General features: G+C 39.9%; 9 protein-coding genes and 2 long non-coding RNA genes across 19 annotated transcripts in view; 5 read left to right on the plus strand and 6 right to left on the minus strand.

The window, feature by feature from the left end:
• The first annotated feature begins 5075 nt into the window (after positions 1–5075).
• Positions 5076–14437, plus strand: ube3a (ubiquitin protein ligase E3A). 2 transcript variants are annotated; one of them, XM_071487118.1, is made up of 11 exons: positions 5076–5353; positions 6205–6249; positions 6560–6858; positions 6946–8156; positions 8256–8400; positions 9107–9312; positions 9462–9626; positions 10878–11033; positions 11134–11207; positions 11356–11499; positions 12839–14437. In XM_071487118.1, coding segments are annotated over exons 2-11 (2523 nt in total). In that variant the 5' UTR covers positions 5076–5353; positions 6205–6247; the 3' UTR covers positions 12960–14437. The 2 variants fall into 2 exon arrangements, with proteins under 2 accessions (XP_071343219.1, XP_071343218.1); XM_071487117.1 differs by having other exon boundaries at positions 5076–5349; positions 6203–6249.
• A 460-nt stretch (positions 14438–14897) lies between these two features.
• Positions 14898–22329, minus strand: cnga3a (cyclic nucleotide gated channel subunit alpha 3a). 4 transcript variants are annotated; one of them, XM_071487119.1, is made up of 9 exons: positions 21975–22328; positions 20081–20193; positions 19725–19814; positions 18872–19045; positions 18094–18153; positions 17344–17544; positions 17109–17210; positions 16905–17011; positions 14898–16804 (listed from the first exon to the last, which is right to left on the minus strand). In XM_071487119.1, the coding sequence occupies exons 2-9, from the start codon at positions 20167–20169 to the stop codon at positions 15408–15410; spliced, it is 2220 nt and encodes a 739-aa protein (XP_071343220.1). In that variant the 5' UTR covers positions 20170–20193; positions 21975–22328; the 3' UTR covers positions 14898–15407. The 4 variants fall into 4 exon arrangements, with proteins under 4 accessions (XP_071343220.1, XP_071343221.1, XP_071343222.1 ...); XM_071487120.1 differs by having other exon boundaries at positions 18872–19000; positions 21975–22327; XM_071487121.1 differs by lacking the exons at positions 17344–17544; positions 18094–18153 and having other exon boundaries at positions 21975–22329.
• Positions 22330–25943: 3614 nt separating this feature from the next.
• LOC139626692 (uncharacterized) lies at positions 25944–30400 on the minus strand. The gene is made up of 3 exons (XR_011692382.1): positions 30262–30400; positions 26528–26605; positions 25944–26069 (listed from the first exon to the last, which is right to left on the minus strand). It is a non-coding gene; the product is annotated as an uncharacterized lncRNA (long non-coding RNA).
• tmem131 (transmembrane protein 131) lies at positions 30292–61003 on the plus strand. Of its 4 annotated transcripts, none has more exons than XM_071487125.1 (41): positions 30292–30654; positions 33130–33191; positions 33339–33379; positions 36064–36132; positions 37534–37654; positions 41726–41842; positions 41940–42062; positions 42184–42264; positions 42349–42499; positions 43131–43187; positions 43303–43364; positions 43454–43562; positions 44042–44150; positions 44239–44392; positions 44538–44708; positions 45673–45783; positions 46187–46321; positions 47590–47694; positions 47778–47864; positions 48019–48171; positions 48258–48333; positions 49387–49501; positions 49624–49762; positions 49885–49994; positions 50085–50157; positions 50305–50456; positions 50552–50694; positions 51969–52155; positions 55652–55837; positions 55965–56120; positions 56930–57354; positions 57815–57999; positions 58090–58220; positions 58303–58415; positions 58493–58624; positions 58721–58874; positions 59240–59355; positions 59450–59531; positions 59617–59720; positions 59826–59977; positions 60064–61003. In XM_071487125.1, exons 1-41 carry the CDS (start codon positions 30483–30485, stop codon positions 60328–60330), a joined length of 5388 nt encoding a protein of 1795 aa, XP_071343226.1. In that variant the 5' UTR covers positions 30292–30482; the 3' UTR covers positions 60331–61003. The 4 variants fall into 4 exon arrangements, with proteins under 4 accessions (XP_071343226.1, XP_071343227.1, XP_071343225.1 ...); XM_071487126.1 differs by having other exon boundaries at positions 58496–58624; positions 58724–58874; XM_071487124.1 differs by having other exon boundaries at positions 30337–30654; positions 58724–58874.
• Positions 61004–62242: 1239 nt separating this feature from the next.
• On the minus strand, positions 62243–67434 carry LOC139626691 (inosine-uridine preferring nucleoside hydrolase). 2 transcript variants are annotated; one of them, XM_071487128.1, is made up of 6 exons: positions 67410–67434; positions 66131–66319; positions 63531–63713; positions 63326–63437; positions 63115–63251; positions 62243–63036 (listed from the first exon to the last, which is right to left on the minus strand). In XM_071487128.1, the coding sequence occupies exons 2-6, from the start codon at positions 66311–66313 to the stop codon at positions 62671–62673; spliced, it is 981 nt and encodes a 326-aa protein (XP_071343229.1). In that variant the 5' UTR covers positions 66314–66319; positions 67410–67434; the 3' UTR covers positions 62243–62670. The 2 variants fall into 2 exon arrangements, with proteins under 2 accessions (XP_071343229.1, XP_071343228.1); XM_071487127.1 differs by lacking the exon at positions 67410–67434 and adding an exon at positions 67173–67205 and having other exon boundaries at positions 62532–63036.
• Positions 67435–67738: 304 nt separating this feature from the next.
• Positions 67739–74321, plus strand: LOC139626693 (basic immunoglobulin-like variable motif-containing protein). The gene is made up of 10 exons (XM_071487129.1): positions 67739–67972; positions 68239–68799; positions 69008–69137; positions 69456–69551; positions 70331–70435; positions 70527–70621; positions 70706–70838; positions 71842–71925; positions 72007–72103; positions 72191–74321. The coding sequence occupies exons 2-10, from the start codon at positions 68313–68315 to the stop codon at positions 72491–72493; spliced, it is 1530 nt and encodes a 509-aa protein (XP_071343230.1). The 5' UTR covers positions 67739–67972; positions 68239–68312; the 3' UTR covers positions 72494–74321.
• On the minus strand, positions 74319–78291 carry LOC139626696 (homocysteine S-methyltransferase YbgG). Its single transcript, XM_071487131.1, has 8 exons — positions 78027–78291; positions 76754–76821; positions 76460–76632; positions 76258–76361; positions 75919–76080; positions 75610–75815; positions 74541–74620; positions 74319–74460 (listed from the first exon to the last, which is right to left on the minus strand). Exons 1-8 carry the CDS (start codon positions 78123–78125, stop codon positions 74372–74374), a joined length of 981 nt encoding a protein of 326 aa, XP_071343232.1. The 5' UTR covers positions 78126–78291; the 3' UTR covers positions 74319–74371.
• A 400-nt stretch (positions 78292–78691) lies between these two features.
• Positions 78692–94595, plus strand: nme7 (NME/NM23 family member 7). The gene is made up of 12 exons (XM_071487130.1): positions 78692–78831; positions 80872–80973; positions 81316–81482; positions 82340–82450; positions 83255–83305; positions 83499–83706; positions 83821–83926; positions 87136–87200; positions 87788–87856; positions 88065–88166; positions 93727–93834; positions 94455–94595. Exons 1-12 carry the CDS (start codon positions 78829–78831, stop codon positions 94485–94487), a joined length of 1125 nt encoding a protein of 374 aa, XP_071343231.1. The 5' UTR covers positions 78692–78828; the 3' UTR covers positions 94488–94595.
• atp1b1a (ATPase Na+/K+ transporting subunit beta 1a) lies at positions 94526–103622 on the minus strand. The gene is made up of 6 exons (XM_071487132.1): positions 103337–103622; positions 99060–99188; positions 97480–97635; positions 97059–97243; positions 96013–96096; positions 94526–95885 (listed from the first exon to the last, which is right to left on the minus strand). Exons 1-6 carry the CDS (start codon positions 103428–103430, stop codon positions 95628–95630), a joined length of 906 nt encoding a protein of 301 aa, XP_071343233.1. The 5' UTR covers positions 103431–103622; the 3' UTR covers positions 94526–95627.
• A 17247-nt stretch (positions 103623–120869) lies between these two features.
• Positions 120870–125697, plus strand: dpt (dermatopontin). The gene is made up of 4 exons (XM_071487145.1): positions 120870–121242; positions 124166–124291; positions 124998–125105; positions 125351–125697. Exons 1-4 carry the CDS (start codon positions 120968–120970, stop codon positions 125415–125417), a joined length of 576 nt encoding a protein of 191 aa, XP_071343246.1. The 5' UTR covers positions 120870–120967; the 3' UTR covers positions 125418–125697.
• Positions 125698–127627: 1930 nt separating this feature from the next.
• LOC139626702 (uncharacterized) overlaps positions 127628–137590 on the minus strand; it is an 11306-nt gene continuing 1343 nt past the window's right edge. Inside the window, exons 2-3 of the long non-coding RNA XR_011692385.1 lie at positions 135928–136043; positions 127628–127742 (exon numbers count right to left, since the gene is read on the minus strand). This is a non-coding gene — a long non-coding RNA (uncharacterized lncRNA). The remainder of the gene's footprint in view (positions 127743–135927; positions 136044–137590) is intronic.

Consider the following 137590-nt stretch of genomic DNA (forward strand, 5'->3'; position numbering starts at 1 on the left):
TAGTATTTGACACTAAATTTAATCCTTCTGATGGCATTAGGTGGGTCAAGGGGTCAAAAGTTAGAGTTATTAGAATTTATCCTGTGGTACATGAATATCTGTACCAGATTTAATGGCAATCCATCCCATAGTTGTCAAGAAATTTAACTCAAAATCATAATTGTGGACCTCATGGCGGCAGTGGATAAAAAGTCAATGGATCACCATAGTCAGATTCATCCTCAGGAGACCATGAATGTCTGTACAACATTGAAACTTTGACAAGCTGGTGAAAAGTCATGGGATTCATTAGGGTTCATCGTCTGATTACCAGAGACACCTGTACAAAATTTCATGGCAATCCATTCAATACTTGTCAAGACATTTCACTAATTAGGCTCCTGGAGGTGTTAACCTTGTGGCAGCGCTAGAGGAAAGTCAGGGAATCACCAAAGTCAATAGGATACATCCTCTGGGGACAACAAATATCCACAAATACAAAATACCATAATCCATTACACAATTGTTGAGATATTTTAGTCTGGTCAACATCTCTGGAGCCACAGAGCTTGGACAGCAACAGAGAAAAAGAGCATGTAGGTCCTTGTTTCTAAACAAGGACCTACATGCTGTAAAAACTGTGTGAGGCATAAACTGAGCTATAAGCAAATTCCATGTTTTTGCTTCATAAACATTTCAGTCGACCGTTTGCCCCCCTGTTGTGATGACATCAACACTCACGTTCTGCTGAAATGATGAAAATCTCCCGGGTGTATGAGTTTGGATTATGAGCCAGAAACGAGAAGGCTGACCAGAGGTGTGGCCTTCATGTCTCCATCAGACATGTGTCCGGATCACAGAAGACATCAGCTCTGTCTTGATTGCCTCAGTGACCCCGGTCTCTGTCCCTTGCATGGCACATTTCCAGGAAACGCTTAACAACCATGATGAAATAATCCCCCCACTACAGACTGTCCTACATGCAACCTTCAGTGTCCGCCTCTGAACTCCGTACCACCCTGCAGTCACATTCCCAAACTGCCACCAGTACAATTAAGGTAAATTGATATGTTCCAGGAAAAGAGACGTGCCTTGATGAGGTCACTTTTAATCCCTATCAAATGGCTGGGAGGACAATGATTTAACCACAGATTATCACACATCAGTAGAAAGCAATGACCACTAGTATGAGCTAATGTTCAGTGTTAGAGCTTTACCGGAATCAGTGGCTAATAAACCTTTAATTCCATTTGAAACATTAAACATAACATAATCAGAAAGGTTAGAAAAGCTCAAGTTTCTGGGTGTGCTGCAGTGTAACGTTCAGGCTACAGTGTAGATTAATGGAGGCGCTTCCCTTTACTTTACCTGCACGCAGCTGTAATGGTGGAATACGGACGTCTCCTTAGTTGTTTTTCACATCTCGTAAAGACTAAGATGAGAATAAAAAAGATCAAAGAGAATCATGTATATGTAAAGATATCCATAATCCTCGTGAACAGAGGCATCATGTGTTTCACTACTGGCATATTTTAAATTGTGCTGAATATGTGTCTCTAGTCTTTTTCTTTGTAAATGAGCATACAAGCAGAATTATGTATTCTACATAAAATAAAATATTTCAAAATACACATCTTGTGATATTCCTCACCAGAGAAAGGTTTCATGGGCACAGGAAGTACTCTAGACTAGATCAGTGGGTCCCAACCTGAGGCTCAGGACCTTCTAAGTTGTCACAAGGTAAATTTAAGGAGTCACAAGATGACTGTTAAAGCAACTATAACATGACTGATCCTTACTGGTGGAGGGGGTACTCGTATCTTTTACTTAAGTAAAAGTGTGCTAACAATTATATTACTTTATATATCATATAATTATAATATTTCCAATGCATAGACTAAACGCAAACAGTACATTACTTCATATTTTGGACTCTTCTTGTCTCTGTTTTGCTTTTTCATGAAATATTGGATAATTTCACATCTGGGCATCAAACACTCTGAAATGAAACCATCTGAGAAGTTTTGAGGTTTAGTGTCTCTTTGGTGGAGCTGATCACATGCAGACATCTGAAATGTAGCCCCAAAAATGAGAGTCACAACTACAGAACGGCTGGGAACAACTGCTTTAATCCTTATCAAAGAATTATATTTTATAGGGCTATTATGTTTTTATGTACATGTATAATCTGAGAAGTAACCAGTAACTGTAGCTGTTAGTTAAATGTTGGCCAAACACAATATGCTGTTTACTTTTGCAGGCTTTTTTCTAACCTTTGGTTTTTGTTTGTGAATTACCAGATAGGTTTAGCTCACGATCAATAAAATGAATCAATTAAAAGAGTCCAAGGTTAAACCAGTCAGAATCTGTGGACATGATACGACCTGTGATAAAGGGCCATGAGACAAAAAACCCACTGTTCAATCACCGTTCTCTCCAAACCATGTGAAGCTGGTTGTTTTAACTCCATTATCATTGCTGTTGGGTTTTTTTGTTTTTTTTTTCTTCTTCATTTGCTCCTACAGAATAAAGGGCCAAACCCCCTGAACCTAAGGAAGGAAAAAAGAAATCACCTAGTGAGAACTGTCTATGAGCTGTAAGCCTGATGCTTTGTGTGCTTACAGTGTCTCCCAGTGTTCATGTGCATTACTGCACGGACACACTGAGACAAAAGGATTTTAATTAATGCTGTGGATCATATCCTTTTCTTCAACGTGACATATTTATTTGGACTCGCTTTCACTCAACAAGGGGGCTAATTTTAGTGAACGTCTAATTATAGGTTGGATGAGTTGCTTGATAGCCTCCAGGAACAGGCTCCTGATAACATATGAACGCACTCGGTTATTATAAGGATATGAATTTATTTCTATTTGAGGCTCTGCTGTATTCTCATACCTCTCCTGGATTTACTCTGCTGCACCTTGTGGTTTCAGATGAAATCTCCTCAGTATGCAGTGACACACTGGTTGGTACAGAAACTAAACGTCACACTGAGTGTAACACTCCATGTCGAGCTTGAATGCTGACAGCACTGTGAGAGTTATGCACGTGGATTGGATAATGCATTATTTACAAGGCCCTATTGCAGAATGAGATGGCAGAGGTTTGACTGCCTGCTACATCTGCCAGTTTTGATTTATGCTTTGTGAATATGATTCAGAGCTTCTGAATGAGACTGCACTTTGTGTTGACCTCCATCAACAGCCAGCAAACATAATTTGTTGTTTTCCAACATGCTGTACTGTGGCTTCTATGACTTACTGTGTGTGTGTGTGTGTATGTGTGTGTGTGTGTGTGTGTGTGTGTGTGTGTGTGTGTGTGTGTGTGTGTATCTTTCAGTTAAATGTGGGGAACTTTAATTTCATCCAAATCATATTGAATATATATAATAATGTTATAAAAATTATATAGTAAAGCAATTCATTGCATTAATTTATGCTTTAGCCAATAGGAGGCCTTTGACAAAATTATGATAATATACTTTTTTCACCTATTTCCAAAGACGTCATCCAATTTAAAAATAGAATAACGTTTGTATGAACGTCTGCTACACACATAGTAAGTGGTGCAATGCAGCTAAACACAGTAGTTCAGTTCACAGATTAACATTTTACACACATATCATCATATCGTAATATATGATGCATTGTTGTAGATTCAACCACCTAGCAATGTATAAAGTACACAAAACGAGCTCCATCCTGACCAACTACAGACTAAAAATTCAAAAATGCATCAGCAACATATTTTTGTTGTTTTTTTACAATTGTTAATCCACACAGTTCTCAACATGCTGCTCAGCACAGCAGTTAATCTCACATCCAAAATGCATTAATGCAAATAAAACACTTCACTAAGGATTAACCACAACACTGATAACATTTGTCACAGCTTCTGTCTTCTTCAATACACCCGGGAAAGACTACAACATGTCCATGTCCATCCAACATTCATTGTGTCCAAACGTCTGATCATGGAAGTAAGGTGGAAGGAAAAGTGACACCATCCTGGACGGCCTGTAAACCACTCTGTGACTCTGTGAATGCCATGTTGTCCCATACAATAACAAATCTTTGATAGAGGTCATCAAAGAATGAAAAGAAGTGCTCAGTGTTGTATGTCCCAGTCAGGAGTTTATGCATGTTTTTTTTTCTTTTCTTTTAGATGTAGATGTAGCAGAATGTGGTGAATGTCTAATTTATCCTAATTGTTTTTATGGTTTTAGGTTTTCATAACAGAATTTGCAAATGGAGAATAAATATACTGAGGTTTGGTGGTGGTTGAGTGTGAGTGAGAAAACCTTTCATCATCATGCGTTCACTGAATACATTTTGTGTCGGTGCAGCTGAGAGTGATCCACAGGTTAGTCCACACTGACTGCTGCTGTGCTGACTGTGAACAGTTTTGAACTCAGTACTGACGCATGCTTGTTAGCAATTTTAAACTTTGCTAATAATTCTTTAGTAATTTACTGAATTATACTTATGTAAGATTTAGAAAGCAGGACTTGGATCATTGATGGGTTTATGACTTTGGATCTTTTTTTTTTACACTGTGTAATCAACACTTTTACTTACAGTAAAGAATCTGCATAGGAAAGACATGAGAGTAAACCTAGTTATTTTTAAAATCAGTAAACATTTGTGCAACTTGTAATGATCTTTATTTTTTCATGTTATATTTGTACTTCAATACCAGGCTTAGCATACTGCATAACGTGCATATGTGTACATCCAGACATGTAATTTTATTTATTCTCTTGAATTTTTTTATATATAGTTTTATGTGTTTTCTAAGTGTATGTGTATACAACAGTCTAATGCAGCAGCCCTGCAGTAGATTCTCCCTGAATGAAGGTTAGAAAGTTCAGTGTCTACTGAAACTGTAGACTTGTGCTTCCTGCAGGTTGTGATACTAGTTGATGTTTTGTGTTATTTATCCTGCTCTCTCTGATATGAATCTGGGTGTGAACTTCAACCTCCTGTTAAACAAATTCAACTCACTGTTACCACAGGGATTTTTGTTCAGTTTTTTCACTCCCGGTGTGTCGTGTCATTTTCCTGTGGGCAGTGCAAGGGGCGGCATGATGTTGGCCAATATCGCGCTGCATGCCGGGATACATGGCGCTCTTGTTTACAAGATGGTAGAGGAGGAAATTTCGCTCTGATTTAAAAAACAAGTCCTGTGACTTCCTGTCGTTGTCGAAACAGAGGTTATTATTTACGCGTGGTGAACAAAGCGAGGCAGTTTCACACGGAGCTACGGAGGCTCGGAGGGCTGAATGTCGCTGAAACGGCCGCTCTCACAATAAGGGACGAGGGTTTTTTGCACAGTCACTGACAGAGACAGGACCATCCTTCAGATCAGGTCGGTGCAGAGCCGAGGCGGTGACGGTGGGGAAACACCGTGTGGCTCAAACCACTAAAAGCAGCTCTGTCTGACAGCTCGTCCTCAGTCGGCAGGTTTCTGCAATGTCTTGTTGAAATGTGGTTAATTAATGTAATTTAACAGCTCCTCTGCAGCTTGAACGTTTTGTTTTGTTTGTTTGATTTTCCGTGTTTCTGAATTTAACCCCCTCCCATTTGGCTTTTGATATTTTCAGGCAGATGTGTTTCTTGGACTAAAAGATTATGTGGTTGTCACTGACACACCTGTCAAATAGTTTCACCTGGGCCACTGTCCCTGTGCAGGTCAATGTGCTCCTGAAAGAGGATAGAGCATAATGAAATGATAAACTGGTCATGCTGATATTATAGCATGCTACAAATGTATTTTGCCACTCAATAAATCAATCACAAATGTGAAAAGAATTGCTAAAAGTATGTTTCAGGTTCACAGCCACAGTGTCACACTTACACAGTTTGTCCACTAGAGAGCACAGATTTTTTTTTTTCTCTTGGCCAGAGGTCAAATTTAAGTGTTTTAAATAATCTTTGTTTTTGTGGTGTTTATTTAAAAATATTGTCCAATATATTGTTGCAGATATCAAATTCTCAAATATTACTGTAGAAATAAATGCAGTACAATATAACTGAGGTGTGACACCCATTTTCCAGTTTTGATCAATACTGTAGTTCATCAATAATGTTGCTCTAAAAATGTTTTTGTTCACTGAGAACATAAAAACCAATCATTTGACTAATTAAAGGTGACAGCTCTCCTTTATTATAGGCTGTACTGTTTATTTACAGTTAACATTATTGTTCAACTTTTCTTTCAGAGGACCGTCCTTTGGGCCTACAGGTGGACACCTGAATCCAGCCGAATGTAAGACACTAAGACACTCAAGTATTAAACTAGTAGCTAAACTAATTTACATGCAGTTAGTTAAACTAATACTTCTGTCTGAAGAGTGGCACCCTTTGATATTCTCTATCTGTGACTCCAATCTATGTGTCATTATGTTTTAGCCTTTTGAAATAAGAATATGTGCTCGTTCAGTACTCAGCTCTGTAAGGTTGCAAAACATATTAGACTTTTTTTATTACTTGCATTTCAAATATCTGTTCATGCTTCTTGCTAACCATTGATGACTCTGAATCATCGGTCTGACTTCCTGTTTGAATGTCTTACGCAGGAACAGAGCGACTGCAAAGCATCTAATTGAGCGCTACTTTCAGCAGTTAACTGAAGGCTGTGGAAATGGCAACTGCACGAATGAGTTTTGCGCATCATGTTGTGATTTTCAACCGATGGATAAAAATTCAGCCGCTGCCAAAGCGCTCGAGCTGTTTAAGATTAATGCCAAACTCTGTCCTCACCCCTCCAAGAAAGAATCTGACACCTCCCATCCAGGCTGCAGTGCTGACGAAAGCACTCAACTGGACAGTAAGATGAGCGATATGGACCTCAGTCCCAACAAGGAGGACTTCTCAGGTACTGTAAAACTGACTGGTTCTCATGGACACTGGCTTTGATTTAATCCACTCTCTTACTTCAGTTTTTCAATTTGTTTTGTTGCAGATGTTCACCACCTGACAGAGAACACTGTGTGTATGATCCTCAGTTTCTGCGAGGAGGAAGGGGACTACTCTGCTCTCATCCGCGTCATCGGCCGGGTTTTCTCCAATTCAGAAGCCCTGGTGAAGAGTTTTAGGAAGGATGAACCAAATGGTACTGAAAACCTGGACTCCTGTACACCCACAGATGTGGACAAACATGAGAAGCAGAGTGAGCAACCCTTGGAGAAGATGGGTGCTTCCTCTGCAGCTGCTTTACCGGATGAGTCTCCTAATGAAATGTTCAACCCCTGTGATGTCACAGTGGACATCGACAGCGTGAGGAGAGTCTACGACAAACTTCTAAGCATCGACCAGGTGGAGGCAGCTCTTGTGAACGCGCTCATTTACCTCACCCCAAATATTGAACTTGACCTCGATTACCTTGATGTGTACGAAACAAACCCAGATTACCTGAACATTTTCATCATCGTGATGGAGAACAGTAACCTTCACAGTCCAGAGTACCTTGAAGTGGCGATGCCACAGTTCTGCAAGGCAATGAGCAAACTGCCGGTGACGGCGCTCGCCAGACTGTCAAAGCTCTGGTCAACATACGGTCTCCAACACATACGCCGTATGATGGAGACCTTCCAGCAGCTCATCACTTTCACAGTCGTCAGCAATGAGTATGATGCTGAAAATCTGGTAAATGATGACGAGACTGTGGTGGCTGCAACCCAGTGTTTAAAGGTCGTCTTCTATGCAAGTGTCCTGGGTGGCGACGTGGACGTGGAGCACAATGACGAGGATGAGGATGACTCTGAGTCCGATGAGCTCACCCTGCACGAGCTGCTAGGTGAGGAGCGGCTCTATAAGAAGGGTCCTCGGACCGATCCTCTGGAGAAAGAACTGGGAGTTCGGCCTTTGGATTGCATAAAACCCCTCATCCCCTTTGAGGATTTTATTAACGAGTCACTGAACGACGTCGTGGAGATGGACAAAGATTTCACCTTCTTCAAGGTCAACGCTGAAACTAAGTTTTCTTTTCAGAGCTGCCCCTTCATCCTCAATGTCATCACCAAGAACCAAGGACTTTACTATGACAACAGGATCAGGATGTACAGCGAGCGGCGCCTCACCGCCCTCTACAGCATGGTTCAGGGCCAGCAGCCCAACCCCTACCTGAAGCTCAAAGTTCGCAGAGATCACATCATTGATGACGCCCTCGTCAGGGTGAGTCGCAGCATGCTACATTATGTTACTGTCGTATTGAATTGAGGTGACTTATTCTCTCTACATTCGTCAGTTAATTGAGTCCCCTCTGTGTTACAGCTGGAGATGATCTCCATGGAGAACCCATCTGACCTGAAGAAGCAGCTGTTTGTTGAGTTTGAGGGGGAGCAAGGTGTCGACGAAGGAGGGGTTTCAAAAGAGTTTTTTCAGTTGGTCTTGGAGGAAATTTTCAATCTCGACATAGGTGAGATAACTTAAATGTTTACATTTGCTTCCTATGTATCCCTGATTTACACCATATTCAAGTGCTAGTTCCACATTTTGGAAAAGATGATGAGATGAGATAAGATGAAGAAGATTAATACCACTCGCTCTGTTAGATATGAAGCTACAGCCTGGAGACAGTTAGCTTAGCTTAGCACAAAGACTGGAAATGGTGGAGACAGCTAGCCTGGCTCTGTCCAAAAAATCCACCTGCCATCACCTCAAAAGTTCACTGATTAACACGTTCAAATCAAATCAAGTTTTATTTATATAGTGCCAAATCACAACAAAAGTTATCTCAAGAAACTTTCCAATTGGAAGTGGTCAAGACCTTCAGTACAGGAGAGGAAGAGACCAAACAATTCCCACCGAGAGCAAGGAAAAACTTCCATGAAGAGGCAGAAACCCCAGGCAGAACTGGGCTCAGGGTGGGCGGCCATCTGCCTCGGCCAGTTGGGTTTGGTTGGGTTGTGTCTCAATCGCTCGATCTGTACAGAAAACAAAGGGAATATTTGCTGGACTTTTTCTTGGCAAGTAGCAGTGACTTCCTGGAGTCTCTGCTGGTTGCCTGGGAAGAAACAAGACATAATATGTTAGTCAATGAGCTTTAGATTTGTGGATTTAAGTGCATTTTACAAAACGTCTAACTGTTCTGTTTTTCTCTCACTCTTTGATTTTTTGAACAGGAATGTTCACATACGACAATGACACAAAACTGTTCTGGTTTAATTCATCCTCACTTGAAAATGAAGCCCAGTACACTCTTATTGGAATCGTCCTCGGCCTCGCCATTTACAACAACTGCATCCTGGACGTGCATTTCCCCATGGTTGTCTACAGGAAACTCATGGGCAAGAAGGGGACCTACCTGGACCTGTCAGATTCACATCCAGTATAGTAACTTTCTCCAAAGTTAATACACATTGAAAGACTATACATCAGTCTTGTATGTTGTGCATGTCATATATTTTACTGGTAAAATAATCATGCAGCAGTTTTTAGAGTGGCTGGAAGGAAACCACAATGTTTCTTCCATTGCAGACTCTCTACCAAAGTCTGAAGAGATTGCTTGAATACACTGGCAACGTGGAGGAAGACATGGCGCTCACCTTCCAGATATCACACACAGACCTGTTCGGAAACCCAATATTATATGACCTGAAGGAGCAGGGAGACCAGTTCCCTGTTACTAAGGAGAATAGACAGGTGAATCTGTTGTTGTGGTTAAAGTGAGTCTCTGAATCTTTCAGCGGCTGGTTTGGCCAAAAGTGACAATTTAAAGATAATGGTTTAAATGCTAAAATGTAGTGTAAGGCTGGAACATACTGGCTGTGTGCTGTGTGTGTGTGATGGCTGCAGAACGTCTTGGTTTTCATTTTGGCGCCGATGTTAGCAGGTTAGAGCAGACACACTGCCTGAGATTCAGCAGCTCGCCTATTTTTCCCATGTTCCCAAAAATAGACAGGGAAAAGACCTGTTGATAGTCATATTGACATCATACCAGCAACATTACATAAAATAAAATGACACCTTTCACTATAGTTTCAATGTCTGGACTGAACTTAAATATGACACAGATACGAAAAAATATCTAAATATTATATTTGAAACCATTTTATCAGCTGCACATGGAGACAGTGGTGTTTTAGTGTCATTTTCTGTCAAAAATAAATCAGAAATGGATTTATAATGAGAAGAAATACAACATTTGAGTGGCCTGCTGATGACGATTTGCCAAGGCAAACTCTATGCAGACAGACAGAGCTGGCAGCAGCTCAGCGACGCAGCCGCCACACACTCTCAGTGCAGACAGTGTGTTCCCAGCGTATCAGAGGAGTAGTAAAGTAAGCAGACAGGCTCAGTAAAGTACATAACAGAGAAATGTCTACTTAAATGTAACAGCCCAGCATTTACCACAAGCTACTGGTCATACTGAGGCTGAGCAGCAAAACCCCCAAGTTTACTGATTTGAACGAAGTTGTGTTTTTTTGCTGATGTAACAACTTTTCATCTTTAAGAGGAAGAATGTGGTTACCTTCTTTCAGAAGTGGCATAATCTTGCTTTAAAGCACAACAGTTCTCTTTGTGAGAGCTGATTTTGACAGTTTTTTGTTTTTTTACTTCAGCTTCTACAGAGAATCTACCACTGTGGTAGGAGGTTGTCTGAAGTTACTGCACAACTTGTCTTGATATCAAGTTCATCTTAATTTTCCAGGCCACATTTTATAAGAAGCAGTGAAGGAATAACTGACACATTTTCCTCTTTTGAAACGATTTCACATCTCAATATATATGAAATAGCTGAAAATCATGTAATACAACTGTCTTTTCTTTGGTAGGACCTTTTTCAAATCTTCTTTCCTCACCCACAAACACCCAGGAACAGAACAGAATTCATAACAAGCAAATGCTTCACTGTGTAAAAATGTTTTTTCTTTTAACATCTATAATTCACAGGAGTTCGTGGATCTTTATGCCGAGTACATACTGAACAAGGGCGTGGAGAGACAATTCAGAGCCTTCAAAAAAGGTTTCCTGATGGTCACAAATGAGTCCCCACTGAAATACTTGTTCAGACCAGAGGAAGTAGAGCTGCTTATTTGTGGAAGCAGGGTGAGGAAGTTATAGTATAGTAAATAGTAATTTTGATTTTTGCTGCCTTACTGTAGCCAGTGTTTTATGACTCACAGAGAAATCTCTTGTGATTTCACAGAAACTTGACTTTGAAGCACTTGAAAAGTCCACAGAATACGATGGAGGTTATAGCAAAGATAGTCAAATTATCAAGTAAGTCTGGTTTTTCCTGTTCTCCACACCCACAGCTCTTTGCTTTAATTATAAACTGACAGCATGTTTTAAGCAGCAGGTCATATTTGAAAATTGACACAGATTTTATCAGTGCTGTTAAAAGTTTCTCTTGGTTTTCCTCCTACAGAGACTTCTGGGAAACAATTCACTCGTTTGGAGAGGAGCAGAAGAGGTTGTTTCTTCAGTTTACCACCGGCACGGACAGAGCACCAGTTGGTGGGCTCGGCAAATTAAAAATGATCATTGCCAAGAACGGCTCAGACACAGACAGGTACCAAACAGTTATTTTATTCCTTTGGCTCTAAAAAGACAAAGTAGAGTCAGCTTCAGTATGAGGCTTTATTTTTACATTCTCAGCCACATTAGATGAAGCAGATTCAAACGGGGTTTTATGGCTGTATTGTATCATCTAACATAGCTGAAAATATACTTGTAAATTAGTTTGCTACATCTTTGTTTTTCTGTCAGTGTGTCGGTCAAAAGAGGAAAGATTCAGATCATGTAGTTTATGCTGGAACTCTCTTGATAATCATCTCACTATAGATTTGTCTAAAGGGACGTTTACACTGTGTGATTTTTGGGCTGTTTGAGATGTAGGTTGATAATCATGAGAGAAATGTGATAAAATCAGTGGTCATCAATACAAACTCACACTGTGAGACACATCCAATGATGACGGGTCTGAGGTGTCCGACATTTAGAGCCAAATTCTCACAATGTGACGCTTGCTGTGACACATAACTGCAAACCAGCGAAGTAGAATATGACATGAAATGAGCGGAGGACACTGCTTGGCACTACATTTCATAAGTGGTATTTTGGAGAACACTTAAGGGGTAAAAGCACACACACAAACCAAAATGTTGGGGGCAAAATGAAAAAGACACTTGTGGTGCTCTGGTGAAGAACAAAACGTAAGAACGGCACAGATGGATGACCCGAGCTGATGACACGCCCCTCATCTACTGTGGCTCTCATCTATTGTTTTCTATTTACATTACTGTGCTACAATTCACCACAGATTCATCGCACAATCTGACAGATCATAACACAAGACTTCATAAGGTGCAATAAACTTACAAAATTGTTGGTGTTGCATAATGTAAAGGTGGTTGAGGGTAAAGCAGGTTGTCATCTGTCTCATCATCATCACAGACTTGGTGGATCACCCCCCAACTCATCCTGTCCACATGGCAAAGTGTGCTTGGGCAAAACACTGAACCCCACATTGCTGCCACTGGTTAGGCTAGTACCTTGCATTTAATATCACAATACAGTCCAGCCCAATATCATGATATACAATAGCAGTTTGTAGTTTTATTTGTGACATGCCAAGTACACTAAGAAAAGCAGTGAAATGAGGGTCAGCCCCGACAGCAGGGTGGACTGTGCAAAACTGCAAAAACAAAAGAAAAATCTCGATATTTGGAAAAATATCATACATGGTGGGAAATATCACGATATTCAATATAATCAAAGCTTAATGTCTGTGTGAATCAGTGTATGAGAGGCTAACTGTAAAGCATTTGGATAAAATCATGTTATAAATGCAGCCATTCACCATTTAGTGCCAAGCACAGCAGTGTTTTTACCTTCATTCTTTCTTTCAGGTTACCGACCTCTCACACCTGCTTTAACGCTCTGCTGCTCCCTGAATACTCCTCAAAAGAAAAACTGAAAGAGAGACTCCTCAAGGCCATCACTTACGCCAAAGGATTTGGGATGCTGTGACAGATCCACAAGGGAAAGTTTTGTGACTGCATTTTTAACAAAAAAAAGGGAGTATCACAAAATTGCGGAGGGAAATGCCATGAAACAAAATGCTGCAGTAACCCGGTGCCTAACCAACCTCTACCAGTCAGACTCCACTGTCAGCCTTTCACTCTGAGGCCTCACTTCCTCCAAGAGTCAGCTTCATATACATTAGTTTTCCCAAAGAGTTTAACATGACACTTCAATAAGTTTTACGTTTTGTTTTTTTTTTCACGTGTGTTTTGTTTTCTGAGCAAACATGAAAAATATTTAATTTGTGAAACTGTGAAAGTGCACTGACACACAGGATTTTAGTGAATGCCAGCACATGCATTATATTTGTTGATTTAGTTTGACTTGTCTCATACTTTTGCAGTTCTTCATAAAGTAGCAGTAATCAGTCCACAGTCCATCTTTCTCCATCTGACTGGACTGGACATAATGGTGCTTACTGGTTATGATTGTAAAACCTTCTACTAATCCAAATAGCCTCGCTGACGAGCTTATATTCAAATGATTTCCTGTTGGTGCGAGAACAAACTCACCTCTAACCTAAAGGTTATTTTTTAAGTATTTCTGTGTTGTGCCTCTTGTGTTTCATTTAAAATGAATACCGTGTGTTGTGAACCCCAGCAGATGGCGTGGTTTCAATAGCTTGTGTGGTTTCAGAATGTGTTTATTTACTGGTCGGTTCAGATTTTCACATCCTGATAAAGGTTTTTTTTTTTCTTCTCTTGGTTTGTTTGCTGTAAAGTGTTGCTGATTGCACATCAGTAAGTGTAGTTGCCAAATGTGCAATGCCTGTATGAGGAAAAGAGTCACATGAAATGTTTTATTTGGCCAAATATCTCAGGTACATTTAAGAATGTGCAGATAATGTGAAACTCTTATGTAAAGCAACAATTATGCAAAGTGAATAAAGGTGAAATCTAAGAATCTATCTTTTAATTTCTCCAGCAAGATATAATAACTTAAAGCTGCTGTAGTCAGTATTTCTATATTAGATATGCATCACGACATGACTTCTTGACAAGCAGCAGAGAATTATCACTGGGCTCTGCAGTTTCCCTCCACTCTTCAGAGCTGTCAAATCATTGTCACATATGATTTTCTGGCTCAAAGCTTCATTGTTTGGATTCATTCACACCCACTGTACGCTTCCTGCTCCGCAGCAAAGAGCATACAAGCAAGATTATTGACTAGCTGGTGAACTTAGTGGAGCATTTAGCAGCTCGAGAGCCAGATTTTTCCCTCAGGAGCTGCCAGAGACCGAGACAGAGCGAAAAGAAGAAGAATATTGGACTTATTAGGTGGCCTGAAACAAGCCTCTAGGTGAATGCTAATGTTTCATATCTGCTGGATGTGTAAAAAGGCAACTGTTTTCTAACAAATTTACCATTATCAACTAATTATCAACTTCTGTTGATCTCTAATGGCCAATAAAATCAATGATTGTATTTTCATAGGCCCTGAAATGCTTTCTCAGTTACATTCTTACTTTGTCAAAAGCGGTCTTAATTAAAAACAAAACTTTCTGCTAAAGTTAAAAGTTTTTTTTTCAGTTGAGCAGAACTTGGGCAGAGCTCAGTTGGATAACAATGAGGCCAATTACAGTATTAACATGCATCAATCTGAATGTGATGTCAGTTGGTTTGGTCGCTGTCAAATCTGATCAAGACACACACACACACACACACACACACACACAAGCAGGTGTGGTTTTATCAGTATTCATAATTAACCGTTGCTGCTTATTTCATCATGTATAAAGATACTTCACATCTGAAGCCAGTTTTCGGGGGCTTTTCACTAAACCTTGCTGGAAAGAAAATGTCTTTATGCTCACACTGCAGCAGAATCTTAAAACTTAATCTTCTTTACCTGCAAAATGACAACATAAACACCTACTCTACAGCATATGATACATGAATATTTTAATGTTTATTCACATTTAACATTGCAGATTTACAACTGATAGTGTATGCTGACAAAAACGTATTAACATCTGGCATTTGGGTTTATCTTGTACATTCATATACAGTATCAAAGGACATTTAAATTGTAGTATTGCAATATTGCAATAAGATTTTGGTATATACTTTAGAATTAGAAGATAGTTTTTGGGGAAAATGTCAATACTGATCAGGTAAAGAAAACATTCCTCATAATTCTAAGGCTATGAAAAGCCATTTTTGCATACACGAGTGATCAACATACAACATACATGACAACATGAAATTAGCTGTCAAGCAAAGCATGCACACAAAAATATATATCTGCTGCATACACTGTACACAATTTGACACAAGAATGATCATAAACATGATGTATAAATAGATATAAACATGGGCCTTTAAAAAGAGTCACTGCACTGTTCTAAATGAAAAATCCCTTCATTTACAGTAAAGTCCTTGGCTGTCTCTCACATTACTGGACCTTTTTGTCTTTGTCGGCCACCACTTCAGACAAGTCCTCTGGTCGTACGGATTTCACTTTGGACTCCATGTCAGTGATCCTCATCTTCATCCTTGTTTGACTGGAGCTGAACTGCACCATCATCTGGGCAAACTTGGTCTGCATTACGTCCAGGTTGCTCTGCAGTTTGATGATCTTTTCCTCCAGGTCTTTGGGGTCGGCACCGGCGTTGGCGACTGCCTCATCAATCAGGTTGTCTTTCATCAGAATGGCTTTCCCCTTCTCCTCAAGAGCTTTCTTGGCTTCTGGATACTCAGTTAGCGCTTCCATCAAGTCATCTTTGGATAGGGCAAAGAGATCAGAATAACCTACACTTCTAATGTTGGCGGTTCTCCTGTTGCCTGCCTTACTGCCCTTGATTCCCAAGATACTAATTTCCCCAAAGTACGCGCCATCACTGAGCACTACAAACTGAGTGACTCCATCATCTGCCACCACAGCTAGCTTCCCTTCCTTGATGATGTACATCTCCCTGCCAATATCCCCCTTCTTACAGATGTAATCTCCAGGGCTGAACACCTGTGGCTGCAGCTTAAGCACCAATTCAATCAGGAGACCGGCTTCACAATCCTGGAAAATACGCACTTTTTTCAGCGTATCCAAATGGACATTGATGGCAATCTCAGCCTTGAGCTTGTCAGGGAGGTTCTTCAACACTTCCTTCTCATCACAGGTCTTTTTCTCAGTCCAGAGGTAGTCAAACCACTTGATGACCCTGGCCTCCAGGTCTTTTGTAACCTTTCGAAACTGCATATACTGCTTTATAGAGTCAATCTTTGCCTGGAACTCAGCACGTGAGGCGTTCATGTTGGAGATCATGGCACCAACGTTACCAACAATACTAGCGAAGATCAGGACACCGGTGAGGAAGTCAGCAATGACAAAGAGGTATTCAATATCTTTGACTGGTGGAGGGGTCTCTCCAATGGTGGTGAGGGTCAGTGTGGACCAGTACAGGGAATAGATGTACTTTCTGGCCAAGCGGCCGTGCTCTGGGTGGCTGATATTGGGATACACCCAAGTGTCAGATCCAAAACCAATGGTTTTTGAAATGGCAAAGAATACACAAGCATTCCAGTGGATAATAATGAGGATATAAAGTACGAGATTGCTGATTCGAAACATGTTGGGGAAGCTGGTTCTGGTTTCAGTCCGCTCAAAGAACTCAAAAAGCCTTGACATTTTGCAGAGACGGTTGAATCTTAACTCTGGGTTGTTGAATCCAAATTTCAGAAACAGCAGATCAGTAGGTATCATTGAAATCATATCATACTTGAACTGAGGTGTTTTTCTGTAATTGTCTCTCAGTTTCTTGGCATCTTTTACCAGCAGGCCTTGTTCCAAGTAACCTGAGGGATAAACATGAAATTATGAGCCAAATTTACAAACTACAATCAACACTAATTTGTGCATATAATTTCTGTTTTGAAACATTTTTAGGAATCCAACCTGTTCTTGCTCTGACAAAAGTGTCTGTGTAGTAGATGAAGTCTGACGTATAGTCCAAGAATATCCAGAGGTATGTGTATGTGTCCTGGAGTTCATTAAAACAGGCTCTAGAAGATGAGGAGAATGCTTTTCAAATTCAGTGAACATCCCACTGAGTGAGGAATACATTTTAATGCACATTAAATATCTTATCTTATTAAATACCTTGTTACAATCATCATCAGGTTATAAAATACTGGGCCTGCAATGACAGTCAGCCATTTGTAGTATTGGTCTGCAGCTGGATCCATAATCCAGATTTCTTTCCTAAAAAAACAACTCAAAATTAATTGATGTTGCAGGACTTAACATTTTTACACAAATATGAAACAACAGACGTGTTTTTTGTAATTAATTTTCCCAGTCTTAAAAGGCTTATTCTATCTACCGGTCTACTTACGGGGGCTCCTCTTTCTTTTTATCATCCTTTTTATCATCCTTCTTCTCATCTTTCTTCTCATCTTTTTTCTCATCCTTCTTCTCGTCCTTCTTTTCCTCTTCCTTCTTGTCCCCATCTTTCTTCTCGTCTTTTTTCTCATCTTTTTTCTCCTCCTCCTTTTTCTCATCTTTTTTAATCTCCTCTTTTTTGTCCTCCTTTTTGCTATGGATCACAAGTTTACTTTTTATAGTGGTGAAAAAGGACAGAGGTGGTCTATGAGGGGACTGTGTACCAGACTACATGACGGGAGTCTACTGGAGGCTTCACAGTTTTGGACTCAAGACATTGTTGGAAGATCTGGTGCAGGTCATACATTTTTCCAGCAGATGGCATCATAACACTGTCAAGTTTCCATCTTCGTTTGCACAGTTAACAACTTTAAAACTCCTGTTAGCTAAATATTAGAATATGCCTCTACATTTCATATCTTATTTTCCTAAGGTTAAATCAGTATAACCCACATCATAACTTGCAACAACAAAAAAAATCTTTCAAGCAAGAAAAGGGAAAGGGTTTTTTCTGTCTAATGCAGGAGAAAAATAAATGTAGAATTGGAAGACATGGTTTCAAGGATTTCTGTTCTATTAGTTATGCTATTTACTGCAGGATACAGTGCTACAACACAAGACACTAATACTGTCCACTATAATCCATGACTCATTTTTCTAAGGTTCTACCTCTATTTTAAGACAGAGATGTGCAAACACTTACTCGTCTGTGTTGTTGCAGTTATTCATGTTGTAAGTAGCTAGTGGCCACTTACTGGCAAGACTTTGGAAAGAAATAAAGGACACAATTTTTTGCACGGTGAACCTTCAGTGTCAGGATGAAAGCTTTTGGCTGGGTCTTTTTTCTTTTCTTTTTTTTTTTTTAATGCATTTCCAAGTTGTAATCCTGTGTGCTTGTGTGGAATATTCCTCTATCTTTTGTTATTGTTTGTTTTGTTAGCATTTTTATTCCCTCTCTTTTCTCACCCTGTAAAAAAATATTTTTGATTATTCATCTTTGGGACGTATAGAGTATAGAGTGCTCCCTAACGCCACCATTTATATGTAACTGCACTTGAAAGTTAGCTTGCAGTTAGCTAACAGAGAAATATCACAGGAGGTGTGATGCAGATTTAGCTAGCAAAAACTTGCAATTGGCATCTAATTTATTCATTTCATCCTTATCCTCCTTCTCATGTTCTAATCATGCAAATGAGGGATGTTTTTTATGTGGAGGCCAAATGGAAATACAGTGGGGTCCACTAGGTCTCAGACCTTTGGACCCTACTGTACGTCACGTTACTCAAGCTAAAGATGCTAACTTCTGTTTCATTGACACTTTTAACATCAATTTCTAACTCCATTTTGATCAAACTGTTCCATCAAAGCCTCGGGGGATTGATTGTTCCTCATGTAGTGTATCTTAAATGTCCTTTTTTGTGTCCATTTTTAACTTTTAGGCACCGACCATCACCAGTGTTGCTGCACAGTTCAGTACTTACTTTCTCTTACAGAGTGTGTTGTTGTGACCCGCAGACTGGGCATTGCTGTCTTGACTGGGAACGTCTTTGAGCTCAGGGCCTCTGAAGCGCTCCAGGAAAGAGTCATGCCTCTCCGCTTCAGGGTTCATTCTGTGAGATGCCCAGTTTCGCAGCATGAAGAAGAAGTAAGAGAGCCTAGAGGGTCAGCGGGAGGAAGAGAATACTACGTGACTAGGCTAGGAATTAGCTGTCATCCCTTCTCCCAGAATATGTAAATACAGGTGGTGGACAAGGTATTCAGATTCTATACTTCAGTAAAAGTATCAGTGCAATGATGTAAAAAGACTATGTAAAAACTAAAATATACTGTAAAATGTTTATTCTGCAGACAAATGCCTCCTGCGACTGATACAGTGTATTGTCATTACATTATTAAATTGTTAATCGTGTTGCATTATTTTACTTTTGTTCCTGCTAAAGGTGGTGCAAGTTTTAACTGCATTATATATATTGTTCGATAGCTTAGTCAAGTGGTTCCCACCTTAGAGGTTGGTCCCCTCCAAAGGGTCAAAAAATAAATGTGAAGCGGTCTGGACTTTGGACTGAATCTTTTGTCTTGTGTGGAATATTGTAAATTTTAACTCTTGAGGCCTTGAGCAGTTATTTAAATGAAACAAACTTAGAAGACATTTCAAGTTTCTTCTAAGGGTCTACAAGCCAAAAAGGTTTGTAACCTTAATCTTTACCAGTTTAATGTATATGTAACTAGAAACCAGAGCTGCTAAATGGAGTAAAAAGTAGGAAGGTGGAAGTGGAATCCCTGGGTTAACTACTTCAACTACTAGGGCTTTAAAGTATTACTACAGAAGTTTACCTGGCCATTGCCCCGGCACCTGTAAAGGAGTCCCTGTGGGACTGTGAAGACAGCGCTGTCTCTGAGTTGTCTTCATGGAGAGAGTGAGCTCTGGAAGACAGCAGGTGGGACAGTGACAGTGACATGTTTCAGCTCATGCTACACAAACAACTGCATGAAGCAACTTCCAAGCGACTAATTCTAGTCTGTCAAACACACATGAAATGTGTTGTCGGTTGTCAGAAAGGTTAAAGAGCGTGGACAACAATGCAAGCTATGGTAGAAATGCAGTCGAGTTAATTCCCAAAAATCCCTCCAGCAAATGAGTACATAATAAGTGTTAACTGAATCTTGAGAACTTAGTGGTGATATCAGACCTGCTGTCTCCATTTTCAATGACTGCAAGCTCGTCATCGGGTGTGTTGGTGGACAACCGCTGTCTGGCTGAAAAGGAGTTTTTCGCCATGTTGTCGCGTCTGGCTGCGTTGACCTGCAGCACACAGGTACAGAGAGAAACACACTGTGAGACTGACACATTATGGCACACATATCAGACTGTACATGCTAGAAACGGTACATCTCAACCACGAATGTGACTCATGACAGTTGTTGTTGATGTGTTTACTGAATAGCACTTTTCACTGTCTGTCTGAGACTAGCACCTAAAAATACACGCTCATTATGTCCTTAACACTAAACAGGATCAGTCTCCCTCTCTGTGAACGATCAGCTGTTTTTTAAAATAACTAAGCTATGGCTTACAGGTAGACTGTAGTTGCTATGTTCGGTCGTGTATACGGCAGGTTAAGTCCATTAGAGCCCCACTTAAAGAACAGGTACAACTGTACGTGGCCGAGGGCAGTGACTGTCTTCAGTTCTGGGTACAGTCTGGAGAAACATCCAGATCAGCTATGTGAGCTCCTGTAAAGTCCCCAAAAACTGCATGAAAAAAAATATTATTTTTATATTTTGATAGAGTTCAGCTGGATTTTAGGCTCCTGTGGAAATTTCTGCCTAATTAAAACTCTAAAAATGAAACACATTGAGTCAAGTCTAATTGTTTTTTGCTTCAAATAATAGATTTTTTTGTTTGCTGGTAAATAATGACTCACTGATCTCTGGGGAACACCAATTGTTGTAACACGTGCACACATGTAGATTAGTGGTAATACCAGGGAGTTAACCAACCCCCACTAAATTAAATCACACTGACAGTCACCAAGAAGCTGAGTGCTTGAAGGCTGATAAAAGGTAAAGCCCACAGTGTGTCCACACACTGAGTGTGAGTTACATAATCACCATCATCACTGAACCACACAGCAGCTCTGCTGTTTTTGAGAATACACATCTATAATACACTGCGCAAAGAATTATACTTAGTAGAAATCAGTGTGATTGTAATGTGAGTTGTGTTTTTCTACGTTTTACCTTCACTGTCTTGCCCTAAATCATGGTAACAACATCTGAACACAGACGCAGACCGGAGGACGACGGTGCAGTTGTTCTGAGTGTGGAAATGCATACCTGCTCATTCATACTGTGGTGGAAATATCTGCTGTTTCAGAGTTGTTTGCTGTTTTTTGATCCCACCAAGACTCAGGCTTATATAGAATTGTTAGCATTTTGGTACAAAAAGATAAAGATAAAAGTCAGATGCCAATATTTCCAAGCAAAATTAATCAGTCTCTGTATAGTTTCCTGCTGATGAGATGAGATGAGCAGAAATGATGCTCTGGAGTCTGTGAAGTCATTTGTAATTGTTTAACTGTGTTCCCTCTGTGTGTTTGCATTAAAGGTCTCTTTCACATCAAGTTAAATGTTGAACTCTTTCACTGTTTTTCTTCCTAGAGATTAGTTGTCCTGCAGCACCCATGGGCCAAGACCCGCTAAGAAGCTTTTGACCTGTGGTAAGGTTGTGTATTCAGTCCCTTCCCTGATATACATGTGTTTTCATCAGGAACGCATCGTCCACGAACCTAATGATTCCCCTCACATTGTAATATCTTGTTACCTGTCAGTAGGAGCCTCTGTGTATCAATATGTGTTCGTGTTGTGTTTGCTGTCAATCCACACTTTGGACATTTTATAAGTTATGAGATAATTAAAATGAAATATATTAAAGCCTTAAGACCTTCAGCATCTTCTTTTGAGCATCTCCGACTGTTAACTTGTTGTGGCGACATGTTTTCACTGAAACAACAGGAAAGCAAACAAACTACTGTTTTCTCCTTCAACTTGTAAAGGGAGTGAAGGCAGAGATCAAGCACTCACCTGTCCGAAACCTTTTCACACTGAGTTTTCTGAGCCGACCGCACAAGCAGCTCCTCTCTGGTTGTCTCCTGATATTTCCATCTTCAAAACAAACAGGTCAAATGTCTTCTCCAGGGAATTTTTTTTTTTTTTTTCCGATCGCTTCGTCTGAGCTCAATGTCAGCAAAAATATCGACACCGGCTGTCCATAGTCGGTAGCACCGGCTCTGCAGGATGAGGAGAGAGGAGACTGAGCTGACAGGTCCCAGATCAGACAAGGGGAGGAGTCCTGTCCATCACTGTGGCTGCCATCACTGTCCACGACTCACAACTGACACACAAACCAATGGAGTCATGGTGAAATAAATGTCATATCCATAATCATGAAATCAAATGTCTAACACATGAAATATGTAGAAATGTTACATTAAAAACTGTTAAGGGTTGGAAACGTACTCTAGGGACTATACATACACTATACATCTAGATCTGGATCATAAATCTCTTTCTCTGTGGGAATATTGTATGAATGCTGCTCCTCTGGAGAAACCAGAGACACAACAAGGTGAGCCACCTGTGCAGTTAAAAGCTACACATACATACTGTTTGTATCATAATCTGATTAAAGTGGGATGATTAAAAAAATCCATTTATTCAGAGGCATTTCATACCATGGCAAAATAAATATGCAAACATGTTCTGTTATTTCAGTTATTTCACATTTCAGTTCAGTTTTATTTCAGCTCAGGTAAATTCTTGTCTTAAATCTGCAGAATCAAGTAAAAAAGTAAAAAAGTAGCCTAGTAGCTAGCTAACTAATTCCATTTACTCAAGCACTGTACTTGAGTACAACTTTGGGGTACATTACTTGATTATATTACTCCACTACATTTCAAAATAAAACATACTGTTTTCTACCTTCCTTGTAGATTCAGATTTGACTTCCAAAATGTGATTTCATAAAATATGATGTGTGTTTACAGAATCGACTCCAACAATATAAAGCTGTTAAAATAAATTCACCTCCACCAGCTACAATATTCAAATGCTGCTTACATGTTAATAATCAATAATTATAACCCAATAATAACTGGTCTGGTGTACTGTAAGTCTCTAATATCCTTTGCTGAACTGATTTTTCATGATTAGATTTGGGCCCCAAATCTAATGCTGATGCATCACAAAATATATCACGACAAATTCATATATCACGACAGTTCAGCATAATAAACAGGCCAAATAAAATGACATATCCTCACATAATGGTGCTTTGGAATGGACTGTGTGAAGTGCAGAATGAATTGGAAGCAAAGGACTCGACGAGCACTAATGAAGGTGATTAGGGCAGAGTGAGAGAGGCATCGTTAGGCTGAGGTCCTTCATCACAGTGTTTCTCCTGTCACCACACCAGCTCACTACAACAGCATCGCCCCGCCCCCCCACTCCCTCCCTCGACATCACCCTGTGGCATAAGGTTAACAGAGAAATCCCTTGGCAGTATATGGAGCTGCACCGCTAATCCCAGCTTTGACTTGAGTACCTATTTTAGCCACTTAATGGCCCCTCACTCAAAGCAATATGTCACTTTTGCACATTTCAACTTTTGTGTCAATATTTCCATAAAGTCATGGACAGTCAAACATCAGCTGCTCTCAGTTCTCCATGCTCATTGCTCTGGGATATGGTTTTGAATTGACTATATATCAACTGAGATAGTTTATCAATGTGATGCAGAAATTGTTCTTGTGATTCATATGAAAACAACACAGCTGTGAAACATGGATATGTTTGTTTTTCTGTTTGGTCCTCTCAAACAGAAGGGAATTAGCAGTATAATAGACTTTAGGATTGTCCTCACTGAGAATGGCTTTAGGGCAATCCATTAATAGAAGCAGTGTAGTGGATATACAGAAAAGGTGCCTCTCCTGTATACAGACTCAATGGACACTAACAGCCAGAAATAACATTTCTTTATGCTTCTCTAAATACTGCATCTGATTTCAATATAATATATAAGTTGTGTGATTATTATTCAAACTAGTTGTCACAGACTTAACATGCAGTCATTTAACATAAGGCATGAAAAACTCTGCACAGATTATTCTATTTCAGGATGTTTTGTTTTATCGAATGCTGTTGCGCTCAGAGAAAATCAAGCAGCGGTTGGCCAATCACTCTCCCTTTCGCCAAACCTCATTAGCTTTAGGATTGTCTCCAGGTGCACAGAGATCTATTGAAAGCCTCTTTACATCTCTGCCAGAAGGCACAGGGTAATTACTGCATCCTAAACCCTGGCTTTTCCCAGAGCGCACCATGACACAGTGCAACATTGTCTCCTGCCTGTTGGCTCTGCTGTGCTTTTCCAAGTCACTCAGACTCTGCATCCTTCGTTTATGACCCTCAGCCATGCAGAGAAGAGTCCGATCTAAACTGATGTGATGAGTCTGATCAGCATCTGGCAGCACAGAGGAGACAACAGTCGCAGAAGATGTATACAGTATATTGTGATATGTTTGAGCAGTGTGGACTTTAATATAATAAAATCTTCTCTTCCATTTGTGAAATTTTTATTTCTACAATGGAAATCAAAGTTGGCCCCAACATTGTTGCAGAAGTTCCCGTGAATATTTTGGACTTGCAGGGTTTCTTCCTTCTGGCCAGTTCATCCCAAACCTGCTCCATGTGGTTTAAGTCTGAGGCTGTGCTGGTCCTCATCACGTGAAGCCACCATCTGTTTTTTTCTTCTAATGATTTGGCTCATTATGTTGCCACAGGATGAACCTCTGACCGACCAGGCTGTCCTCCTTTGTTACTCATCATTTCTCACCGTTCTGAGCCTGCAGTATACAGTACTGTCCTAATACTGCATCAGAGGGTGTAGTAACACAGTTTGTACAGACACAGGGTTTGTCAGTCATTAACTGTAGGAATTGTTTGCATTAACTTTCAAGTCTTCATTTACATCCACTGCTGCAGGAAAAGATGTGAGTGAAGCAGTTACTTCATCGCTGAAAAACGTGTTTTCTATTAAATATATATAATTTTTCTGGGTTTTTGGGGTTTTTTTTACCTTAGGTTATTTACCACTTAACCTTTGTACCATTAAAGTTATTCACTGGACTTGAACGACTTAAATTTCAATTTAAAAAAAATGGAAAAACAGGAATGTCTTTTGACAGGTAGGAACATGTCACCAAGTGCAACGGTGTGCTAAGTTTTTGCTTTATGGCATGGGCTTTTTATGGTATTTGTCAACACTAACAAAAGAAAGACTGTCTGATGTGTGTCCCATGATGTGGAGAGCAAACATATTACTTCCCTCTGTTGCTGTGCAGATTAGCACATCCTTGAAATGTGCTGGGAGATGCAGAGTGGCTGGGAGTGCTGGTCTCTTGTTACAGACCTTGTCAATGTTGTGTCAGGGCAACAAACTGACAGAAAACTGCTTCAGAAATTGAATCAAATCTATTGTACACAGTAGTTTCAATAACCTAATCTAGAAAAACCACAAGATTAGTTGATTCTTTAATAAAATAAATCAACAAACATGTCAGCAATGTGAAGTGAAGGCACAAGCTGCATAATAAACAGGCCCTCAGATGTGTCTTGGCAGCCAGTGTCAGTCTAAGTGGCCGCAGCAGTGCTGTGAGTCCTCTTGTGCTGATGATTGTGCCCTGTTCAGATGCTGAGGATGATTAGCTGTACCTTGTCATTGTTTTATTCCAGACAGAGAGAATGATTTATCCCCCGCCAAACACTTACACAGGGTTGCTATAACAACCTCAAGGACGATTATGTAGTTACAACATACCAGACATAACAGAAATCTGAAACTCTTGTCGAAAGTCACTGCATGTGTGAGGCTTCGTGAGGCTTTGAATTTTGTTTCATAATCCTCTAATAGTGCCGTCATTTCAGCTGTAATCAGCCCCACTTATGCTGTTCCCACTTACAATCAGTCAACAGCTTAAGTGTTTGTGTGTGTGTGCGTACCTTTAAATTTCTTCTTCTCCTTTACAATCACATGTGTATTATTTGATTTCAGCAGTGTGTGAATGGCTGATTGGCTCTTCTGTTGAGTGTCCCGGCTCACAATTCATTCACATTTACCTGCAGCTTCATGTGAAGAATTAACACAGGGTTCAGGCAGTGAATGGAGGAGTGACCTTGCAATGATTAAGGTCACAGAAAACATAACATTCACAAAGAAATGTTTTTCTCTGGGCCTCTTTTACAGGTGACGTGGTTTGTCGTGTCACCTGGTTTGTCGTCAAAAAGTTGATATGAATATCATTAAATACAACAAAACTCTCAAACCTTGAAACAAAGACGAATGAAAAGTCTTGAGTTCTTCACCTGAACATAAAATGCTTTTTAGCCCTTTTTACAATACAAAAGCGCTCCCACATCTTACATTTGATCAGATTCATAATTATGACTTTTATTATGTTTTAGTATTCCAGAAAAAGAATGAGCAAGCGTTCATGTCCCAACTCCTTGGACCTACTGTGTGAGCAGGGATGCACATTGTTACATCTCTGCCCTCTGCAGGGAGCTGAAGAAATTACACTCACCAGTTCAGCAATGTGAACCTTGGTGTGGTCCAGTGATGGTCAACAGACCTTTTTCACTGCAGACATTTGTACTTCTCACTGCAGGAAAAGAAAAGTGTTATTAAAACATTATAAATGTCTCAGTTTCATATTAATGTGTCAGTGACCCAGTATGTAAAATAGCATGTGCTTGGAACTGGCACAACTAATGGAGTTGTAAATGTTTCCAATGACACCGTAGTGACAGGTTAAAGTGTCAGTCATGAGATCAGCCACTTAAGAATATTTTTGTCGCTTTGATTAATGTTTCTGTCACTAAATCTGGTTTGACCTGTTGACACTCTCTTTGCCGAAACTTGAAAGTGAACATTTCTGTAAGTGCTGTAAAATGATACGTGCTGCCTTGAATGTAAACCTCAAAGTTAGTAGATGGTGGTTTTGACTGGTTTCTCTCTGGGTTACAGCCCTCTAGCAAAGAGTTCCTGTCCTTCAGTTTCCTCATCTGTCAGTTCACACGCTACAGGGCACAGCAACAACCAAATAAACAGCCCTAAACCCTGACACTCATATAACTGTGGCTGGGCTTAGCTTGTATGAGGTCACTGGGCAAACATTTGTTGACATGTCTCTATCAACTTTCACTGTACATGTCAGTTTCATTATTCCCAGGTACCCGAAAACCAGTTCAGTTCCTCAGAGGCAAAATGATTAGTTGATTAATCAATTAGTTGATTGAAAGAAAATGTGTTGGCAACAGCTTTTGAGCAAATAGAAAAGAAAGAGTAAGAAATTCTCTGGTAACAGCTTCACATACGCAAATGCTAGTTAACCTAAATTTCTTTGATAGTTAGCTAAAAAAGCAAAAAGCAATTACAATATAACATGTTAACCTGGACTTCAGGCTGTAGAGACGGGCCTTCTTCTCTATCATCTGACATTTTACTGAACAATCTGGCTCAAATCATAGTGATTCTCATTTCCTAAACGGGCCTAAATACTGTATATAGTAGAGTAGGAGGAAATGGCCTGATGTTATACAGCTTTTTAAAAATTTTATTTTAAAGCCATAGTGATCCTCTGCCACTGCATTATTCCTTTAAAATGTTTAACAAAATGTAGTCATGCAAACAAAACAGACTATCGTCATCATCATTTACTTCCTAAAACTCCCTCCAGACTTTAACTTAAGCCAATTATCTACACACTAATACAGCCATGTCAATATTTGACATAGATATCAACTACTTTGTCAACTAATGGGTCATGACTAACAGCTGGGCTGATCCTTTTAAGTGATTCATTTTTACAATTTGGATATATTATTATGTGATTAAGACACTAACAACATATTTTCTTCTAGTTTTTTCATGACTTACTTGTCTATATTTTGACTGGCCTTGGTCTGAAACCCATTTATATATTTCACTATTTAAGATGAATTTGTAAGTGAACATTGAAAGCTGCCATTGTATGATACAACAAGGAAAGTTCTATTGTTATCATTTGATGCTAAAAAAAAAAAGGGCTTGCAGTTTGTCAGTGACGTTATATATGTCTATTTGACACACCCAAAATTCACCACAAGTTTGACAAATAAACCCAAAAATAATTCTTAGTCTTAGTCGAAAACCCTATAGGCTATTTAATAATAAAATAATATATATTATTTTTTAAGAGTGCATACAGTTGCCAAAACATGTTAGTGACATGTTAATGCATAAAGGCTTTAATGATGTATTATTTATTTAGCTCTACACACACTGACAAACTGATGTGCATCTAGAGTGAGCAGAACAACATGATTTTAAATACTGTGCCATAAATACAAATCAAAATCTGTGATCATCCATTGGGGCTTTCACTGTACCACAGCTCAAAACCACAGCAAATGATTAGGAATCACTAATCTAACAGCGTACTGAAGGTGATGTACTAATAATGAGAGGCAGTGTTGCACCCAGCAGAAAATAGCCAACCTTTGTTACTCTTGTAATTATCAAACAAGTCATACATTTATTAGTGTTATCTTGCTACGTGTGCTCTTTGGTGATAGTGGATATAAAAAAATAGTCCTTCTCCCTGACCCAAAAAGAGGGTGTCCCTTCGTAGCTCTGAGGGGCACCTAACTTATGTTTCAACACAAAACATGAAAACTTAAACTTGCAGAAATTTCACCTCACAGCACAGGTCAACTTTGTTTTAGGCCCAAGAGCAAGAACTGTAGAGAACTGGGCCAAAGAGAGGGTCCATAGAAAGAAATAAGTGACCAAACTAGACCAGACAATCACCTACCATCAGCATCAAGACACCACTTCACATATCCTGTGGAACAGCATGGCTTATCATGTTCTATAGTCTCCCTGCTCCTGTTATCTGAGTTTATCCTCAAGTTTGTCCCTAAACTTCACTTGTCAACAATCATCAGGCCTTATCACTGTCAACCTTTAACCATCACTTCACTGTCCTACAGCAGTCACGTGTTGTATCATTTATCTTGAATATTATGTCTCTGTCTTGTCTATTATGTCTCTGTCTTTCTATCTAAATACATTCTACATACTTCATGCCAACATTGATATATATTGGTTCCTTGTTATCTTACTATCTGGATCAGAGTCATGGAGATCCATCAGTGAACAAATAAAACAGTGATAGCTAATGGTTGATGACATATTTAAAGCTTTCACTTAAAAGTAGCTATGCTATCATGTAAACAAGCCACACACAAAGTCAAAATCCTGCTTTTAGATTTTAGTAAAAGTATTTAAGTATTGTCTGGAAAAAGTATTGAAGTATTAAAGTCCCCCTCTCAGATTGTTAATTCCTAAATATGATTTATGTTATAATATTGTATATACCAGTATCATACTTTATAAGATGATCATATGTTTACTTTATGTGATCACTAACTATGGCTGTCTAATCAGTGTATTTCCCTCTCTGTAGTTGAGCAGAAGTAGGCCTATAAACTAGCAGTGAAATGGTAAAACTCATGCACAGCACATGTGCTTAAGTGCATAGTACTTGAGGAAATGTGCTTATAGAGGTTACCTTCTGCAACTGAAAAAAAAAAAAAATCTTATCAAAAGATGATATCTGAAATGTTTTAGTAGCAAACCACTTTAATCAAATGAATTATCTATTTGAATTTACTATGGAATTGTGGAGCTCCAAATCTGGGAAATGGCACGAAAGGATTATCCATACTGTTATTATACTGTTAATTAGCACGTAAGAAAATTGATAGAAGAGTAAAATAAATAAACGTTTAGTTTCTTTTGTCACCTGATTGGTGGTAAATAAAAACACAAAAGCTTTTGTCTTTTATTTAAAATTATTGGAAGTTAGAGGAAAATATATCTTAATATTTTAACTCATTTTTAACTGTGTAATCAACAATATTTATTTATAAGTATTTTGGTTATTTTTATTTATTTTTTTTACCTAAATTATAACTTAATACTGCTACTTTTGTCAGTTTCAGGACTCCGTACATTACACTATAGGTTGTGGGATATGTGTTACTGGTTTAAACTTAGAACAACCCCACTGCTCCTGTTGTGGACATTTCAGCAGTTCAAGTGCAGTGAAAACCGTGCTGCATATGTACAGGGTGTGGAGCACTCTGCAGATATGCAGTGTGTAGGCTACAACTGCTTTTCAGAGACAGTGATAAAACGTCCCACTTCAGGAAGAAGCAGTCTCTGTTTTAAACAGGACGAGAAGACAAATCGTTAATCTTTAGCCGTACATACCGAGCCGTTTGCCCGGTCAGCAGAGTCAGCAGGGCCGGTGAGGAGCCCCGCTCACTCCGCTGCAGCAGGCAGCAGTAGCCTCCGCTGCGCTGGGCGGAAGAGGAGGAGAAGAAGAAGCAGGCCAGCCAGCCTCCTGCTGAGGAGTCAGCCGCCGCCGCTCGGTGCACTTCCAGTTTTTCTAACGGCTATGATTGACAGAGTCAGCAGAGGTTTACACGGGCATGTCCGCAAACTCGCTCGGTTGTTATCGTAACAGGAAGATTTGCAGCATGGCGAGTCAAGAAAGAGCCAAGAGTTGTCGCCACTCTCACACAAGAACAAGAACACCGTGTATCGGATTACTGAGGATGTTATTTATTGCTTTTATTCACGCGACGCGGGCGAATAAACAAGGTTTGTAACTTAGCTGGCGACGTCCGCATTAGCTAGCGCTAACTTCCGTAGGCATTTCTACCAAGTGTCGGTTGAGGTTACCTTTACAGGCCAACTTTGTCACAGCTAGCCCGCTATATCGCTAACATGAATACCGCTCCAACCCTGCTCAATTGTAGTTATCCGTCTTTGCCATTTACGAAAATTAATTAAAGACTGGGGTGGGTTTACATTTGAATTGCAAAGCATAGTTCACAATGAAAGTGCTATCGTTTGTTAGCTGTATGTGGCCTTTAACGGTAAACTACAGGCTAGCGTCGTTTGTAGCTTGTTGTCATGTTGTCACCCCTTCCTTGTATGGCTAAGTTGGGCCAAAACTGCATAGCAGACATAGAAAACAGTTAAAAGCAGAAACGGTAAGAGAAGCTTGTTAGCATCATGGCTAGTACTAATGCTAGCTGGGAGCAGTGACTGTGTGATCTTAATGCATTGGAATGAAGATGTGAGCGTAGCGACATTATTGACAACTCTGTCGTAGGCAGGCTACCTATCATTACTTCCTCATACTGGGCTCAATGAAGGAAATGCTTGAATCAGTCATATGACAGTTATTTGTAAACGTGGCTGAGCGTTTCGATTTGACCCTTGGTGGGCTCCAGCTTGGCACTGATCAGTCTGCGGGCCAAATGACAGCCGCATGTTGTTTATCCAGCGGACTGAAGTGTCCAGCTGTCAGATCTACTGATCATGTCAGGCCACAGTGATAAGTTCACCAGTTGTGAGTGGACAGCTGGAGTTCATGTACAAGATAAGCTGTGCCAACTCTGAAACGTGTCTGGTGCATAGAAATCGTTTACATTGCTTCCTGACATTTGCAGCAGAAATCCAAAGAAATGCACTCCATTGATAAAAGAGCACTGCATGGGTTATTTGGCAAATGCTGTGAAGTCACTGTCATGCTTCTACCTATGTCAACGCCCAGCAAACTGAGCCAGAGTTAACTAGATCACTGATACTCAGGCTTCACTATTTAAACTATCCGCACAGATTTACACAGGACTCTGCTGGGAGAAGTGACGCGTAGTTTAATGGAGAAAGATGATAAAACTTCTTGCTTCCTTTGACTTTGGAAATTGCCCAAAAACCCACAGTTGCACTTGGCCAACATTTGTGACCAACAGGCCCAGTGTTAATATATGTTACAGACAGACTGAGCACCAAAGGCTGTATTTGTCAAGGACATTTTGAATTAAGTACATTTAATTTTTGTACACTTGCTTCCGGCGCTTTAGTCCAGTTTAGCTTTTACTATGTCTAGCCCTATTTCGTCTTTTATGTTTCACCGTGGCACAGTAGGAAAAGTTATTTTGTATCTCCATATACTTATTAAAAAAAGAGGTGGCTTGAACTTTGAGAATTCACTAAAAACTGAGCAGATGCTCTTCCACAGTTGAATAGGTCTAATGTTTGCTGTGTGAGCTGTACTTGTGTAATGACAGAAGTGAAACCTAAAAAGGAACTAAAACTGTGACTTGTTATGTCAAGTAATTAGATCCCCAGGATCTGCTCGAGCATTTTAGTCCAAAACATAAAGAAGTGTACTGTGAACATGATCTGGAAAGATTGGTCTTGCAGCATAAGCAGTGGGATGTAGGTGGTGTCAGGTGAAAAGCTTCTCAGTGGAGTGAAAGCATAATAAATGCTGAGTAGTGAGTCAAGTTTTAGGCTCTCTAAGCTTCTAGATTCATACTTTGAATGAGTCATATGTCAGTCAATAGGAGAGTCGTCCACTCCTCTGAATCCTGTTGATAATAATGTGATAACAGAGGTTTCACTGCCTTTTTAACACACATCCCAAGAATATCAGGGTGACCTGACTTAGCTTCCTTTTTATCTCAGACAGTTTGAACCAAGTCTTTTACACCAAAAGCCTCAGTGGCCTGACACCTTGTAACATCTGGAAATAGATGGGTAGATGTAGTTTAGGTACTTCTTAGTATAACCAGCGTTAGACATCAAACTTCCACACCAAATGAAGCAGCTTCCTCTTGTCTCTGGTCTGCTCTGAAAGCACCCGAGATTAAAGTTCAAGTAGGGAGTTATCTTTACCAGTATATTGCTCTGTGGTTCAGGAAGATATGACTGCTAACAGATGACTTTTGCTTTGGTGATTTGTATGATTTCACCTCATCTTTACTTGTACTATTGGCTGCTACTGTCCAACCTGAATTCTGGCATTGCATCATCTAAAATCAGTCTCTGCCCTCTCCAGGCTTTTGTAAGGTGCCATGTAATACAGGTGGAATATATCAACAGTTTAAAATGTCATTGTATTTAGTATCATTTTATTCACTTGTTTCACGTGTTGGGCTTCATGAGCTTGCTCTGTAGAATATTCAAAAATAAAATTAGAATTTTTTTGATAATGATAGTGGTTGAGATATTACTGACTGACCTTGTCGTCCTGTTGTTGTTTTTTTTGGTTTTTTTTTACAGCATTCATTCAGTCAGACACAATTCTAGAAGTTCTACATTTTGGTGAGGGAAGCCTTTTACAGGTGAGTTTTTCCTTTTTCCTCTTTTTTGTTTCCATTAAAATGTGTACTCTGTTCACCACAGTGACTAACATTTGCACCATAGCAAAATAAAAAACTGAAGCATTTCAGTCACATTTAAACAAATACTCACTGGTATGTCTGTTGCAGGCGGAATCTGACATTGATTTTAGTTTATATCATCAACAAAGGTAAGTTTTTATTTTTCAATTTAGAAATATCTTCCCCTCTTTAAATAGATAGATGACTAAATGCAGTGATGTTGTTGTACATCTTCTACATGAGGCATCTATACTGTGTCTTGCCTTCTATTGTAAGGTGTTGCTGAAGAGTGTACACACAAGTGTAGCCTGAGGAGTTGTTGAGCTGAGCTGACAGGGCAAAACAACAGTAGCACACTTCATTATTCTCCCAGGTTTAACACAACCAACAATCCCAAAGAAAAGTAACAGACAGCAAAACTGCAGCTGAAATTTTACTCTAACAAACTGGCAAATCTGTTATCAGCTGCCATGAATCAGAACAAATACAAAAGGTTATTTTGTCAAGGCTAACAAACCTGAGCAGGAATTTTATTACATCTGGCTGGCTGCGCCATGTAAGTTAACTCCCAAAAATAAAAAGCTTGAGCATCATAACCACAAGCTGCCAGAGGTTGGAGGTGAGACAGCCACTTGAAGCAAACACATTTGGTAATAAGCATGAAGTCCTTTAGAGAGAGAGAGAGGACAGTTTTTTTTCCCCCCTGAGGATACATCCATACTCATTGCCCCCCCCCCCTCAGCTCTCTGAAACATGTGTTGTTAGTGACATCAGTCGTCAGGGAAACTGCTCAGTCTGTGGCACCTGTTGTTCGGCCAGACCAGCCTCTGTCCTGCCACAGCTATTTGGAAGAATTGAGTCAAGCAGGGCAGGCGTAATGTAGCGAGTTTGAGGGTTTGTACTCACACTCACGAGGGTGAGGGGAGCAGACAGTGGTGTGTTTTTTGGAGTGCTGCCTCACCTCTGATACTAAACTAGTGTCCATGGTTAGGTCATGCTTCAATGCTCTGAGCGCACACACAAACACGACTGACACAAGAGTGCTTTGGGGAAGTTTTAGTTCGCTTTCTTGTGTCAATCTCAGACAAACATCAGACTCTGGAATTCCAGCATTGTGAGAACTACAGTGACTGTCCATAAACTGTGTGATGAGTCCTCTAAAATGCATTGATACTGCACAGATTACAGTGCAGTCTTCAGTGTGTGACTGGATGGAATTTGCTGTGTGTCAAATGGGTAGACCTGCTTGAACAAGTAAACACTGTTTCAAAAGCAGGAAACGTATAAACGTTACTTTTAAGCATCATGCTTTTGCATCTTAGCCTCCACGTAACATCCATCCTCTGTACTTACTTGACACTTTTGTGTTTGTCTGGGTGAAACATACAGAGAGCCTTTACCATTTGTACAGCACGTTCTAATCCATAAAAGGGTTATCTTGCTCAAGCATAGCATGACCACTCCCTGAAGTTAGGGGGAAGGTATTTTGACGTTTGACTGTGTTGTTTCAGACTTTGTAAATTCTCAACTTCCCCTTTCTCCACGGTGTGTGGGTAGTTTTTGGGAATCTCTTTGTTGTTAATAATCATCTCCTTTGTGTTACTTAGTGCGCTCCTCTTTCAAGAAGAAAGCTTTCAACATGTTAGTCACCACTTTTCACAGTCACTTTTTATTTTATGTGCTTAAGGTTAGCCTGACACTGGACATATCCAGATCCATGAGGCACAGCCCTCCCCATGATCTTCCCCCAGCTTCTCCAATTACACACTGACATTCAACACACTGGCTCCGAAGCAGTGAGCGAAAGGCCGCAGAGAATTCACAGCCAGGATCCATCTGAATCCTTAATCCCACAAGAATTTTGTCAGTAGTTGTTATATTAATGAGTGAAGTGAGGACAGGCTGTGGATGACATATTATCCCAGAGGAACACTGCATGGTTGGGGATTCTGTGTGGATTGCTGTACGCCTCGGGGGATGGAAATCCATCCTGTCTCTAGCGAGCTCGGCCATTGTCTGCTCCTGTACATGTAGGCCTGGTAGTAAATGGGTGAAATTGATCTCTGGTAAATTGTCTGACTCTGGGGTGATGTTAGAGTAATTACATTAGAGTGAAGTATAAGGGAATGGTGTTGGGTACCATTGCATCAATTCTTGTGCAATAAATAGGAGAATAAAGCACATTTGTCTTGAGTGTATTATCTTTTCCAAGATTGTATATGTGGTTCTGTATGATCTCAGTAAAAAGAGCACGTGACATTTAGGTGTTTGCATTTCAGCCATTAAGCGACTTGGGGCCTGGTTATGCACCACACCTACACTTCCGATGAACTTTTCTTTTCATGAGATTTTCATATCGACTCTCATTACACAGTCCTATTCCACCAAAGAAGAGGTGCTTCTCTTTAGGGACGGCCTTGTCTATTGTTAGGCTACACCTGTTGTTGAACAGGTTTGGTGAGTTATGCCTGTGTTCTACAGCAAGGTGGCTGCAACTGATGCTCAAAAGTTGTTTCCTTCGTGTGTGAGAATCACTGCTTTCTGACGGCGAAAAGAAGAGACACGTCCTTTTCCTTCTTTTCTTCCACCTTTGATTTTTTAAATTCTATTTCCATCTATGGATTTTCATGGAGATTTCACATATGGAAATAGTGCACTGCAGATGGCAATGGTGCCATGGCCAGCGTAACGCATTGTTCAAAAGGCCTGGACACAAACTGTGGTGTCTGCACTCATGTGTTTAGCTTCTCATTTATTTGAAATGCACATAAAATATGGATACCTTTTTTCCTAGTCTGCTGTTGCTGCTGTCACGTGTTCCTCTCTCTCACAGCACATCCCTGCACCGTGGGAACTGCCGACCTATACGATTTGAACCTCCAATGTTGGACTTTCATGAACAGTGAGTGTCTTATATATTCTCACAGGTTGTTGATGTGTGATTGATGCTTTTAGTACGGTTCTCATTGTGTGGGACACTTTTTATTTGTAATTTTCATTTATTTAATTGAGATGAAGAAAAATATTATCCTTAAAACTCATTTGGTGGACATATTATTTTTATTTAAAATGAGCTAACAGTTAACAAACTGCTGCTAAGTCAATATGTCTGACAGTATTGTTCTTCATACATGGAATGTAAAACTTTTGAGTTACTTGGATGTGACCAACCTCAGCCTGTCTTTAATAAACGGACTGACGAGTTATCTATGGAATGCACTTAACAAAACCACATATTTTTTTAACTCCAGCACCAGCACCTAGCTTCACCCAGGCCTGACATAGTCTACCACATTCCAGTCTGACAGTAGGTGCAAACCCATGTAGTATGACCCAGCTTCATGTGTAGCCCACAGTACACTAGCAGGGTGCAGAGTGCAAATGATTCAGTAGCACTCAGAAGCCAAGACCCCTGTAAGGAGCCCAGCTGCCTCAGCCCAACCTCCCCCCTGTCTCACTCCAACAATAAACTATCCACTTATCGGCTGTGAATGTTTTTGAGGGCATGAAAAGGAAACCTTGAGAAATTCTCACTTTCTTCAACACGTGTTAAACAATGGCAGGACTCAAGTAAGCGGCCTTACAGCTGATTTTTCAGGTTTGACTTAAAAGTAATGTGAAAATTTATTGGCTTTTATTTTTTTAGCCAGCGTTACCTCATCATGCATGACTGTGCATTGGCAGCAGGAAGAATCATAAAAAAACTTCCCAAGTTTCAAGTCTCTACAAGTCGATTTTCATACCACATTGAAATGAAAGAAACCGCAGGCTGTAGGAAACCAGAGATATATGCTGGGCTTTGGATGTTCATTGGCAGCAATACCAAGTACAATGCCTGCAGATAATGGGTCATAACATGCAAAACCACTGTTACAGTCCTTTAAATCAAAGTTGAAGATGGTAACCCAGAGGAATGTCAAGTCCATCTGTCATTTTACTTTGAAAAACTGTGTATAGGAACTTTTCTGACACTCCAAACCGTCTTCAAGTTTCTTTCATTTCTTTCTTCTTTTCTTTCTTCTTCTTTTGCTCTGTTCCTCTTTGAAAAATCTTTGACATGATTGGTCTGTTTTTACAGGTAAATTCACCAAACACATTGACTCCACTTAAAGTTTCTGAGTCATTGATCCTCTGTTTAATCTCAATCAGTTTAGATTATTGAGTTGAGATTATTTGTATGTTATGTGACAATTTTATTAGAATTTCTATTCATATCTTGTATCCAACATGTTTTTTTCTTATAATTATCTTATAATGTCTTTAAATATATTTTTGTTTACCTGGTCTCTTTCTTCCTCCGCAGGCCTGTTGGAATGCCAAAAATGGAGAAAGTTTATTTACATAACCCTAGCTCAGAAGAAATTAGTTTGATATCAATATCAGCAACAACAGCACATTTTCACGCATCCTTTTTCCAGAATAGGGTAAGTACTTCTCACTTTAAAATCACTTTGTTCATTTATTTTTGTCAGCAGCCAAATTGTCCCAACAAATCTGGTCTTTGTTGTAGAAGAACCCAGGAAATGTAGGTTGTCTTGTTTATTAAAGGGGGCAAAAAGGTTCCCCTGATCTTTAGTCACGTGGCTGTGACATCATGATCACACCATGTCATTCAATCATCATGCTTCATGAAGCATTTTAAACATGAATCAATAGGTGTGGTAACTTGACATAATTTCTGTGAATGAGACAGAGATCAACTCACATGATGCATCTTCTGTCTTTTTTTGCTTCTCATTCAAAGAAACTCAAGCAGTCTGACACTTTCTTCAATTATCAACGGCAAACGAATAAACAGCAGCATTTAGTCACTGACAATAATGTGGGAAGTCCTGATGCAAATCACATGTGCCGCTGGAACATGTGACCACTCTGGGCACTGAAGTCTCCAACTGTTGAGAGACATAGATGAGCTGCAGTGAATAAAGAGACAGCCCAAAACACATAATCCCACAGTAAATAAAAGTGAAGAAAGCAGCATTAATATCAAGTCATGTTGAGCATCTGGTTTACACAGTCTAAAAACAACGCATATTCTTAGTGGTATTTATAACGAAAAGCGCTAAAGGGATGCAGTTTCCCAGGAGCATGAATCCAAAATAACTCGAATAGGAAGATAAACACATTCTGTGCCTTTCAACATATGACAGCTCTCATAGACGTCAGGACTATAGGACATAGAAGTTTTGTTTTACTGCAAATGTGATGCTTTTCTGATATATATTTTCTTACGTGGACATATTAGCAGACAACTCATGTTTTCTGTACTGCATGTGAAGACTCCGTTTACTGGAAACACAAGTTCTGTCACTTCAGCCACAGCTGCTGCAGACATATGTTTTTTTACTAGTGAGTCTAAACAAGTACTAAACAAGGGCTTGAAGGATGTTTTGGCCAATACACTGCCCTAAGACACTGATAATAATATACAGTTGGTTTGGTTGTCTAGCGGGGGATGTTTGTTGTCGTGTTTCTTTAACATGTGTCTGATGTGTGGTTATGCAGGACACTGAGAAGGGTCTTTCCTTTTTCACAATTTTTTTTACAGATAGTTTTCATACTGAGCATTTGTTAAGATGAATATGTTGTGCTCTTTACTTCTCCTGTATCAAGGATCTTATCATTTAGACTGAGCCACATATTAAGAGAGGACAAATCATACTCAAGGGAAAATCTTCTGTCAGATTTGTTACTCCAAAAAAATGTTTTCGTTTTTTTTTTTTTTTTTTTTTTTTCTTGAAACAGACAAAAGTATCTTTTTGTCAAGACTGAAACTGAAATTCACTTCAGAAAGGTTCATAAAGAGTCTGGTTCATCAATGTGGTGGTAATGTGGAAAATGTAAAAATAAATTCATCTGCAGGACATGAAAGTCTAGTTCACAAAGACACTCAGTGGGAGGGAAGTCAGTGCGGTTTTAAAGATAACACCCAAAGGCCTCTAGTCTCTGTCATGGGGTGTGTTTTCTGTCATGGGACATTGTGCATTAGGGTAGACAAATTCACATCTCCAGGGAGATCCTCTTTACACACATTTTACTGATGACATAATGTGCGATGGGAGGTTTTGGATAAATGGTTTCATGTGCCTATAGTTTCCACCAGATTTCTATGAATGTTTTACAACTTTAAGAACGGGGTTACAGGTTATTTGTAGTTCAGAGAGTTGTCTTGTTTTGGTGTCTGTGCAAGGACTCAAATTATTCCTGCTCCAAGTTGTAGAGCCAGTTAACATTCATAAAAAACATGATAGAGAAAACATGTCACAGGGCATTATTACTCGTCCTCTTAAAACATTTTGTGTTCAAAGAGGAGATATATATATATACACACACACACACACACACACACACACACACACACACACACACACACACACACACACACACACACACACACACAATATTTATCTTTTGCTCTTTTTTGCTAAGTGTTATTTTACTCTGGTTTTATGTGATTATATACTAGGACTCTTCTAGCCCCATATACTGTATGTGACTACAATCTCCAGACATCTGTGCTGTGGTCACATGTTCCTGTGGCACATGTTTTGTATCAGTGCTTACCAAGTGATTTATTATCTGTGTCCCAACTAAATACTATGTAGAAATACTTCAAAATATTCACAGCATAGTACATTAGTATTTACAACAAATGAATGTACTTTACTTTCTGGACCTTTGGCGAACAACTGCCAGCTTTACGTGGCTCCTCCATTTCCTGTGTGGCTTGTGTTATGGTTCACTTCAGCATGATAACTTTGAGTGTCTGGCTTTCAGAATTACCAGTTGTATATAGCAAGGTTGTTATTTCCACTAGGGATGAGGGGGAGGGGGATCTTCCCTTTTCTTTTTAAAATCCTATATTTGTCCCCCTGACTTTTATAGTTTCAGTTTGATTTTCTTATAAAAATCTCCTCCAAACCTTGTCGTCTTACTTTTTAGCCTCAGCAGTCCAGATGAGACCAGAGAGGAGTTGATAAAAATGTTTTTTTATCTGATTTGCCTTCAGTTATTACCCTGCAATCCAAGCAATAATAAGAAGGAGCAAGGGCAAGTGGTGCAGGGAGGGCTTTTTCTTTATCTCTTTTTGCTCTGGGTTCACCTCTCAGTCTACACACAGTCTGCTCTACCTCACTGGTGCAGGTTGTTTGCGCCGGATGGAGTCTGTAGGGAATACCTGCAGACAGTAATCGGGGTGTCTGCATGTTTTTTTGGAAAAATAATTGATCACATTCGAACATCAATCTAAAGTAAAGCACAGAGCTATTTGTAATAAAACACAAGATGTAAAGATTATCTATTGTCTCCATCAAGGAAGCTGAACATCATTTTAAGAGGGGTTAGTGCTAGAAGTGACTGGAAAAACTTGACTTAAAAAATGAACACATGTGGAGGTTAGAGGATATGTTTCCTATCATCATATTCATCATATTTAATCTTTTTGCTTTAGCACTTTCAAGTATTTATTTGTGGAGCAATGGATTTCTCACAGTGAAGTGGACGTGTAAAAATGTTCACTATCCAATATCTGCATTTTTGTGAGTCTCTGATCACTCTGCAGCAGCAGAGATGACACAAGGAGATCCGTCCTGCGCTGTTATATTACGATCAACATCCAGACGTGACGGAGGACTAGAGGCCTTAGGTTGTTCTCAGTTTAAATAAATCAAGACGCGTATGATTTAGCTGTTTTTGTAGATTGTTTATGTGTCTATAAATTGGCAGGAAAGAATTCAGGAGTATCTGCAGTGCAAAAAAAAAACACTGAGCAGTCACTACTGAAAGGCTAAAGTTAGAGTGTAGCTGTAATGTTGTCATAGCAGAGGTTTTGTGGATGTAAGATCTTTGCAGTTAATGTTGATAATATTAATAACCTGTGTTACAAAGCCAGCAATAAAATAAAATCAGTTGGTTTCAAATAGAAGGAAAAACAGTTAAAACAATTAGGTTTATAAAAACTAATATAGAGTCATTTTAAGAGAAGTAAAACACTTCAAGGGAAAGTCAAACCAGGAAGTCACTAAAGACAGGAGTTCAGATTCAACCAACCTGATTTCATCGGGCAGGGAGAGAGGCCATAGAGAGCTTTAAATGTAATCAATAAATTCTTTAAATCTATTCTAAAATGTATGGGAGCCAGTGTGAAGAGGCTAAAACAGGAGAGATGTGATCAAGTTTCTTGGTTCTGGTTAAAAGCCTGGCAGCAGAGTTTTGTACAGTCTGGAGACAATCAATAGATCTTTGTGTGAGAAAAGTAAAAAGGCCGGAGTGATCCAAGGCAGATGAGCTGAAGGCATGTACAATAGTCTCTGTGTGTTCAAAGTTTAAAAAGAATTGTATTTTAGAAAGATGTCTAAGAAGATTAAAAACATGATTGTACAAGCTTTGTGGTATGCTGTCAAACCTGTGACTCTGAGAGGCCAAAATCTGCTGTGTTTACTCCAGTGTTTTACTGTGTAATGTTTTTTTTCCTTTGTCATCTGTTCTTTCATCAGATAATTCCACCAGGAGGAAACACATCATTTGATGTAGTGTTTTTGGCTCGAGTAGTTGGGAATGTAGAAAACACTTTATTTATTAACACCTCACATCATGGAGTGTTTACATACCAGGTACAGACTTGAATAAACAATACGTGTTGTGACAGTTACATTTATACCATCAGACGTGTCACTAACATTTCTTTTTCTTTCCTTCTCTGTCCTGAAGGTTTTTGGGGTCGGCATCCCAAACCCCTACAGACTGCGGCCCTTCATCGGGGCTCGAGTCCCAGTAAACAGCAGCTTCTCACCTCTCATAAACATCCACAACCCTTACAGTGAACCGCTGCAGGTAACTTAGAGACAGGAGACCCTGATGGTTACATTTGCATGTGTTTGAATTTTTTTTTTTTCAGCTGGTGAATTTAATTTGAGGTGTATAAGGTGTGTTGTGTTTCCCTGCCCTACTCCAGGTTGTTGAGATGTACTCCAGTGGCGGGGATCTACATCTAGAGCTTCCTACAGGTCAACAAGGAGGCACTGGAAAATTATGGGTTAGTTTCAGTTTCTTCTGTTGTTTATATTGAGTCTGATTTTGATTTGAGTCCCGTCACTCATGCTTGACCTCCTCCCTCCAGGAGATTCCTCCGTTTGAGACAAAGGGGGTGATGAGAGCCAGCTTCTCGTCTAGAGACGTAGACAACCACACGGCTTTTATCAGAATCAAAACCAATGCCCCCAATGAGGACCAGTTCATCATCCTGCCTGTAGAGGTGGAGGTGACATCAGGTGTGTTTTATTACCTACAGGACATTGTGGCTACATCCACACGATTACGTTTACATTTTAAAATGGCTTTTAAAAAATGAAATACAATCTCCATCCAGACTAACTGAAAATGCATACATACATGACTGTTCATGTACACTGAGCATACACGAGCCAGTGTAAACAGGAAGCAGTTTGTAGACTCTGCAGTTGATCAGTTCACTAAATGCTACAAACAAGGAACAGCAAAGACAGTTGTAGTGTTAAAATGCAGAATTTCACTGCACAGCAGCTGCTAACAAAGACAACAAGGTCAGTGACGCGTAATTCATTATCCATGTTGCTTACCACTGGTAGTTGAGGCTGATAAGACCCAATCAGGGAGCGTCCGGGTGTGTCTACGTCAACGTTTCCCAAGTTCTCTGTCCAGACTACACAACCCTGGAGTTTTCAAACTAAAATGGGTCTAGTAGCGTTTCCAAGTCTCTTCTTTAGGCGCCCGAAGACTCTGGAGTAGTGTGGACACCAGGAGTAAACGTGATATGTTTTACAACTAAAACCTAGTATTGTGGACATAACCTGTCTGTAACTCTCAGCAATATCTAGAAATGTTTTCATCTTCTATATTTTCTCTTTTGTTTACTACACGCAGCTCCTGGTATTTACTCCTCCACAGAGATGCTTGACTTTGGTACGCTGCGTTCACAAGGTACGAAGTTCCACAAGCAAAGCAACGTCTCCCAGTTATTAATTACACAATATTTTCCTGTCCCTCTTTGCTTATGGTCGTTCTCCTCTGTTTCCCATCCTGCTTTGTGTTGCAGATCGTCCAAAACTGCTGAATCTACACCTTTTAAATTCAGGAACAAAGGACGTTCCGATTACAGTAGGTATCCTGAGTAGCCTTTTAGAATCCATATACTTAAACTGTCACCCTTCCTCTTATACAACTGCTCCTTTATTTATCATTTACAGAGTGTACGCACAACTCCATCAAATGAAGCCGTCACAGTAGATTTCAAAGCAGTCACGCTAAAAGCTGGAGAGAGCAGATACACCAAGGTTGCAAGTATTAGTTTTGATGGTAAGTTGTATTATTTATTTTTTTAATGTAGTAATAATAGATCATTTATGTTTGAAATTTTTTGTAAATGTTTGATATTCTGAGGTTTGGGAGCACAGTCCCACATGTGCCACCATAGCCTAGCACCTACTTCTAACTATGGACTATGGTGCAGATACACAAAAATAAAAAATGGCTTCAGGAAGTGCATTTACATGCACATTTTTCTTAACAAGGAACCTCTGAACATGATGTTTCGTTGTCAGTTTTCACTGCTGGACAGAAGAAGAAACTCAGTTTTAGGTGTATATGTGTACTCTAGTGGTTACTGGTAATGGTCTGGACAGTCGTCTGCAGCTTTAAAAGTTTTACATCAAGTCCTTACTCAAGCAGTTTCTTACACTTTTTTGTTGAAGTGTTGCACAATTTCCTCTTGCGGGGACTTGTATCATTTTTGCAGCACACTTATCTGCATCCTTTATCTTGTTTTTTCATTGCAGCCTCAAAAGCGAGAAGACCATATCAGTTCTCTGGTAAAATAACTGTTAAAGCAAAAGAAAAAAGCTACTCCAAGCTTGAAATCCCGTACCAGGCAGAGGTTTTAGAAGGGTGAGTTATTCTGTGGATGGCTTTACATGTTATATAGGAGAGAAACATTTCAGCAGGGGTTTCACTGGTATGTCGTTTGCTCTTGCAGCTACCTGGGCTTTGACCACACAGCTACATTGTTCCACATCAGGGACAGTCCTGTAGACCCAGTGGACAGACCCATCTTCCTCACAAATGCCTTTAACTTTGCAATCCGGATACATGACGTGTCCCTGCCTGAAGAGGCCAAAACCATGTTTAATGTGAGTGTCACCAGTATAGGTTGACGCGTGTCACTCTGACTGTGAAGATACACACACACACACACACACACACACACACACAAACACACACACACACACACACGTAGAGAGGAAAATGACATCACTTTTTCTCTTTCTATTTTAGGTGCAGAACTTCAGCACACCTATCCTCATTCCCCCACATGACTCGCGTTACATGTTCTCCCTCTTCTTCCGGCCAGTCCGACCATCCATTCACATAGACAGCAACATCCTGCTCGTTACAAACGCATCAAAGTTTCACCTGCCTGTCCGGGCCTACACAGGCTTCTTGGAGGTACACAACAGAACCACAAAACCACTGGCAGTGAAGCTAAGAAAAAAGGGTTTTCAGCTTTCAGGCCAACTAACAAACTCTACAGAAAGGTTGTAATAATCTCATTTTATATATCTTTAGGCTGATTATTTTACCTTAAAACTTATTGCCATGGAACCTACATAATACCAAACAAAAACGCAGATACTGCACTCTGCCTTTGAATAATCTTCATGAAATTCAAAGGGAAATACAGTAAGTACCAGTAAAACAGATCCCTTTGGCTTTTTTTTCCTATTTAACCAACAGTTCAAGAAAATACATTTAATTTTGATTATTTATAGTTCATAGCTTATAGGAACTAACTAACTTACAGTTTAAGCCTTTTAAATATGTAGTTTAATAGTAGCTTAACCAAACTAAATTGCATTTATTATACTAAACTGGCAGCCACTGAGATCACTTCATTTAGTTATGTGGAAATAACAAACTCTAATACCATCTCATTTTGTCAAAATATTATTTACTGGTAGGGAAAAATAAATAAGTAAAATTCATTTCGGCTTTAGATAAGACTGGCTGTGGCTATCTCATCAGCTAACCTTACTTAATATAGCACTCTTGCTTTAGCTGGTTAGCTGGCAGCTTCTGGAGGCCACAGTTTACCAGGCCAGAGTAAAGTTACAGCAGCCTGGGCAGCAGTTCAGAGCCAGAACGCAGTAACTACGGGAACATGATGCATTTATTGCAGTTTAGCTCAGTTTTTTTGCTCTGGTTGTTGCTACAAATTTAAAAATCTGTTTATACAGAAATTATACATTTTATGGCAGAACAATTTTCTATAAAGAATTACAAATATCAAAAAGTCAGATGCAGGTCTTAACTCAACTTTGGCCAGATATGTAGTTTCTGTGTTTTGCCTTTGTATGATAATTCCTGGTGAGGATGTGTGTGTATAATGTGGTGTTTGTTCTGCTGTGAGCAGCCCCTGGTCCTGCCTCCCAGTCTGACTGAGAACCTCCTGGACTTCGGTGTCCGCAGTGCAACAGACACCAGCAGCATCACGTTTGTGGTGGTCAACAGTAATCCCATTGAGGTAAGAACATGTAGTAACTGATTATGAAGTGATGCTCAGGTTTCTTAGATATTTAGTCATGTAAGTGAATCATAAAGAGAAGAACTGGCCACAGTTCAGTCATTGTCTTTCCTGTTCATTGGCCAATATGCTCTTCAGTCCATTGAGTAAGGCATGTTTACGCAATCTTTAGAACATGCTGACTTGTGCGTTCAACATTTTGAGTAAAACTTCATCATGTTGCAACATTGTTTATGTTAATATATTCATTTCCACAATGGTAGCTGATACAGTGTTTCAGCAGCTCAGAGTGCAGTCACACATTGTGCAAAAGGACAAAAGAAATCTCAGCAAGCATTATACTGTTTTTTTTTTGTTTTGTTTTTTTGTTTCTTGTCTTTTCACACTACTTTCTATGCTTTAGTTGGAGATCAAGTCCTGGCTGGTCACAGGAGACAGTCTTTCCATGGAGCTGCTGAAGACAGAGAAAGGAAACACAACCGTGGCCCTGAGTCGCCTGAGGGAGCTGCAGAACACTTCAGCCTCCCATCACAAAACAGTAAGAGCCACAGTGTCAGCACAAAGCTGCTTCTGACTTTGTGAATTTGGTAGAAATTCCAAACTCTATCACTGGAGTAGGAAGGTGAGTCAGTGGGAAGCAGTGTCACCAATCAGATGCACATGACATTTCAATATTCTTTGACAACTAATTCACATTTTGTGTAGGTTTGTTTTTACTCTTCTGTATTGGTAAAAAACTGAAGAAAGAAACAAGTTCAGTTCCTTGAATATACACAGGATGTTGTTCATTTTCTTTACTGTGCTGAGCTAAAAAAAACACAAGCAGACGCTTTGAACTGTTAGATGATTTTATATTTTGATGATGATTTTATCAGAGAATATGTAAATACTACTGTTATGATGCCAACAGAGATGAGACTTATTTTTACCATTAGCTATGACTGCTAAGATTAGCAACACAGCTCATGCTAATGTTTATGTTTTGAGTAACTCAAGTTGATATGACTACTTGAGTAGAGGACACAGATGAAGAGGAAGTTTTTTCTTTATATATAGGAATCAGAAGTAAAGTAGGGCTTCTAGCTGACACGTTGCAGAGCGCAGTGATGCTAACTCGCTAATGCGCTTCTGGCTGGGACTGTGTCTGTTTCTGATGCAAGCACTGCAGCTAACACACAGTGATGTCAGCAACAACAATCAGAGCTCAGGCCCTGACAGGGATGACTCCAGCTTGACCAGGCAAAACGGCAGAAATGAAGCAGGGATCAGAAGAAAGACCCGTGGATCATAGGACTGAACATGAGACAGAGGGAGGGAAAAAATCAGCAGAAACTGACAGCAAAACCTTTCTCAATTAGTTATGAATTAAATTTGGTTGGTTAAAGTTTATAAATTGTTTTCAGTTCAAATCTTTGAGAATAGTTCATTTTAGTGTCTAAATTCGAAACATGCTGTTGAATTGTTTATGGTCAGATATCATATGTCATACCTCTCTTTGGTATTTAATACTTTTTTTTTTTTGATTAAAACTAAGACTGAACTGTTTGTTTGATTACGGATACCTGTTATTTACCTACTTCACTACACTTATATGTCAGTTTTGCTATTTCAGATATGAAACCTTTAACCCACAGTATCTCAAAACCGATCAGATTGAAGATAAAACTTTGTTATTTCAAAGTCACGAAATTAATGTTGAATGCAAAAATGACGGCACTTTACAGCCGGCAGCTTCCTGATGTTGAGAATCTCTGCTTTACATTAAAAGAACCTCTAAACTAATCTTCTGTTTTTCTCTCTGCAAAGGTGATATTAGCATCTGGCTATTATGCAGCATTCAGAGTGACACTGGTGGCCAAGGCACTGGAGGGCATGTACGATGGAGCCATACACATAACCACAGATTATGAGGTAGGACCAGTCATGTGGTTTTAGGAAGGAATACACAACCAGCAGTCAGTCTAATGCTGACGTGAATTGTCCTGTTCCCTCAGATATTAACCATCCCAGTGAAAGCTCTCATCGCAGTGGGCACCTTAAACAGCTCCCCCAAACACATCGTTTTACCACTTTCATTTCCAGTAAGTAACATCAAGATGGATTCATGAATGAGGTTTCACACCTGTCCCTCACTGTCAACAGGCAGAAGCTAACGAAAAGTGTGAATGTACCTTCCTGTTAAATGCTTGAGGTGTAATAAGTCTTGACATGTCCGTATATGTTTTTTTCCTTCAGGGGAAAGTTGTTCATCAAAGCTTCAGCATACAGAGCTCTTTCACACAGAAAGTGAGGCTGCAGCAGATCCGCTCCCTGACAGAAGATATACGTTTTTATTACAAACGGCTCCGCAACAACAAAGACGAGCTGGAGCCCAGACGTAAATCAAAGGTAGAGGATCGTCTCAGGGAGCTCAATCAGCGAGACACATTTCTCCTTATAGACATGAACTTATTTAATTTCTCCATCTTTTCCAGGTGGCAAATATTTATTTTGACGCCAGCTTGCAGTGTGGTGATCACTGTTATGTGGGGCTGCCATTTGTGCTTAAATGTAAGTTTTGGTTTTTTTTGGAGTGTGTGTGTAACATTCAAATTTCATGCAAATTAAGCCCCATTCAGACTGGATTTATTCCTCTAGCAGAGGTGGGATGGTTTTATGTCACCTGCCCTGGTCAGTGTGATGTATTTGGGTAATCTTTCACCCACAACTCTGTAATAATTACAACCATTACTGTTTTTTGGCAAACCCACTATCCTGTCTGGAGCAACATCCATGTATTCTATAGTGGATCTCAGAGTTTTTTTTCCACAGGAAGAGCAGCTGCTTCTCCCTCTGATTTTCTTTCTTTTTTTAATCAGCTCAGTGTGAAATTGATGGAAACCAAAAAAGGTTTGATAATCTGATAGATGGAAACATTCTAACACCAATAAAAGGAAAAAAGCCCCATTAAAGCCTATCAGATACACTGTTGTAATGTTAGCTACAGGTACAGGTATTCGGGTTAATTCCTGTTTTTTAGCCTTTATTTGTTTACATTTTAGCAAATAAAAAAATGCTAAACTATCTATTAACAGATCCTGTTTGCGATGTAACCATGGAGGTACAGACAAATATCACTGCATCACTTTGATGCTGAAGGAAACTTAAAAACTGATGATTCTCAGGCAGGTTCTGCAGTTACAAGTAATGTCTTAATTCTGCAATTTCTAAGAGGGTTTATGGACTTTTATTTGCAATGAACATGGGGGATAATGATACCCTCAGCAGGTGAAAGTCACACTGAATGATATTAATATGTGCCTCATGTCTGTGTTCAGATTTGATTGAGTTATGACACCGAGCAGTATTACGAATTTGACTCAAATTCACCTCAAACAGTATTCCTTCACCTCTCTCTCTCTCCAGACCCACGCTTGGCTTTCTTTCTGGATTTGTCCCAAGGACTCCCCACTCCTATTTTGCCATGTTTAAAATGCCATCCAGAACTTTGGGTTAAATAACTGAGGAACACAGTCAATATTTTATTCCCTCTGTAAAGCTAATGCCATCTGAATGGAATCCAAATCCAAATTGAATGGTCAATTTGTTGTTTTTCTTCCACAGCTGAGTCCAAGCCTCATGGGCTGGCGTTACAGGAGGATATCTGGGACGCTGATGTGGATCTTCATCAGAAGCTTCTCAGACGATGGAAAGAGCTGAAAGAGCGTGCAGGACACAAGTAAACACATTAGGGATTCACTGATCTTTGACTTTGGTTATCAGATTTCACTGTGAAGTTACTTGGTCCTCTTTGGTGAACAGTTTAAAGATTTTCACAAGACGTTTCTTTTCTCGCCAAAGGATTGAAGCTGTTTTTGAAGTCAACACAGACCTGCAGAAAAACGTGCAAGCTAAAATCACAGCACACTTGACCTGGCCCTCACTGGTCAACTCGTCACAACGAATTACCTTCCCTCTGACCAACACAAACAGCTCCTCTGTGAGTACAAACAATCCACCTCTTGTTCCTACATGTCCAGTGATACACCCGGGAATGATTTAAGGTGCTGTTAAAGCTCCGTTTTCTAAAATGAGGTGGCAAATCTTTGTGTTACTCTGCAGGATGAGGAGGTGATTCTGCAGAATCCTGCCGACGTCCCCGTCTACGTCCAAGTTCTCCCCTTGGCCTTGTTACCCAACCCCTCAGTGTTCTCTGGAAAACTGGCTGACAGGTGAAAAGTCTCCACAAAACCCTGCGCGTTTTTGTTCCTTACCCCCTCCTCTTAACTTTGACAGTTAACTTCTCAAACTCCATTTCGCAGGTTTCCATTAGGAAATTTGTCAAACATCAACATCGACACAAACACCTTTGAGTTCCAGGTTCACAGAAATCAAGTGAGTGCTACAGGAGTCACGATTGACTTCAGCGTTAGTCAGTATTTAGAGAATCAGCTGGTTGGCATAATCACATTCCTCTTGTCCACAGCTGAGGCAGCATGTGGAAGCTGTTTGACTCTAACAGACCCTCTGTTTGTTTGGCAGACATCCTTAATAAAGACCAGCACTGGGTTCGTAGAGGGCTCAACCAGACCCTTTGTGTACAACCTCCTCCTGCTGCCTGGTGAAGTGAAGTCATTCAGCGTGAGGTTCACTCCCATCAGCAACCACAGTGTCTCCTCCCTCCTCATAGTCAGGTAATGTCAGCTTTTGATGTAACTAACCAAACAGTCCCTGTAGTGAATATGTGTTTCTCTTCTAACATCATTTGCTTCTCTGGAAATCTGTTCAGGAATAATCTGACTGTGATTGACACAATCATGCTCCACGGACGAGGGACGACGGAGAGCCTGAAAGTTGCAGGGAAGCCTCCGGGACAAGGCAGCTCGCTGAGGTTTAAGATGACTGAGGCCCTTCTGAAAGACTGCACAGAGAGTGAGTTTGTGTTGCTAAGGCCCAAAAAGTCTCAACAGATACAATATGAGCACAAGAATATCAGTGTATTCTTAGAACACGTACTTCTTGCTACATAGATACGTTTTTTTTATCATTTCAATAAATAGTAAGACACACATTTTATCAGTAATTAACATCAGCCTATTAATTAAGCTGAACAATTTCTACACCAAGAGCACAGATAGATTTAATACATTGAAAGTCTACATTTCCTGTTGCATTGTAATTCTTGAGTGGTAGCAGAACTGTGATTATTCTGTATGAACATGTTAGAGGAATGTGAAGCTCTTTTTCAGGACAAATGATTTTTCCGTGTGACAGCTCCATATTCTAAAATATAGATAAACCAGAAGGAAATAAAATCAAATACCTGCTTTTATGCATTGAGACACATTTCTGTTAATCTTAGCGATTCTCTATCAATATTTTCTTATGCACATGGAGTGAGTCTAAGTTTGTGTTGTGTTGTGTTTTGGACAAAGATCACACAAACAGCACAGATGCATTCACAGGGACTCTCTCCATAAACAATCTCAGTGCCTCCTCCTCCTGTATAAACACTGTCTGTGTCTCTGTAACATCACAAGTAGAGTAACACCTCAAACCAACATGGTCTCAACACTACACTGATGATCCTGGCTACAAACAGACCAACAACTTCCCCTTAAAATGAGCAAATGTAATTATTAAAATGAGGACAACCTTGGCTCCAAAGCACAGTCATATCAATAAGTCAGCTTTACATTTAAGTTAACATCATTCCTTGCAGAGTGAAGAAAAGGTGTGCCTTAACCCTGTAACAAAAATAGGAAGTAAAGCCAGCAGAAGTGCAAAACATCCAGTTAGAAAAATAAAAGAAATGCTAAACTTCCTGTTCAACCACAGTTGTTCTTATAGAAAGTGTACCAGCTCTGCATTAGTGCATATTTTCTCATACATATACTAATCCTCAAGTTCTGTCCTCTACCTTTCAAACTAAAAGCATGCTAAATCCACACAGGCTTTTGAAGAAAGTTAAAATGGCCTGTGCAACAACATACACACCACTACATATTCACTCAGAGTGACAAAATAAAAGCATTCTGTTGAGGACTGGAATCTCACTAATACTAAATTTAAGGATTTTTGCACACAAACTCATACAGTACCTCTAAAAAATGCATAAAACACTCTCCTGTGTCTCTACATTTTACTCATTCTCTTATTTGAAACTAACTATTATCCATTAATTATAATCCCTTGATTTATTTCAGAGACAAAAGTCAAAGAGCCAAACTTCACTCTAAAAAGAACCTTCAGAGTGGAGAACACAGGCCTGCTCCCCATCACCATCAGATCAGCAGAAATCAACGGACAAGCTTGTGAAGGATATGGATTCAAAGTTCTCAATTGTCAAGAATTTGCACTTAAGCCAAATACTTCAAAAGACCTCATCATACTGTAAGTGAACAAACAGCTACATGTTCTCTCTGTGTGTGTGTGTGTGTGTGTGTGTGTGTGTGTGTGTGTGTGTGTGTGTGTGTGTGTGTGTGTGTGTGCACTCTCCTCATCAGCCACAAGCTCTATTAATACTTGTCCTCAGCCTCTCTGGCTGAGTAAGCCTTCAGTAAGAGGATGAATTGGCTCTCTGTGTCTCTGCAGCCTCTGCTTGCTCCCCTCAGGCCTCACTTTTCATCATCACTTGTTATTCATTTACAAATTAAAAAATACTTCAATGTTTTCCACAAATACTCAAGTCAGGACATTTTTCTGTAACCAGGTTTTACTCAACAGTCAGTGATGCCAGCTCAGATTAAATACACTGACATGTTTTCAGCTATAAGGTCTGATTCCTGATTCCTCTTTCATTATCAGGAATAGTGTCCTAAATCAAACACATTGACGTGGCTGTAGGTGACTCTAAGTTAGTTTCCCACTGACATCAGTATTAAAACTGTCACCTGCTGGCTTCCTGTGAGAGCTTTCATCATTCTGACAGCAAAAGTGTCATTTTTAAAAATAAGAAAGCGCTCAACCGCTGCATAGATATCTGCCTGTTGAGTGCTTTCAAATGCCACTAGATAAAGTGTCACCACTGCTCTCCTGCTATATGAATATTAGGCTAACGTGAGCTAGACTACTGTACCTATTAAAAAAACATTGTTTACATTGTAAAGGAACTGATAAATTAGCTCTTTCATTTTCCCTTTGAAGTGAAGTGTTTTAAAGCCCTACTTCCCCTCTGGACAGCCCCACAGATGTTTCCACATATTTTACCTGCTCAGACCTCTTCTCAGAAGCGTGTGGGTTTGAACACACTGTTAACCTGCACCTGTCACTATTTCCGCTTTTTATCTTTCTTATTGGGACAGAACAGGCCCTTTTCACAACAGAAGACATTCTGACATGTGGCAGCAGGAAAAGCACAAGTGTTAATAATCAAATTAATGACAACTGAGTTCCATTCAGCTGGTTCACTGTCAGGATTTACTGAGACACTCAGCCATGTGTTTTTCCAACTACATGCCAAAATGTGTGCTGTGATGAAGACAGCACAGCTCTGTCCATCTTCAACTCCAGCAGAGGTCTAATCAGCCAGTATAACAGAGGACACGTGTGTGTGGATGTGCACAGCATTTCATTTGTACACTGGTCAATGTATCAAACATAAAGTCACACCAACTGCACAGTCTGTTTTTCTGATTGGGATTAGCTAACCTGCTGTAAACTAACACATTCTGGCAGCTTGCCCACTCATTTGCTCGTCGCTTCCAAAGGCCACACGACAGCTGCAAGTCATGACAAGTAATCAGATTTATCATACCAGCACTTTTGACTCCTCAGTGGACTGCATAACTGCTTATGATGCATTTTACAGTTAGATATCATACTTATATACCCACTGAACACGAGTAGTATTTGGATACAGCCAAGAGTGGGAGCTAACAGCTGATTCAAGCACTTCTCTGAGGCGTTAGAGGTGTGGCTTAGAAGTAGTGGTGCAGTCAGACCATGTTTTCGACAATAGGACTGACCTCCTTCACACAGCAGAGTTCAGACTCATTACATGGAAGATTGCAAGGCTGTCCAGGTCCAGCCAATCAGAGAGACAGGGTGGGACTGACCTAATATTCAGGAAATCCTCTTGTTTTATAAGTGCAGGAGAAAGCAGGGTGTTGTTTAGGTGTAGTAAGTGAAGTTAATGACAGTAAAACATCTGATAAAACACAGTGTAATTTATAACTGTGGGGGCTGCTGTTGTTTTAGCTCGATATCTCTCACAGTTAATGTTTACAACCTTCCCAGTTTCCTGTCCCGCTGGCTTTTGACCACGCTGCACAAGTAAATGTTGCTAAATGGATTTTGGTCTGACTGCAGCTCAACACTATATACTGCACATTAAATTATAAACGTTAGCACCAGTGCAGTGATCACTGATAATGGCAAAGTGATAACATCAAATCAAGCAGTGCACAAGAGGCCCATCGTCATTCCATTCATCTGCTGCCATCGCCACGTGTTGCAGCTTGATGTAAACAAGACGCTTAAACATCCTAGTTCTTGCGTAGTCTTCATAGTTACCAGACATGTCACCTACTGAGCATGTTTGGAATGCTCCAGATCTGCCTGCACAACAGCGTGTTCCTCTTCCTGCCAATACGCAGCAGAGCCATTGAAGAGGAGCAGGGCAACAATCAACAACCTGATCAGCTCTCTACAAAGGAGATAGTTCGCACTACATGAGACAGATGGTGGTCACACCAGATACTGACTCGTTTTCTGATCTATGACCTAAAAAAAAGCACATCTGTAGCCCAGGTCACACAGTTCAGTGCCTAATAAATGTCTTCTTTTCAAAATAAATCTACACATTTTAAAGTTTTTACTTTTATTGTGACCGGCTCAAAGCACACCTGTGCAGTAATCAGCAGCTTGATATGCCACACCCGTCAGGTGAACGGATTATGTAATGCTCACTAACATGGATTTAAACACATTTGTGAAGAACATTCGAGAAAAAGATGCCGTCTGTGGGGTTAGAAAAAAATCTTAGATCTTTAAATTAAACTCATGAAAAATGGGAGTAAAAACAAAAGAGCTGCATTTATATATTTGTTCAGTGTAGTTTGATTGTGCCACAGAGTTTTCTCACAGCAGACATTCTGACTCATCACTGCAGGAAAAGCACAGGTGGAGCCAGCAACAACACCACCTGCTTCTCATGGCTTTGTTGTATTTCAGTGTCCCACACATTAATGCTGCCTGTTTCATACACAATAGCAGGGCCTGGTACTGACACACCAAAATGAAATGATGCGATTACTAACATTGTCAATTGTACCTGTTCTTTTCATTACTGTCACTGTCACAACAGTTCTGCTTTGATATCTGATCATTAGTAAACATATCTGTGTCTCCAGCTTTAAAAAGTCTCATGACCTCAGACAACAGTTTGACCTCGTATCTACGAAGCATCAGCTACTTGATTGGTTAGAAAATAGAAAAGTTGTACCATTAACTTCCTACTTGAAAAAGGTAAACTCTGCCTGGGTGCTACCAACTAACAACACACAGGCCCATCCACTGCATGTTTACTACATGACTCCGTTTGAATAAATAAGAGCCACTGCTTTCTCAAACAGGTTTTCTGCATGCCTCACCTCAGCTGTGTTCATTTTAACAGTAGTAGGACAGTTGCTGTTTTAGTCCAGACAAAAGGCGTTTCAAACCTTTGCACGCACACTTTGCAGTCGCTGGGCAGATTGAAAAGACTGTTGAACTAGTTCTTTTAGACCATAGACTACATCCTGATGCTGACAGGTTCACAGATTCCTGACTCAACTCTGCTCTCTGACTGTGATTCAAAGTCCTACTTGGTGTCACACATGATTAGACCTCAGGTCCATCTCAGGTTTTTTTTTTTTTGAACAAAGACATTTCCCTCCTTTCCTCACAGGTTTACACCCGACTTCACTTCATCTCGAGTGATCCGGGAGCTGAAATTAGTGACATGTGGAGGCTCTGAATTTGTGTTTGTCCTGAACGCCTCCTTACCCTACCACATGTTAGCTGCATGTGCAGAGACCCTGCCCAGACCAAGCTGGGAGCTGGAGCTCTACATCATAGTATCTCTCATTATGAGGTAAGTGTCGTTCTGTGCAGCACTGCAGCATTAAGACAGCACCAGGAGCACTGAAACACGACCCTGTTACATTCTAAAACTTCACCTTAACTCACAGTTGATTATTTTTGTTTGTTTGTCTCTGCAGTTCCATGTTTCTGTTGGTGATTGCAACGGCGTACCTGGAGGCTCAGAGCATCTGGGAGCCCTTCAAGAGACGTGTGTCTGTCGAATCCAACTCCACCTTGGAGACTGGGAGACCATTTAATCTCAGGGACATTGTGCAAATTCACAGTGATTCAAAGTAAGTTAAACATGGAAAACATCAACATCCTGTCAGTTATGACCTGCTTACCAAGCCCAATAATATCATTACTGAATCAGATATTCTGGAACTAATGTGGATGAAGACCTAGATTTTGGAGCACCACACAAATATTAAATTTACACTGTAACTGTTCTTGAATTGTCTCTGAGAAGACTGTGAGTGATGTGAGGTCATTCTGACTGATTAGGTGTGTTGACAGGGCTCTGACTCACAGAGAGGACAATCAGCTGCTCTTGGACTATGGTGAAGTGTCTGTGGATAACCACTGCTCACAGTTTTTGCCATGTCTGGAGCTGTAACCACCAGTTGACCCTATCACTGGTTGTTCAGCTGTTTTGCCTGTTTAATCTGAGGCTGACTGTGAGAGAGAGTTGTCTGACAGGCAAATGATTGATTTCATTTATTACCTGCAGCCTCCATCCTTATATTTGTCTTTTATCCAGAAGCAAACCACAGACTGGACCAAACCAGTCAACCAAGACATTTAATCATGTTTTTGGTGGCTCTACTTCTGTGAGGTCAACTCAGTGTGTGAGGGCCCATAGCATCATGGAGGTAACTTTACTGATGTCACAATCAACTTAGGTTTAGGTACAAATTTAACAAAGACTGTCACTCCCAGCAGATCTAAAAAAAAAAAAAAATTTAGAGGAAATTGAGGACAAAAACAAATGAATACCACATAATACAGTGGTGAAGAGATTGATAGAAGGTTGATTTAGGTGTCTGGAGAGCACAGATGTAACATGTGCAGTGTAGCTTAAGAGACTTTTCTGTCATTACAGCGACTCACCCCAGAACTCCAGAGGATTATATGCGTCCAGCAACGGAGCAGCGCGAGCCGTGGGCCGACAGGCCAACAGTCGCACCTTATCAGACTCAGACAGCCAAGACAAGAGGTCCAGGATCGCCTTCAGCCGCACACCTATGCAAGCTACTTCCTCCCAGCTCACCAAAGGAAGTACAACCTCAGGCCAGGAAGGTCCTTCAGCTGCCTGCCAGCTAACCAACCGCAAGGCTCGGAGCACCAAACCGCTGGACCTCCAGAGTCAAATGATAGCCGGGTCGTCGCTGCCTCACAGAGTCCTCTGCCCTGAGGATACAGAATATGCCAACCTGATAGGAGCCATGGACAGCGACCTCGACCGTCCAGATTCCCTCAGTGCCGAGGCTCTACAGGAGCAGAGCTCTCAGTCCATACAACACAAAGGTACACACGTGTTCGTACAGCACCGTCCACTGGTTTAGAAGGTGTTCAGTGGTGTTGATGTTGGGACCTGATTTAGATTCAGTTTAGTCTTTTGACAGAAACACGTTAGTTTTAGTCTAATTTTAGTTGTTTGATTTTTGTTCGTTTTAGTCATTAGTGACATGTTCATCAAATTTTCAGCAGCTGACACCTTCTTTGTGTAGTTGCCATGGTTACAGGTGTCACTCAGAGGTTGGCTGCTTAATAACACTGCACTAAAACATGTCCATTTGTCCATCTTTCACATCATCATTTAGTTTTTATTTGTTGACAAAGAATATCCATTTCATCAAAGTTCTTGTTTTCAGAGGTCATTTTTATTTAGTGTCAGTCTCGTTTTTGTTGTGAAAAACGTCAACAACAAATTCTTCATCCTAGTTTTCATTAAGGGAATTGACAGTAGTGCTCGTATTGTTTGCAGTGTTGGAAGCCAAAGGGAAGCTGAGGGGTAAAACAAAAGCCCAGAGGAAGAAAGAAGAGAAAGAGAAAAAATCAACAGGAAAGACTCAGGGAGACGAGCTCAAAGATAACCTGGCAGACAACGACGACAGCTCCTCCACGACTACAGAGACCTCCAACCCAGATGTGGAGACAAACATCAGAGAGGTCAATAATAATGTCAGAGTCCAACTCACATCAGCTCTCTTTCTGTCTTCATCTGTTTAAAAAAATGATGTTTCCCATCATTTCCTCCAGGAACCAGTGAAAAAGAAAGGAAGGACAGTAACCACTGGAAATGTGAAAGAAGAAACTTCAACTTTCTCAATTAAGCCCAAAACCAAGAAACAAGGAACCACAAAGAAAGAGACCCCAGCAGAAAAATCCAGGTTTGCTTTGAATTAAAAGTTACAGCGAGTCATTTTTGTCTGTTATTCTGCCCTTGTTTTGACAAATATGTCTTGTCCTCAGTTCTCTGGAGCTGCCATATGTAACACCACTGGAGAACAAACAGCGCAAGAGCTTCACATCCAAAGCTCTTCTCACCAACATCCCAAAGACAAAACCTCTGCAGAAACAAAGATGTGAGTTTGGTTCTTAATGTCGTCACTTTGCTCTGTGTTTCAGTACCAAATATGTCTGACATGTTTGTTTTTGGCAGTAGATGGGAATCTGGAGGACGGGCGTCCTGCTTTGTTCAAACTGTTGTCCGGCGGCTCGGACAACAGCTCTGAAGGCGAGAAGGACTCTGCTTCTCCAGAGTGGGATGTACCTCTTTCAAAAAACAGCATCCGTAAGTCGAGGCCTGAAACCATCCTGGCATGTCTGGTGCCTGTCCCTCTCGTGTCTGTTTCAAATATTCACTGAGTGCTCTCCTGTCCTCCTCAAGCAGAGGCAGATAGTCTTCAGCAGATCTCCCTCCAGACTATAAACGCAGACCCTTTTCTGAAGAGATCTGCCACAGCCGGGACCGGCTCCCCTCCACCGACCTCCCCCGGCTTACTGTCCCGAGGCACCTACAGCAGCGTACTCAACAGTAACAGGTATCTGCTTGGTCCAGTGCACAACTTAACATCACTAATGAAACATTTTTGCTCACGTCCACTTCATAAAAAGCTGTCAAACATGTCAGGTCTTCCCATTTCCCCAACATCATTATTTCATTCATAATTATTTCATTAAAGCATTTTATCCTTTTCCAACAACATGAATGACACCCAGAGGGAATTTCATTACATCTGGCACAAATGTTCACTGGTTCATTACTAATGTTATACAGATGACACCGAGATCTGTGCCCTTTTTTAAAACCCTTTTAAAACCATAATCATCATATTATGGTAAACTATATTTTTAACTACACCTAAACCTAATCCAGATTGTTTGTGTTTTCCTGACATATTTGCAGTGAGGGACACCAGAAGAAGGCCCCAGGAAATAAACTGTCTGCGGCCTCTCCACTCCCAGGCAAAAATGGAAACCCCACGTTTGCTGCTGTAGCTGCAGGTTATGACAAAAGCCCAGGTAAATATTTAACAAGACACAGTTGATCAGAGTGCGTACATTGTTCTCATGGTGGTTTGTTCACACTACACTGACATTTTAATCGTCTCATCAGGCGGCTCTGGCCCAGGTAAAACTGACGGCCAAGGAAAGAGTCTGGCACACATGACATCAGTGGAAAGTGATAGCTCTGACAGGTAATGTGAGAAAAAGACAAACTACACATCCAGACATGACATCAACATATGATCCCAGCTGAATATGTTTCTTTGTCTCCCATAGCTCTGGATTATGGAGTCCCATTGACACAGCCAGCAGTCCAAACTACCACTCTGCCAACTCGTTCTCTGCTTTTGGGCCCAACAATTCCTTCAACCTGACAGGAGGTAACCTGAGTGGCTCACAGGCTGATAACAAACAGAAGACAAGAATGTAGAGTAACTGGTGTGACAGTTCATGGTTAACTGGCTGTATGTGTGTGTTGTTTTTAGTTTTCAGTGTAATGAATCTCCCAAAATCATCTGAGCCTCAGCAAAACTGGCCTGAGTTCCCCACTGTACCCTCGTCCATCTGGGACATACCAAACAGTGAATCTCTGCACTCCTGGCCCAGCAGCTCCAGCTCACCCACCGCCCCGACTGCAGTAAGATCCCTTGTTGGTTTTGATGTAGTTCACAGATCCCCCTCCTGTTCATGATACTACTGTGAAACTTCTCTTTTTTTTTTCAGTCACTCCTGGGCAACACCCGCAATCCCTGGTCTACAACCACACCATTCGGCAGCTCCATTTGGTCGACAAGTGCAGATTCAGCCTTACACCCTTTTGCTCCAACTACCAACACAACAACTCTGCCTGATCTGGTGAACAGTTCGACCCCGTCACCCCCAGCTTCCACCGAGATGAGTCGGACCTACAACCCGTGGAGCATGTGGCGCCCCACCCTGAGCAGGCGAAGCTCTGAACCCTGGCCCAGCTCCCCTGACAACGGCAATTAAACAGCACATGACGGCACTTAACAGAGGCATGTCAAGGATTTGATATACTCTGTGCGCTAAATTAGATTATTTTTTAATCAGAGAATCCCAACAGAAAGCAATGTTACTTGACACGTTTGGTAGCCCAGTGCTGTAGGTTACCAACCCTGCAATTTAGTTCTCTGCAGCTTTTTATTCACGGGGCCAGAAATGCTAACTTTTATTTGGATTTGTTTTAACAGATGCCCCTACATTAAAAATGTTGATAGCATGGTATGCTAATGCCAGTGCAGACATTTTGCTGATATAGAAAGGCTGGTGGTGCTGCATTACTTCTCAAAGATACAAACATGGCGCAGAATCTCTAAAGATCAGTATTAATGTTGGAACAGATGTCTTATTTTAAGCCATATCCTGTTTTCACAATCACTTTACATCATATTGGTTTCTTATGAATCAAAATTTGAATTTAAATTGCGCTGTTTTATTTGGCAACAGAGATCTTTCATAATCTGACTTAAAAACATCAAAGGCCCAGAAAGCTTTTAAAACCCCATTTAAAAAGTGGGCTCAGCCCTGAAGCTATCAAAGCCTTCTGTGAGAACAAATTGGTCAAGTAATGAAATACTTAAGTTTGAGGTTTGTATGGTGCCCTTTTTTTGCCATCAAATTTAAATAAAGGATTTCTGCAAAACGTCTTGTTTTGTTATTTCATTCCATTTCAGTGTTTAAAAAGACTAAGGTGCACTGCAGAAGAGTAGAGTTGCTACGGAAATATGGAAAATTAACACTCGAAATTAAAAAACAGTTTTCCACATATGGCTTTATAATGTCATAATTAAATTAAAAATATATGTTTCATAAAGAGGTGCCGGTCACACCTGGGTTTTCTTTTTGGAAACAAACACAGTTTGTACCAAAAAATAAATAAAATAAAAATCAGCTTGAGGTGAAACCATGGTCTCTCATCCTGTCATGAGCTGATGGACGCCAATATAAAACTCCCATGAGTAATCCATGTCAAGACACAAAAATATTTGTATTAGCTAGAGTAAAAGTAAAAAAAAGTCACTTGTGTTAACCCTAAAATCAGTCCAGTTTAAGAAGTATATGCAGCTTGATAACCTGAGCAGTTTTTACAGATGCAGATGTGCAGACGTTCAGATGACGAGCGAGTTTGCTTCTCCAGTGAAGCATCCATCCTCCTTTGCGCCGGGCTGGCGGCCCAGAGCCGGCCCTGCGCCTGCCCACCGCAGATATCCCAAAGACCGGGAACCAAGCGAACTGAGCACAGACAAGACAAATATATCAAAGCCTTGTGTGAGAATTAGGGCTGGCAAAGTTAACGCGATAAGAACGAGTTAACGCAAATTCCTTTTAACGCCACTAATTTTTTTGACGCGCGTTTAACACGCACTTTCCGTGAATATGACCTTCGAGCCGCCCCGTAGTTTGGGCAATCGGGAAGCGACGCAGCATTAACGTTGTGGATGGTCTTATAATAATCCATGATGGCAGCAGAAACAAACCCCGCAGAGGTGGCCAAAGAAAGTTGAGCCTCAAAGCCTGCCGTCAGTACCTTTGAGGTTATTCTGGAAAATATTCTGGACAGTATTTGTCATTGTTTTGGATTGTTGCAATACTAATAAACGTACATTTGCATAAAGCAAGCATATTTGTCCACTCCCATGTGGATAAGAGTATAAAAATTTGAAAACGATCCCGTTAAGATACATTTAGAGAACAAATAGAAAAAAAGTTGGATTTATCGCGAGTTAACTTTGGACAATCACGCGATTAATCGCGATTAACAGCCCGAGTGAGACATTGATTCAAGAATACTAATACGTTTGAGGTTTTCATATTATTTTAATTTAATAGTAGAGCCTCCATTTGTCAGCGGGTTTAAAAAAAGATTTCAGCCAAGCACCTCACTTTTCAACTTGTTCTATTTAATAAGACTGAAACATTTTGATTCAGGGAAGGAAATAATCTTTTATTATTTTCTGAGCTCATCTATACATTTAAAAACTGGTGACAAATGACAGAAAGAAAAGAAAAAACAGCTTCAGTGCTTGTTGGCCTATATTCTCCAAGTCTTTGGAGTCTCCACTGGAGGGATGAACACCACTCTGCTGAAAGCTATTACCTCATTTGTTGCTTTAATGATGCTGGTGTTGAGCTCCGAAATCTCCCACAGGTGTTCAGGTGAAGGCTATAACATGACTGACACCACGTTCATAAACCACTGAGCGAGCCCTCCTGCCCTGTGTGGAGGCATCTACATTTCTATGTTTCTCAAGGCTTTAGGTTTTTCCTATTATTTCTCACATCTGCGTATCTATATATCTATTGCCCAGATTATTTATTACATGGTTGTCTCAGAGACTCCATTAGTAGCTGACTAAACTTGGCAACATCACATTTAGACATAACAAATACACTGTGACTCTTCTTCAGCGTATGTGTCTGATCTAGTGCCATCATGCCTCGACACATGGAGCCCTGCAGCTCCACACGAACAGGACACTCGATGCTCTCTGTTACCACGCTGCCGTCAATGCAGGCTGCCATTGCATAGGCGTCATAAGAGACGAAGCCAGGGCCGAAGTACACGTCTCTCCTCGTCTTCATGGCCTCTTTGGAGTAGGCCCAGCACTTAGATGTTATCGTCTTCATAAAGCGTGCAGCAGGTGCATCCTGATTGATCAACTCCTCAAAGAACTCCTGAATAAGAGAGATCAATGAGATCAGTTTAAAGTGAGACAGTCATTACGCAGAGTTGTGTAGCTCTACGCCTCTTACCCATGTCAGTGCGTTTCTGCAGGAGTATTCCCACGATGCCAGGTATGTAGGGCAGAGAAAGTCCTCAAGAACAATGTAGGCAGACTCTGGGTCCACTGCAAAGTTAAACTCTGCACAGAGTGTCACATTCCCTTTTCCTACAAAGACAAAAGCAACTTATACGAGGCCACATGTCTCAAGTATAAACCCTGTAATCATATCACGGTATTACCTTCCATGTTTCCACCCATGATGTACAGATCTTTGAGCTTTTGGGGAAAACATGGATCCAGTCTGACGGCCAGTGCCAGATTAGTGAGCGGGCCGAGGGCCACCAGGGAGACCTGTGGGAGGCACCTTTTAGTAACTTTTAGTACCTTTTAGCATCATCAGAGGGAAGCAGCGGACTGCAGACGGACCACAGAGAGGTTTCTCACCTGGTTCTGGTTTTCAGACACCAGCCTAATCATCGCATTGACTGCGTGCTCCTTCTGGATTTTCTCCTCCCACTGTGGATCTTTGTCTTCAATCACATCTCCAAGTCCATCTCCTCCAAAGTGGTCACTACATGGGTTACTGACCCCAACCACAGGACCAGCGCTACCTCGAAACACTGGAATCTGCAGGGCAAAGAGTCCTGCTCAGTCAGTGGGACTTGTTGTATCATTATCAGATGGCTCCCTCTTGTGGTTTAGGTAGAAACCCTACTGCCCATATTTCCTCATTGGAACGTTTTTTTTCAGGATATAAATTTACTTTTTTTTAGGTGAATAAGTACAATAATTATTCTATATAAAATTAGTGTCACCTCTTAAGTGTAAAAAATCACATGACCACAGCCGTTAACTTCCTGTTTGCACTGACATGAGGATGAAGATTCAGAACAAGGTTTGTTTAATATGACAAAGATTTCTGGTAGAAACACTCTTCACAGTGCCGAGTATTGATGTATAATATCAATATAATACATAATGTTGTCCATGCTGCATCAAGAAAAAGTTTGTCAGTCACATTTTAGTTTTTGGTTTGGGTCGTCCTGGATCATCTCAGTCAGTACAGCTCCACTAAACTCTCATAATGCCCCCACCACATGATGATGCCAAAGCAAAGGCACACAGTCCACATGACAGACCCAGAAAACCTCCCTGCTCCCTCAGACAAGTGACCCACAATGTCACGGTGCCAATATCTGACTTGTTGTTCCCAAGCTATTATCTTCTGTATGGAACTGTAGCACTGTGGATTTCTCATTTGTTGACATGTTCCTCTTGCTTGGATCATGACACAGACTCAGATCTTAAATGAATACATTAATAAGCTACTGGACAATCCGAATTTCCCCAAGGGATTAAATAAAGTATTCTATCTATCTATCTATCTATCTATCTATCTATCTATCTATCTATCTATCTATCTATCTATCTGTCTGTCTAATATGAGTCTGTTCTCGCTCAGAAGTACAGGTAGAGGTAGAGTGGGAACTATGAACTACTATGAACAGTAGACTGTTCATAGAGGGTGAGGAAGTAAAGCACTCCACCAGCCACAAAGCTTAATAATAATAATAATTATTATTATTATTTTACAGTATATAATTAACCACAAAAATGTGTATGTTGTATTCTCTTTCCTATTGGCTATGTCCCAGGCCTGCACTAATTCAACACCTGCATCTGATAAATGGGTGTAAATGAGCCAATAAAACAATTGGAGTCATGAGCAGTCAAACAAGAACTCATATAAATGAAGCTGTGTCTGTTTGTCTTTCTCACACTATCAGTAATTGTAGCTCATTGTTCTTATATACAGTCTATGATTGTTGGAGAAGCAGAGGATTATATAAATAATGATGGGGGGGGGGGCCCTCAAACTCTTCCTGTTAAGCTGCACTATGCTTGTCTCATAGGACACACCTCTCCATTACCACAATATTAGTTGTAACCTGCTCCACTGATCCAGCCCAGCAGATGGCAACAACAAGGAGAGCAATAGGAAGACAGCATATTAAAATAAACTGTCCTCCACTTCTTATCTGCAGGATAACTACCACAGACGCAGTAAGCTGTTAAACATTAAGCAGAAAATCTGAATTTTACAATCAAGTTAGTGGACATGAAAAGCCTTCCTTGCGTCTCAGCCCAGGTCCAATTTCAGTTTAATTTATGATTGTCTTTTTTTCTCTCACAGCTCAGATTTTTACTTATCTGAAACAATCAGCTCAAACAAGCTCAAAGAAAACTTGATTGGCTTATAAATGAGCCTGCACAACATCTCAAATCGTGACTGTGATCAAATGAAGGCCTGTAAGCGCAGCAAAGAGCTCCTGCTTTTCTTGTGTTTCCCCTGTTATTCTCAAACTGGACAGGATTGATTTCTCAGATATTGATCTATTCTTTTGCTTCTTATTTCTCCTAAAGGGGGTTTGGGAGAAACAGGTCCACATAAGAGCTGATTTATTTCTCTGAGACAAAGAAAAGACAGCGTTTTTTTTAGACGATCTGCTTGGTGAGAAATTAAGCTTTTTCGATTCAGTTGTTGAGGAAATGCAAGTTTTCTGTAGTTGGGGTCAAATCTTTGTGCACCAAGTCCTTAGTGCCTGTCGCCCCCACCCAGGTGAATAAACACCAGCTATCACTGCAGGCTTCTCCAAAATGCTCTGGGGGAGGTCTATTAATCATTACCCATCTCCTGTCAACATTGAGGTCTTCTAACAGTGAACACTATCTCTGACCTCAGCCAAATAGTTTTGTACCTAAACCAAACCTTCAGCACAGATGTAGTAGATCAGGAAACTGTCATATAATAAGATTTAGTTTTAGAAGGCACTGACAAACTAACACGGGTTGTCCTGGAGGGAAAAGATTTAAAAAACTGTTAGAAAGTGTTGAAAAGTAAATCCATCAAAATCCGCTCCTGAACAACTGAATGTGACAGAAATGAGTGAGATTATTGTTGCGAGTCCACATCTGTATCTGTTCAGGTAGGGACAGTAATTACAGTTCATCGGGTCATTTAAACACAGCTTCAGTGAACTTACCCCCTCGCGCTCACAGACGGAGAGCACCCTCAACACGTTCTGACACACATTCTCCACGGCTGCGTTCCCAAACACGCAGGTAACGCCCAGGACCTGAACGTGAGGTGCTGCCAGGGCCATCATGATAGCCTGAGCGTCGTCTATGCCGCAGTCTGTGTCGATGATCACCAGTTTCTTTGCCATGGTTCTCTGTAAAATCCAAATTTCCAAAACAACCCATTAAGTCTTTAAGAGGCTGTTTGGTTATTGGTCAGGAAGAACTATTCCTTCTCAAACGCAGGTGGTGTCTGGCCTGTTTTATTTACCTCTTAGAGGTCAAGTTTTTGGCATCAACTTGAGTTTCACTTGTCATTTTTATTAATTTATTCTAATACATTTAATTCTGTTTTTCATTTTGCTTTTTTATGTTGTGATCCAACAGAGGAAAAAACTAACTTATGTGTGGATGGAGCAGACAGGTGAAGGACATGAGGCAGAGGATGTCTAATTTGGAGGTGGGACAGTTCCAGGCATAGACTGATTATAAGGCAATTGGTCCCCACTGCTTCTATGTAGTAACAACACACGGAGACTGAATGAGACACAAAGTGACTACACAGAGACATTAGTTAATCATTTTCCTTCTCTTTGAAGTCACATCACACATGACTGCATGGGTTTGTAGTTGTTTTCTGTTTCTTTGTGGTTATTTTGCATCTCATTGTAGTTATTTAGCCTCTCTTCGTGGTTGTTATGCATCTTTTTGATGCCATTTTTGTGTCTTTTGAGCTGTATTGTATCTTTTTCATTTTTTTTTTTTTTTATTGACAGAAATAATAACCAGTCCTTTTAAACAGAAGCTCTGGCCCAGGGGCCTCTGGGCGGCCCGCTCACTAATCCATCCATACTTCCAGGGGTCCTTGCACAAGTATATATAACCTGTAATAACTTTGTAATGGACCTTCTTCTTTCTACCAGGTGTTTTTTCTTGTGTTGCACTAGTGTAAATTCAGGCAGACTAAAAGGGCAAGAAGCACACTCTCCAACATAAAGGATGACTTACCTCAGATAAATTATACATTGTATGAGGTCTTCTGTTGTAACATAGCATTATTTCAATGAAACTGTTCGCACTGAACAAATTCACAATGCTGCAATGACAATTACCAGCTAATACTTGACCGCTTTAACTTATTTTAACTAAGTCTGAGTCGCTAATTTAACATAATTTATTCAGAGTTGTCAGAATAAGGCGCAGCTACTATCTCAGCTTTCAAAGAACTGAAGTGGACGGACTTACCTTCGGGCTGTGAAGTAAAGTTTAAAGAGGCACAGCTGCCGCTTCTGTGATTGGTTTGAATTGTTGGATCATTTCATTGTTTGCTGACATAGGTGTGTAGGCGCTAAAAAAGCGGCATGGATTTCTCAAAGTAAATATAATTAAACACAATAAAATGTCGCCTTGAAAATCAAAGTCACTTTATTATTTTACCTTATCGTTTCCTTGAGTGTTTTCATTGATTATCCGGCTTTAATTGTTTTTCTTTTGTTTTTCCGCACCCCGCTTGTTACCCAGAATGGTACAGTCCGTTAAACCTGCCCAGGAAGAGGATACGGGTCAGGAGGACGACGTTCTGGGACCTTTGTCGTTCATTTTTAACAGGTCCCAGGCTAATGTGCACCCAGGTTTAGTGATATCTGGTTAGTTTGATGCTTTGCCAATTCCCAACCCTGTTTTGTCGTGAGACATTGCTCACGGTATGATGGAAAAATGAACGTAACAGCTGGGCGTGTTGACATCGGCTAACTACAATACAGCCCTGATGTAGCTGTGTGTTCATCTGGACCATAGCGGCTTCACAGGTGAAATGTTAGTTAATATTCAATAATAAGAGCCTCGTAATAGGTGACTTATTATAGGTCAAAGGTAATGTTGTATGATGCTGTCTAATGTCGTTGGTTCAAACAATGACGGTCAGGGTTGTGACTTTGAAAACCCTTGTCCAAAGATTGTTTATGTGATCAGAGGTCCCCTGAGTCCACAGTGTTGGGACTCTGTGTCACCACACCTCTTCTACATCTTCCCTTTATATCTCTGTTTCTAAAAATGCCTGTCCTTTTATCCCCAGAAGAGACAGCCATCACCTCAGCATCACAATCAGCCTCAGCCAGTTCTCTCACCCATCATACAAGTGGCTGTTCAATGCCTAATACATCAGAAGGTCAAGGAGCAAACCTATCTGGGCCAGCAGAGGCGTCAGGGCTGCAAAGGACCACTGATGGGGAGGAGGAACACAGTCTGATCAGCTCCCTCGCCCGGGATGCCGCCAGAGTACGGAGGGCTTCCAGCGCAGAGCTGCACCTCCCATGGACCTGCCCAGTCACACACTCCCGAGAGAAGTTCTACACAGTCTGCTCCGATTATGCCCTTCTCAACCAGGCTGCTTCAGTGTACTGTCCTCCAAACACAGCCAGGGACGTGGTCCAGAAGAAGCAGGATGATGGGCCCAAGCTGGCGAAGCCCAAATCTTCAGCTGAATTCAGCGCTGGTCAAATTGGAGGGGCCCATGTGGGATCAGACGGGGACTGTGACATGGAGGAAGTGTCCTCTGGCAACACTAAGCCTATTTTGGCCTGGGAGATTGATACAGCAGACTTCGATGCTGTGCTTACTAGAAAAACAAGAACAAGTAAGAAAAATATCATTATTGAAATATTTGATATGAATTTATACACTTTGTCACAAAGTTAAACTGAATCTTTAGTTATGTGCCATAACTTTGCCATCACCCAAAGATGCCATTCCTGCAGTCCTGTTTTTTGACCATTTATCTGTTCTGTAATTTCTGGACACTTTAAAACCTGGTATATCCTGCAGTGACTAACACACTATTTCAGGCAATGTGAAGAAATGCAGCTCCAAGAAGATGAAGTCATCAGACAGACCCAGCAGAAATCTGCAAGACGTCCCAGCTCATGCCTCACTGGAGGAGATCAAACAGAGAAAAGTGCTCGACCTTAGAAGATGGTAATGTTACATTCACTGCCTCAACAGTTTTAAAGGGAAAAGCACAGTGAAGTCAGCTTTACATCTGCCTGTAGCAGTGCGGTTAGGAAATTCTATAGATAATAATTTATAGAAAAATGAAGAGGCTAAACAATACACATGCATCAGAGCCAGGAAACCTTAAGGTGTATTTGAAAATGCAAAAAAAAAAAAAGTGTTCTGAGAGTGTAGTGGCACTTTAAGGCAGAGCAAGGACAGGAGTTATAGTAAAACCTTTATTGTAGTAGTAAAAAATAGTAATTGTAAAAACTGATATTACTTTGAGGATTTGTCTCTCAGGTATTGCATCAGTCGGCCTCAGTACAAGACTTCATGTGGAATCTCTTCTTTGGTGTCCTGCTGGAACTTCTTATACAGCACTCTGGGCGCAGGAAGGTGAGCAGCACATTATGTCTTCTGTCAGATTTCATGTAGGAATACAGCTCATGAGACAGTAAGATAGCCTCTGAATTCAAATGAGTTCAAGTCAATTCAGTTCAAGTGGGTTTGATGTCCTGAAAGCAGCAATGAGAACTCACCTGCTGAGACGTCTTTAGGTCGGTTCAGTGTGCTCATTGTTTTCCTCCTCGACACAAAATGAGGTCAGATCCCTTTATTTGACGCCAGTAAATCTTTGAACAGATCTTAACAATAATGTTGAGGCTGTTTCTCTCTTTCAGTGTCAGACTCTCAGACCAGCAAATAAAAGAAAAGGTTAAAAGATTAAAACAATGAGGTTGTTTTTAATTGAACTGATTCTATCTCTGATTTGTATAAAATCAGTCATTAGTTCTTTGGCTGTGGAAACATTCAAATCTAAAAAAAAATATCATCACACCACTTTACATAAGTGGGAAGAGCTCAGCCATGGTCCTGGTCGGTGGCTGTCGTCCTCACAGCCTCTGCAGCTGTCAGTGACCATGATGAAAAATAAAGGCGATTAGATGCACCCCTGAGGTGTTGTTACTACAGTTCCAGATAAACAGCCGTTCACTGCAACACTCTGCTGTCTGTCAGGCAAAACATATACCACCCATAAAACAAGTTGATGAGACAAAATAAAATCAGCTGTTTTGGATTCACTCTCTTCAGAGCTGGTGACACGTGAGATGAGTTCATATTGCACAAAAGTTGCAATCACTTTCTAATAAGTGTATATTTACCTGTGTTGCTAGTCTTCCACCCATCTCTCAGGAGGAGGCTCTGCATATTCTGGGGTTTCAGCCGCCTTTTGAAGAAATCAAGTTTGGTCCTTTCACTGGAAACGCCACTCTGATGCGGTACACAAACTGCTCCTTTAGCCTGTGTAAATAATCACTCGGCTTCAGGATATTCATGCAGCTCAGTTCAATCAGTGCCTTTTCCTTCCAGGTGGTTCAGACAAATCAATGACAACTTCCGAGTGCGAGGTTGCTCCTACATTCTCTACAAACCACACGGAAAACACAAGACAGCAGGAGAAACAGGTGAGTCCCTGAGCTGCCAAACTCAGCTGCACGTCTGCTCGTGAGGAGCTAAAACAAAAGCGATAACCGCTCTGATCTGTTCAGCTGAAGGAGCTTTGATGAAACTGACACAAGGGCTGAAGGATGAGTCTATGGCCTACATCTACCACTGCCAGAACCACTACTTCTGCCCAGTGGGCTTTGAAGCTACACCACTCAAAGCAGCAAAGGCTTATAGGTAAGTCACATCCCTGCAGTTTATTCTCATTATAGGTGATTATGTATGTGAATGATTGATTAGTCTTTTGTCCAAAGGTTTTCAAAGTGGGTTTTCAGACAAAATCTTGCTTATTGTGAGACATAAGAGTGGATTTAGTCTTTCAATCACAATCAATATTTTAATTTTTTTGTCTAATAATGCATGTGTGTCTAAATATATGTGGGAAATGAGCTAAAGTGCTGACTGAAGTGGAAACGTCTGCTGTCAGGAAATAAAGACGCTAACGATGCCAGTAAAATGTTATTCAGCTGTCACCAAGCGACTGAATGGTAAATCTGCACCGTCACTTATTGTTCACAAAGGGAATTTGAGTTTGCACAAAAAAAACCCATCTTCTCATCACGGTGATGGGCTCAAACTAACCAAACTCTTCCCGGCCTCTGCTCTGACGAGCCGGTAGGTGGGCAGTATGTGAATGTGTTACATCTTGATGTAGATGATTGACTTTCTTGTGGGAGAGAATAACCCCCTTTGCCGTGGACTGAGGGCTTTGTAACTTTTACATGCTAAATAAAAGCTATAACACACTAAAGGAAGGGAAACAACAAAAAGCAGAATATGTGAACTTTAAAAATCCTTTGTCCCCACTGCCACCAGACTATTTAACTACCCAGACAAAGGCAGTGGACAATGACACAGACTCAGTCTTAACTAAATACATGAATAAGCTATTGGACAATTGTGAATCTCCCTATAGGGATTAATAAAGTATTTCCTATCTTGTCTTCTGTTTTGTTTTGTCAGTCTAAAATTTAAAAAAAGCAGAAAATGACATAGAGATGGTTGAACAAGAGAACATTTACAATGTTTTCACTGTATTTGCTTAAATGGCAAAAATGATCAATCGATTACTAAAATAGTTGCTGAATATCTTTCTATTGATTGACTAATCAATGAATCGAACTGGTTTCAGCTGTTAAGAGTGTATAAACTGATGAGTGTGGCTCTGTGCTGTGTGAAGGGGCCCTCTACCCACAAATGAAATGGAGCACTGGATCCTAATCGGGGAGCCCAGCAGGAAGCACCCAGCTATTCACTGTAAAAAGTAAGCTCTGTTTCTGTTCAGTCTCTGCCGAGTTTTTTCAGTCTGTGGCCGAGTGGACTAACATGAAACCTCTCCTCTCAGATGGCTCGACATTGTGACTGACCTCAACACGCAAAACCCAGAATACCTGGACATTCGTCACACAGAGAGGGGGATTCAACGCCGCAAAACCAAAAAGGTTCCTCTCCTCCTCTCACATCTGTCGAATTAAATGTGGCTCTTTAAGTAAACACATCAGTACTAAGAGCTGTTCTCTGAAACACAGGTGGGTGGAAACCTGCACTGCATCATGGCCTTCCAGAGGGTGAACTGGCAGAAGCTCGGCCCCTGGGCTCTGAATTTGGAGAACCTGCGCCATGACTTCCACCACCCCAGCACGGAGCGAGCCCACGGGCGCGCCTCAGAGGACGCGGAGGAGAGGACGTCGAGCAAGCGCCTGGCCCACCTGGGACGCTCGCACAGTATGGGAAGTCAGAAAGAGGCCAGCTGGAAACGCCTGTCCAACAGCACAGAGTACAGACAGAAGAGCTCCCCTGACAGCGATCTGGAAGAAGACATCACAGACTGAAAAGGTTTATTGGGACGTACAGTGGGAGGACAAAATAACACAGTACAGCAGCCTTAAGATACATTTAAAGAATAAGTCTGGTATTGTTCTGTATTTTACTCTTAACAAATGTCAAACCTGTCAGTACTTCCTGACCTCTCTACCCCGTCTGTGGCATTTCACTCCAAGCCCACTGGTTCCTACTGACGGCGTAAATCTTTAAAACGCATCGCAAATATTTGGTTTCATTTCGTTTAGATGCTGAATAATGTCCCAACACAGCTGCGCACTGTAGTTTTTAGTATAACAATATTCAAAGAGGAGTTGGTTGGGACTATTTTCAGCAGTGGATTAATACATATTGCTACATTAGTGCTCTAGTGAGTATTTCCTGCGGCATAATATTAGTGTTTGTAGGATTAACTTAACACAATGTGCAACAGTTTGGCTCAGTGATGTTTTTCATATATTTGGATGATAGATATAGAGAAACCAGACTCTGGATATACATGCAGCACTTGTTACTAGGATACATTCATTGTTGGTTGTAGTGTTTTCATGGAATTTGTTAATGACAAGAAAAATATAGAATATCACCAGACTTCTCCTTTAATATTGGTGAGTGAACATCAGATTTAGATTCAATCCAACTGTCATTTTGAGGCTGTAACATAGTTCAAAGTGCTTTTAGTCATGTACTCTGTTAAAGGTGGTGTTGGTGAGGGTCTCTCTACTGTTCCTCTTTGTCCTCATGACTTTTAAAAGATTTTCTTTTGCTACATTTAAGTCATTTAACAATGTCTAGACTGCGACTGGTGCACCAGCACAATCACACAGGCAGCTACACAAGTGAGCCATTTCAAATTGATTATTGTACAGCAGTGGGTTTTATCAGTGATCTGAACATTACTGTTTTTGTAAGTGGACCTTGCAGGCACACAGGGGACAGATGGGTGCTGTCTGGATTGCTTGAGCATCAGTTAGGTCTTAAAAATCCTGATGACATATTGCAAACAGCAGAAAACTTCACTGACAAAGAGGGACAGACAACAAGCATCACACTATGGCCTCAAATATGAAGTTGAGTGAATCAGAACTTACAGTTTTAAAAACTGAATGGCAATATGTGCTTCACAGAGCCAACGCACTATAAAGTGTTTCTTTTATTTTGTCCACCCATGTATTTAAATCAACAGTGGGAGATTAGTTGTTCTTACATGTTACAGTCACACCACAGGATTATTTTCATGTCATGGTAACTCTAATCACAAACAGGTTTCTCTGAGTTCAATTATGTTTATGTCACATCATCTTCAACTTGCTGCAGTGATACTGTACGAGTGCACATTATATTCAACTAGTTCTGTCTAGGAAACATGACAATAACACATTTGCTGTGAATTCTGTTCAGCGACATGCATCTCCACACTTCAGTGTACAGGTACAGTAAGTGGACTTGTGTTGCGCCTGACGTACAGTGGTTAGTTTCAGTGGAAATGCCGTCCAGTCAAAAGTGTTGTGAAAGCAGCTGACATTGTGTTGTGCTTTGTGAAACCTACAGTGAGACTGTTGTGTAGATGATCCCGGTTTTTAAAAGACAGGAGCCGTACAGAAGTGATTGTGGAATCCCTCACTCGCCCAAACACAAAATGTGAACCACAGAAAGCGAAGACTGCATGGTTTAGTTTCATGTTTATGTACAGACATCATTTGTTCTCACACTTTTTGTTTGCACTGTTGTGCTGCCATTTGTCTTTGATCCAACACAGATGTCATTGTGTACTCACAAGGATTTGATGTAGTGGTTTATTTATTTATTTTACAATAAATTAAGATTTTTATAAGCTTCTGGAACAGACGTCTTTCTTCACAACAATCACTGCTACGTTTTCAGTCCAGTTACACTGTAGACGCTGGAGATGTACAACTTCCTTTTAATTGTTGTCGTAACTCTCTTATGTGTGCAGGACCGATACGGCAGCAACCTCCTGATGGACAAAGAGACTCGTCAGATAATAAGCACTGAAAAAAATATGAGGACAGAAGAAGAGAAAACAGTTCATCTTACCAATCAAAGCAGCGCCTTGCTTCATCCATGAACGACTCAGCTCAGGTATTGATGCTGATGTTTCCACTGATGTTAACCACCTTTGTATGAAAACACAAACTCTGCTCTGTGTCTCACTCAAGTTAGCATGCATAAGATTTCAAAAGATAATTCTCCCTGTTGTTCCTGATCTAAAAGCAAAGAAGGAACGTTTATGCATCTTTCAGTGTTTTTTCACACCGCTAAGTCATTTTTGGAAATGAGATCACTGCTCGACATTGTGGTTAACTTTAGTCCATGTCTGTATCTTTTAAAAGTCACACTGGATCTTCCTCTCTATAACAGACATTATTTAAGTTACAGACAACAGACAACATTTAAGTTATTCCTCATTCAATTATCCCTGTTTTTGCCATTAGAGACATTAACTACAGCATTTTTATCCCCCTTTCTCTCACATTTTAATGTCCAGTTGCTTTTTACTCAAAGGGTTTGTAATATTCATGTGACCAGCAACTGTATCACAAGTTTCCTTTGATGGATCTCTAGACTGTCTTGTTATAGTGTGATGTATTATTTAATGCAACATCTGTGGAGGTGTGTGTGTGTGTGTGTGGATCTGCTGTGGTATTTCAGGAAAGATTTTCAGTCTCTTTTCATTACCAGCTTGAACAAAATATTAAGTTCTGGGTCTGTTGTCATCCAACAGCAGAAATCTTAAACTGCAGAGTGACTGACACAGGGATGGTGAGCTGCTGTGGTGGTGAGGAAAGCTACACGCCTCTACCCTGGTGCCCCTATTTGCTACTCACCCCATTCTAAATCTGATTAATACAAGTTATACTTCTATTTAATCTGAAAACATTACCAGAAATATTTACAAAATAAAAGTGTTAATCAACACATCTAATTTAGAGATGGGTGTTGTTGAATAGATCATCTTTTTGGCTGTTCTTTACAAGGTGACATACAATAGTGAGCAGGAGATGCACAGTGTTAAAGAGGAGTTTCTCTGTTTAACTCTTGAGAAAAACACAGTAGCTACTAAAGAGGTGACTTTATTACTAAAACTCTTCAACTACAGACTCACCCCCTCTCAGTGTCCCACTCTTCTCCACTGTTGGGGTACACCACCCAGCTCATGTCCAGGCTCAGCAGGGACCCAGCAGAGTCCAGCAGTGGCTCCACCAAAGCTGGAGAACAGCAGTTGACTCCGACAGCGACCAGCTGCGTGGATCTGTTAGCCATCTGCACTGCATCTGTGAACGGGCTGCCGTCTGATATACACCTCCCATCCTGATGGAGTTTTGTTTTTTGTTTTTTTTTTTAACACAAACTTCAGTTACTTTGATGCACTACTGAATCAGCACTAATTGTACTCTTCTCATGCCATGGTTACCTTACAGGAGAAGGAGAGCCAGGCTTTAGAGCTCGGAAACTCTCTCAGCAGCTCCACCAGAGCCTGCGCCTCTTTGAGACTTGGGATTGTCTCAAAAGCAAGGAGATCAGCTCCTGCTGCTGTTAAGCAATCAATCTGAGGCCGATGCCAATCTTTAAGCTCCTTAATAAAGAAAAATAAGACATATGAGACCCTGATAACCAAGTAATTACACCAGAGTCAATAAACAAGTCAAAAACAGGTCGACAGTCCGATGACTAGCAATAAAAATGCTTTACATACAGTAACATATAATGACTTGAATGTGGAAGCTGTATGAGCATGCTGAGAGCCACTCACCTCTATGCTCATCTCCTTTGCATAAGCCCCAGTGTACTCTGAGCCGTTGTGCAGAAAAGCCCCGTACGGTCCAACAGAACCTGCCACCAAGGGATCTCTCTGCCCTTAAGAGATAATAGAACAACACACATTGAAATAGCATCATAGTGCACAAAGACAGTGTCCACTCAGCTTAGAAAACATCAGGGTGTAGTTCCTGCACCTGTTGGACGACTATCAGAGACAAATCTCTTCACTGCCTCTTTGGCCACCTGAACTCCAGACATCAGCAGCTCTCTGGCACATTCAGAGCTCACGTCCAGGTGAGTGATGAATCCTGTAATACTTGCCTGGTATGTAGCTGTGGTGATAACATCAGCTCCACTGTGGAGGAACCTGTGGTCAAATTCAATAAAATTAGTTTCTACACTTGATTATCATTTCTTTATATCCTTCTACAACCAGCCTCTGATATTTTACATGGACTTACTTGTAATGATATTTTACATGGACTTACTTGTAATGAGCATCTCCTATGGCCTGAGGAGTAGTATGCAAAAGCCTGGCACTCCACAGTGGATCTCCCTAGTCGTGTGACACACAGGCACAGACATCTCACTCTCCTTTTCAAAACATGAATGTGTTTGACTGATAAAAAAATATTGATATCAGCTAATCCTGTAATTTTCAGATTCCTACTTGCATTTGGAACTGATTCACAACATCGTATATAAAATGTCTCAAAATATTTGTTGACAGTGCACCACCACAAGCATGATTATTTATTGTATGGAAACAACCTTTGAACCTTTACATTGGTTATGTCCCAATTTATCCACATAAAATATGTGATGCATATCCATGTATTCACCATACTGAAAGAAACATTTCAACCCACACAGAGAGGAATAAAGGGCAACAGACTGTGAACTGTGGCTCCACCTAGTGCATTCAAACTGCATCAACAGCAAAAGCATGAAACTCTTTTCTCCACTACTTTTGTTTGACAGCTGTAGTTACTAGTTTCTTTGCAGATGAAGACTTTAAAGACCTATAATATACATATACAGTAAAGTCAACCACCCAAATGTGTATAAGATGAGTAACCTAGTTTTAATGCAGCCAGCTACAACATTAAAATGCATCTTACATGACACTGCATCAATAACAATGATCTGGTACTAAAACTGTTCTGATAATACTTTCCCTTAAGCAGGACTGACATTATTAGGGTTTTTAAATGTGGCATTGCCACTCTTATTTGAGTGAAAGCTCTTAATACCTCTTGCACCACTGCCATTCTCGTGGTGCATTAAACCATATTATTATTGTTATTATTATTATTATTATTATTATCAAACTACAACTTATAACTCATGTTTTCCTTTCTTTTTCATCAGTTGCCAACCACTGTGTTGACTTTTAGTCTGGAAGCACAGTTCTTAAGGCTGGCTAACTGGCAACTGTGTAATTATGATCAGTTAGTTTAAAGCAGTGACAGTCCAGTTAGATTTAGATACACTCTCAAGCCCAGTTTAAATATATAAAGTTTGTTATTCTACATTTGAATCACATGGTTAAGATGTAGCTATGCCTGGTCTTATCCAACAAAATACATTTAACCTTTATAGGCGCGAATTGCATGATTTAAAAAAAAAAAAAAAACAGGTAGAGGTAGTAAACACTAAGCTGTGTGTAGCTACTAAATCAATGCTAACTGCTAGAATATACACCCACATTAATAATATGACGCAGATGAGTATATTTTTAATTATTTTTTTCTGCTTTACCTGTAAATTAGCTCCTTGCGCTTCCAATTCAGTTGCTAGTCCACCATCCAGAATCAAAGGTCCATTATCACTCATATAAGGCCGTAGATGAGAACCCATGGACAAACGCCTTAATTAAGAGACACTGACTTAAAGTTAAGACTCTTGTTCACACTGAACACACACAGTCGAGCGAATAAAACTATGTAAATAAAACTAAATTAACTAAACGCCCTATACACAAAGTAAAGTACATGAAACACTTTAGGTTATTTTTCAGACTGTTGTTGTTCCGGGTAACACAAAGTTCGAACGTTGCGTTTAGGGCCACTCGAAACTTTAATGATGGGGGTGATTTCGACCTCCACAATTTCACTAGGCCACTGCTAGATGGCGCATTACACAATGACTGCAGTCAGTCAGGGTCTGACGATGCATTTGTACAGCCCAGCTCATGGTTGAGTCAGTCCTTGTGACTTGTCGCCGAAATGTAGAATCATCGCCTGAACAAGGCTACAGCACTATCCAGCCAGGCTTTTTCCAGATGTGACATTTTCCATACTTGTCTACCGCATTTGTATCTGCTTATGTACATTTAACTAGCTACGTCTACAATGCATGCTATATTTCGTGTAATATATTTTCCCATCATTAGTTGAGTTGTATTTCCAATACTTTAATGTAGTTAGGGTTAGACAACGTTTCTTGAACGCACCTTGGCATGTCAGCACTGTTACTATAGAAACGAAGAATAGCCCTGAGTAGCTAACGTTTGCAAGCTGACGACAGTCGTGGGGCATGTGGACATTGTTAGTTTTTAGAAATGGTAAGTTGAATATGTCATGTCCAGTTATGCTCAAAAAAATTATAAAAGTATACGAGACCAGTAGAAACTTCGGTGCACTTAAACTGACCAAACGGACAATTGTTTGCTAACGTTAGCATAGCAATCACAGGGTAACATAGCAGTTGCGCTAACTAATTTGTTAGCTTGTTTACTATTCTACGGTAAACTATACATAGACGCTTTATTGATATAATAATTTTGGAGTAACCAAATTAAGTAACACATTATTTATATGCAGTTTTGTAACTGTAAATAACAACAAACGAGCTTATGTCAATAGGTACTACTTAACTATTATGTTACGTTGATTTGTAGCTAAATCTCGCTAACGTTAACTTAGTGCTAAAATTTTGCTTACTTACTTCCACAAAATAACATAGCCATTATGACAAGGAGTTTACACATTCGGCTAGAATGTGCGTGTTTGTGTATAAGGTTAATTTAAGTTAATCTAAATTGGGTGGTCAATACGTTTTGGTTTTCACTGTAAAGCACTTAAAGTTACCTTAACTTGGACAGGAAAGAACAACTGGCTAATGTAGTGAAAGAGGTGACAGTGGACGTAAGCACCTGTTCTGATTAAGGGCCCTCCAGCAAGACTCTGAATCTGTGGCATTGGTCTCAGTGTTCATGAACTTTGACTTTCCTCTGGTAGCGTGGAAGCTAAACAGGGTTAAACATCTAAAAATGGTTCCAATATGATGTGAATCTGAGAGGCGCGATAGCTAATTCTTGGATCATTTGTTTGATGAAGTTATTTCATCCACTAATACCTCAATATTTGGAGAGTTTACATCAGCCCTACATTTTCGTAGAGCAGAAGGGAAGTGTTGTTTATCTGCCTACACAGTAAGGTCAGTTGACAAGAAGGACATGTCCTTCACAGATACAAACTCCATCAGACTCAGAGTCAGAATAAAGTCTTCTATTCACCTGACTTGCATGACTTTGGACTGTGGGAGGAAACTAGAGCTCCCATTGTGACTGTCTGCAGGAAAGGTGCTGGAAGCCAAACACAGACCTCTGTTGCTGTGAGGTGACAGTGCTAACAAATGAGATGCCACTTCAATAAATTTAACAAGTTTAAGCTAAACTGACAAATTAACTTGAGGTAATCATTTGTATGTATGAGTGTCCACTGCCTTTTTAAATTTTAACTGTTTTTGTTAGAAGAGATAAATAAAATCAGATCTGTCATTGCTCTAATTTTTATATTAGAGCATTCTAAGTCACTCTTAACTGTTTGTATAATCACAAAAACGAGTGGCATTTAATAGCACTTTGCTTTGAAGTAGGCTGCCATGCTAACAGGGAATTTCCAGAAACGTTACCCTTGAGTTTGTAGGAACCCACACTTATTAAATGAGGAAAGCCTAACATAGTCTGCTGTGTGACTAAACTTAACTCATTTGGATGCTTTAAATCAACTTGCATAGATTTGAAACTATTAAAGCAATCTAACACAGGTAGCAGCAGTTATATGTATATAAATATAAATATATATATATATATATATATATATATATATATATATATATATATATATATAATTTATTTATTTATTTTTAAATAAATGAGACTTAATGTTTCCTGCTTTGTGCTACCGAGCTCAAGCATGTTTCAATACTCTATGAGTTGATCTTCATAGCTAAAATAATGAATAGCTAGAAGTTTGGAAGACACATCCAAAAACCTGAAAAACATTGAAAAACAATTAACTCTAATGTAAAGTATAAGTGCAACAAATATGGAGATGTTGACCCTGGCAGAAATGTTTCTTAGTCTTCAATTGTTTGGACTAGTCAGTGTTTTCCTTGTTCTCATTTAGGGTTATTGTGAAACTATTTAGGTGACTGTGACTAAGGCATACACAAATTAATTTCACATAAAATGTCTTCATTGTTGTTACAGAATCAATCAGTCAACTTTGTGATATCTTTTTGATGTTTTTAAACATCAGGCTGAGTTATTTTGTGCCTCCACATTACTCTGATTTGATCTGTCCTTTGACTTTATCAGGAGGATCGCTACGCCTTTCTTGCTGAGTGGTATGACCCTACTGCAGCTCTCTTGCGGCGCTACCAACTGTTCTACTACCCCAAAGATAGCTCAGTCGAAATGGTAGACATTTATTATTTCAGTTAATAATAACTTTGTTGTTACTTTGGAGGCTTCAGTCTTCTTGGGCTACTTGGCTATTATAATAAAATGTATTAAGCTTTTTAGCCTCAAAATCGAAATGTTTAAGGAAAATGTTAGGGTAAGATGCAAATGTGTTCTTTACATCACATGAAAATGACATCCTTGGATAAAATCAGAGCATATGTTATTTTATTGCTGACTTTTTAAGTTTTTAATATCTTTATAAGTGTTAGATTATAGTGTCTCAATTTATTTATTATCATTTAAATGCTCTTTTATGCAAATATCATTATTATTTTTCATGTTTGTTTTTCTTTGCAGTTTGATGTAAAGAACCAGCGAATATTTTTGAGAAGGACCAAATATGATGACATCCATCAAGAGGACCTTTTCATTGGGAATCGAGTGAATGTGTTCTCACGGCAGCTTAATCTGATTGAATATGGGGATCAGTACACAGCAAACAAACTTGGCAGCAAAAAAGAACGGTATGATTGTTTAGGTTGTGCAATAAGTCCCTATTATCCTCACCAGTTACATGCCTCACAGGTTTGTCACACCCTGTAATTAAACCAAGCAAGTGTGGCTCGTAATTTTATCCGATCATTATTTTTATTTATATATATATATATATATATATTTTTTTTTTTTTTATCTGAATCTATTTTGTGTGAAAATATTCACAATCAATATTCACTGCCACAGAGAACTCAGTCCTCAGAATGGTAAACATTATGGTGATGGAAATCAACTGTATTTCTTGATTTTCAAAACCATGTTTTGTTAAACTGCTATATTATCAACATTTGTTATCTACATTTACTTTCATAATTTGATGGGAGGTCATTTTCTTTTCTCAGATACAGTATTGTCAGGGATGCATGCTTATCAAGCAGCATCCGCTGGAAAATAGATTTCTGTTGTGATCAAACAATCATATGTTGGCTGGGTATCACTCAAACTTTCACAAAACGTACAATACTTACCTTTTGGCTGCAATACCTTTTTGTATATTAGTCCCATCACAAATTCAAAAACTACAGTTTTAAATAATAAAACAATAAACCAAAGGCTACTGGACAAACTGAGAACTTGTCAGCTTTTGGTTTTTCTTTGTTCCCACAATTACCTATTCATCCAATGCATATTGAAGTATAATACAGAACCCTACATATAAATACATTATAAATTCTACATACATTTACATTACTGTAATGCAGAAGTGTTATGTTGTCTGATCTTCATATGTTGTCTGCTGTTGTACATAATGTCAGATGTGGTCTTTTCGGATCCTGATGCATTTTTATTTAATGTACCTTCTTTTCTTCTCACTCCATTTTTGTAGAACCCTTGCTTTGATAAAGCCAGATGTAGTTACCAAGATCGGAGATGTCCTTGAATTGATATACTCCTCCAACTTGATTGTGACCAAAGCCAAAATGACAAAGCTTACATGGTAAGGCCAAAGCCTCACTGGTGAGTGTCTAATAATACTACAAGTCATACTCTGGTAATGTATCATAGAAACTCTTGTCAAAGAGGAAGACACAGGGTGTTTTTGTGCCAGTGTCCTCACATAAACAGATGGATGGCTCTGCTTTCTCACACACATTAGGAACATATGGCATTCCAAGGGGCAGAAAAGGATGGCATTTAATTACCTGCTAACTGTTTTATCAGGTGCTCATTCATGGTGCAATCATCTTATCAAACTAGTCAGGGTCTCTGATATAGAAATGATTATAATGAGTACCTTTACTTTGGATTATATATATATATATATATATATATATATATATATATATATATGTTCCAATTTATGTATTTAAATGGAGCAGCTCTTCTGTGGAAATTCTGACTAACTTCTTATGAACATAACACAACAGACTAAATTCTTATCAGTTTTTTTTTTTTTGTCTATATTTAGTACCAGTTTACAACGATAATATCTCTTTCCAGACACTTCCTGGGAAATTACTAGGAAATTGTGTTAACATTTCTATAGCTGATATAAAAGTCCAACTGTTGTCTCCACACTGCCAGGAATAAAAATCTGTTGGAAAAACACTGGGTCATCCATTGTTTTTTTCCAAATGATTAGGACGGTAAAACCTTATACACCAAAAAGGACCCGTTCCAGACAGAAATATTATTGACCTCTTTAAATGTCTTTGTTGTTAGTTTGGTACACAGAGTTTATACTGAATATGCACAATAACTTGGTGACTCATTAACTCCATGTTTTATGGTTTTCTTACAGGAGCCAAGCGGCAGACTTTTATGTGGAACATCAGTCAAAGCCTTTTTTCAAGTGAGTGTCTGTGTAAATGATTTTCCAGGTCTGAGCAGGTATGAACATTAGAAGATTAGCAGTGGCTGGCCATTATCATTAACAGAACCTGTGACAATGATCCTAATGACATTGTAGTGACATTTGGACAAATTTAATGGAGCTGACCTACTGCTGGTAGGTATTGCATTTAAATGAATGCTCCATTTTGCAGTAACCTTGTACAGTTTGTGTCCTCTGGGCCTGTGGTTGCCATGGAGCTAATGGGTGATGAGGCCGTGTCTATCTGGAGGAGGCTCCTGGGACCTGCAGACTCTGCTGTGGCACGGAGGGAGGCATCGCAGAGTGTCCGTGCCCAGTTTGGAACAGATGGCATCAAAAATGTTGGACATGGCTCTGACTCGCTTGCTGCAGCAGCAAGAGTAAGGATATTAAGCCCTACTCATGTTCATATGTGCCCCTGTAGCCCATGCCCCAAATTCCCAGATATTGTGACCATATTATTGTTGTTTTTCTCCTTTTCTTTGTTTTATCAGGAGCTTGAATTTTTTTTCCCTTCCACAATTGGCCATGGTCCCTCTAATACAGCTATCTATACAGACTGTACATGCTGCATCATCAAACCTCATGCCATGTCAGAAGGTAAGGAGCACCTATCTACTTACAGTATCTACATCTGAAGATTATTTTCATTATCCATAATACCACATGTCAACATTATTTATTTATGCGTCTACTGGTATCTGTCTGTTTACACATCCATAATTTATCCTGTTGCAGTTCACCTGTTGTGAAACGATTTCCACTGACTTGTAAAAGCCCTTCCACCTATGGCTGTTAACGTGCTTCTGTCACACTTCTGGCACTACATGGTGACCAAATTTGGCTTTGGATTTTTCCAAATCCCTGCCCTGATCCCTGTTCATGGAGCATGCCACTAGAGCTCTGACCTGTGAAATGTGAAATTCTCTGGACAGAGCTGAAGTATGCACACAAAAAATTGTTGACTGGACTGGTTCGGGACATATAAGACCAAACATAGTTCATTAAAATAAATAGGCTCACCATGCTCCCATGTAATTTAATCTGATCTATGGTCCTGATTTTATCTCTAGTGTTTATCCTCAGTGGTAATTAGTTTGGTATGTGACATGAGCTAGGTTTATATTTAGTCTCCATGTATTTAAAGAACTTGTGCTTTCTCTTTCTCCTTCTCTGTTTTTCACTTGTCTACATCACATCATGGAAACCTCTTTTCTGTAGACAAACATTTGAGCCGAGAGGACATTTTAATTAGGAGATGCTCCTCCTAGCTTCAGATGTTTATTCAGTAGCAACATCTGAAAGGAAGAACCATAATAAAAGTGACCAGGCAGAATTTATACTTTATTAGTGTATTAGTATTAGTATTTGGTGCATTTGATGTTGGTTAATCTTTAATCCCAAGTGTGTCTGCATGATATCTAGGTGTGCCAGGACCGTGGCTCTTTGCATGCTGCTCACTGGCATGGCTTTCTGCCACACCTACATAGAATGACGTCATAATTATATAATGTTATAATTGTAGTTGTACCTGTTCTTTTCCTGCTATGACAAGTTAAAATATCGGCTGTGGGAAATGTCTATAAGAGAGGACCGTTAAAAAACCTACACAAGTATGGGCATGCTTTGTTTTGCAGCAGGGCATAATTGAGCAACTGCTCAAAATCAGATGCAATGTTAAATTAATCCAAAACATAAAGTTTAAATTAATACTAGTGGTTACTGATAATAATTCTCATTTATTCCCAACATTATGGTGTTATAATTAAGATCTATGTTATAACATTAAATATGTCAAAAGTTCTTTCTTGTTTCTCCTTATCTTCACGTTTTGTTGGTTTATTTGAAAAAATAGCAAACTAGAGGAAGGAAGGTTGCTAACTCTGAGGCAGTTGTCAAATTTCTTGTGAAGATCTTTGTCTGCAGAATTAAAATTTAAAATGCAACATAAAAATGTGTGTTTTGAAATTAGAAAATGGCAGTCACCTGTTGGTTTATTGTACAAGTTAAACTGTGAAGAAGATTGTGCAGTTTCATAATTGTTAATTCAGTCGGAAGCTTTCAGCGCTTCAAAATTGATTTATAATGCTATTACTAATACATGCTCTCTCTTTAATGTTAAAGTACATTTTATTTAAATATTTCTACTGTACCGTAGCTTTTATCTTAGGAGCAGCTTATGCAACCGTACAAAGTAAACATGCAGATTTCCCTGGGCTCGTTGTGCTGCGGCAGCTCAGTAGGTATTTGGATTGCATTATGTTGCAATTGCATTAAGTAGGCTGTGCTGTCTACAGTATAACTGACAGTTCTTTCTGTCTTAACACAAACGTTCTGGATTGTTTTTTGTCTTTTGATATTCACTCTAAAGAGATTGAGGCTAAAACTCTCGTCAAAGTCCTCCTGAACTACCCAACAAACAAACAAAAACAGTTTCTGAGTAAATGTGACGTGGATACTGGGTTGTACTTTATGTCTGCAGTACCTCATTTGAACAGCTTACAGGCAGTGAGGATTGTCTCATCACCAGACTGACTTTCCATAATTTATTGATTGATCTGGCTTCTGTCTGCCACACTCAGTTGACTTTTATCACAACAGTCTTATAGAAACTCTACAGGTTATTGTATCAAAAAGTACAAACTAAGAGAGAATATGTTCACATTTTCAGATTCTTGTTTTTGAAGTTGCATCACTGTGGCCATAATGTTTATCTTCAGTCGTGAAGGTCGTTGTGGTCTGAGCCAAAAATAGTGATTCAGTTTAAGGGGTTTGGCAAGCTGACCCCTTGCTGGGATTTTAAGTTGGTTCGAAGACAAATAGAATCAAAAAGGTTGCTTTGATTTCCCTCGAGGATCACTTAAGAGGCTAAGAGGCTGTGATTGGCTGCCCAGGGTGCAGCCAATCACTGTGGTGACAAAGGAAGTTGTGACTGAAATGCATTCAGACATGACTGGAATAGAGAAGCTTCTGTTGCCAGGCACCCAGAATAGGATCTCCTAGCAACAGCACCAGCTGCTTTTGGGAGCTGCATTGAATGCGTGCCTATCCTAGTCTGGCTGCTGGCTGGGGAGGGCACAGAGGACTCAGGAGGTGGTTACTTACCTAATACACACATAACCGGACTGAATGATTACTCACATAAGAGAAACCTGTCATTGGTGTAGCACCTGGTCCAAAATGAAAGTCACGATTACACACAGCAGCATTTAGAATAAATGGAAAATGTAGACACCTGCCTGACAAGTGTGCAGGCTACTTTTTATCAGGATGTCTGACTGAGATTATGAGACTGGCGCCCTCTTTCAATTACATGTGTCTGCAGCTGTCTGACCTTCACTGTCACTGTTGCACCTTTGTCCCTGCGACTGTACCGTTTTTTATATTAATGCATGACCACAGTGACAAGAGGTACAGCTCTGTATCTGTGAAGTGTTGCCTGTCTGGACAAAAATAATTTCTCCACTAACAGACAGGACATCTGTAAGACAATCTCACTGTGCTTTGTCCGAAGGAGACACTATAGTCTGAGGTTGTTGCAACATAAGATAAAATGTATATTTGAACAGGAGCCTTATAATGGCTTCTTGACAAATTAGTACATTCAATAATAATAAGCCATTTAATAAGAATAAGAACAATATTATTTGTTTGATCCTGTGGTCTGAACTGTGATTGTTGCTCCAGAGATTATTTTCTTAGGATCACACTGAACAGTTTATTGCAGCACTAAACATATTACCTTGTCAGTTTGTGTAAACTTGGGGAAAAGCTCATAAAAGATATCAACACCTTTGATGTGTTCACAGGCCTGACTGGGAAGATCCTGAACTCCATATCTGCAGCTGGATTTGAAATCTCAGCTCTTCAAATGGTAAAGGTTTAATGAATAATTCCCATGTCCTTGTGCTTTGGTCTTGTAGAGTCTGTCATACATTTCCTGAGCTTGATGTCATTTGGGTATGTTCATGTAAATCAGTTTTAAACTAAATTGAATGTGCTCGTGTGCCCATATATATAGCTCTACTCACGTAACCAATATGTGTACTCTATTGATTTACTCTGCTCCAGCCTGACCTCATAAATGAAGTCAGCGTCACTGCTGCAAACTGACCTCTCACAGTCCATTTGTTTTGCCACATCAGATGTGATGCACAGTCTGGGCCGTAGGACAAAAATAAATCAATCAGGGATTTATCAGTGTGACTACATGCAGAGCGTGTTGTGCATTAATGGGAATAAAATAAATGCTCAAGGACATGATCTTGTATCTTTTGTGTTCTTAATACATTAGTCAGGATTTCTTTTATGGAAATTTCAAAAGGTCTTTTTATGATAATGAGGTTAATGTTGTTACACTTCAAAGCACATACACTAAGTGAAGCATTTTCATTTGATTAAGAAATGTTCCTTTGTTGTGTCCTCTACTGTTTTTTTTTACATTTCGTGTCCTTTTCATAGTTCAATGTGGACCGGGCAAATGCAGAAGAATTCTATGAAGTTTACAAAGGTGTTGTGACAGAGTACCCTGTGAGTATAAACACTGTTTTGTTGTGCCATCATGACAAGCACCTGCATCGTAGTTCAGGAAATTGTTACTTTTGATAATAACAGAAATGCAAACATTGTCTAATCTTTTGTCAGGATCTAGAATAGTTACAAAAGATGTGACAGATTTTGTCAATAGACATTAAAAAAAAAAAACAGTTTTGACTGTATTTTGACTCACTCCCTGCAGAGTATGGTGACCGAGCTGTGCTCTGGACCCTGCATGGTCCTGGAAATCCACGGCACTGACACACCACAGACATTCAGGGAATTCTGTGGGCCCGCCGATCCAGTGAGTCACAACATACGTAATATAATCTCCTATTTCCTCTTTATATTCTACACAGGAAGCCTGTCTGACATGTAAAATGTCAAAAGTTGAGTTAAACTTGAAGAAAATCAATATATCGTCTGCAAATGATTGTCCGTCCATCATTCTTTTTAAGTGAGTTTTCCAAATGTCCTTGTTGTCAAAGATAGGCAACAGAAAACATGTTCACAATAGATACCAGTTTATTAGGTACATGTACATGTAGTTAAAACTAATGCAGCAGCCCTGTAATCAAGCTTCATGAAGGTTCTAATATTTTTCATGTATCAAAGATTTAGTCTGCCCACAAAGCAAATATTTTTCATACACTTTAAAAATAAAACCGTGTATTCTACAGTGTAAATTTGCGTGATTCGCCTGAATACAAGCAACAGCAGTGTTGGGTTTTTACTCTCCGGTTTTTAGGCTTTCAGAGATGGTTTTTATTTTTCAATGTAAATGGAGCCAATGCCAAAGGGTTGTATAAGCCTGGCTACATCTTCAGAGTTATTTTTGAATTTGAACTGATCCCAGTATTTGATCTCCAGCTCTGATACATTTAAAACTGATCATATGAAAAAGTAAAATGAATCCTGAATCAGACATCAACTTGTGAGGAACTGGGGAAAGTTTTTTAGCCTTTGTGTAGTGTACATGTCAAAGATATTGTGGCTTGCGCGCGCGTGTGTGTGTGTGCGTGTGCGTGTGCATGTGCGTGTGCGCGCATGTTCCTGGGTACTGTGGATCCAGTGCTACAGGGCTGTGCTAGTGCGTGATGTGAAATCTAATGATAAGAGGCTTTGCTTCCAAACACTGTGTGGTTACCACAAAAATGAGGTACTACACACACCTGCACAATCCCCCTACAAGTCGAGCATTTGTCCATGACTCAGCTTTTCCTCCCTTTGTGATTTTTTTAATTAATTACTTTGTTTATTATATGTTCTGTGCTTAATCATCAGTCCTCCAGGCCACAGTCGAATGTTACTGACATTGCAGCCACAGAGCAAGAAAAGGCTTTGTTAATTAGCTAATGATTTCCAGGTCACATGACACTACACCACTGCTCACTGATGCCAAAATAATTAAGCCTTTGCTACCGCCCTCTGTTATTTTATTAGTTACCCTCTTCAGAGCTGGCTGTGGTTTGGTTTCTTACCAGTTAACACTTATTACAAAGCCCTTTGTGTTTATGTAGTTTTGTACAATTACCACAACTGATTGCATACGTTTTTGTCAGTAGATTTTTTTTTTTTTTTAATCACAATGAAGTAACCACAAATCCAAGTCTTTTTTTCTAAATCGAGGAATTATAATTATTGCTATAAATGTTTTTATGTTTAAATTTGTACCATTTGTTTTCTCCTTCAGATGCTGTTATTTGTTTTCATCTTCTGTAACCCCTTTGATTGCTTCAGACTTTACTGACTAACTGGGAGGTCGAGAAGTTTCATCCCTGACCTCAGACTCACCTCAGTATTATCTGACAAATAACCTAAACATTAGCACTCCTCCTCTTCAACAGAGCTCAGTCATTTGATACATGAGATAAGTGGAAAGTCACAGCAGCCTTGAAACCTCAGAGAAGAAGAAAAGTTGCAAACTAGATCAGTATGTTAGAGGCTAGCTGATGAGTTCACCAATAGGGCATGTGTGGCTCCATGTAACATTGTTCTGACAAGAACCAAAGTACAGTACATTTTCTTTTCAAATACAGTGTATAAAGACATTCCACATGTCACTATCAGGCTGACAGATTGGACTGGACAATCACTGTACCCACAGTCTGTATGTAGAGGTCAGAATGTCTATTAATAGTTAAGGGTCGGTTGTTTGTGATAAGAATAGGCTATTGATTAATTCCAGTCGACTAAAGACTAATCTGTAAACAACACAGGTCTTGTGTGAGTAAACATGTGACTATACAGCTGGATGGCTGGATTAATTGACCTCAAACACAATTCTTCATGTTAGAGTTGCTGGTAGATCATTTTAATTGTGGTGTTTTTTTTACAAGAAAGAAGAGAAACATCAAAATATGTGACACAAGATATGTAAGGCCTTTAACTTGGCACCATTTATCTTGCAATAAAGGATCCTCATGTATTCACACCTCCACACCCTTAGCTGCCTTGCCTTGCACTCACTCAGTCATGAGATTGTGCTCTGTCTTGTGATGTGTCCCGATATCAGAGTGGACAGACACAACGGTCCTCTGTGAGCCAGTCCTGACCCAGGCTGGACTCTCTTACCCTCTTCTACAGTGTTTTACTTTTTGGAGTCTAAAGGATACACTTCTCCTTTAAATCAGCAGCTCCATAAAACATCAGTGCCCCTGACTACACATTAGTAGTGCACAGCAGTCCTAACATGTTTTGTTGCTTACAGTAGATGATGAGTGTAAGAGATGATCAAATAGGCCTAAACTTCATGTTACATGATGCTAAGATAAAACATGCTTTACCTATTGATTTTTGACCGTCTATGTAATGCTTCTGTGGAAAAAAGATATCAGCTATCCCTGGTGGCCATCATGCTAAATTCAGTGCACTGTATTACTGTCAGAAGATACATCTAAGTAGACCTGACATGTTGACTGATTCTGATTAAACCAATCGGATGTTGCAGATTAAGAGAAACTATAACTACTGTCAAAGAAACTATGGAAAGTCTCCACTGACATTTAATTTTTGCCTCATCTTGGATACATATGACATTTTGTTAACAGGCTCAGGCTTCTGTTCTTTATCTGTTCAGTCATCATGTAGAATAAATATAAAAGGGTCAATGTGCTAACAGGCAGTAGCAGTAGTTGTTGTAGTGGTAGCAATAAAAGAATAAAAACTGTATGAGGTAATAAAGGCACAATGAATAAGATGTTTATGATCAAATAAAAAGAAGATACAAGAGCTGTGAATAATAATGCTCCATGAACTAATCTGACAACAGACAGATATAATATACATATACAATACTATATATGCTACATATAAATATAAGTGATCTGTCTGTTGTTTGCAGTAATGCTTGTGAAGTATAAAGTATGAAGGCTTCAGTTCTTCATTGTTTCAAAGTTATAAGTAGTTTTTAAATCTCCCCTGCAGTTCTTCTCTTTTACTAGTATGTATGTATGTATGTATGTATGTATGAGGGGTAGCAGAATCATTTGATAGAGCAGTGCCCAAAGTGAAATGAGGGTTTGAAAAAAATGTTGCACAGTCAGCAGTGCAGGAAGGATCAGATGTGAGACTTTCTGATTTCTGGAACGGTCATGTAACCACCAGGTCACTCTGCCACGGCCATTACTGTCCACAAAAGCCAGAAGTGGTTACGTGATCATCAGTCTAGCACACTATGGGACCCATTAAAATCAAATTAAACTCTGACAGCAGGTCACTCATGGGTAACTAATGCAATTACAGAGAACAGTGCTTTGCAAAGAATTCTTTTATCTCTAGGTAGATCTCCCCTAATTTCCCTTTTGCCATCTTTGGCTTAAGTCCCATGTGTCATGGGGCATGTAAATGACATGCTGCGACCTGGTCAGATCCATTTTGTTGATAGTTAAGCACAGGATGCTGCATTTAGTTTCCTGAGACACAAACTGAGATTGTACAGACTTGTATCCTTATACCTAGAACAGCCATACCAGGAGTCCCGCTACTCTTCTTGTTCACTTTCTTCACCACCATCACTGGACTACAATACCAATACTTATCAAGATAGTTGTTATACCAAATTGTTTGCCCACTGTCTGTCAAAAAACACCAAATACAGCTGAGAGCTGATGGGAATGTCATTGGTGTAGCAAGTGTTCAGTCACAAACTATATACATTAAGTATAGAACAAGTGAAAATGTTGCCCTGATGATGGTGTTAAATGACAAGTCAGGGGATGACCAAATGATTCATTCTCTGACTATCACGAATGTCTGATACTGTTGTATTTATTTATTTATTTATTTTACATACATATATATGTGTGTGTCTGTGTGTGTATATTCATGCCTTGTATGTGTTAGCACAGTCTAAGTATCTACCCTATTATATATTTATTAATATTTTAAATTTAGGCTTATAGACCCAGAACCTTTGCACATTGTACAACTGTTTGTTTTTTTAAATAATTTCCTGGTCTTGTCTGTCCTGTCAGCAGCAGCCACTACTGAAAGTAATCAGAACTTTTTTGGCATTCTTAGTCATTAAGTCTCTATAGGTCAGGCACTATAATAGTCAAATGCTCCATGATAATGTTCCTAATTTAACACCCTAAGTAAATGCAGAAATACAAAATGCAACACACTTTGGAAAAAAAACTATAATCAAGCTCAACTGAGCCACAGTTCCCCAGTGATCCACAGTTCCCATGATCCTTGAACCCTGGAACATTTATTTTTTCTTTCATAGTCAATTCAATGTTGTGTAGTAGTCATTTAAACCAGGAGACTTGTTTTCCACAAGTTTTTAGTTTTAAAAGACGGAGCATGCAATTGAGGAGGAGGCTAGGTTGATTTATGACCTTGAAACTTATTCCTGCCTTTTGTGTGCACCCTCATAAACCACTGGAGGAGAAAGAACTTGTCATAGGAAATGTTCCACTGTCGCAAGCCACTACCAGATTCTTTACAAAACAAAGACAAAACCAGCCTTTGATGGTGTTATACAAATGTATTATTTAATCTCTGACAAACAGAAAGAAAACACTTGAGAGTTACAGTAGTGTATTTTTTATGATGGTGGCATAAAGATCAAACATACCTGGGTAAGGCTTTTTTTTTTTTTTAAGTACAAAATATCACATGATTTGCTTTTCCCAATGTATTAAACATTACACAAGAACTAACTATATGTTGCATAACCTTTGCACTCCCTTAGAGTCAGTGAATTAATTATTCCCATACTGTCCCTCCCCTGATGGTGGACCCTGTGGGAGGGTTGTGTTTCCCGGCACAGAGTAGCAAAGGGCAAGAGAGCCCAGCTTTGACCTTGGGAGTGTCTGATGTTGAAAGGAAATAGACAGGCGCTCAAGATAAAGCTGCTGCCTTGAGAAGAAGTGCTAACTGTCTGTGAGCAATAGAAAGGAGAACTTTGGAGCTGTGCTAAACTGTAAAATAAAATGTCTCCACAACCTCACTTTAAAACTAATCTGGAATATGTAATAAAAACATTGTAATCACGTAGTAATCCACGTACAACCTGTTGTAGTATTATAGCCTGAGACTGTGTTAAGGTTTACATTCCTTACATCATGAAATGTAAATGGGAAGCAGTAGTTATCTATCTCCTAACATTTAGCGTGAAAAGTTTGCTGAGTGTCAGTGTTTTGTCATTTCCTCTCCAGGATCACATGTTCAGTCGCTGAGTAATCACTCTGGTAACATACAACAGTACAGGATGTTCTGTTTCAAAACTCATGATTGTATAAACTTCATATTTAAAGTGAGAATGTGTTGTTTAATGTTGAAGCTGAATGCTCATAAGATGATTTTGTTGGTGTTTTTATTAGTTAAGGAATCACAATCCAGATGTTTTCACCCTGCAGGAAATTGCACGGCATCTTCGTCCAACCACATTGCGTGCTCTTTATGGCAAAGACAAAGTGAAAAACGCAGTCCACTGTACAGACCTCCCTGAGGATGGTGTTCTGGAGGTGGGTGGCATTTCAGTGATGCATAAACTCTTGTACTCTCCATGTACTAAAGAATACACCCACTTTATTTCATCTGTGTAATGTCTCTGATCGTACAAATAGGTTTCCTCATTGTCTTTCAGTCCATGCACAACCACCTTGTGTTTAGCCAAGAACAAAACCCCCCTCGACTGTGAAGCCGAGTCTCATGACTCTGCTCTGTGGGCTTGGGGCAGCCTTAGATCACACTGGTTTTGAGGAGAACAAGAATGGCAGAGGAATTTGAAACAAAACCATTGTTTAACAGGGAGTGGGTCTGACCCATCGAGCGTCATTGTTCAGGAAAACTCCTGATCTGTGGTCTGGACAAATGCCTCCTTGTTAAGCATTAGCCTGTAACTGACTGAGCTGCCATTTTCCCAAGACTGGGACATAGTGGCCAAGAAAGAGCTTGTACAGAGGAGAATTTACTCTGTGAACTTTTACTATTCTGATATCAGAGGGAGCACTGACTGATACTTTGATGTTATGTTTTGATTCAGTATTTGTATTTATGAATTTCCCTATAAGGATAAATGAAGTATTTCTTATCTTTTCTCATCTTAGTAGGTGCTGTAATTAATTTTCTGTTCCTTCTCCAGGTGCAGTATTTCTTCAAGATCTTGGATGGATGAATGCAAACAAGAAAACATGCTTACTCCAACTCAAAGACTTCACAGTTGTCTCATTTTTCTGTTTATTGTTTCAGCCTTATGCAGATTAAATAAAGTGACAAGAGCAGACTCCTGACAAGTGTTTTGATCTTCAACACCGAATTAAGTATTTTCACACCAACTAAACATCTTATTACACGGGATACTGCATTGCCTCTGATATTCTCTGACTTTCTGACCAGCGACTTTGGTATTGGATTCATACATTACACTTTGAAAAAAATGTACAACTGCATAAATATAAAATTCTTCCACCATGAAAATGGCTAAAACATTCAATAGTAAGTAGCATCACGACATGTGATGTCTCCAGCAAAACAGATTTCAAAGCACTGAGTTGCCACTGTTTCCATGGAGGTGACAGTCTTCTAGGCTGGACCCACAAAGCTCTACACTATGAATTAAGAATGAACAGATGTAAGAGTATCAAACAGAAATGTCATCAAACCATATCCTACAGCTAAGGTGAACAACAAAGAAAAGGTGTACAAATGTATCCTTCCACAGTCAACTTGGATAAAGAAACGATCAATAAAAAAAGAAAAAAGATTCCATGGAGCGCAGTCATTTACTCCTACATGGGCCTTAAAGGTTCAGAGTACCATGCTAGTATTTCAGTTAATCAGAGCACATTGACACACACATCACACACTCACATAAACTAACACACCTGCACACAGACACAAGAGCACGCACACACACCTTGGACCACTAAAGCTGACATAAGACAGAAGAGGTTACAACAGGACTAGACTACAGCACTGGACACTCCAAAAATATATAGAAACCACATTAGGATGAAATACTTTGGGGACAGAAACACGTCAGTAGTGAAATTGCGGTTTTACAGTAATAGATGAACACATCCCATGGCTCAAGGAATATTTTCATTTACAGTAGAATAAATATTGGCTATTGCTACTCTTGTATTTTACATACTAACCCTCAACAAACACACAGAAAAGCTAGTGTAAAGCACACGGATTAAGCGTAGGTCCTGTATATTATGAATGTTCAAAGACTAGTGGTGTTTATCTGAACTCTTTAATTCTCTCTACATTTTATTTGCTTTTAAAATGAGAGTGCTCGCCATGGCTGAGGTCACGAGTTGACTGTGATCTTAACATCAAAACGTCCTTGGTAGCGGTCTTTCTCGCTGTAGTCAATGTTCGCTCCGTATGCTTTGCACTCAATGCGGATCTCCTGATCCAAAGTGAGGTTGTTAAACTGAATGGCCACCAGAGGCTGCAGGTACTGAGGGTGCACCAGTTTGCCGTAGTACGGATAGTACTGGAGAGGAAAGCCGTCGCCGATGCCAAAGTACTTGATCTCTCCAATCTTGCCTTCATCCTCTTCCCTCTGCAAAAACGATGGTAGAGTTTCATTTAATATCTAACCTTTTCGCAGGATTCATACTACGGACAAGTATTCTACTAGTATTTGTGTACTAATACATCCTGGCCAGATGTTGTCATATCAGACGTACCTTATTTTTGCAGTGAATGGGGATCAGGTTGGGCATTGATTTGCCCTGCAGAGCCTCTGGGAGTGACTGATTGTCAGTAGGAACCTGACAAAAGAGAGTGGTTGATGAACGATGTCCTGAGTAGATGGTTACGTTAGGTTTGATTACCGGCAGAACAAGGCTGCTGCAACAAGTCGTTTAAAATGTTGTAACTTGCATGCAACTTAGTGTGATTTGAGTTTATTTAGAACAATACTGAAGTGTGTCGCCACCTTAAATGTGGCAAGTTTCCAAACACTTGACACAGTTCCTTTGTGGAATGTGGATTGTTATTCCACCTCACTGTTCTGTATAAAAAGTAGGAAAGTGGAATGTGGGGGGGGGTATTGTTGTTCCGGCTTTATGCTGACAGTTGAGGAAGTCACGCAGCGGGATCGACAAGTGTATAAAAGAGCTAGCAGGTAGTGTGTTTAGATAACATTATTCACATAAGCAGTGGTTCTCCCCAACACCTGGTAACAGACTTTTATGTGTAACATCAGTGGAATTCTCCTTTACAGAAATGAAGCAGGTTCTGAAAGAAATTCAACATCTGAATGATGTTCAGACAAAAAATGTGCTTGAACATTACAATAAGCATCTGAGATACGTGTATCTGTTATACTTTTTGTACTACAAGCATTTTTACCCTGTGCTACGTTTGTGACAATGCATGATTTATGTGCCGAGTAATGGTAGCGGGTTTTATGCTGCTAATCTCTACAAAGCAAGAGTTTTTGAATTTAACAAAGAAGTGGCCCCTTGCATTCATCCAGCTAGATTTATCATCAGGCTGATGAGTAACATTACACTTTGCAGTCTGTATGTTAGGTTACATGTTTTTAAAGAATGTCGTTATTTAGGAACTTGGACCCAAATCATTTTTTCTTGCACATTTAAATTTCACTGGTGTTACTACTCCTGTGGAACATGTTCATTCATTTAATTCCAAACTCTACCCTCTTTATTATTGTGAATAGAGCTGTAATGGTGAAAGCTATACAGTAGAAAGTGTGCAGTAAACCTACCCTTGGTCTGAAATTGACAATCCTGTTGAGCTTGACAATAATGCAGGGCCTTCCCTCCTTAAAGCCATAAGAGGGATCGTTCTGCCCTGAGCAGATTCCAAGCAAATTCCTGTTGAAACGGCAGGCTTTCCTCTGTCCTTGGTCAGTTTCCACACTTCCACGATCAACGTATGGCTGAGGAGTGTCTGCAAACGATTAAAAAAATGACACGTTAGACCTTTTTTCTTACCTGTGTTTACATGTCATTAGGATAACAGAATATTTAAAATATCAGGCTACTGTTTCTTAGGAGAATTTATTGGTTAATGGATCTAGATACTGTACATATGAGTGACAAATCTAGATTGACGATTGTTACATACCCATCAGGGATCAGCCAGAGACTATGACAATCCCTGATTGATGATTGGCTTATACTTGCCTCCACAGTCTTCAAAATTCATTTGTTCAGTCTGACGACCTTCATCATACTGTTGAAGGAACTTATCCATGCTCTCGATGTACTTCTTATATGTAGTTTCATCACCCTTCTTGAAAGAAATTTCAGATTTGTCTGAGCGTGGGGTGTGTGACAGACCTGGAAAACAGAACATTGTTTGATAAAATACTATAAAGTAATGCATAATATATTGATTAAAAGAGAATTAAATGCATCAACTGGAGAAACAATACAAAAAGTCTTTGTTTGTGGAAAGAAGTGAATTTCCTGACAGATACTTCACTGTGTATCATGCAAGCTATTATTCTTTGTGGGGCCCAGAGAGAGTCCCTGTCTATTATCTTAGGACAACACAATGTAGGGTCTTGGGGATTTCCTCAGATGGTCTCTGTCAGCTCTTTATAGCAGTAATTTTCCACAGACCTTGTGCACAAGGCGTCAGTGAGGCGTGGCATGAGGAGAATGAGATGGGTATGAGGAGTGAAAGGAAATGTGATATTTATGAACCTTTTTCCAGCTTCACTGGTGGATTTGTTTATTTGTTGCTGTAGTTATGAGCAAGATTGGAGCTGTGTGTGCAACAGAGAGAGAGGGAACTAACATTTAGTCATAAGAATTTCAGTGGTAGCTTGTGAAAGTTCACCAATCCCCCGTCCCCACCCATCCACTCTCACGTGTGTCTCTCTCACAATGGAAACTTTTAGCCCCAGAGTGAGAGGCGGGCTCTGAACAGAAAAAAAAAAATCTAACCACTCTCTGCTTCCTTTATCATGCCACTACTGGAAACTCACTTCAGCTCAAAGCGCTCCACACTTACTTTGTTGCTTTGCTGCACTACTCTGTCAACAGCCGTGGACGGCTGACAGACAAAACGGCAGGCAAACTAACCAATGTGTATGCAGCCACTCATTTACACTGGCTGCTAAAAATACCGCCAAGGGTAGAGCATGTGCTGTGCAAACAAGTCGAGGCTGGGCACTTTTAAAAAAATCTGTACCGACTCCAAGCTTGCAGGAAATTTCGAAACGCTCATAATGTGACTGTGGCAGTGTTGAATAGTGTTGCTCTCGCAAGATTACAGATTAGAATTTTTCTCCAGCAAAACAAGCTTAGAGGCCTCTGAGCTGAGACAAAACTAAGTCTTTTTTTATAAAGAACAAACTACAAACTCTGGCTGCCACACATGAATGTGTAAACATGTAGGCTGTGACGCATAATCGTAGCACACATGAATTGTTTTAGTCACAATGGGAGTAAGCTTCAGCAGTTCCCCAGTAGCCTGAGGGGGGAAACATCGACTGGCTGTGAGGAGTGAAGGACAAAATGGCTGAACCTATCTAAGGTTAGAAAGACTCCTGATAGAGTAACTGCTTACAGGCACACCCCAACAGTTATTTTTAATCACAGGAGACAGACAAGACAGCCACATCATCTCAGACACTCTGCCAAAAACTTTACTGATCAGAGCCCACTCCTATATCTGTTTAACTTTTGAGCTGATGAAACGTCCAGCACACCACTTGAAAAGGCAAAAGTAAAAAAATGATTTGCATATTATTTACCTGGGGGAGCGACTCTGTCCTGATAGGTGGGCTTGTAGTTACTTAACGTGAGCAACATTGCTTGAATGGTTCCAATGAAAATTCCAGCCAAGCATCCGTAGAATATCACGTAGAACAAGAAGATCTTAACTGTCGGGGGAAAAAGGTAAATGTCATAAATATTAATGCAGAATGATTACAACTGAACAAGAAGTAGATTAACTGGTTTATCAACAGCTCTAATGATAATACATTTTTTAATGTTTCAGTCATTTTTGAAGCAAAACATTTTCTGGTTTTAGCCTCTCAAAAGTAAGACATTTGATCATTTGAAAGCTGAATATCTTTGGGTTTTTGACTGTTGGGTCAGTCAAAACAGTGCTTTTACATCTCACTTTGAACTCAGGGAGATTATGATGAGCATTTTTGGGCTATTTTGAGATCTGTTGATTAAACATCATAGTATAAGACCAGCTTTTTACTTGAAATGAAGTGAATATATACTAGATGATGTTAACTTGTCTTAAGTCTTTGAACAACTGTTTGATTTCAAGAGCAAAGTTTGAACAAAACCTCCAGATGAAAAGAAAAACCTTGAGAACTGTGTTAAATAGATCCTCCACAAACTGCTTCCACACAGTGTGACCCCTTTCTTTTCTCATCACCGAAGCCATTTTAGAACAATGACAGGTTTTTGTTTCTTTCGCCAAATTCAAAATTTACCCCAATTATGCAACAGCAGGAGGGCTGCGTTTCCAGTAGAACAAGATGAGTCACTGGTCGTTCCTGTCACAGCGACCCTTCCCCCGCTGTGTCGCCACTTACAACAGGTTAGGCATAAAAACACTGTCCTCGCTTACATGAACAAAACAGCCTTGTTGTTCCTGTCTCTGGTTTTATTCATGCCATTGTTGGAGGGAGAAATCTGTAACTGGTATTTCGTCTTTGGCTACTTTCAGTCACTTTCAGTCAGGGAGAGATACTTAAAGCTTGTACTCTCTGTGGGTTGTGTTATATGTCAGTAATTAAGTTTTTCTCTTTTTTTTTTATCACCTTTTAATTTAGCCCAGTTGTTCTCCAGCTATAAAATACTGTATCTGTCCTACAACTCTGAGATGTAATGATGTGGTGGTAAAAATGCTTTTGAGATGATGTCAGATCAGAGACAGCATATGACTCAAGCTCAAATGAAACCAAAATTTACTTTATAGTTTGATCCTACTGCATCACTTCAAATTAGCCCTCAGTTAACTTTACTCTCCCATGTTTGCAGTAATACCTCTATCTGATTTCACATCCACTTCTTGGATTAATCTGGATATTAAATGTATTAACATATTTAACATTAACTTTCAATTGATGGAAAGCTTTTTAAATTCTGCGTACTTGTGTTCCTGTCAAAGGAATGTCAGTGTTCAGAGCACAGGGCCTTGAAATCTATGAAAAGTTGAGCTTAATTTTCATTCTGCCTCCCAACACATCCCAAATCTTTCAATATCAAATATCATTCAACACTCGAAGCCAGAACACGCCACACAGCGCTCTGCTAGTTCACCATCATCGTCCCATTCCTGATGTATGTGCTGTTGTTGTTGCACATCCTCAAAATGTCTTTCGGCTGCCTGCTCCGTTTCCAAATCAGCCACTGTGAAACCAGTTTGGCGGGTTGATCACAAGTTCAGCGCCACAGCTTTATCTCCTGCCACAGACTGTTGACTGTGGAGAGGAGATTCATTTGTCTCACTCTCACCTCTGAGACGGCCAGTTTAGAACATGTGAGCAGTGTTTCCAGCACGAGATCAAAAGCAACATGCCTTGATTTGATGCTCAGATGCTGAACATTGTGCATATGAGGCGGTCTGACTCATATCACAACTGCAAAAACTCCCAGCAGAAGCAGGGAAATGTTAAACTTTTATGAAAACAAGAGTAAAATATCAGAATAAATGTTAATTGTCTACAGTGGAGAGAGACACCCTTGATTTTGTGCTCTGACATGGCTACCGGTTTCCACAACACCTGCTACCAATGGAAATGCGTGGTGAGCCATTTTCTACTGAGCATGTCTGCAGCCATGGTGGCAGGATTTCTGTGTGATGTAAACTTTGGACTGATTGCCATGTCTTCTGCACATCTTGTGCTGACTCGTGAATAGGCCCTCTAAGAAATAAGCACCCGTTGTGGCCAAGTAGTATTTGCAAAACAAATGACATTTCTGTCTCATGGATGCAGGTGAACAAAGCGTTCCAGGTTTCCCTTTGTCAGTCCTCTGTGGCCCAGAGACTATTCAATCATAGTTTAATTTTTCCTAACTGGGTAAAATCAGAACACGGCCTCTGTGAGAACCATTACTGCCAATGAAAATGAGATTTATACTGAGAGAGGAGATCAGTTTTGTGTCAGTGCATGTGGCTGACATGGATCTTCAACACCATTTTGAGGCCAGAAAGGCCAGATATCAACACTGCTGCCCACAAAATGTCAATAGCACAGAAGCTGGCCTGCTGGTGTTGAAAGGCAGAGTTTGAATGGAGAGCACCTCCCCCACCAGACTGCTGCAGCGTCTTGTGAAGGGGCCATCGCCACATTCACACCACACCGACGTCTCTAGACTTTTACTGGCGGTCTCTGTGGGTGCCTCCTCCACGCTTCACCAGCTCTGGGTGCATTTTCCGGCAGTTTCAGCAGAGAAACACGACGAGATGAAGACAGACACAGCGGCGGTGAGGAAATGAGCGCCGTCTTACGCGGACGCTCGTCATTTCCCAACGTTTCCCATTAATTAGACAACACAGAAGGTAACAGCTGACTCCAAACCCCGTCTAACATGAGCCATGAACATTTTCCACCGGGGCCGCGGTGGTCTCAGCTACTCAAGGGCACAGACGTACCTGTTGCTTTGAGAGCAACACCGCTCACTTTTAGATGGTGCGACATCACTCTCCCCTGCCACACACACACACACACACACACACACACACACAGTAACCCTGTGACAGATGCTCAATAACAGTTTAATCGCATGACTGGCAACACTGCCACAATATCAGAGCGTGGTGATTTAATGTTCACCTTCCAGCAGCTCCGCTGAGTTCGCTGTGAACTCGCTCTTGACTCTCATAGATCAGCTATGAGGGCGGTACCACGGCGGCTTTACTGTCTCTCTCTCTCGGAAATAAACTGTCGGATGCTTCGAGCTTTGAAGAATGAGAGCCTTAAACTGTCGACAACAAGCCGACCAATGCCTCCTTTCTTTCAGGAAATAAAAAAAAAGAGCTGGTTGGAGGAGAGGGGCGGCCCCTGAGACATGTGAGTCGTGATCTGCTCCACAGCCCCGTATTACTGATGTCTGGCCGGACCGGCTGTTCACACAGGGGGAAATGCCATGTATAATTTGTAAAACGGTTTAGGGAGCTTAAAGAGCACTATATAATGGTGTGTAGTGATCCTATCAAATCAACAACCATTGCTGGCCGTATTAGGAGAGCATTCCCTCGTCTTAAAAGTATTGAAAACAGTGGTAAAACGATTAGCGCTGGATCCATTAATCTCGGGTTTGAGTGAAAGCGAGGGAAGAATAACCGGGCCTGTGCACAGGAGCCACAGATCAGCCGTTCAGGAAGCAATACACTGTCCTGTTTCTCTCCTGCTCTCATTAAAGGGCTAAATTAAAGAAGTGGTCAAGTGAGGCGGACAATATCCTGTCCCCAACTTTCACCCTTTGGTTGAGTGAAAAGTCCCGGCCCACCACACACTGTCCTTCAGGATGACCTTTTCATAAAGGACGTTCATTAATGAATGGCCCGATGTAGGCTTCGCCCCCAGCGACCACTACCTATTACAATGTATTAACCATCAAACCGATTGTCTGTTTTGAATCTTATCTAATATAAGCAATGGAGGCGTGGAAGGGTCCTTCATTGACAGTGCGAGTTAACAGCTAAAAAAAAACAACATATCTATGTTAATTAGTCTTAATTTTAACTAGATCGGACCTGTAGAATGCCTACTAGGCTAACCCTGTGAGATCAGCCGGTTTCATGTTTCCCAGAGGAGTTTATTCTGATTTAATGGACCAACTTCTACCTCCAGTCTCCACTGAAAGCCGAAGTCACGACGCAGCGTGTCGGAGGCGCCTGGCTCTAACAGGTGCTGTCTGCCTGCGCCGTCAGGAAACCGAGGCGAAATAACACAGAAAATCCGCGTCGGCTCCGTCGCTGCTTATGTGACATCAAGTCGTCGTTTATACAACAGCAGCTAGCTCGGTAGTTGTGAAATACAGGAAAACGATTACTTACACCAACTGATCCCCGTCCGTCCTAGAAACTCCCTCTTCTCTGAATTCCACACAAAACTCCTCCATCCGCCGTCACTGTCTTTATTTCCCGACATGTTGGCTCCCCGGTAATATCCTCCTGTCTTCACGGTTTGTGTGATTTAACCGTTTGGCTTAGGTAGTTTGAGCCTGGGCTGTTCACCGTCCCCCACAGGAAACGAAAAAGGACAGTTTCGCACCCGACTCCACCAATTGTACCACACACAATTTATCTCTCAGGGAAACCGGCTCCGCCTGCAAACTCTCGTAATAAGTTACCCCCGAGTGGGAGGGGGCGACTCCAGCAAATCACAATCTTCCGCTGCTTTTTGCGTAAGCGGCAGAGGACGAGGGGGAGGCGGCGGGTGAAGGACCGGGGGCGGGGGCTCAGCGGTGACCGTGCAGAGACTGGGGGTGCGCACAGAATGTCCAACAGTTGGTACGGTCGTTTTAAATGATGCCGGTGCCATAGCAACCAGTGGGTCGTCCACATCCCTGCTGTAGTCTCCAGTGTGCTAGCTAGCAAAGCTAAAACTGTTTGTATGAGCTAAACAAAGTTACAGGTGTGGTGTTTTCTAAACGCTGCTACAGAGGAGTTACATTGTTAGCTTGAATGGTTATAAACATAGTCTTACAATTAGCTTTTGTTTTTTAAAAAAAACACATAATATTGTTCTAAAGGAGCTCGGTTATAGCTGAAAGGACGGAATGAAAATGTGTCTGATGTGTATGTAACATGGTGGACAAACTGGAACAGTGAAAACATGACAAACTGTACTGAGCAAAAGGAGCAGCACAGGCTGAAAACCAGCAAACAGGGATTTCAAAGCTAGCTTTTGTTCTACTGCGCTCACCCTAGTTTACACGTCTAAAAAGTTTAAATGTGATACTCTGCCCACAGTTTAAGATACACAGCAGAACCTGGTTATTAAAAAAATGTTGTAAGCATTAAGCATCTAAAGTTTTGATACTGCCAGTAGCAATCCTAGATTCCAGATGTTCCCTGAATGTCTCATATGCAGACATTGGGTAGATCCTACCCACTACTAACTACACATTATCAGGGGCCCTGCTTCAGGGGGTTTGGGGACACTGCATAGTGCTTTCATGTGAGGATTAAGGGGGGTTATAATTGTCATTGCAAATTGTGCTAATATGAGGGGTCACTGGGGGCCCCTTTTTCCTTTAGGGGCCCCAAGCATTTTCCTGATTTGCCTCTCTTGAAGTTGTGCCTCTGGATACTGCCTCAATGGCTAATAGGAGCCATTGCTGCTAAATGCTAATAAAATTAGGAGATGATCGAATGTTACTGTTCAGTAGTTTCCCATTTAGGTGAGAACATGCATGTACACACAGAGAGAAGTGTGGTATCATATTCATGCTTTCCAAGAGGTCTGATGAAACAAACATTTATATGGCAAAATACACAGGGAAGTGAAAATTAGTGGGACAGAAGCTAAACAGGAAGGGAGGTGGCAATTTGAAGAAATTAAACAATACAATGAAGGGAAGGGTGGAAATTAACTGCAGAGATAAATAATCCTCTGAAGACTTAGATAACACCACATCTCACAAATAAAGTCTCATCTTGTGAGAATTGTGTCTTTACGGCATCAAAGTGAGACTAATAGCAGTTTCTCCTGACAAAAGCTCAAACCATACAGTCTGCCTTTTAACCTGTTGTCCAGACTGATCTGAAGTCCTCTCCAGTGCTCAGACTCAGTGTCACTTGGTCATGACTCACAATATGATGACACAGTGCGGTGAAAAATCAGAGGGTGATTGCATTATTGTGCAGTTTTTACCACCGCTGACTGCGTTCATTAGTGAATACTTTTATTAGATTAAACATATCATACAGGATTGAATTGAATTGCACAACATTAATTTCAGTTATAGCTATTCAATGTCTTGTTGTCATAAACAAACTCGTGGCAAAGACAGTAAACAACAAGTCTATTCTGTTACTTTATCCATGCTGGAAGAGGGGAGGGAGGGTTTTTGGAGAGTTGCTTCAAATGAAGTGCAGGCCAAGAACGAAATGTGCTGCTATGCTAACCGTGTTTCTTATTAAACTGTGACATGATTAGCTGAATTAAAGTAAGTTCACCGTCAGCTCATAGTTTTAAGGCCTGAACTCACAGGTATAAGTCATTAAGTTGAAAAACATATCTATGCATATGAATTGAGTAACCTATTAAGGATTTTTTTCATTAAATCGCACCATGTTTTGCGGCGTACTCACTAAATATCTCTTGCCAAGTCTGCTCTCTCTCCTCCTGTGAGGGAAGTCAAGCTATTAAAACAATTACCCTAAAAGTACTAGTCTTTAAATTTACAGATACAGGTATTTATGCTTTGTTACAGTCTGTTGTTAGTTGTTAAAACGCTCACATACATCTTGTAGAAGCTTTTATACATGTTACTGAACATAAATATAATACTGAAGGTACCTATGCACCCACTGGCTCACAGGAAGTGCCTTATGTGTCTGTATGCTATGTCACCATGAGCACCCATGGCTGTTGTGAGACAAAAACAACACTTACAAAAATATCAATTCAATTCCAGAAGTAGAAAGTCATCAGAAAGGTGTGACACTACTGATGCCTCTGTTAAATCTCCGAGTAGATTCTGAGAAGCAGACGCCAGAGAATTTACTGTCATAGCCCTTTTAATGACAACTAAAGAGAGGTTTTAACAAAAGACAGAGAGTTTCAGAAAAAATATGTTTAGGGAATAAGAAGACAGATGTTACGTGCAAGCTAAAATAAACTGATATAAACCAGACTTTTGTCTATTATGTAAAAAGAACACCTCTAGATTCCTCAACTGGGACGCAATTTGAAATAGTGTAACCCACAACGTGTTCCATATGAATAACTAGTTACTCTGCTTCAGTGAGCAAAACAGTTATGTGCAGGTCTGTTTTTACAACATTAAACGTAAACAATGTAGTACATTCCTTTGTCAGACTATTGAGTAGCCCACAGTTTACACAGATCAAGGGTTTGTCAAGATTACCAGTAGGTGCAGCATTCTGAGATAGGTTGTGGACGGAAGCTGGTATGCAGTATGTGAGCTGGACTTGAGCTCGTCCACAAAAGCGTGTCTATGCAGCAGGCCGGCAGGATGGTGGCCTCCTGCACTGGCTCTCTGACAGTGTAGTGGAGACATACCAACACAGAGCTGGACACCTCAGTTCAAAACAATCCTCTCCGGTCATCTGAGAGAGAGAGAGAGAGAGAGAGAGAGAGAGAGGGGCAGAGAATGGACTTTAAATGCTGAACTCTTCTCAGTCGTTCACCCACTCATAACAAAACTAAATGATTCATTTAAACCTTTTTTTCCTTTCCAATAGAAGTGAAAGTTGTCAAACCAAAATGTATGACTTCCTCAATGCACGTTTATAAAGTCAAGAATGATGTAAATCCATCATCAGGTTTACATCATCTTTTCTCAGCTCTCTGCAATTTCTTAGGTTGGTTGCATTAGTTTGAAGAAAGGAAATAGAAATTCAGTTCCCTGGAGTTTAAGGCGTGAAAGAGAAATTGTTTTTAGATTGAGCTATGATTTTTTGCAGTGACAGTGCTATTCATTATAACCACCACACGTTGAAAGAGACCTGCCTGAAAATGATAGCACAGTGCACAAAATGTCGACCATTTGGCACAAGTCTGTACTGTACATTCAGCCGTGGCAGCTGTACGTCACATTGCTACTCTGGTCCAATTATTGTCCTAGTTATTCACTCACCGCTCACACTGTTCTAAGCCATAACGATTTTTATTCACAAATTAATAAAATGTTAATTTTAATGTTACAATAATCCATATTAGTGAAGTCAACTTTATTCCTAGAGCACATTTAAACACAGCTTGAGCTGGCCAAAGAGCTGTACAAAGGACCTTAAAATTAAAAAAAAGTAAAACATGTATATAAACACAAAGAAATATTAGAAGGATGAGCATTCTATAAATTTACACAATCTTCCCTGAAATATATGGTGAGTGTTTGAATTATCCTTAACCAGAGTGTAGTGGAAGAAAAGTCCCTTTGTACCCCTTAATTTGGGCTGACTATGTCCTGTTCATGAGCTGTATTCACATACAGACATGTCTTTGTTACGAGCCTTTAAATAAAACACCTTGTGGTTGTGTTACAGCCTGGAAAAGTTGACGTGAATTGCTAATTTCAAGCGCTATTCCAGGAGGAGTCTGCAAACTTTTTCTTTAACTTCCTAAACAACACACGGACCCTCTGAGGCCGCATGGCTTGACCTTCATATTTATGGGGCCGCCCTGTCCCTGTGGGCTGTCCTGCCTGTTATGCTGGGTCACATGTGAATAAGCAGGCCTTACCACGCAACCACACTATGGACAAAATCAACACAACACTGGAGATTCCAATCATGTTCTACAGATATGACATTTTTTTGGTAACTGCCTGCCTACAGTGGACAGTTGCTCCATCTTTTGATGCTACATGACCGGCTCAGATTGAAGAGTAAAACAGGTAGTAAGGAATATGGTTGATATAATTGTCACTTGATTAAAATGCTGTTTAATTTCACGAAAATATATTTTAAATTACAAGCAACTGACAAGTATTATACTTTTGATTTAGCAATAACTGTCACAGTGTATTAACACAGTGTTTTACAGTGGTTGAGCCCCTCCAGCAAATGAACAGATTAACAGATTAACCTACTGTATATGGAAACAGATTGGAGCTGAATGTTGTTAGGATAGGTTAGCCAGGTAAAGAAACTTTGGTTATACAGTATGTATTTATATATAATATCTACATACATGAGTCACTTGACCCACCATGTTTTTGACACCTTGCCGTCGTAACTCTCTTATCTATAGGGCTCTGGGTAAGACTAACATCTTAATAGCCAGTGCAACTTAATCCATTATCATCGGGCATCAAACACGAGGCAGAGAGATACAGTATGAGTCTGATTTTGGATACTTGCTGCATTTTACAGTCAGAGTGTGACTTCATGCAAACCATTTGTCATTTGATCAGTGGGGACCTGAGCATTTTCTACAGAGACTCTCTCTGTTCAATTACGCAGAGGCAGAGGCAGAGGCAGAGTAGGGAGTAGGGGATGTTTGTTGTAGAGCGTGCTGATGGAGAGTATGCTGATGGAGAGTATGCCCTGCAGGGTAAATGGGGAAGCAGTTGTCTGAGTTACATGGCTAAATCAATAAACAGCACGTCACATTATTTTCCATACTGTGACCACAGCAAGAGCTGATCCTCTATATATACTTATTCTCTGTCATGCTTATTATTGATCCAGAGCTGTTTTGTTTTTGCAGTTGTAAAAGATGATAACAACCTTTTCAAATCATAGAATTTGCTGGAGTTTCAACATTGTACATTACAATGTGCATATTTAACTGGATAATATTAATGGAAAACAGTTATTCAAAATTCACATGGTCACAACTCACTATTAAATGAAAAAAAAAATTTTTTAGCCAAGTTTGATTTTAATTATTGAGTGTATTTTTTTGTGCTAATGCTAAGCTATCCAACTGCCTGCTGACATAAGAGTGACATCAATCTACTCATAACTCAGTCATGTTAGAAACTGCAAGGCAAGAAAGTGAATTTCCCAAAATGTCAAATACTGTCTTTAACTGTTTCTACCTGAATTGTGAAATGCTCACTGTGATGGCCGTAGCTACAGCCGCACAATGTAAATAATAAATCTGGTGCTACTCATCCAGTTTCACCCCACTTTTTGTAAATTCAAATACTCTGCACAGCATCACCACAGTCTTTGTTAGTTTTCTTTGCAGTCACTTAAGTTACAGAAAACACAGTCACAGTTTGTTTGGTTAAGAATTTTGTTATTTGTGACATTTTGACACCACACTTTATTCTAAATGAGGCGCACACATTTGTCAGTGTGATGTGTCACTGCTCCTTCCTGGTTTGGCCAAAAGAGGTGGCTTTCTTGGTATTAAGTTTTAGTTACTGTCTGTGTTGTTTTCCCCTTTTTGTTTCTAACAGGCTGATATATGTGGTATATATGTTTCCCCTCTGTACCATTTTATGAGGCCAGTTAGTTGAGTTACGGTTCTGTTTTGTTGACAGTATTTTTTTGAGTAGATTTCTGTTTGGTTGACCTCTTTTAAAGGATCCAGTTATTTATTATAATTACATATGAAAATATGTAATCATCTGTATTTTTGAAGTGTTTTGCACGAAATCAAACCCTTTTTTGAGAAGTAAACCATGGCTCTCTTGTCTTTCTCCCCAACACTCACATTTAAGAGAACTGTAAAAGCAACAGTTTACCAGTTTTGTCTTCCACACTGAAAGCTACATTTGACCAGGATCTAACCAGCTATTGATTCTACATGGGTCTGATTAATTGAAAGCAATATGCTGCTCTCTCACAGCATTCAACACTATGGACATTCCTCTCATAGTGTTTGCGGTCATCTCTTGAGTCACTGGAACAAATAACTCACATGAACCATATTACTGAAATTAACCAAAAATAAACTGTTTACGATGTATTTACTATGGAGGCTGATGTAGCATCGCTTTTTTTCTATCATCACTGATAAATTGATGGTATTTTACTCAGAACTGAATTGACTTGTTATATCTTGAAGTCAATGAAAGAATCACCTTCAGCAGTGGAGTATAGTAGCCGTGTTGATATGCAGCTCCATAACCCAGTCTCTGTCAGTTCTGCCTGACCCAGTTCTCCAAACCCTGTGAAGATATTAATGTGTGGTGTAGGTGTGTAATTTGGAAATGGAAAAAAAAGCACATGACTCAATCTAAGTATGTTTTGTAATGGAACTAGAAATCAGCTGGATTTCATAATGTTTACATTGCATGCAAGTTGTAAAGAAACTGTGAATAACTTTGAGCAAAGATACTGTATTTTTAATAGTGAAGTAAGATGATACAGCAGTCTTTACTACCCAGCATGGGCATGCTAGGGCTCAAAATAAGTGTTATCAGCCACTAATTAACATGCATGAAAACTGACCTTGGGCATGCTTCACCTTTGAAGCAAACATCACAGAGTTCAGAGTTTTGAATTTCAAATATGCTACAAATCCAGAGCTGAGCCTTAGGAAGAAAGCAAATACACTGATTAGTAAAATAGATTCTGACTTCCATTTTCCTCTGAGTTATTTGAATAACATTAGAAGCTTAAAACCAATCCACCATTAGCAGAGTCAGTGTCACTTTGCACATTTTCCAGTCCACTGTGTGATTTATGATCACTAACAACCCACTGTTCTCTGCTGCAGATTAGATTACAGAGGTCATGCCTGTTTGAAGATATTGTGTTACATGACAGAGATATCAGTTAATTACAGCATACAGGGAACAGAATACCCAACTAACATGTTATTTAAAAATCATTAATTCTAAAGAACATATTAAAACTGTCTCACCACTGTGAAAATAAAGTTCAGTTTTACTAAGAAATCAGTATATGTACCCTTGGTGTCTGCTTTTATCAAACTGTATTTACTACATTAGTGTACCAGCTGATGATGTCGGTCATATAACTTGATTGGTGCAATTTGTGTGGGGACAAGCACTAAAAAACAGCGGTAAACTAGCTGGGGCTGACATTTCTAGCCATGCTACCATCCCTGAAACCGTGCTTATGAAAGAAAAACAAATACTGACAGCTAAACCCCCACATCTTTCAACGATGCAGGGCAAACCCAGCACTGAGCACCAATAACTTCACTAAAAGTGGCATCTAGTTTCAGTCAGTGCTAACTGTGGTAAGGTACGTTAACTTTCACTTTTCAGGTGATGGGTAGTTAGCCTAGATCGCTAGCTAATTGGTCCTCCCACCCGTTAAACAACAAACATCACCAGCACTAAGCAGACAAGTTGGAACAGTGGGAACAAAGCGCATGCGTGATTATTATTTGTAGGATGTACATGGCTATGACTTTGTCTAGTCACATAAATTGGCAGTATGTGTCCTGATGAAACTGGCTTTCAGATGTCAGTCAGACTTTTATAAGACACAAGCTCCCAGAGGCTTAAAGCTGAGCCTCAGTTTCCACTAAACTAATATCCCCGCAAACTTTTTAAATCCATTTCTGATAAATGGAAAAAAAATATGTACAATAGCTGCAGGACATATTAAAGTTTAGATTTCCTTATACAAAAAGTCAAGAGAATCCAAATCTCAGTTCGACTGAAAAAATAATTACTGAGATCACTGGAGTAGTGTTGAGCCACTAGAAATGAGTTTGTTCTTGGTCTGGAAGCCCGCCTTTCCAGGATCTGTCAGACGATGTGAGATATGATATGAGAGTTATTGAACTGTACTGGTTTTCCAAGCAGAACTAATACATTCACTCAATTTGGGAGGGACATTGTCAAAATATGAATTTTAGATATGTGAAGTTATACATCATAACAACATGATAACAAGACAAAGTCAATGTGTGGTGTTTGTGCAACATTTCTGTTCATTTAATGAAACTGGAATACATAAGTGTCAGTTTTACGATCAGTCAAACGTTCTGACCGTTGCATATCATCTTCAAGATAACCTTGAAGCCCAAGGGGGAAGTTGACGCATCGATATAGCCAAAGAAATGAGAACAGGGTATCATGCGCCTGGAATACTTGGGGCGTGATTATTTTCCAGACAATCATTCCTGCTCTCCCATTATCACCACTGTCAGTGAGGCTTATCTCTGCCTGCCTGCTTCACCAGTCATGGCTCAGACACATCCTCCAAGCAACTTCGACGCATTGTTCTAATGAGGTTACAGCCTGAGGCAAAGTGATTTGTTTTGTAGACATTATTATGGTGGCCTTTTGGCTGGCCCCTTAATTTCATCAGTGAAGCACTATTAAACAGCAAAGGTCTTATAGGAAAATGGACCATGCTGAGGGACCTTTTGACACACTCACAGTGGCAGTTGCATAACCCTGCATACCATAGATAGTGTTTTTAGAAGTGAAGTATCACGCTATTCATTCGTAATTAGAGCCTCAGGTTGTTGATATTAAATTAGTTTTGATGGTTTGTTTTGATAAAAAGGGTGTTTTTCATTCATATTTTCAAAGATAATTATGTCGATAATTCTTCATGTTTAGAAGAGTGTACACAGCGCTACAACTTGTTCAAGAAACTTATGAAGCAAAAACACACCAGTTATGTCAAGAAGCTAAGCAACAAGACCTTTTTTTATTATACAGATGTAAATTAGCATTTTGCTACAATCAGGCACATTTACATCATGTATTTCGTACTGGTGTTCGTTAATGTGCACCGTCCCTATCAAATAAAGCTTATGGAGCTCCCGTTGTCATGGGGCTGATAAAGATAACATTGAGGAAGCTGTGAATACAATTTGAGGCGAATTCGGGACGATTGTTGAAAATGAAAATGACACTGAGGCTACAGTGAGTTTCTATCTTTAAGTGACAAGACGGGCTGGAGCGAGCCAGGGCTAGCTGGTTAGCATGCTAACTTAAGTGTAAGAAAAGAAGTGATAGAAGGAAAAGTTAACATTGGCATCACTTTCCACTGCTGGAGACAGTAAAAGGAAGTAAGTTTGATACTGAACTCACAATGTTTCTACTAGACTGGTAATTAAACAGCTGTCAGTGCTAATGCTGGCTATGTTACCGCCAGTATTGACTGTCAGAGTGATGATGGCATCCCTTGGTGGTGGGATGCTGCAGACACTGGGCTGCCAGCCCCTAACCTTATGACAGCTGCAGCTACAAAGGGGGAAAGGTAATGCTACTGTTGTTTACTTGATTGTCAGGGGCCGACTCTTGCATTTACAGTGAGCTGACAAGCTGTTTGTCATCAAGTTTTCATTGACATGTCACAAGTTTCTCTGTATATTTTATTATCAGCTACATTATCATAATCTGTGGATCCACCTGGTTGATATTTTCATGACCTTTTCATACTCATCCAGCACTGAGTCATCAAGTTTTATGCTTTGCTTATTAATACTCTTTGTTGACATTCAACATGTTGCACTTTATGATATAAAACAGGTTTTTGTTTGGCTTAAACTTAAAAGGTTTACACCAGTGATGTAGTTTCAAGTATGGCTCAAGGTTCTGCATGGTTATTTTATACAGTAGAGAGTAGGTAGAAAGCTAGGAAGGACTTGCAATAAAGATCCTCAGGGACGTCGTAGCTCATGTTCAGCAACTTAAAACCCCTGGGCTACCAAGCTGCCTGATAGTATCTGTCATGAGACCCCCCCTTGCCTGGTATGCCCACGTTTTTCAAACACCACACCCCTAGTTTCTAATACAGGTTTTCCTTTATAAAGCCAAAGCTGAGATAACTTGTTGCGACAAGTTCTCCAACGACAAAATATGTTGTTTGTGACTGCACTGCAGAACAACACGTGCATGTGTTCTGATCTGATTACCCTACCAGCAGGAGAACTCCATTTGTCAATGTTTTCCAAAACTATGGAAACATTGTGGTTTGATTTTAAGTAACTACTACGTTTTTGTCATGGTTGAAATAGTAACTTGGTTAAGTTTAAAGAACGATCCGCATCGTCTATCATGGTTGAAAGAAACATTTGTTCCAGACGGAAAAAAAGTAATAATTTCTATGGCCTCATTTCAAACTTTGAAGCACTGCTTATATTATCCAGAGTCATACAACTGTTCTTACAGGCTGTGTAGAAAATGACCTTCATGTGTAAAACTGGTGCCAGATAAGCCTTACTGTTGATGCTTTCTTAGGTGTTGCTATGAGTCGGTGTATGTTGCTGTTTTGCGATAATTCATTATACATATAACCAAAAATGAAGGGAAAAGAAGGGACATTAATTAGTTTTAAAGGCCACTGTGTCTGAGACAGGCAGACAATAAGTGGACTGGTATTGGCAGGTTGATCACAATGGACACACACATATTCTTGTTTTACTACTTTTACGATACACACAAAAGCATCATATTCAAACATCCTTTTGACAGAAGTAATAAGCATATTACAAGAGGGATAATGAAGTGGACCAAACTGAGAACGATTGTCAGTGTTATTTTTTGTTTTGTTTTGTTTTTATCAGATAGCAAACTGCAATATCATTCTCCAACTTATTTCTTCTATTTGCTTGAACCCTGTACACAATAAGACACATGACAGGTTGTTCTGCTCTTTGTCAAAACATCTCTGTATGGGACACTTTCTGCTTGGCAGCTGCTATGAGCTGCTCTGACAAGCTCTGTAATAAGGAGATAAATGATCATCAGTGTCTCTGTGTTTGCTGGTGGGTAATAATTTGGATGTTTGTATTGAACCTTTATTATTTCCTATCATAAACAAAATATGTTTCGGTGTGACAGTCACTGTGCAATGCCACAGTGGAACTACTTTATCATCAGATGTCCCGCAACAAGCGGCGTTTGACCTTCAGTATAGTTAGGGGACTTTCACTTGACATTGAAATACCAGTTTAATCTTTACAACAACAAATGAGTTTATCAGAAGATGTGCTTGAAGCTATAATTTTGTCCTCATTTTTTTACCCTGTGATTAAAAAGAAGTTCCTGCTCATTAAAGTGTGAATCATTTAACACTGGCTCAAACTTTCCATTAACCTTTTTCCTCTCTTTCAAATGAATTCCTCATTATTTCTGACACTGTTTCGGTGAGCATATGGAAAGTATGGAGAGGTCGAGGTGCTGGCTGGGTGCAAAGAATTCACACCACATCTCAGAGCAATGATCAAATTTTATTTTGCTTTTTTTTTAGCCACCACTTTGGTCCAGACTGAAATACCTCAACAACTGCCTTCCTAATGGCTTTTTTTTTTTTTTTTTTTTTTTTTTTACCAGGGGCAACAGTGTGGCTGGTATTCTTTTCACCTTGTAAGACTTTATGTGTGTGTCATCATGGCAAAATGTGGTCCTGGAGACTGTAGCAGGAACTACTGCAGAGGTGGTTAAGAGTGATTTTCCAGGTGTTTATATGTTTATGGCCAGATTTAGCTGTTGTTGTTACCATGCAAGATACAAACAAGAAACTTTATAGGTATGTAGTTGAGATCAAAATGAAGACTGAGTTCAAAGATGGGTGTGGTCCAACCAAGGGGGCCACAAGTAGGGAAGTGGCTATTGGCTCTGCAACATCTTTAAATTGCGAATCACTGTATCCCAGTTTCAGTCATTCCCGTCCACTCTAAAATATTAGGGAAATCTACAAACCATTTGTGTACAAGGTCCCTATTGTCAAGTTGTGTTCCTAAATGCCACCTTTGTGTTTATAATAGAGGTCGCCTAATTAATCGGTTTGGCTCAATAAGTATATATTCTTCCCACTGTACAAAAATGAAACCAAAATATTCTTGGATAGGAGCACTGCCATCTTGTGCTGGTGATGTCAGATGTGATGTTAGAAACCATCTTTGGGAAATTTATTTGATGTGAGCTTTGATTTGTTAGTTTGGCCCTTGTCCCATCTGCTAACATGGAGGGAGCGGGGTTGAGCCACGAAGGGGTGACTGAGATATTTTAGCTTCCCTTTTGGGGAGCTTCATGTCATCTATCTTTATATACAGTCGCTGGTTGGCCGATTAGTCGCTGCTGATAGGCAGAATGGATGGAACTTTAGCGCAGTCTAACCAGTGCAGGGATATTGTAGGAATAATTCATCTGTTTTGTTTTGTAGAAGTATCTGATCACATCATCCAGTATGTTCACTGTCAGTCTCAGTGAGTGTAATGCTTTCTGCTCTCTTGCCCTTTTATGGCAACATATAACACATACTGGTGAATGACAATTTGCTGCACAGACGCACACAACAACAGTTGCAAGAAGCATGACCAGGCCTTTAAAAGAAGACCGAGTGGTGTCTGCCAAGCATAAGCATGGAGCCAGGATTGTATGAAAGCTTGAGCTGCATATAATGAAAAGCAGATGTGCTCCATAGCTCCCAAATATTTACCTCAGTAAAAAAACTGGTATTAATTTGTGCAAATCTGACCAAAAGATGTTGTTACTGTTGTTTTTGACACTTGCTCATCACTGGAGTGAATAATAAATAAATAATAAATTAACTTTCAGTTTACATGGGGCTTGCATTTACTAGTTCACAATGTTTTAGTGGTAAGTGATTCAATGGTTCAAAGGGTTCATGTTTCTTTTTCTAAATCAGAAACATCTGAATCCAAATGATGTTTGAGCAGTTCAGGTCTTGGTTGGCTGATCTGAACAGAGATATGCTGTGAACTGGGCTTCATTCAGAGGCCTCCACTGTGTGATCTTTGGCACAGTGCGGTCTGTATGTCACAGTCAGGACCAAGTGTTGTGAATGAAGCCCAACATTCCCTAAGTGCCAACAGCACTGCTCTAAATAGAGATTTTTAAATAGACAATAGTGTCTATAAATACTTGCTAGTTCTGCTCCATTTTGACTTTTGTGGAACTCCTCATGCAGTGACTCACACACTATTCCTGAACATGTGCTGTTATTTATTTTTAGATGCTTTGAGGATGATCTTTCGCATGGGATCAGATTCGCAGGCGCACAGTGATCCCATTCTCTCCTCGATAAACAAACTCACAGAAAAGAACCTATGAGGTTGCTTTAAAGGTCAGAAAACATTTTACAACAATCAAGGTGCATCAGGTAAACGTGGGGTGGCTGTGTAAAAGAATATATTCAAAAATCAATATGTCTGTATTGTCTAACTACACTAAGTTTACTCCAAGGTCAGTGAAATATAATGTAGAAAACCACAGCTTTTTTTTTTTTAATTTGCTTTTATGACAGTTTATGTTACAAAGTTTCAGCTTCATAATATTTGGCATTATCTTAATTTAAATGTTATTCTGGTGGCATAGGTATAAAAACTATATTTTATGTGGAAGAAAATAAATGTATATGTTAAAACATTAAAATGACATAACTAGATAATATAAGAACACTTTTAATTGTATTGTATTTTAATTGTATTTGCCTTACAGCTGTGACAGATATATTGTATATACATTTCAAATTTTTTACTTAATGAAAAACTGCATAGCCTGTCCTAACACCTGCACCAATCTACTTTACCATTTTTCACACAACATATTAGCATTATGTGTAGTTTTTTTTTTTTAAAGATTTAATTTAATCGGAAAAATGCAATTTATGCACAAAGAGTTTTCAGCTATCCAACTTTGGGCTTTTCATGTAGAGTGTAAAATAGCAATATAATAATAACATAGTTTTCATTATCATAAAACCACAAAACACTATAAATATGGAAGTTGAATATCACTATTAATAATAATCAATAATAATCACTATTATGAAATGCATTGATTGTGATGCACAGTCTAAACATTTATATGTAGTTATATGTTTTTCTTTTCCCAATTTTTCTCTTACCTTTATTACAATAATTATTCTTTATTGTGCACCAGTCTTTTAGCCTGTGGACAAGAGTAGGCAACCCTGCATTTCACTGTACATATTTAAACAGCATGTGATAAATAAAACATTTGGATTTTGAATCATACTTGAATAATGAAAACATCAAGCCGTCACTCTGACAGCTGTGTTAATCACTGTCACTTTGCACTGAAAAATGCAAAAAAGTCAAATCATGTCACAACCACTGTTAATGTAGTAGCATCACACTGAGACACACACATCCTGCACAGATTAATCTCTAAATTTCATCATCAGTATGTTCCACTGAACCCCACTAAAATGTGGTCAAACTCAATATTTTATTTAGACATAAAATATGTAAGCACGACCAAAAGCAACACCTGCACAAATGATTCTATCACCACACCCTATAAATAATATGAGCTCATCTAACAGAGCCTAATTTGTCTGCTAGCCAGCTTTCACAAGAACACTCACAGGAACAGGAGAAGCTGTGGAAAATCTAATAGCTGTTATTGTGTGGTGCAGGCAAGAAAATGGATCAGTGAATCTGCACTGATCATTTTTATGTGGCTTCTACTGAATGTCAGGGTCAATTTAACAATTAATGTATCTATGCATTATGCACATGTTGTGTGAATTATTCTTTGTGATGGATGCTGGTATTGCTAAGTAGCATGACCTGGCTGGTATTATATATTTTACTATACTGAAGATGGAACCAGGTCACAAGTATATAGTTTAATTCCTTTAAAAAAAGTAATTTCCTACAGCTGAGCACGGTAGTTTTAAGCAAATGTTACACAAACAAGATTAAATTGTGTTTTTGTTGGGATTATTTTCCATTGTGGATTAATAGACATTTAGCATGCTTGCCAAAGTATTTACAGCACAGAACGTGTGTGTGAGATTGACTTTAAATAAACAACACTGATGCTACAACTGATGATACACTGATGGACTGATGCTCTGTCTGTCAAGCTGTTTTCACACTGTACAATTATGGCAGATTTACCATAGGAACTCAGATATAGATACAAGAAGGCTTCTCATTTCTAGCTTGCAGCTGTTGATATTATTGATGATGCCTATGATTTCAATTTTTAAATGTTAGCTCCATGAGAAGGTTAAAAAACACTTTCCCTGGCTGATATTTTAATGTTTTCCTCTGACTCTTTTTAAAATGACAACACTGTAAATGGGTCTTCGACATACACTTTATTATTCAGGCTAAGCTGCATTTCTCGGGCAAAAACTTATACAGAAGACATGGAAATAAAGAAACCACATTTCTTGTGTTGTAGTATACAGCTTTGTTACACTACTCTACTACTACACTTCGTTCTAGCATGTTTAGCCACTTAGCTACCCCCAACAATTGGACAAGCTAGACTTAAATTAGATTTATGCTTTGTTGTTCATAATTTCAAACAGTTTGTGGGATGAACACTAACCAATGTTTTTGGCAAATGTAACACTTTCTTAGATAACAAGTTTGGCTGAGGTTGCTGGAGTCTAAACTTCCCAAAATCCAAGAGAGCAGAAAAGACCTGCTAACGTTAGCCTAAACTAGAGGTAGCATCCAGACAGTGGGGAATACTGCACAGTGGCTGTGCTCGTTGTGAGCAGGGCTGTTGTGTAATCTGTGACCCAAAAACTAATGACTGTTATCACTGGGTTACCACTGTAGGTAGTGAGCTAGTTAGCCAGACATGCTGACATTAGCCTCTTCCATTAAAGCAGGTAAACACACTGTTTAATCAATTTCTTATTTGTTTGCTCTTATGTTTTGATAGCTAAGCTATGATTGGACAATTGCTGGTAGGGGGAGGGGTTTAAAGAACTCAATAGAGTAGTGAAGTATGAGGAGCTATTTGTTTCTTAAAAGTAAAACTCCCATTCAGTTTTCCCATAGACGTTGTTGTGAGCCTCACGGTTAATCACTTCACAATGAAAAGTCACAGGTCAAAGTAAGTTAACTACACCTCCCATGGTGCATTTCAGCAGGAATCACTGAAGCTAAAATTCTGTCACGTGAGCCACTAAAAGTGGGAGAGAGCTAAAGATGACTGTGCTGCGAAAAATGAAAACACATGCCACAGCAGAAAGCAGGTCATTTATAAATCCAGGGTCAGTTTTGATAGAATTCAGCAGCTTTGATGCCACGTTTTACTCCCAACAACACAGCATTTTGAATTTCCTACTGTTCCCTACCAGTTTGCACCCCTGACTGGACTCCTCTCCATGGCAGGGGCGTGGGTGGCTCATGGGTACTGTAGCATTTAGCCGTCTTGTCATAAGCACCTATGAAGCATGATTTAATCTGATGGCCATAACCATTGGGTCTTTACATTATACGGGAGGGTATTTTGTTTCTGTGTTAATTAAGGATATCATTTAAAGAAAAACTGAAATGTATATACAGATTCAGGAAAAATACTTAACTTCACCTTTCCCACTTCACAACTCTGTCCATCGTTGGTTTGGTCTTTTCATGAAATGTGTTCGCAGTAAGAAAATTATAGAGGATTGTCAGCCATGTTATTTAAGTATCACTCTTTTCTGAGCTAAATGTTTGATAAAAGATGTTTTGTTCTTAGCCTATCCACATTACTAATGACATAAATAAATAATACATTTTGCCTGAAACAACAACTATTCAACTCCCAAATATCATCCCGTTATTGATCAAGATATTCAGTCCTGTCAGATTTATCCACCTTTCCAAAAGTTACTACAAAACACTCACAAAGAGTTTTTTATCGGTCTGGTGAACATCTCGAGGGTCATGTAATGTGATGATTTATGACAGAATAAAAAGGTACAAAATAATAATTATGGTACGGTAAAATCAAGGTACAAAACAAACATTTGTATGAAAAAATCATAAAAAAGATGATCCTTCTGCAAAGTTTACAAGCTGAGTAATTAGATGTTTAACACATGACCGCATTCTCCAGAGTCGAGTAAAGCATCAAATAAATATCTGAATGGTATGTAATCTCAAAGTGCTGTCTTTTAAGGTACACCCATCTCTACGATGAGACTTTCTTAATGCTCTGTCTCAGAGTCTACCTTAAACTGTCCAGTGATTTTGGATTTGTCCTGTGAGCAATTACACATCACTCCTGGATACAAAACATTTGGACAACAAAAGACACAGAGGAGTTTAAACTGAGGCAGCTGTGAAGGCAGTACAGCAGACCGACTGATTTCTTCAACATGAACCCTGCTCTGGTCGTGTTGGCGTTGTCATTGCTGGCCACAGTGGCAGCTCAGTCTCACGATCACCATGACATGGCGTGGGTCAACGGCTACCGCCAGAGCTTCAACTTTCAGTGTCCCCACGGAGAGGTCCTCGTGGCCATCAGGAGCTACTTCAGCGAGGCAGACGGCTCGGACCGCCTGTGGTCGTTTGAGTGCCAGCCCACACCTGAAGGTCTCGGGGAGCCCAGTGACTGCTGGTGGGACGACATCAACCGCGCTGGAATGGAGTGGTGGGTCCTCCGTCATACTTCAGCATTTTATTCAATTGTTACCACCTGTTGTCTATGTTCTCTGACTTTTACAGCTGTGAGCTGCAGCATGCTGCAAGACAGTCACATCTGTTCAGGGTTTAGAGAGAAACCAGGGAGTGTGTGGCCTGCATTTATATAAACCAGAGTTTAAACAACCTGTAATTTGAATTGATTAGATTTTTAACAACCCAAGCAAGCTTAATGTCAGCCGCTGTCAGCCTGGGACAGGGTGGTGCCTGTGGGACAGATGCACAGAATTCACTTTGATGAATTGTTGCTGTAGGTTTTTTTCCAGTTTATAATCTTACTGCATATAACATTACAATAACTGCCGTGGCCAACAGGGATTTAACCAGCAATAAAATGAATAAATGATACAGAATGTTATGCAGTAATTCAGAAATGAATTGAAAGGAGAACAACAAATCAGTCATCTGGGAACATGTGAGTCAGATTACATGTGTACAGTAACAGCCATAAATATTCTGATTTTCTTTTACTCTGTGCACCAGTTGTGAACATTGGCTTTGTTCCCCTCATATATTATATCAAAATATGCAGGAAAAACATTTAGACCCAGATAAGCATCTCAGAAGGACCTTTATTACAGACAGAGCCACATTAAAGCTATAGGAGGCACATCTTTGGGCCATTTGTCAGTTTCTGCTCCTGCCAACAGGAGGAAGTACACATCAGAGACGAAAATGCCTTTAAGTAAATGATAAGTTTGGCCCCGTCAGTAAGTATCAACTTTTGTTTGTCATAGAGTTTATTTTCTGCAGTAATCCAGAAGCCAATGTAAAAATCCCATTGCCTATTTGTTGAGGGTACCAGGGTGATGCTAACTTCCTGATTGGACTACAAAAATTTGTCAACCCTGTTTCACTTTTGTGGCTGTACTCCAAGCCCACCACATTATTACTGCAGTTGACTTAAAGCTGGGACTGAAGCTGCTGCTTTTACAACATTAGCTGTATAAACATAAGCTGTGTCTCAATTTAGGGTCTACGACCTTCAGAGGCTGCATTTTAAGACCAATTGTGTCACAGGATCACGCATCAAGACTTGTCTTATTTTAAAGGCTCCTTCAAATTTGGTCGAGAAATGTATCCTCTGTTTCCTGGGCCGTGAAGGATCCAACAAGTGGATCCTATCCCAACATTAATTGCACGCTGGTGACGAATCAAATGAAACAGCAGCCGAGGATAATCAGAAATCCTCCATCTGAAGTTTGGCTTTCGCGGTTGACGACGGCCCTCTGTAGACCAGCTCTTTCAAAGGATGTGGTGCTTGTATTGAGACACACCTCATATGTAAAAGGTTTTACTAAGTTTAGGTTTCACCACACAAACTATTCTTATTGTTGTTACTAAATATTTACATGCAGTGTCATTTGTAACTGCTGTGTAGCTAAGCGAACTGCTAGCTTAAATGACACAACTAAGGTTAGCTTGCTAACATGGTCTGTTTACTGTGAGGACAGAGGAAACATGGAATAATCCTCTTGATGAAAGGCTGTTTAATAACAGTGTAAAAATGAAGAAAATTATGAATTAGATTTCACAAAATTAATACAAACTGCTAGCATGAATGAATATGTCCACTCCTTCTAAACTACATGATTAGTACTAATTCTGAAATGCATATTTGTTGAACTATGCATGAATAAAACAATTTCCTAAATTTTATTTAGTGTAAACAGATCTAGCAACTAGATTTTTGCTCAGACTTTCCACATGTGTTACTTTCTGAAAAAAACTGAACTCTGCCCACTGTTTTCTCATTCAGGGGAACAAGGCCAGGTCCTCATGGGCCTGTATGAATCACCATCTCGCTCCAAAACAGCCATGTGTGCATTCAACAGACAGTTCCTTGGAACATGACAACCTCCTGTGAATTTTAACAAGATTAATCCAACAGGCTGTGTCAGTGGTCCTTCAGAGATATCACATTTGAATTTTATAGGCCACGTACAGCCTTTTCCTGAGGTTTTGCAACATGGCATTCGGACAACTAGAGTAAAAACAGACCATGCAAGAAGAGAAAACAAGGGGGGGGGGGGATCTTTTTATTTCTTTCCATGACTGAATATGCTGTCAGATAATCTTTTATTTTACCCCACCTTAAATGCCACAACCCCACATAAACATGTTTGACTGAACATCAGTTGTGCTGAAAGGTTGATCTAATTAAAGGACTTGGATCAACCTTTAGAAATCCTGTTTAGAGGGAGAATTGTAGCCTGCCATCTCTTTGTAAACAGCAGCTTGAATCATATAACTAACACAGATTGCTCACTCAGGTTTATCTTCTTCAGATGACTTTTTCCAGGTTGGAGAGCACATTTGTGCTCTTCAGATTTATTTCAAGTTAAGCTGGACTGCACCCAGCTCACTGATTTAAAGACAAACACCGTTAACACTCTGTACCACTGCTACGCCTGCCTCCCTTTAACACAGCTGTCTGTTTGAATTACACTGGCTAGGACATTACCCTGCAGGGGAACTACCCCCATTGGTTAAATGGCTAAAGGCTGTACCCATGTTGCCATGAGAGATGTCTACGTATGCTGCAGCCCCTGCTGCTTGGACCTGGTATTCTTGAAAGTGTTGTGGCGACAGCAAAGCGTAAGGGCCATAAACAACCTGCACTGTCAACAAACCACTATTTATTTCAAATGATATAGACACAATTTCTCCTGGTCTAAAAGGCTGTTCAATGTTTTCCCTCTCAAAAAATCCTTCAAACTTTATTTTTGTACTTTTGTTAGAAATTAACAGATTGGAATTAATGTAAGCATTTGGGGTGCCTTTTTTTTTAAAATTTTATTAGTCAGGAATTAAGAGTGATTTTATTTTATTCATTTATTTTTTTAACTTCAATAACTCGTGTGTCTTTGCAGGACTTCAACTTGTACCCGCAACGGCCTGGTAGCGGGTGTACAAAGCAAGTACTTTGAATCTGTTCTTGACCGGGAATGGCAGTTCTTCTGCTGTTACTACAAACGCCGCTGTCCCTACTCCTGCATGTACGTTCTCACAGGAACATATGTTAAAGGAAAAGTATGACATAGTGGGAAATACACTTAACTCCCTCAGAGTTGGATGAAAAGATTAATAGAACTGTCATCTATGTGTTCAGTATGAAGCAGGAATCAAGAGAAAGTCAGCATAGCTTGGCAAAAGGACTAGAAACAGGGGAAAGAGCTAGCCTGGCTCGGTCCGAAGTTATCAAAATCCACCCACCAGCACACCTTAAGCTCACTAATCAGCACTTCTAGTTTGTTTAGTCCGTACACAAACAGAAGTGTAAAAATGACTTCTTCCTAGTTTTTCAATTAAGTTGTGTGCTGGATTTTTTCTTAGCTGTGGGGTGATTCCAGGAAGTCACTGCTCCTGGCCAAGAAATAGTCCCACACATAACCACCAGTAAAACTGAAGCTTCTGTTTTGTGCGGATTAAACTAAAAACAAACTTTAGAGATGTTGGTAGGCAGATTTTTTTAAGCTTTGGACAGCTATGCTCATTTTTTGTGCTAACCTCAGCTAACCTTCTGCTGGCTGTATTTTCATATTTAGTGTACAGACATGAAGTGTTATTGATCTTTTCATCTAAGTCTCTGCAAGAAAGTGAATAAGTTTGCTTTCCAAAATGTCAAACTTTTCTTTTGAAGGTTCATGCATTAATACACAACTGCAAAAAATGTTTTTCTCAAGCTTTTGTTGCTTTCCACAGGAAGACCACTGACATTCCTGAATACTACAGAGAAGAGGGAGAGCTGGTGGTCCCTAGTTACGGCTACTTCATCCGAGGTGCCCAGACCACCTTCAGTGGAGTGCTACGGTTTGTTCAAAACATCTGCTTTTTTCCCTGAATAACTTCTGATCCCATGTGGCAGTGGTTTGGATCTAGAATCTAACTATAGATGTTGAAATTCTCTCACGGCTAAGTTGGAAGAAAAGGTCTCTATTGTGAGGCCCATGGGACCAGAATGTACAGACAGACCATACGAAAAAACAAAGAGACAGGACAGTTTGATAATTTATGGTTGTTGAACTGACAGGATTTTGTCTTTCACTTTGTTTCAGAGATCGGCAGTGGAAGTACACCCTGTGCAGAATGACAGACTTTGACTGTGAATTTGAGAATTTATAGATTTATAAGCAGCATTTTTACCAAACCATAAATCTAAAATACATATTTAGCCTTACATTAAAACAAAAACATGACACTGACATTATACAGAACTGATACGGTTCATGTTTTCATTCATGTATTTACTTCCAATAAATGGCTCAATCACAGGCATGTGATATATGCCTGTATAACCACTGTTTTTTTTTAGTCTAGCATGCAAAATGACTGCTTATATAAAGGTAACTGTTAAAATAAACATCAATACAAAGAGCCTGCAGGAGATTTGGGCTCCACCAGACACTATATGGCTCAAGTGTTTTCATTTAGTTGCAGGAGGAACTAGAAGTCCTTTGGCAACATGTGACCACAACTGTGCTAAGGTCACATGACCCCAAGGTTCACACCATTTTCATGCTCATTAAAGTATTCAGTGAGCTGCAGGGTGTGACTGATTGTGATATTGTCTTGGAAATAACACTTGGAACAATTGTGTATGTGTTGGAAGTGATGAGAGGCTCTTTCAGAATCACTGGGAACCTGAGCTTTGCATGCAATGAAATGTCTCCCACCTGCTTTCAATTGACTTCAAATCTCTCCTTTATTAAAGTGTCTTGTTCAGTTTGGCAATTACAGCAATATACTGTACAGAAACTCATGTGGCTGTGCTCTTCACATTACTTTAGATTACTTTGTAAGGTCATTCATTTAATATTCAACATAAAGGTAGAATGTTTATTCATTCAGTTTTGTTTTTTTTTAACATGTTGCCAAAAAGTCACCTTGCATCATGTAAAAAAGATCAAATAACTGAGTATTTAATTTTTAAAATGAAACATAGGAATATTCTATGAAATAGTATTTAAGTAACTGAATACGCTCAACTAAAATTGTCTAGGGAAAGGTTGTTGGAGAATCTAAGTATGTGAGAATATAAGCCTTCCAAAAGCACAGAGAGGATGAACTCAGCCATGACGATATCAACGGCTCCTCTGGGCTCAACTTGGCTGAAGGAAAACTCAACACTACTTTATATTGCCATAACACAAACCTTGGAGAAAGAGCATGTTTGTGTGCTCACATCCTGCCGGACGGGGCTTGACATCGGGGATTACCATATCAGCTAATCGGTTTTGTGACATGTGAAATTTTTCCTAATAAAAAATGTGGAGGAAAATATATAGTAAACAAATGTATCTCATGCAATTTAAAGTAATCATTTAACATTTTAAAGGAATAGTTAAACATTTTGGGAAAAACACTTTCTTGCAAAAAGTTAGAAGAAAAGATTAATTCTTATGTCTGCCTGTTAAGCGTAAGGCTAAAGCCAGCTAGCTTAGCTTATAAGTAACAAAATCTGCTAACCAAGCTCTCTAAACCTACCAATTAACAAGTTATATCCTGTTTATTTAGTCCTTACATAACCTGAAGTGTAAGAGCAACAAGTTAATGTTGTTTTTTACCTTAAGACAGAACCAGGCTAGCTGTTTGCCATTGCTTCCAGTCTTTATGCTAAGCTAAGCTGATCATCTAATGGCTCTAGCTTTTTCCGAATGGACAGATACAACAGTGGTGTCTTCACATCTAACTCTCACGAAGAGAGCAAATACGTGTTTTTTTCCCAACATCTCCAAAATATGATGGTGAATCAAGCTAACAACAGTGAATAGGAAAAAATTGAGGTATGAAAGTTCCTTTTTGGCTTTGGAAATAGTAGTTTGAAAAACAATCCCAACACAAGGTCAGGTTATTAAAATTTTCCAGAGCTTTCAACCTGGACCTTGTGTTGGGATTGTCTTGAAAAATATAAATCTTTTATCCTATTTCATTGAGAGCTTGTGTAGCAAAAGGTTCTCCAACTTTCTGACTTCGTTAAGCAAGTTAATGAATGGTTACATGGAGAACTTTCCAAGTATGAAATGTGTTTTTTTTCTCCCCAATGCATTTAATAGCATGTGAATTCAAGGTAAGCAGTAACAGAGCAAATATGGGAAAATGAAGTGTCTAGTGAACACTTTGTCCTCATTTTCATTCCCCTGAATTTGTACAGGACAAGTAGCATTTCTTTACCACTCTCAAGCTCTGTTAAAATCTATTCAAACTTAATGGAGTGAACTGGTCGAAGGTCGGCAAGCTCGCTGCACCGTCTTGAAAAGAGCTGGGGACCGGGCCAGAAGCTTTCAGCACTGTTTGTTTATGGCAACTGCTGTCTCAGGGCGCAGGGCCAAACACCACAGCGTGACACAGCTGTCCCCTGAGCCAGTGGCTGGTGGCAAGCCACACGACTGTAGAGGCCTCCAGCCCGTAGAGATGCGTGGTCCCAGTGGTGGAAACCTCCTTCCTGAGCTGGAAAAGAGGGGGATATATTGTCCTGCTCTGTTCTCCCTTCCCTCCAACACATTTTCATTACAGCAGGATGAAAAATTATCCTTTCAAAACAATATTCACACTGGCTGTAATTAGAGTTTATGGGAGGAGTCACAAAGCTATTAAAGTCTCCTGACTGCAATCACTTTTGGAATCTGTAGTTAGCCACCATATAATTAAGAGCTAAGTATACTTTTATAGAAACAAAGCCTCATAGAAAAGAAGGATTTTAGTTCTGATAAAAAAAAACTGCTCCTGTCTTTAGCAGAATGCACTGAGCAATGCCCCAGTTGTTAGAATTTACATTGATCCCGTTGCATACTTATTTCATTGTTGTGACTCTACACTACATTCACAGCAGACATGCCATGGATAATGTGTTAGTATATTGCAACACATTCGTTTAAGAAACCAGTCCTGCAGGTGTGAGTTCACCTTTGAGAAAAAATGAAGGAAATCACCTGATGGACAACTCACTAAGAGCCTGCACACAAATACCATTTGACTAGACTTCATGTATTGACTGATGGACAAAATGCAACAATCAATTAATGATATGGAAATGAAGTAAACTGGCCTCAAATTCTATAAGTGTTGAAAGTAAACCCCTCATCAGCCATGCTAGCAGCTCTGTGAAGTTGTATTTCAGTGTATTTCAGCTTTGAGCTATATGCTAAATGTAAATATGTTCAGAAGGACAATACCTGCTAAACATGCTGATGTTTAACATTTGTCTGACTTTAGCATGGTAATATTTGCAATAAATAATAACCAAAAAAGTAAAACTGAGGCTGTTGGGAATGTCATTAGTTTTGCAGATATTTGGTCATAAACCAAGCATATATCACTAAATCTAAATAAACGAATAAAGTTCACAACATATCTGCACAAAATGGAAAGTACAGATTCAACAATTTGCAATTTATTACAGGTTTAAAGTGAACCTTACACATGTCTTTACAATATAGAGAATACAGCAGAAAACCCACGATAACTGGCGAGACAAAAAAGCACTTGTATGAATTATAGAACTTGAAAATGATTAAGTACGTGAACACTTGTACTCTAATTCCTCTTCAATCAAAAACAAGTCATCACTGAATAAAAAAGAGAGCATGTGATGCTTTTGTATTCACAGCCAATCCCTAAGTACGTCCCCCTCTTCACTCAGAACTTGAGGCCAGCCGGTGCAGTAAATGCCTGAGTTCATTAGCTGTGATCCAGAGAAGCTTCTGTGCAGCCAGAGCTAAGAATGAGACAACGAACAGCTTCTCAGAACGAGAGGCTACTTGGTCCATGCTGAAAATCCTTCCTAAAATTAATTTTAGCACTCCCAACACTCAGGATTCACTTCTGGGCAAAAATATATTAAAATACAGTTTCTAAAGTGCCACTCGTGCCAAAACAATATTTGTGTTTCTGTACAATACCAAAACAATCATTTCAGAACCTTAGATTACTGAATATAAATGCATTTTTCTACATTTTTTGAATGTAATGATATAAATTAGGAGGTGAAAACAGAGCCATCATTAGTATTAGTTGTCTCATATGTGGTTTTCCTACTGTCACAATCACAATCCATGACAACCCACCCCCCTCAAGCATTTTAATATTATTATTGTACCCCTCAATATAAGTCAATGATTGTCACTCCACCACTTTTGGACCAGACTTTAACATGTTGGTTTCATTTCCACTGACAGTGAAGCTTCGGGTTTTGTTCCAGAAGCAGCAAAACTTTAATTATTAATAATTAATATAGCTAATAACTATGCTATATGTTGTGTGGTTCGCTCTGAATGTATTTGCTGCAACAGAGGGACACAGTTGAAAAACTTACTTTAGAAGAGCGCTTTAGTGAGTTTTATGGACAGAGATGAAACCAACTTACAATGTACCCATGTATGGGTTGTGGTTTTTCTGTCCTCACTAAGTATTCTTTGAAACATTGTCAAAATCATGAATGTTTCAATTTCTAAAGCCAATTTGGCTTTGAACATGGAAAGTAAACTGGAGGAACACACTTCATTTTTTCAGAAAGATGGGGTAAAAGAAATACTGAATGAGAGATTTGCACTGAGTCACAGAAGCTGGTGGAACAGAGGCTAGACCGAACATGACCTCTCTCTGGTTTATGACCAGATACCTTCGATACTAATGCAACTTCCATTTGCCTGCTCCTTGTGTTTACTGCTAATTAGCAATGTTAGCATGCTAACACCATAACCTAAGATGATGAACATGGTAAAGATTAGACCTGCTAAACATGTTAGCATTGTCATTGTGAGCATGCTGGTGTTAGCATTTAGCTCAGAGCACTGCTGTGTCTAAGTGTAACCTCACAGATCATGGCTGTCAACGCCAAATTAAATAAGTTCATGATTTAACATTAGTTAGCTCTAATCTAAATCATGGGCTTGGGTTCAATATTGTACACCAACTTAAAAATAGATTGAATTAAATATTTTTGTAATCAACTGATAATTTCTTGGATACTGCAGCATTCACAGGGGACAGCTTTGGTAAAGGTTACTTTACAATTAGAGAATAACACTGCACTGACACCAGCACTAGAGCCTAAGCTTTCAATAGTACATTGTGTGGGTTTTCTAACTATTCTTGACAGTTACATCAACTGCAGGGCTTATATAAAATTATATTGATATATTATTAAATAGTTTACCTCCTGAATCAATTAGCTGACAATGAAGTGAGATGGGAGGAAATGTACCTAATTCAAAGTTATTTCCAGCACACTGTGACTCTTTCAGATGCATCAAATCAGGAACAGTAACTTTTAAAACTTTGGAGCTGATCATCTTCCTAACATACTGTTTTAATTCAAGAGAAGCGATCTGTTCTCAGCCAGTAAAGAAGTGAGGGGCTGTGTTTGGACGCGGGCAGGGAGAACCCAAGTCAGTGAGCACCATGGAGTGTGACCCTGACCCAGCCCCAGGGCTGCACAGATAGCCTGTTTATTTTAGGGAGCCTCTGCCCGCTCTCACTGCTCTCACTTGAGGACAAAAACAGCTGCCTCTTTTCATGTCTGACAACAAGGGGCACAGTGCAGGGTAGACCCACCAGAACTAAGTTTGACCAAGTCTGTATCACAGAAATGTGCTGGTTTTCTAAGAAGACATAAGTTTTAGTGGTGTGAATTCATAGCATAGTAGTATGTACAGTAGGGCACGTCAAACTGTTAGAAGCAGTTTAAAGAGGTTTGCCTCCTGCCTTTCACAATATCGGTGAATGAAATCTCATGTGTGAGGCATATAGAATAAAAAAATTACAATTGAAGAACATCAGCGACATCTCATTTCAGAAACAATGTCTTATTACTCTGAATATTCCTCAGAACCCAACCCTGAAAATTTTAATAGGGACTATTTCTTCAGTGGAATGTATTTTTGACCATAACTACCATGTCTGCATGACCAGATACCACTATAGCTATGTAGGAACATATGTTTTTTATATTTTTTGGTTAACCAGCCCCTTAGAGGTTGGCTTTGGCCTCTTCTGAATTGGATATAATTGGCTTTGTTCAAATTAAAGTGAGACTGTGGAAGTTTTGTTGAAAACGGCCACAGGATAATGGCACAGTCAATTTTCATAATTTCCCAAGAGTCAGAGTCATCATCACTGAGGGACCTGACTGAGAGCGAGTTGAGTGGGACCACCAAAAGACAGAAGCAACAAACATGTCTTCTGGTGAGGTACAGTATGTCTACCTCCTAGTTGTAATGTCTGTTTAACAATTAGCAAACATTAGCCACCATAAGCTAATACTGGTCATACCAGACCAAATCAGGCTGTAGCAGCAAAACCCCTGAAAACCCCTATTGAACTGTAATAGGGTGGTTGTATCATTTCTTCATCAACATTCACATCAAGTCACTTTAACAGTGCCCTTAGGACGATTTAAAACTAGATCAGCTGGCTGACAGCCTACCTCAGTATGACCTGGCCCACCTGTGGTAACGTGCAGTTCACCCTGTGCAGTATAGATCTATTGTTGGGTTGTTTGAGATCAACAAATACAGAAGTTTCTGTTCATGGGAGGGTTCAAGACAAAGAGAAGCATGTGTAAACCTGTGGCTTGTTGGGCACGGCACAGGTTAATAGTGTGAACAGGGTGTGTCCTCTGCCATGACTCTGCTCTTCATCTGAGATCCCTGACAAGCAGCACCAAAGAGTTCCGTCACATCTAATCTCACTCTATAAAACATTTACTTCAGTACAACCTACAACAGAGTGATCGCTCCACCTAAATGGATTCCTCCCGAGTGTTACAGTTCCCGGTCTCTGGCTCTTGGGAAAGATTCTTTGCATTGAGGACTCGGGAGGGAGCTCTGCACTTGTGTTTACACAGTCAACTTGTGTTCGTCCTGTGATAGCAAAATTACGGTGTCAGATAATAGAAGCTGGTTGAGATTTAAAGTTAAGAATAACAGCTTACTCACTTTTTCCCCTCTGGGTCTATGGAGCAAAACGTTTGTGATTTGGGAAGGCAGCCAAAGCATTGTGGGAACAAGAGGTGTAAGGTGAGCTCAGTGACCTACTGGTTCCCAGCCTTCCCTTTGGTTTTCTCACTTTCTGTGCTTGCAGCGCACCTCCAGACAAAAGCATCATTATTGCTCTTGGATTCTTCACTAGTGAATACTTGGTAGTGAAACAGCACAGAATAAATTAGATGCTTTATGGGCTGTGATGGAGAGAGCTGAATGGATCCATGACAAGTGAGCCAGCATCAGCTGTTTCCACTCACTCAGACTGTTAGCGGGAAATGTTACACCACAATATTTCCATGGTAGTTTTGTCTTTCTCATTAGCCGTGATGAGCTTGTGGCTGCATTTCCTGGAGGCCTGAGAATGAAATAAATTGTGCCGCAGAAAAAAAAGCTGTTGTTTTTAAAAGGTAGCAGACATTGTTCTGCATTTTTACTGGATGTCCCTGCAGGTGAAAGGTCAAGGCTGTGAGTGTAAAAGATGTACTGAGGCTTGTCAGCGTGTTAATCTGTCTGTTGGCCAGCAGCCCAGGCAGAGAGAAGAGCAGGACTCTGACGGTATTGTGTTACACAGAACAGGCTCTTCTCACACCACCGAGCACGTGCTTGTGTCTTAGTTGTGTGGAACCCGACCATGACCCAGAGTTTAGATACACTCCCGCAGTTTCTCAGGATATAGAAAATACATCACAAGGTACAGAACAATGCTCACAGGCCACATACTGACATTCTTGACATGACAATTTTTCTCTTGCTTTTCTATTAACTGTGTGCATGTTGTCTGTCTGTAAATGTAAGTTAATAGAGTCCATTCTGTAAATCAAAGTGAGAACCAGGTTTTGGTATGAACTGAGCCATCCAGTGATTTTAATACTACTCCACCTGTGAAAACCATTGTATAATGTCTGAGAGCTTGCCCTGATGATGTCAGCAGGGCTACGTATCTTGGCTTGGACATAGAGACTAACCCTCTTAAGTGTAGGTCTAACTAAGGTTGCTACTGAGCTGCATTATGGGACGTGTAAGATATATTTTTTGGATCTCCACACATGCTGGTGACTACAGTTGGGATTATGTTTCTCCAAGGATGCATGTTCTGCAAACCTATACAGAGCAGAGTGTTGTGTGTTCACTGCACAACAGCTGCTAGCAAAGACAACAAGGTCAGTAACTGTAACTCTGCTTTGCTCTCACCACTGGTCGAGGCTGGTAAGACCCAATCAGGGAGTGACCGTGGGCGTCTACATCATCGTTTCCAAAGGTCTCTGTTTTTGCCCGTCCAGACTACAACACAACCCTGGAGTTTCCGAACTAAAACTGCTGGGATGAGCAGAAATTCCAAAAGTCTCGAAAACTCTGGATTAGTGTGGACGTGCAGGCGTAAACGTAGCAAAAGAGATGCATTTTTAAACTAAATTGTAGTAGTGTGGATGTAGCCACACTGGTTGATTCAGCTCCTGTCAGGTGGGTCTGAAACTGAGACAAACATGTAAATGTACCACATACAATGTGTGTTTGCCTTCGTACAGCCAGGAGAAGCATCAAAAGCTCTAACTTAAAAATACAGATATCTTGCTTCTGCTGCATCTCTTCTTTTTAGTGTCTTCCTTTTTGTTACACAACTTCATGGTAAATTACGACTACTTCTTTAAAGGAATGCCAAGACTTTGATGAGGGTGCATGAAGTATGAAGCTAGAGTCAGGAGATGATTAGCTTAGCTTAGCATAAAGACTGGGAGCAGGGGGAAACCATAGACTGTAAATAAAGATGGACATGGCCTCCATGATGTCACTCTTAGGTTTCTGAGGAGTGGTTTTGAAGAGTGGACTGCTCTACCGTCACCATCTTGATAGTGCCTGACTCCACCAAACTCCCGGCTAATCCAAAAATGAGAGGTGGAGCAGGTGTGGACCTGAGACTTCAGTGCATACCATACCAAGGATATGCTCACCCACCTGTCAGTGGCATGCCCTCATAACTTTAAGCCTTAAAAAAATTGAAATGGTGAGTTATATGAAAATTCATTCTCTCTACAGATGTCATGAAGGAGGAAATTAGCTGTAGAGACCAAAACCATCTTTTGTACCAGGCTGGAAACATTTTTATTTCTGCTGTAAAGTTGGACATTGTAATATGAGAGTCTTTTGGAGCCAGACTCTAGTGGCCATTTGAAGAACTGCAGTTTTTGACTTCATTTTTCAGCCAGGAGGTTGCTGCTTGGGGGAAACAGATAGCCTGACTCTGTCTGCAGGTAAAAAATCTGGCTGCCAGCACCTTATCTCATAGATCTCATTTCTCAGTGAACAACAGCTGGGAGAAATGAAATCTCACAGTCCTGTGGGCACAGAAGTGAAGGGTGGGATGTAGCTATTTTTACCCTTTACCCTTGTAAATTACCCTTGTTACATTTTTCCTTGTGTTATATTAAACAAACAAGATACAGTGTGTTAATTATTGACCGTTAGAGGTATTGTTAGGCTGATTTTCTTAACCTTGGAGATAGCCAGGTTAGCTGTTTCCCTCTGCTTTATGCTAAGATAAGCTAATTGCCTCCATACTTAAGGCACAGACATGTGAACATACCAAACTATTCATTGAAAGCAGATGCTACTGCATCATTATGAAACTCACACCCTATTGCCTTATTTCCACTGCCCTGCCTAAGATCACATATAATTCAATTAAGATCCATGCACTGTCACAGCTGTCTAATTAGTTTGGTCAATACAAACTAGAGAATTGGAAATGAAGAAACCATGCCTTTAGAATAACTTTGAAAGTCTGAAATTCTCTTATTGGTATCACTTTGATTTTTGTGAAGAGACCATAGGTTCAGGTCCTGCTGTTTCACGTGCATCCTTTATATATGAGATATGACATAACATAACAACATAGCACCTTACACTCTGAGCTGTTGACTTCAATATGCAGACATCCTTATCTGCAAGAGTGTATTTAAAGCCGGTCTATGAAACTTATGAAAGATGCAATAACACTTTCCTTCTCTTAAAAATCAAAAGTTGGATTCATAATCAATGAAATGCAATCTTGCTAAATCCAGTACATTGTAGGGTTTTACTGCTACAGCCTTACTTGGTCTGGTATGACCAGTAGCTTACAGTGGCTAATGTTAGCAAAGTTTAGATGCTGCAGGTTAGTTCATTGACTTCAAAACTCTTCTGTACCCATGCCACTGTTAGGCTTTTAGTATTTTATCACTGTCCCGCTCTTGTCTTGTCTTGTTTAGCAAAATTTTAATTTACTTTCATAAATTGTTTTGGCTCCTACACATGGGGCGGTCCACCAGTCTGATGATGTTTGATGAGCATGTAGCCTCAGATTATATTTTATGTCAACTGTATTAGGCTATCTTGAATGATAAAATAGCATTTCTCTCAAAACTCCCACCGTGTGGTTTGAGTAAACTACTATTCTCTCATCTCAACTATCATGATTTGTTGTGTTCTCCCAGCACCCAGTGAGCACAGGACATTTTGAGGCTTTGTTGATAAACAAGCACACAGACTATATTACAGCCAATTTGCTCAAAATACCCGTAAAATGTCAGTCTGTCTTAGCCAGCCAGACAACAAAGCTCTGAAGGATAAGCAAAAGTGGTGACATAAGCAGAGCTGTGATTGTGAGCTCTTACATCATCGTCATCCATTCATGGCCCCTGTGTTGCAAAGCTCGGTTTCCTTGACAAACTGCGCAGATTGCCAGTATCCTTCCTCCACGTTGGACTTTTGCCCCCTGTGTTCAGCAGCACTGAAAAGGATTTGAGAAAGCTTTGAATTAGGATACAAACCTTTCCATCACCTCTATTGCTGAGCCAAATTTGAATCTACAGGTGTGCCTGCACCTTTCCTGCTTTTCTCTGGCATATTTACAGCTGGCACAGAGATTCTCCTCAGGCAGTGTGTGTAATGGAAAAGTACTCCAGTGCCAGAAGAGCCGTAGCAAGCTTTCTATCACTATGTCTGGCCTTGGGCGCAGCAAGAGCAAGACAATGAAAGATAAGGCAGTCTCCACTTGCTTGGTGCTCCAGCTTGGTTTGTCCTTAGACAGACAGACACCTTTATCTCGCTCATGAGTCTGGGTCAGACACAGGCTCTTTCTTACTGCCTTTAAGCTCCAGTTCACAGCCATTAGTGTTACAGGACAGAAAGTAGATTACAAATCTGCAGCAAATTAAGATTACAACTTTACTGTAGACCTCAGGTCCTTAATATCCTTTGCTTGCTTCCTCCACTCTCCCATATGCATCATGTGTTTATGTGGTGGGTATAAGATTAATTTAGCAGATGGGCTTAGTTTAGTTGAGGAAAAGTTTGACAATTTGGGAAATATGCTTACTCTTTTTTTTTGGCTTTGAGTTAGTTGAAAAGATTGATACCACTAACTCACTTAAAGCAACAACTAGCAGCCAGTTATCTTAGCTTAACACAAAGACTGGACACAGGGGTAGCAGTGAGCCTGGCTCTGTCCAAAGGTAACGAAGTCTACCTACCAGCACCTCCAAAAATCACTAATTAACACATAATATCTTCTTAGTTTAAACCACACAAAAACTGAAGTGTAAAACAAGTAAAAGACCATTTGCAGTTGAACTTGGGGGTTGTGCGCCCCACTGTTTCTTGGCTCTGAGCAGTCGCCAGGCAACCAGCAGAGACTCCAGGATGTTAGTGAGGGTGATCGCTGTCTTCAGTAATGAACTGAATGGCACTGTGGTAAGTAGCGCTCAGTGGTTTAAGGTTAGGTACAGCAGCATGAGTATACAGACAGGGTTTTCAATGGCTGGAACTCTCACCAGCGACATCTGTCGGTTAAAAGTGCAGCCGGGGAGCACCCCATCCTTGGTAACGTCATTAGAACAAGAACAGCCATGAGTCAGAATGGCGATTGGGCATAACATTTATTATTGGCCCTTTCCATGTGACTGTCATTGAGAGCCTGCTGTGTACAGTTATGTTCCAGGTCTGGGCTCACTTTCACCTTCCTGAGCACACACACAGATAGTTTAGGGGATTGTACAATGTTTTTTCCTGATGTGAAATGAGAAACAGGCTCATTTCTGCTATAGGAATCAAACTTGAATCTAAGTTTTGGAGCAAGGACAATCTGTTTAGTTTTTGGAGCAAGAAAATTCCTAAGTATTTAAGGACAAGCAAAGTTTTGTGCATTTGCAAAGTGGCTGTGTTTCATGTTTTTTGAGTTTAGAACAAACTTTGAATTACTTAAAGGGGCTTGCAGGTTATCAGAGGCAAACTGTAACCTAAAGAGGGCCTGGCTGGTTTGCAGTGAAGACAATGGCA

This window comes from Trachinotus anak, unplaced genomic scaffold (assembly GCF_046630095.1).
Source record: "Trachinotus anak isolate AG129_WGS33_773 ecotype Australia unplaced genomic scaffold, CSIRO_AGI_Tana_v1 ptg000010l, whole genome shotgun sequence".
NCBI lineage: Eukaryota > Metazoa > Chordata > Actinopteri > Carangiformes > Carangidae > Trachinotus > Trachinotus anak.

Bases quoted from the DNA above. Each gene is read 5' to 3' on its own strand.
- nme7 (XM_071487130.1), top strand. The intron at 87,857-88,064 runs GTGAGTATAAAC...CACTCCCTGCAG, and splicing joins GTGTTGTGACAGAGTACCCT to AGTATGGTGACCGAGCTGTG. The intron at 93,835-94,454 runs GTGGGTGGCATT...TTCCTTCTCCAG, and splicing joins CTGAGGATGGTGTTCTGGAG to GTGCAGTATTTCTTCAAGAT.
- tmem131 (XM_071487125.1), top strand. From the start codon at position 30,483: ATGTCCGCAAACTCGCTCGGTTGTTATCGTAACAGGAAGATTTGCAGC. The intron at 44,151-44,238 runs GTGAGTTATTCT...TTGCTCTTGCAG, and splicing joins CAGGCAGAGGTTTTAGAAGG to CTACCTGGGCTTTGACCACA. The intron at 47,695-47,777 runs GTAGGACCAGTC...CTGTTCCCTCAG, and splicing joins ACATAACCACAGATTATGAG to ATATTAACCATCCCAGTGAA.
- dpt (XM_071487145.1), top strand. From the start codon at position 120,968: ATGAACCCTGCTCTGGTCGTGTTGGCGTTGTCATTGCTGGCCACAGTG. The intron at 121,243-124,165 runs GTGGGTCCTCCG...GTGTCTTTGCAG, and splicing joins AACCGCGCTGGAATGGAGTG to GACTTCAACTTGTACCCGCA. The intron at 124,292-124,997 runs GTACGTTCTCAC...TGCTTTCCACAG, and splicing joins CGCTGTCCCTACTCCTGCAT to GAAGACCACTGACATTCCTG.
- atp1b1a (XM_071487132.1), bottom strand. From the start codon at position 103,430: ATGTCGGGAAATAAAGACAGTGACGGCGGATGGAGGAGTTTTGTGTGG. The intron at 97,636-99,059 runs GTAAATAATATG...TCTGTTTTCCAG, and splicing joins GGACAGAGTCGCTCCCCCAG to GTCTGTCACACACCCCACGC. The intron at 96,097-97,058 runs GTAGGTTTACTG...CTCTTTTGTCAG, and splicing joins TTGTCAATTTCAGACCAAGG to GTTCCTACTGACAATCAGTC.
- LOC139626691 (XM_071487127.1), bottom strand. The intron at 63,438-63,530 runs GTGAGAAACCTC...TGCCTCCCACAG, and splicing joins TGTCTGAAAACCAGAACCAG to GTCTCCCTGGTGGCCCTCGG. The intron at 63,252-63,325 runs GTAATACCGTGA...TTGTCTTTGTAG, and splicing joins CATGGGTGGAAACATGGAAG to GAAAAGGGAATGTGACACTC.
- LOC139626696 (XM_071487131.1), bottom strand. From the start codon at position 78,125: ATGGGTTCTCATCTACGGCCTTATATGAGTGATAATGGACCTTTGATT. The intron at 76,362-76,459 runs GTGCAGGAACTA...TTATCTCTTAAG, and splicing joins CTCTGATAGTCGTCCAACAG to GGCAGAGAGATCCCTTGGTG. The intron at 74,461-74,540 runs GTAAGATGAACT...TTTGTCCATCAG, and splicing joins GCAAGGCGCTGCTTTGATTG to GAGGTTGCTGCCGTATCGGT.
- LOC139626693 (XM_071487129.1), top strand. From the start codon at position 68,313: ATGCCTAATACATCAGAAGGTCAAGGAGCAAACCTATCTGGGCCAGCA. The intron at 69,138-69,455 runs GTAATGTTACAT...TTTGTCTCTCAG, and splicing joins GTGCTCGACCTTAGAAGATG to GTATTGCATCAGTCGGCCTC. The intron at 70,436-70,526 runs GTACACAAACTG...TTTTCCTTCCAG, and splicing joins GGAAACGCCACTCTGATGCG to GTGGTTCAGACAAATCAATG.
- cnga3a (XM_071487119.1), bottom strand. From the start codon at position 20,169: ATGGCGAAAAACTCCTTTTCAGCCAGACAGCGGTTGTCCACCAACACA. The intron at 19,046-19,724 runs GTAAACTTCTGT...CTGACCCTCTAG, and splicing joins GGTGCCGGGGCAATGGCCAG to GCTCTCTTACTTCTTCTTCA. The intron at 17,545-18,093 runs GTAAGTGTTTGC...TGTGATCCATAG, and splicing joins AACTGCAACAACACAGACGA to CAAAAAGGAGGACAAAAAAG.
- ube3a (XM_071487118.1), top strand. The intron at 6,859-6,945 runs GTACTGTAAAAC...GTTTTGTTGCAG, and splicing joins CAACAAGGAGGACTTCTCAG to ATGTTCACCACCTGACAGAG. The intron at 8,157-8,255 runs GTGAGTCGCAGC...TCTGTGTTACAG, and splicing joins TTGATGACGCCCTCGTCAGG to CTGGAGATGATCTCCATGGA.